The sequence below is a fragment of the Oculina patagonica genome, unplaced genomic scaffold (assembly GCF_052425735.1).
Source record: "Oculina patagonica isolate OP01 unplaced genomic scaffold, crgOcupat unplaced4, whole genome shotgun sequence".
In the NCBI taxonomy this organism is placed as follows: domain Eukaryota; kingdom Metazoa; phylum Cnidaria; class Anthozoa; order Scleractinia; family Oculinidae; genus Oculina; species Oculina patagonica.
This window is the reverse complement of record NW_027558254.1, coordinates 449,573-572,175: the sequence shown is the minus strand read 5'-3', so window position 1 is coordinate 572,175 and position 122,603 is coordinate 449,573. Positions and strand designations below refer to the sequence as shown.

Here is a 122,603-nt window from a genome sequence, read left to right as displayed (position 1 = left end):
GGTTCGATTCTCGTCGGGGACTCAGATTTTTTTCTTTGTCCCACGCTCGTGTCATGAAGAATAATATTCTTCACTATTTATCACCGAGCTTAAAATCTACCATCTTTATTATTTACTACAAATTTGATGATTTCGACATTGCTGATCCTAGCAGTATGCAGGACGCGTGTCACATATCAACCTAGTAAATGGCCAAGCTCACAGCGAGTCTCACGTAGCTCAGTTGGTTAGAGTGCCCAACCGGTATTTCTGGGAGGCCATGGGTTTGATTCCCGTCGGGGACTCAGATTTTTTCTTTGTCCCACGCTCGTGTCATGTTGAATAATATTCTTCACTAAAGACTTTATGTTTAGAAGGTAACAATCAGCTACTGTGTTAACAAATTGTCGAGCTTAGCTGCCCATCAAGGCCAGAGCTTATCCTGGTCTCTATAGCATGAAGGGACTAGAGGTGCGTTTACACGACAGAAAAATTTGGGTACGGACCCGTCAAAAATTGGTCCGGACCTCACCACTTTTGTAGAGACACAGTCAAATCAAAACGGGGCCATAGGCGCCTATGCCCCCGTTTCGATTTGACTGTTTCTTTACAATTCAAGTGGTGAGGTCCGGACCATTTTTGTGACGGGTCCGTACCCAAATTTCTCTACCGTGTAAACGCACCTCTAGGAGTACATGTATTTCTTCTTCTCCCTTGGTGGGATCCCAGGGTTACCCCCAGCATAAATTTGCCAGTACCCATTGAGAGAGGCACTGCAAGTGTCTTGCCCAAGAACACAACATACAATGTAATGACCCTGGCCAGGGTTTTAACCTGGATGGCTCAATCCCGAGTCCAGTGCGCTAACCATTAGGCCACCACACCCTCCCTGCTACTGTAGTCTAAACGTAAGATTTTCTTTTACCGGTATGTTAATTTGTTTTTCCAAAAAGGCCTTTGAAAATTAATTTAATCAATATTAAAATTTGTACCAGTAGTACTAACAGTTGTAGTATGCAAGTTCCCAAGGGTGTAAATTGATCCATTGTTAAATCTTTCATTTTACTTTTTTGCAGGAGAGGGGATTCTTCCTTATTTACCTACATTAATGGAAAAACTTCTTCTTGCTTTGGCACCTAGTACAGTACGTTTTCACATAGAAAAATGATTTTACAGTTTGTATTTACTTTGAAATGTAAATCTACTTTTTTGGTAATAAAGCATGCCCATGTGAGTTTTGTTGTTGTTGTTGTTACAATTAACATGAACAGAACATTTTGAGCTGTGTATTATCTCTTTATTGTATCATTCTTGTTAATCCTTTAAACTTTAACCAGCATTCACAATCATGTTTTTTTCAGTGAATTAATCTTTGAACCACTTTTTTAGATACTAGTTTCCTCAAAATTGTAATAAACCGCTGAAGTTTTCATTTTGATTTTGCAGACTGCACAAATGAAAGAATTGGCTATCAGTGCAATAGGAGCTACAGGTAATGTTTATTCTAAAAACATGTTTGTCATAGAAGGGCTTTCTTACAACAGTTTGGATTGTACAGAGAATGCAGTCGAACCCCTATTACCGTAAGTGGCCACCCCTCATTAAGGGGCCAGTTATTATAGCCCGAAACTGTTGTCAGTAAATACTGTAAAAAAAACCTTTTAGACAGCCACCACTATTAATAGCCGCGGCCACCTTTTTGGCGTCCCGATGAGCATTCTTAGAATGCAATATTTACACAATTTTTGACTTTGTTCTCAAAAAGATCGGACAAACTAGAGTCCAAAAAATAAAGTGACAGCTGAAAAAAATCATTCAAACACAGGATTATTGTCGTCTTATGACAATGTGATTCCGTAGTTTCTTTTAACGCTATTAAAATGATGTGATCTTTCTAAATGGGCTTGCCATTTCCCCGAGGGTGGCCACTTAATAGGTGTTCTACTGTACTACTTTGATGACACATTATGGCGACAGCGTTTAAGATTTTGTTTCTTTGATTTGTTGTTGTCATTCTCTTTTTGCATATGAACGTTGTTCGAATTCTATTTTAGCATTTATTCTTTGTTGTTACCAATATATTTTTTTTACAGCAAGTGCTGCTAAAGAAGCCATGCTGCCATACTTCCCTCAAATAGTTGAATATATTAAGGTAAATATTACATTGCAATGATCGCGATAATGCCTCAAGTAAAAAACTGTTTCACTAGTTATTATAGTTTGCCAAGACTGCCTTAGAGCGATTTTCACTTGAGTGGCGAAAGTAATTTGCGTTTGCTTTGGTTTTGCGTTACTACGATCAGTGATTGGTTTAAAAATCTCGCGCCACTTTCTCGACCAATCAGAATTAAAACCAAAACCAATTGTGACTCGCTCGCGCACGTTTTCCCGCGCTTCGCGTCAGCTACATGTATTTGCTTCGAGTTTTGATTGGTTAACTGGATTGTCTGCGTCCTTTGCGATTGACCAGAGTAATTACTTTGGTTTTGGTTTTACGACACTCAATTGAAAACTGCTCTAATGATATGCGTTTAGCAATTACCAAGATTGAATACTCAAAGAATGTTTATACCTTTATTGTACAACTTGTTTGTCTTGTTGTTTATCGTGGTTAAAACAACAGTTCTGTTAATCACCTTCGCTGAATGCCGTCTTTGGCAGATTGAAGTCATAGTTCATTTTCCCCCTTTTTTCAAAAGTGACCATTCTGCTATTTTCTGCTAGGAATATCTAAGCAACTCTGGATCAGTAGAAAGGAGCATTTTACGTGTGCAAGCTATTGGTGAGTTTATATCTTTGTTGTACTTACAGACGTTCTAGTAATTCAAGTGAAGGTGACTTTTGGTTCTTTCTTTATAGATACCTTAGGTGTTCTTGCTAGAACTATTGGTCCAGATAATTTTATGCCGCTAGCAGATGAGTGTATTCAGCTTGGAATGGTAAGAGTTTCGTCATTTTTCATCTTATGATATGACAGTGTGGTGTTATTTTGAGCCTGTTCTAACAGTTAAGGCCAAGAGAACCAACCAGGCAGGTAGAAGTCTTACTTGATAGTCAAAGGAATTGCTAAAGCTTTAGCAATAGGCCTTATTCGTATTCCCCGACGGCCCTGGGGCGAGAGCCTTCTAAACATGAATGCGAGGCTAATACGGGGTACTTTGCTCGAAATTGCAAAGAAACGTATGGAAAATTGCGACTGGGTTGCCGAAAAACCTTAAAAATAATAAACGCTTTGAGGATCTAGAGCTAGGAGGTGATCTGCAGGCCAGAGGGATACCAGTGTCAATCAGAAAAAATTAGAAGATCTGGTAGAACTGACCGAGAAGGCTAACAAATTTTCCTTGAAGTAGTCGAATCGGGGGAGTGCAAGTCAGTCATCGAGTCGGAAGGTAATGACCCCAATCTGTTAATATTTGTTTTGATTGTACATCCGACTTACCAGAGGCAATATACTTAACTTGGAGAGATTTGTATTGCTATTATTTTAAAAAAATAAGAATAAATGTCTGAGAGATGCTGCGTATTGACTACATATTTTGATCGGCATATGGACAAAAACAACTGAACGAAATGGCGCATTAATTATTTACAAATTCGTTTGCTGTTAAATGCTCTCACTGTTTAGTTAAAAGAATAGCTTTTAATTCCACTGAACTGATTTCTTTCACAGTTTGACTGCTATGTTTCTGTGCTGCTGCCAAAACGTCTTGAGAACTAGTAAATTTAATTAATGTTCTCGCACGCCGGTACATGCAAACTGGATAGAAAGACCTAAAAATCACAAGATCTAAACTTCCAAATTCATTTTGCCCCTAAATCATCGAATGTTCGAATAAAAGATAATTTTCTTATTTCAGTTAAGTGAGAATGTCGATAGTTTAATGATCATTTAATATTCTTTCACGAAAATGGTCTGAAACAGAACTGGATGTTTCAGATTAAAATCTCGCACGCACATCAAGATCGGCAAACTCACTAAATTACAAAGCAATTTACAGATTCGTTTTGAAGCTAACTACACACAATTTTTGATTAAAAGGCTAGATTTTCATTTGGCTCAAGTGATGCTGTTAATCGTTTCACGCTCATTTCATGCTCTTGCAGTGAAAAAAGTTATCACAGCGCTACAGTAGCTATTTAAAAAAATAAACAACTGAGATTGTGTGCGTGATCAAATTTAATATAGCAAGTTCCCTCTTCTGAACCCCTTTCTTAAATAGCAATATAAATATCCTCAAGGAAAGTTTAATCCCTCACTTGAGTCGGATGTACACTGAAAATAAAAATAAGAGATTAGCTGGAAACATAACCTGGTGTTGAAGTTTACTTCGCAAGTACTGCTGACTCGAAACCGTTCCCGACGATTCAGTGTAAATTTGTTAGCCTTCTCGGTAAGTTCTACCAGATCTTCTAATTTTTTCTGATTGACACTGGTATCCCTCTCGCCTGCAGATCACCGACTAGCTCTAGATCCTCAAAGCGTTTATAATTTTTAAGGTTTTTCGGCAACCCAGTCGCAATTTTCCATATGTTTCTTTGCAATTTGTGCAAAGTACCCCGCATTAGCCTCGCATTCATGTTCAGAAGGCTCTCGTCCCAGGGCCGTCGGAGAATACGAATAAGGCCTATTCAGGTGAACAATCGAACAATGAGACGGTTTTTTTTCTTTGACATCTGAATGATTTTTTCTTTTTACCCACAGAGTCTTCTTGAGCAAGACCGGGATCCTGATCTTAGAAGATGCACGTAAGAATTGTCATTATTAAAACCAGTTGATGCAGTCAGGAGATGAAGGGAAAAAATGCAGCCATTGTGATTGGTGTTTAGGCTTGCAGTTTCTCTCAATTTTGTTTGAAGTACTTTACTTTATGCACAGGTTTTGCGGTGAACCAGTTAGAGAACTCAGCAGATTTAAAGCCAGTGCAAATTCATCTTACTTTCCACGGTCAACTGACTGCTTTAAAATTTTTAAAGGAACTACGTCACAGGGATTTTGCAGATTTTTGGTCTTAACCGTTCTGAAATTAGTGGTAGGCAACATAACACATGAAAAACATTTATTTATCTTTGAACATCTTGAAAAGATATAACCTTAACTTGTGATTAGAAATCAAACTTCGTCTATAAACATAAATTACCTGAAGACATGCGAAAACAACTTGAAAAGTTTAACCTCAATTTTTCAAGTTGCAATCCATTTCCATCCTAGCCATCCGCAGCCAAACGGTTGTTGATAGTTTCAGTGCTCTAATATATATATATATATATTTTAAATGAAACTGGACCATTATTTGTAGCCTAGGTTTCTTGCAACACAAATAAAAAGTCTTGATTGTTCGAAAATCTGTAAAAATCCATGACAAAGCCACTTTAATGTTTGAAACGTTTCATTCTATAGATTCCATTGCTAATTTAATCTGTAATTTAAGAATCATTAATACCAACTTCCTCGCTCGTAACAGTCGACTTGTGGCAGGAGTTCTACCAGTACTGACTCACTCATGGATCCTGTAAAAATATTACGTTGATACAGTAAAAACCCGCGTGTAAAAACCTTCTTTTTTCAGAGTTTGGCAAAACAGGTTCTTGTATTATTATTGACATTTTAGGCTAAGTAGGTTCTTAATTAGGTTCTTAATTTCTACAGAGTAGACATTGTTGTTGATCATCAGAAAATAGTATAAAATCTGTTCTGTTCTTCATTATAAATATTTATTAATGTGCCCATGTTGCCAGAAGTCCAAAAACATTAATTGATCAATGATACAGCACTGTTGTTTCATAGTAACAGTTCAAATTCAACATACGTTGTGCATTTTGAGGTTCATCATTTAAATTTTCTAAACTCTCGATCACCTTTTTGGTTTTTGGTAAAAAAAATATATAAATGAAATAGTTAAACCCCACATATAAGAACCTGTTGGAGTTTGTTTGGCTAAACAGGTTCTTATACTTTGGGGTACTAAAAAAGCAAATTTCTGCCAGAAAGTTCTTAAATCCCTAGGTTCTTACACGCGGGTTTTTACTGTATCACTTTCTTGTCCAGGTATGGCTTGTTTGCCTCAGTATCTACAATACTGAAGACCAATATGGGGAAATACCTGAAAGATATAGTGAAGTATATGATTGATTCACTTCAATCAACAGAAGGAATTGTGGTAAGCTTAAATTGACTTTACCATATGCACTTTGATTTGTCAGGATGATCTTTTAACCTGTCACACCTTGGATAAAACTTATGTCCTGATAGAGTCCATCGTAAGACATGTGAAGGGTTGAACAGTGGTATTTCAGAAGTTTTTCGGTAGGACAAGGTAAAGTCTTAATCCAAACCATCCAATCCAAATCCGTCGCCCAGAACACTATCAACTCCTTACCTACTCCCACTAGTCCGTCACAGGTTACTTCACCCCTACCCCCTGCACCATCAGGGCAAGTTCTAAGGTACATAGCATATATTTGTAACAATATGGACGTTCCTTCCACAGACCCACTATGCAAGTGAAGATGACCCCAGTTTTCTACTGGAAGACGAAGACTTAGAAGAAGATGATGAAGATGATGATCAAGTAACTGGGTAAGTTTTAATTTAGTTTCTTTTCATGCTAGTGTCCTCAAGAGCAAGCTGGCTTTGTGAGTTCTTTTGCTGAGAAAATAAACAAATAACACTCAGATGCCTATTTTAAATTTTTGAAACCCATTGCGTTTGCTTTATGCATTGTTGATGTTCTATCATGTTTCCCAACCTCATACACAACCCATTTGATTCTGTTTGATTACAGCTATAGTGTGGAAAATGCTTACTTAGAAGAGAAGGAAGACACATGTAATGCTCTTGGGGAGATCTCAGAAAACTCGGGGTAAGTTTAAGTGTTGATTTAGTGTATGTGTATTTGTTGTGGTTCATTTTCATCCTTGGTTCAAATCTTATTTTCCTTTGTTTTGGGGTATCGTAATGCACATTAAGGAGTTTAAAACTAAGAGACGAAAAATTTGAACCAAGGATAAAATTGAACCACAACATATTTATTGGCTCTTGCTTGCTGCCTTAAGTGATCTTAAAAACAGGTAAAAATAAAACTAGCGAAAGAAAAATGCTCCAGGAGTTAGAATACCGAGACAGTAAGGGAGGGATAGAATCAGACGTAACAAAACAGTATATAAAACCAAGGATCTGCTGACTAATGACTTTCTTAATGTCTCAGGACTGAGTTTCTACCGTACTTAGATGAGTCATTCAAAGAAGTTTTAAAACTAATCCAGGTAGGAAACTGAAGTAACTGCGGTAATTAGCATTAAACCACGAACCCGAGTTTTGTATAAGCATTGCTACTAGACTAACTGATGCTTGTAAACTAACTAACTGACTGACTGACTGACTGACTGACTGACCGACCGACCGACCGACCTACTGTCTGACTGACTGACTGACTGACTGACTGACCGACAAATGAACGAGCAATCGAACGAACGAACTTACTAACGAGTGTGACTAGTAGACTATTTACTTTAATAGACACTTTAAATGACTGCAGTCCAAAAGCAACATTTTTGTATAAATTTTTTAAACCAAAGAGTAACTTTTCCTTTTAATAGCAACATGCGCCCGTTTGTGTTCTATCAGCAATAATAGCTCACCACTAAATTTTCCCCGATTCTGATTGGTTGAAATTGATGACGTGACACGATACTTTTCATCCGCGGAGGGTACTATCAATTCTTATAGTTCACCACTAAATTTTCTCCGATTCTGATTGGTTTAAATTGATCACGTGATGCGATAGTGTTCGTCCGCCGGAGGGCACTATCAGCCCTTATAGTTCACCACTAGATTTTCTCCGATTCTAATTGGTTTAAATTGAACACGTGACGCGATAGTGCCCGCGCGCCGGAGGGCACTATCAGCCCATAGTGCCCTCCCGAGCGCACCCGTGTCTTTTTTTGTAAACAAGCGTGCCTGCAGACAAAAAACCTAACCAAATTCACTGCATTTAGTGGGTTTCTCGTCTGGTTTTGTTTCGTTTGTCAAATTTCGGCTTTCAGTTGAGTTTTTTATCCTCAAAAGTAAAAGTAATTCACGATGCTTGTTTTTGTATGTGCGCGCGGAAGAAAATTTAGTGGTTAATAATAAAGACAATAGAGTGTTTCTGTCTTGGAACTATCGGTCTGATAGTTGTCCCTTGGAAATTTGATGTTCTTAAAACAAGCATATTTGCCCTCGAAGCTTCGCTTCTCGGGCTAATATTTGTTTTAAGAACATCAAATTTCCGCGGGGCAACTATCAGCAGATAGTTCCTCGACAGAAACACTCTATTGTTAAATTATAGTTCACCACTAAATTTTCTCCGATTCTGATTGGTTTAAATTGAACACGTGACGCGATAGTGCCCGTCCGCCGGAGGGCACTATCAGCCCATAGTGCCCTCCCGAGCGCACCCGTGCATTTTTTTTGTAAACAAGCGTGCCTGCAGACAAAAAAACCAACTAAATTCACTGCATTTGGTGGGTTTCTTGTTTGGTTTTGTTTCGTTTGTTAAATTTCGGCTTTTAATTGAGTTTTTTATCCTGAAAAGTAAAAATAATTCACGATGCTCGTTTTTGTATGTGCGCGCGGAAGAAAATTTAGTGGTGAACAATAAAGACAATAGAGTGTTTCTGTCTTGGAACTATCGGTCTGATAGTTGCCCCTTGGAAATTTGATGTTCTTAAAACTAGCATATAAGCCCTCGAAGCTTCGCTTCTCGGGCTAATATTTGTTTTAAGAACATCATATTTCCGCGGGGCAACTATCAGCCGATAGTTCCTCGACAGAAACACTCTATTGCATACTAACTATGTCTATTGTTAAAAAAGTGCCTGTCCGATTAGAATACCCGGATGAATAGTACTTGTAAATTTTCGCCGGGTAACTATCAGCCAATAGTTCCTTGACAGAAACACACTAATAGAAAACATCGGGAGAGCCTAACCTTTTGTTAACAAATCCATGCGACTTGTCAGTTTCCTCACACAGGAGTACGCAAGGGAGCTGTGATGGCGTTAGGTCAGTTTTGCAGTGGATTTCATACTCTTCTTCAACAAGCTGGTGCAGAGGATAAAACAGCATGTATGTAGTGAAAGAAATCACACAACAGTGTGCATAAATATATTTAGCTTTTGATTATAGCGATTAACCGTAAAATTTCTGGTTATAAACCCCCCCCCCCCCCTCCCGCTGGTTATAGGCCCATCTACCTGGAAACAACAACAAAAAAATACATCTGGTTATAAACGCCTCCCCCTCCCGGATATTAGCCCCCTTCTATAGGATGGCAGTACTGAATAGGGCTAAATGTTGCTTTATTTTGACTTTTCAACTTAAAAACGTATTTCGATCAACATTGCTGTGGTTCGTTTCGAAACATTTTGTTTTCCGCTTGTTAGCCCTCACAGTTTTAAGCCCCTTCGTTTAAAGGCCACCCAAAAACCCATTACAAAGTTGTATAAGCCCAGGGAATATATAACAATTTTACGGTATTTCATGTTACGTCGCCTGTTATTATTTCGCCAACACAGATCTATTGGATGTTTGAATTTTTATTTAACAGTTTCTACAACTAAATAACTAGAATTTGACTTCCATATTTGTAAACAGTACAAATAACTGAATTATCATGACATTAAAATGTCGTGTCTCCAGTGCAAGAGCGTAACACATATGATATTTTATTTGCACAGGCAGTGGTGTCTTTTTTAATTTGCTTTTCTTTTAGAAAGATGTACTTTCCAAGGAAAAAATGAAAATTAGTCGGGATAATCGGGAGTTTCGAGAGAAACCGAGGGCTCGAAAAATCGGGATTATACTGTATTGCTAAAAAATGCTGTCATGGCTCAACATGTTTCACTTTTTTTTAGTGCAACGTATGCTTAGCACAGCCATACCAACTTTTATCACCGTTATAACCAAGGACACGGACAGATCAGTCGTCATGGCAACCCTACAGTCACTGAATGAAGTACTGAAGGCAGTCAAATCTCTAATCGTCGATGAACAGGGTCACCCTGATGCCATTGCTAATGCCGCTAGGACAGTGCTTATGCAGAAGGTTGGTTGATGATGATCAGCGCGGTTTTTCAGAGTACTTTTTGCTAGCTTTAAAAAAGGGTTATGGTTTGGTGCTAAGATAGTCATAAGATATGTTCTTCTTCTTACCTTCTAGAAATGGAGTGGGGTTGATACACCATCCCTTCAAGCTAAAACATTTTGGCTGCACCAAATGTTAATTTACTTAATTTAAAACAAAACGGCTTAAAAATGTTCACTGAAACTGGAATCTCCAGGGACAAAATTATACTCTAACAGTGTCAAACCTTCTCAGTTCGGAAACATTTCCAAGTTGTACCAAAAGGAGTCAAACCTATGGCATTGCAAGCCATGATCCTTCGGTGAGACGCTCCTACCACTGAGCTACAGAAGACCCATAGAAGCTGTAGGTCTTTTTACCAGGTTTATATGTGGCAAACGCCCTCTAAAACGCTATTAACGTTTGGAGAACAACTTGTTCGTATAAGTAGTTTTCATCTCAGAAAGCCTTTCATGTGGTACGAATACCACATGGGATAATCTGTATCTTACTCTTTGTTTTGTATTCCTTTCTAGACTGCTTGTCAACAAGGTGACGATGATGATGTAGATGACTCAGATCAACAGGCTGAGTTTGATGCCATGTTAATTGAGTATGCAGGGGACATTCTTCCTTCTTTAGCTACTGCAGTAGGAGGACAAATCTTTGCACCGTACTTTGCTGGATTCTTGCCCTTACTATTGAAGAAAACTGTAAGTAGATCATATTCCAGACAAAACATCACTCATTATTATCATTATTACTCCTTAGCGTACTTATCGTGGTGCATTCATGAGCTACAGTAACTTATTTCCGGGCACACGATTTGACCATTTCATGATCTCTTTAGAAGTTTCTAGTTTGTAGTCTACGAGCAGGCTCAGCCTCTACTTTTCCTCGGATCGGCATGTATAAAGCAAACAAGTCGATTGGGAAAAATGGCCTGGGGGAGAAAACAGAGAAAATGATTCCTTTCCGCCCACTTCTGAGTGTCCATATTTCCTGGTCGCGACAATATATGGACTCCTTGCAGCTAGGTTTATTTCTAAGGAGGTCAGTTATTATCTGGTTAAGTTGATTATGTGGCCAGTTTAAATTATTGTGTAGAGATTGGATTATTATAACTGCATGAGATTACGATTGCCTTACTAAACTGTTTTTTTAACGTTATCGTTGTAGAGAAAATCCTGTCCAGTTTCTGATAAATCATTTGCTATCGGAACAATATCAGAGGTGAGTTGCTTTCTTTTCAGATATAATTTTCTTAATTTATACAGATGCAACGTGCTATGATATTAGCCCTGCCAAGGCTGGTGTGCTTCATCCAATAGTTATTGGACTGAGTGGCATCCTAATCGAACGACTGCACAACCAAATTCTGCTTTGCTGATCATGTATGATAGATTTTTGTAATAACTCTTGAAAGATAGTGCGATTTTCAATGAGTGTCGAAAGTAATTTGCGTTTGCTTTGGGTTTGCATTACTACGCTTAAGTGATAAGTTACAAACACTGGCGCCACTTTTTTCACCCAATCGGAAGTAAAACCAACAGGACTTGCTCTAGCACGTTTTCCCGCGCTTCGTGCGGCTACATCTATTTGGTAAGAGTTTCGATTGGTTCACTGGATTGTCTGTGTCCTTTGTGATTGGTCAGAGTGATTACTTTGGTTTTGGTTTTGCGACATTTAATCAAAACTCGCACATCTGCAATGAGTCCGTACATTATGTTGCCTTTTGCAGGTGTTACTCGCCATGGGTCACGCCATAGTTCCTTTTGTGCAGCACCTGTTCCCTGTGTTTATGACGTCACTCAAGGACGAGGATGATGAAGTTAGAAGTAACACAATCTATGGCCTTGGTCTCCTTGCATTCTATGGTGGAGATCTTATTACACCGTATCCTTGAGAGATGCGTCATAAGCTTAATAATAAAATAAATAAATTACCTTTAAGCTAGAAGCGTTTGAGGGCTGCCTCGTACCCAGACGTCTGTTTTCCCCATCAAAATGGAGTTTGGAAGTCTTGGTTTTTGTGGAGGAAGGAAAACCAGAAAACCCAGAGAAAAACCCTGGGAGCAAGTTCGAGAACCAACAACAAACCCAACCGGCATATGATTTATTTAAAATATTGATTTATAAATAAATGATTTATTTAAAATACTTTATTTATTTTATTTTTACACGTATGGTCCAGGATTCGAACCACACTGATGGGAGGCGAGCGTGTCATCCCTGCTCCCACTAAGCGTGTGAAGCTCGGTGGCTTTTTGTCATACTTAATAAAAACAGGCTGTAGATACAGCAGTCTCGCTCCACGCTGCCACTAAACGCATCCCATAAGATCAGGCATTTGTATTCACAGTCATGATTTGAGATGACCAATAAAGAAACTTTTACCATCAAACAAAATTATATTTCACAGACTCCGTTCGAAATATATGAGAAAACAAATGGTAGGAATTTCCCAGTTAGTGCTTCAAACCACTTTTTAACGCTAAAAATATAAGGGGTACCCCCTTAAAAGCAAAACAAGGGCCTGCTAATTTTTTACCTTTTCAGGCTATTCCTCTGTGTTTTTGGCACAGTAGGTTTCTTTTTAGCGATATTTTGTCGCTCTTCAGATGTATTGCATCGCTGAAGATATCCATTTGGCAACACAAAGTCGCGTAGAAGGACTCGTTGCTGGTCGCCATCTTTCCCGCCGAAACTGTTTCGGCGTCTGCCTGAAATACGTGATGAATGGTCCTGCCAAACGATGCAAAGACCTTTCACCTAGAAGACGATGATACTCTTCAGGAGATTCTTCTCTCGACCGAGAGCAGACTCTTTGGAGTCCCGTTCATTTTAGCCAGTATTCGCTGCGAACAAGTACAGTCTGATGAACCTTTGGCGACCGATAAGTCATTTGGACTTCTGCTGCGCCCGTTCGGGCACCTGTGGAGCCTATTCAGGCACCAATATTGCCTATTCAGGCACCAATATTGCCTATTCAGGCACCAATATTGCCTATTGAGGCACCAATAGAGCCTATTCAGGCACCTGTAGGGCCTATTTTAGGCACCCGTCGAGCTTATTAAGGAACAAACAGAGTCTGATAGACATCTAAAGAAACTGGGAACTTAATGCAGTCTTATAGTGATGGCACTCGTAGAGACCATTTAGAAACAAACAGAGTCTGATAAGACTATCTGACGAAGCTGCAAACTTTAGTAGTATTACAGTGATTATCATGGTCTGTTTGACTCACTTCCAAGTCAACCTTTTGGAAACCATTATCCTCTTTCCCCAAATTTGTGGATACTAACTTTTGGATACAAAAAAATATATATATATAATATATATATAGCTATACCTTCTTATTCTGGAAGACTGGGAACTCCTGAAGTGGATGCACTATCTGCTCCCAAAACTTGATCAGCAATTGTCGAATCAAGTTCCCCTTTGAATGAGATATTCTGTCCAAGAAAGGGACAAGGTTCAGTGTTTACTGTTCACCTTGACTTCTAAAATGCCACTGGCCCCCTGTATGGCCTTCACGCTTGTATCGAAAATGATTGAGCTCCAACTTATGTGATAATAAAAGTAACCATGGAGCAAGCTTTACCTGCTGGCAGAGCAAATGCTTTTCTGTCTATTTTGATACATCAGACAGATAAATAGAAACTTAATTTTACCACAGTAAATTTGTTCAAAATTACAACTATGGCTCTTTTTGTGTTCTTTTCACAAAAGCTGCAAACAGAGTGTTTCTTGCAGCCTGAACCAGGTCGTTACCCTTGCAGAGCTACCCTCAAGCTGTCACCAAAAAAGGGAGATGAAAAGATATGGCGCATTATACAGTCAATACTTTATTAAACAAAGTTATATAGTTCCTTTTTTTTGTAGCAAACATCAAGGAGACAGCTTGACTAATTATCAATCCACTTGATATGTGTATTTGTACCGTTCCAAACTTAGTTGCCAGAATTAGCGTTGACGACGGTCAAAAGGTGAAGTCAATTAGACTCGCACAGTACAATTACTCCTAGCGCCTTGTGACTTAAAAATCGCCCCAAAATCGTACCGTGTATTCTCCACATCATTGCGGGTTCTCAGAAATGAGCCTTCGGTTTTTAATATACCATCCCTATACGTCTCCACCTTTACCCACATATCCGGTCAGGAGGCTCTGGTATTATTCCAGCACTTCATAAGTTACCACGAAAAGGATCTTTATGAAAGATTCCCCTTTTCATGACACGGTTTTTTCACGAAAGCTCGTTTTCCTGGTACCAAAAGCCTAGGACCCATGTGTCTGGTGATAGACCCGATCAAATGAAGTTCTTTGTACCGAACCTTTCCAGATGGAAAACATCAGTTGCTTTAAAGCGTCGCTTTTACCAGGAGTTTTTATGTCAAGTACATTTTTTAAGGACTCGTTCATTTCAGTTCTCGTTACGAGTTTTTCAAAATTTAATATGTTCGGGTTCAAGACCCGCCCATTCGGCTTGTGTTTGGCCCTACAGAATTGATTAAGCCTCTTTCAACTTTCTTCAAGGGAAAGTCTATTCAAGTCCTTATAAACCGGGACGATATTCTTCCTTTGACTTCGACAACTAAAGGAAGTCGTCAAAACACTCTAAGTGGTTCTCCACCAGTCCTTAAGGTTCAGATTCAGACAAACCTACAGAAGCATGTTTTGCCCGTCTTTGACCAAGGCAAAAAGCTTTCTCCCAAATAATGTCTTGAACGATATTTAGTTATTTTATCTTTTTAGGAACATACATTCTGTCAACAGTTTAGTTGTTAATTTCAATTAGACTGCCCCACAAACCGTTATAACGCATTGTGGGCTGGCTAGAAAATTTTTATGTGTGCAGCAGGAATGGACAGTCATATAAAGCTATGCTAGTGTGTGTTGCTTCTACAATAGCAGCCGCCAGTATATTTCTCACACTTACTTTTTGCATTAGATGACCTATTGGTCTTGTGCTTAAACTGCATTCAGAGCATTTTACTGTTATCCCATGTTTAATTTAAACCTTGCTAAGGAGGTTTTTTTCCTCAAGGTAGATGTAACAGCCGTTCTACACTGACATCGAGGTTTTTCCTCTCATTTAAGTTTACATGAAAACTGGCTCCTGTGGCTGTGTTATGATTTTTTAATTGCTCATACAAGTGGCGTTAAAAACTACCATTTGTTTTCTCATATATTTCGAACGGAGTCTGTGAAATATAATGAGAATTATACTAGGGCCGCCAAGCGGCCTGAAGTAATAATTCGGATTATATAAACAGACGAAGTGAGAAATATATGAGGTTCCCACCCTTCACCCTTCCCTGGTGTATTTATAGGGTGTTGCTTTGCCTGTCTATTCCATGGCGTCAAAAAGCCAGTGAAGGATCATGGGTCCGCGGGACCTAGGCACCAGGGCCTAATGGGTAGACCCAGGCCCTTGTTTTGCTTTTAAGGGGGTACCCCTTATATTTTTAGCGTTAAAAAGTGGTTTGAAGCACTAACTGGGAAATTCCTACCATTTGTTTTCTCATATATTTCTCACTTCGTCTGTTTATATAATCCGAATTATTACTTCAGGCCGCTTGGCGGCCCTAGTATAATTCTCATTATCGTTTTCATTTTTCATTCCAGCGTTTCTTTTCTTGACACTTTATAGTCATTATCAGAATATTCTAGAAACCCTGTTTGTGATCCTGTCTCAGAACCAACCTCCTAGAGTTGTCGACAACATCTGTGGTGCTGTCAGTAGGATGATCATGGCTAATAGGAATTCTCTTCCCTTGGACAAGGTTGGAGTTCCGTTCCTTTCCGTTTTCTCTTTATTCCCCTCACAAGATAAGAATGTCAGCTTAAGTAATTCTAAACTCTGTGAGAACCAAAAACAACAAAAGTTCTTCCACTTTGCATCATATGTTTTCTTTTATTTTTCCTGGGAAAAATTTAGTTATCAGTTAGTTTTTTACTGAGGTGATCAGATTCTTTATTTTCATCATCAGCTTTGTTTTAAAGTAGGTAAAAGCCCGTTCACACAGGCGATTTTTGATGCAATTTTTATCGCGCTTTCCAATGCAACTTTTGTCGTGCTTGAGCTCACACTGAAAATCGTCGAGATTTCAAACATGTTCGAAACCTTCGCGATATTATGGCAACAAAATCGCCGCCAGTTTCCACTCGCGGTTTTCGTGGGATTTTTATCGCGACCTCGAGCGCGACATAAGTTGCATCGGAAAGCGCAACAAAAAACGTATCACAAATCACCTGTGTAAACGGGCGTTAAAGGGAAGATAGAAAGTAAGCCATTGATGGGGAATCGCTGGTTTACCACAGAATAATTTTTTTTTCGAATTCCCAAATCCTTTGAAGAAAATTCACTCAACAATGTGATGCCTGGATCAGTTACCATGTGATTTTTTCTTGCAGGTTTTCCATGGATTGTTGCAGTGTCTTCCCTTAAAGGAAGACTTTGAAGAGAATCATCCTGTTTACTCCTGCATCATAGAGCTGTTTAGTGATCAACATCCACTCATTAGACAGTATCTAGCACAGCTTTTAGCGGTATTTTCACAAGTGCTACCCTCTGGCACCTTACAGGATGGTAAGTGAGACTTCAAAGACTTGAGTCACAACACATGTCTCAAACGCGCGTTCGTGTGGGATGTCCCGGAGCAGGATCAGTGTTAATAGATAATTACTTCGGCTCACAGCATCATTGGGTATATTGCAGGCAACTGAGACCGCAGGCCAACGCTGCCTGCAATATACCCAAAAATGCTGGGGGCCGAAGAAATAATATATTATAATTAAATTAATTATTGACCCTCCCTAAACCCTTTTTTCTGTCTCTACATTACATCGACAATTTCAGTCGCTTCCACACTTTTCATGGCTGCAATATTGGCTGCCACTATTTTGCATGTCATTGAAATAACAAAAGTGCCTATTTTGTTATTCCTCGTTCTTAAAGCGTTCCGACACATGTAAATGAATTCTGCAATCGCTCCGCAATATTCGATATATTTTGCAGAGAGAGAACAATAGGATTTTTGTGGGTCAGTAATTGTATCCAAGATTGGTTTATGGTACGTCAGAGAAACGAGCAAATCCTGTCCAAAGTGGATTTTAATCTCTATAATGCACCGTGGTCTGTGTGAGTGAAACCCTGCAACATTTTGACTGTACTAAGACTGACTGACTGTTTTTTTTTGTATTTTAAGGTATTCGTTCAGGACTTATTAGTATGATACAAAAGATTCAACAACAATCTCCACAAAGGTTCCAGAACACTCTGGCAGAGTTACCGCCAGAGCATGCTCAAGTGCTGATGGCCGCTGCTACAGGGCAGGCCCCTGGTTGACAACACTGAACAGCGCTTAAAGGACCGGAGAGATTGAGATGGTCGATTAAGGAAGATAAGGGCTTCGTTTCTTCAAATGCCAATCTTTTGCTGACTTCCTAGCAGCAATATCAACGAATTTCAGTACTGACTGACTTATTAGCAGGAATATCATCGAGCAATTGAGTGTGTCGGAACATTGTCTACATATGCTGCTTACGCAACGTACCACGTGACTCATTCAATCTACACTAGTGTCATCATGTATAATAAAGCGAAAAAAAAAGATAAAAAATCACAGAACAGATTTTCAAAGATTCTGTTAACTGATGTCAATACCCGAGTGGATTGGAAGAATAACTGGAAAGTCCTGAGTTCGTTTGAGCTTAAAATACTTTTAACATACGAGTGCTTTAGAGTTCTCTCAAACTTTCGCTCTTTTTTGCACAAGTAAGCACTTGGTGGTAGTTTTGTATTTCTTTTGTACAACAAAGCCACTTCATGCGAGCTGACGATGTTACATGGCTTCATAAGCCTATCATAGCTCTTGTTATATAATCATTTTATAAAAGAATTCAGAAGGGAACTTTATTGTTAAAATTGGGGGACAATTGCAACCTCGCCCCAGGTCTTCTCCATGAATACCGCGGGGGACAAGGTTGAGAAAATTGAAAAAATGATGCCATGGTCTGAAACTAAAAAATATTTATACTAAAAGTGATCGTTTAGACGCACAAATGTCAAAATGAACTGTTCAAACTGGGGATTTAGCTATCCTTTCGAAAACATGGTGTATTGGAAGGAGAACTTGATCAAAAAGAATTAAATTGTATAAGAATTAAGTTGTACATGTACTAATTTTTTGAAATTAGGAACCGTTTGGTTTACAAACTGTTCAATACTAAGCTTACTCGGAATATTTATGTTCCGTTCACGAACCTGAAGGAATTGGAATATGAAAAGAAATTAAGACTACCAAGATGGATAATGAAAATAAAAGTAGAATTAAATAAGAGAAAGACAATTATGAATTCATACTTTACTGAAACCATTGAAAAGTACATTTTAAAGGGAGCGTTGAGAAATAATAAAAAACGCGTAAGGTTGACAAGGTAATTGAAAATATCATGACGTTTTTCAAATAAACCTTTTTCAGATCAGGAATACTACATTTAGAACAGCTGTTAATTTACAGGAATAACTGTCGTCAATTGTGTTAGTTGTGTGCGATATGGTTACTTCTTAGCTTCATGTCGCTTCTTTATTTGGCCAACATATGCAACAGACCCCGCAGTGATGTCAGTACTGTAAAATCAACCCCCCGTCACCCCCCACAATTGGACTATATTTATTCTAATCTCTACTAATTTCGACGGTTTGCTTCGTTTGAAACACCTGCGAGTTTTTTTCGCCTGAAATTACAGCGTAGTCGCAGAACATATTTAGGACTTAAGTTTGTCTCGAGGTATTTTGATGACAAAGGAATGTAGTGCAAATGGATGGCACACGTTGCATGCCAACACTTAGTTAGTCAAAAATGAGAAAAACAAAGAACAAACAAAGAAACAAAAACAACAAAACAAACAGAATTAAATACAAAAAGCTCCCTAGCATTAATGTGGCTTTTAAAATTATCTTTGTTTGGCCAAAATATGTCAATAGAGCTACAACAGACCCCGCAGTGATTTCGGTGCTGTAAAATCAACCCCCCGTCATCCCCCACAATTAGACTATTTATTTCAATCTCCATTAATTTCGACGGTTTGCTTCGTTTGCAACACCTGCGACTTTTTTTTACCTGAAATTACAGCCTACTCGCAGCACATATTCAGTAACCAGCGTTTGATGACAATGGTAGACAGTGTAAATCGATGGCATATCTTGTATACCAACACTGAATCAGTCAAAAATGAAATGAAAACAAAAACAAACAACAAGACAACATCCCTCCCTGTGATGGTAACAATGGCAAACAACAGATTCTAACAACCCTGCGATATTTAAAGTATCTCCACTGTTGTGAAAGTCATTATTGCTGCAAAGTACTCCCATGTACACATGGCCATGCCGATACCTCTTTCTCGTCTTCAGGTTTGTCAAACAATATATTTCTTTTTTATCTTCTTCTTGTCTTGAGCGCATGCAAACGTTTTTATTATGTTTCAGCTTGCGTCGTTCCTTGGCGTACTTGAACTTGTTTTGGTTTTGAGTAATGCAGCGGGTAAGTCGTGTTACGTAACTCTTAATTTGACAATTTAGAGAGCAACCAAATAACAAAGATATTTCTACTGCAGTATCGGTTTCTCATTTTTGGTCCCCATTTTTACCTTCTAAGACCAGATTGTACAGCAGACAAAGCGAGCTGGAAACTTTTGTTGGGAATTTCTTATCGGGAAGAAAGTGTTCTAGTTGACGTTTCCCCGAAACCCGTCATTTCGGTTGAACTGCGAAAGTTATCAAAAGCAAAGAGGCCTAGCAGTCAAAGCTGAAATGCTTGTATATGGTGCTAAAGATACAAAATGTTAATGGATTTTCCAAACCAATTTCTAATCGAAAAGAGGTGACTCCTTTTCAGACGTTCCATTGCTCCCTAAAATGTTCCATTGGAATGACTGAACCAACGAAGTGCTGTTCCATTTTTTTTACTCCAAACGGAAATTCTCTTTTTTGTTCTTGTTGTTTTTTTTTTTCTTCATGAATAAAAAAAAATGTTAAAACAAGGTTAAAACCAAACCGAGTAACTATGACTAACTTGACTTGACTGACTAGTTGACAAACATATTCCATATTGCGATGTACATGTATGTAGCAGATGGTTTACAAAGCTACAACACTTGACTGTGGATACGATACCCAGTTTACAAAATTTGCTTTTATATCCTTTAATACACGAAAGAACTCAAAAGGCTTCTCCTACACCTATGTATTGTTTATTTTGAAGCTATCAGAAAGTCATAAGGGGTTGAAACGTGTAAAGCGCGTTCACAGCGTTTGAACATTCAGATTTGTCAAGTATCATAGTTGGAAATACGAAGAGTTTGCACGCGAATGCGCTGTACTCGTAACGACACACGCAACAACGTTTTTGGTTTTCCAGTAAATTACTTGAATTCCAACCTAAACGCCGTAAATTTCTTTCAGATATTAAATAAATTGTTTCCAAGTGAAGTTGCCTGAACTGCTTAATGTTTACAAAACAAGAGATAACCAAGTTTAAATTTATTCAACCAACTTGTTTAAAAACAAGACTTTGTCATCGAGCGCGAGCTAGCACGCGCTGTGAATATAATTCAAATTTTCCAATTTTGATTGGCTATTTTTCTCTCGTGATTTTCCAAATGTGGTCCTTGTGAAAACAAAATATTGTACAAACGCTTTCTACAATACGAATCAAAGGGAGTTACACGTTTCAACCCTTATGGGTTTCTGAAGCTTTTACTGGTATCATAGAACCTCTACCATGTCATAAATCTTTTGGGATGGAAGAAGGTGGAGTCTCTGATGGACAAATCAGTGCCTCTTCGGAATTGAGTCCGAACCATGCTGCTGTCCAGGGAAGACTGAACTTTTTGAAATCCGGAGTCAAAGAGGGAGCGTGGACAGCGGGTTCTAATAATGGCAATCAATGGCTCCAGATTTACCTTGGGAATCAAACTCTGATAACGGGCGTTGCAACACAGGGTAGAAATGGTGCAGATCATTGGGTTACCAAATATAATCTCGAGTACAGTGACTACGGAGTGAACTTCGCTTACTACACGGAACAAGATCGAAGCTCAAAAAAGGTAAAATGAACTCACAGCTCATTTTTTGTCTTGTTTGGTTTATTCTTGTTTGACCAAAATCAATAAGAGCAACAATTGCTCGCCGAAGGAGAAGTGATTCTTGTCGAATACCTAATTAGAGAAAATTAACGCTCCATTAGATTAATGTCTTTGAGATTAACGTGACTTAAATTGTGACATTCTGAGTCCACAAAACATCGCAAGAAGGACAACAACGCCAACAATAAAAAAACAACAAGAAGTGAGCCACATACATCGTTATCACTGGATAATTTCTCATACTAGTCATCGATGAGTTTGAGGATAATAATTGTAATAACGTACTACTAATAACGCGTAATATATACGGTTATTAATTTTCCTCTATTTTTTTCTCATCATTAATTTAGGAATTTGCTGGAAACACAGACCAGGGGACTGTTGTTTATCATGAACTTAAGCCACCAATCAGGGCACGTTACATCCGCTTTCGACCAGTTTCTTGGTATGGGGACATATCAATGAGGGTAGAGCTCTACGGATGTTTTCAAGGTATTTTATAAAAGGTTTTTCGTGCAAATGCAAACGAGAAAGCGAAATATTTTTATGTCGTCACTTCAAGCATTTTGTTTTCGTATGAAGCGCACGCTCTCAATTTGGCGACCTTCCTGGATTTAACAACAGTATGACTTCGTAGGGAACAATCAAATTTACATGAACGGTCCATGTGCTCTCAATGCACAGGTTGAACTTAATTATGTCTACGTATCAATAGGGTACGAGGGATCAACTGATTGATGTCCCTTTACTTTTCTAGGGAAGTGAAAGTGTAGCCGATGTTTCTGCTATCTAACAAGAAAAATAATGCCTGCCTCGCTTACTGTACACCAGGCACTGTATACACTGTATAGAAGAGGTGAAATCACATTTTATTTTATATCTGCATTTAGAATGTATAGGGCCACTCGGCATGGAAGACGGTGTACTTGCAGACGATAAAATTACTGCATCTACTGAATATGACGGTCACCACGCCATCCAAGGCAGACTGCACTTTCCAGCAAGCAACCTAGCAGGAGCTTGGACAGCAACCAGAAATGATATAAATCAATGGCTGCAGATATATCTGGGTAACAGATTCGCCAATATAACAGGAGTAGCGACCCAAGGAAGAGACCAGATCGCTTATTGGGTAAAAACGTACAATCTGCAGTACGGTAACGATGAATTGAGCTTGCAATACTACAGTGAACAGGGACAAAGTGCAATCAAGGTGAAGTAAGCTCAGAATGAGCCAAAGCAGTATTTTTATTATTGGTGTTTTCCTTCATGGCGATACCAGGTGTTCCCAAGTCACCTTTTCGCTCACCTCTACGTATTTTTGTATAAATGAAGACATTTCAAATAGATTCGAATTACTTACTGATTGCCCAAATAGTTTTAAAAAATGGTAACATGCTTTATCCGTTATAATTATGGGTTAGAGACTGTTGTGAGTGTTTTGTTGACAAATACACGCACGCTCTCCACACAATGAACGAGAAATTTTCAATACTGCACGAGGCGTAGCCGAGTGCAGTATTAAAAATTTCGAGTTCATTGTGCGGCCAGCAAGTGCGTGTATTTGTCAACAAAACACGAACTAACAGTCTCTAACCCTTTTAATATACAATCTGAGTACACTGCAAGAAAAACACGATTCACCGAACTTTGAACTAGACTTTTAATGAATAATAATAAGAATTTGAGTAGTACATAATTATGCATGCAGGCTGTAAAGATCAATAATACAGAAATCCAAAATAAGCTGAAAAATAAATAAAGCTCAAAATGGTCCATTAAATTGTTCTTTAGCTGGAGTCGTTCATAAATACAGTCAGCGAGAAGCTTGTTCAAGGTGAGCCGATCGCTTTTACAATTGCAAGCCAGCAAGTCAATCGCACACAAAAAATTCAGCTTCAGTTTACCTTTGAAAATGAAAACACTCCAGGTTGTTTTCTTCTTGGTATTTTTTGGTATTGAATCGTTGATAATTTGAGGAATATCTTTTTCTTCCACTTTTGCAAGCCTTGAAGCTGAAGACATTTTCAATAATGCACGATTTTTGTGCATTATTGTCAATACTGCACTGTTGGAGTTTGCTGACGAAAGGTAAAGGAAAATCACGTGCTCGATTTTAACCAATGGCGCGCGTGGATTTTGGACAGTGAACGAAGATTGTATATTAAACAGTGCTGCTTTCCAGCAGTGGTATAACTAGTAAATAATTCAAAAAAGTTCGCACTAAATGAGTAGTCAGTGCCTTCAACAGTTCAAGTTACATACGTTTCGGGCTCAGCCCTTCATTAGAGGAAAGTGACTTTCCACTGATGAAGGACTGAGCCCTATACGTATGGAATTTTGAATTGTTTTTCAGGCCCTTACAACTCATCTAGTGGTAACTTTTTAACTTTGTACTTTGACAAGTGCTACGCAGCACACGGACATTTATGTTTCCATTTATCATTTGTGGTTTAACTGGCCCCAGTTGTTCAAGAGGTGGCCATGGATATCGCTATCAACCGCGGGATAGATCACTATCCCGATCAGTGGGTAGCACAGTATGTTTTGTTAACACTTATCCACTGGAAAGTGATTAATCCCGTAGATAATGTTGTCCACCCCTGGAACAACTGGGCCTAGGTCTGATATATGGGTAAATTGGCGGCCAATAGTACTTATCCATGATATAAGGGGCTTCCCACTCTCTGGTTTTCTTACCTCTAGTATGCCAAGCTTCGTTGCCGATTTTATGTCGATCTCGAGTGAAAGGGCTGCAGGCTTGCCATTGTGTAACTGTTACATTTTTCCAACGTTAAATAAAGTTAAATTATTTACACAGACGTTCGATGGCAACACAGACTGGAAAAGTATTGTTTACCATGAACTTCAACCACCAGTCATAGCACGCTTTATCCGTATTCGACCAGTAAGTTGGCATGGACAGATAACAATGAGAGCGGAGCTGTATGGCTGTATTAAAGGTAACTTTGTAGAATAACTTTTCTTTTATGAAAAATATGCAAGAACTTTATTTGTTAGCTATAGTTTAATTTGCAACTAAATTTAAGGGGTCATGAAAAAATCCTGGATGAGTTTCAATACTTTCTAATCCACTTTTACCCCTCGTGGACTGGATACAGCCGAGAGGAAGCCTACCGTCGTACCTAAAAACATGACACAGTATAATTTGAAACCTCCACGTAGCACATTTATGGTTTGTTTTAGCTCAATTGCTCTGTTTTAACTGTAGATCCTTGAGAAGATCGACTGCTGAGGCTGTGCAACCATTTCTTGACGGTAGTCGTCTACGATTTAATTTTAATGCGACTCTTCTGGTTAAAAAATAATTGTTTATTGGTTTTAATACAGATGAAGATGAATGCCAAAATGGAGCACACAACTGCAGCGTGAACGAGCAATGCATAAACACGTTTGGCTCATTTAACTGTACTTGTCTTCAAGGTTACTCGGAAGATGGTGTGCAGTGTTCCGGTACGTAGAAGGCAAACTGATAATTTGCGGTTAGCCAGTACCTCTCGAGGGCCTCAATTTCCAAAAACCCGTTGTAAACACTACCACTTTTGTTTTTCTAGGGCTTGGGGAATTGTTGTGACCTGTTATTGTTTCAGTTCGAGTAAATACGGTAGTTAACACCGATAAGGGGAAATGACGAATGCATTTCATTTTAGTTGCTGTAAGGATATGATAAGCTTCGTGACTAGAACCCCTCTATACACGAAGGGACTAAGGAGGCTAGTCGGTCAACAAAAGTTGAGTGCCACACATCTTATGTATTGTTTATTTCGAAGCTATATATTGTAAGGTCTGTCGTTTTACTGTTAACATAGAGCCTCTACCATGTCATAAATCTCTTGGAATGGAAGACGGTGGAGTCTCTGGTGGACAAATCAGTGCCTCTTCGGAATTGAGTCCGAATCATGCTGCTGTCCAGGGAAGACTGAACTTTTTGAAATCCGGAGTCAAAGAGGGAGCGTGGACAGCGGGTTCTAATAATGGCAATCAATGGCTCCAGATTTACCTTGGGAATCAAACTCTGATAACGGGCGTTGCAACACAGGGTAGAAGTGGTGCATGCCATTGGGTTACCAAATACAATCTCCAGTACAGTGACTACGGAGTGAACTTCGCTTACTACACGGAACACGATCGAAGCTCAAAAAAGGTAAAGTGAGCTCCACGCCCATTTTTTGTCATGTTAAACGGACAATACCAAGATTTAGTGACACGTGTCAAGTATTTGGCTTAACAATTATTCGCGGAAGGAAAAGTGATTCTCGGCGAACACCTTGTTATAGGAAATAAACGCTCCAGTAAATTAAGGTCTTTGAAATTAACGCGACTTAAATTGTAACATTCTGAATTCCACAAAACATCACAAGGAGGAACAACAACAACGCCAACAACAACAAGTGAACCACATACATCGCTATCATTGGATAATTTCTCATACTAGTCATCAATGGGTTTGAGCGTTTACATTTGATAATATTTCCTTTGTAATAACTTAGTCCTTATAACGCGTAATGCGGATGTTAATTTTCCTCAAATTTTTTCTCATCATTAATTTAGGAATTTGTTGGAAACACAGACCAGAACACTATCGTTTATCATGAACTTAAGCCACCAATCAGGGCACGTTACATCCGTTTCCGACCAGTTGCTTGGTATGTTGGCGTATCAATGAGGGTAGAGCTCTACGGATGTTTTCAAGGTATTTTATAAAAGGTTTCTCGCGCATGTGCAAACGAGAAAGCAAAATATTTTCATGTCGTCACTTCAAGCATTTTGTTTTCGTATGAAGCGCACGCTCTCAATTTGGCGACCTTCCTGGATTTAACAACAGTATGACTTCGTAGGGAACAATCAAATTTACATGAACGGTCCATGTGCTCTCAATGCACAGGTTGAACTTAATTATGTCTACGTATCAATAGGGTACGAGGGATCAACTGATTGATGTCCCTTTACTTTTCTAGGGAAGTGAAAGTGTAGCCGATGTTTCTGCTATCTAACAAGAAAAATAATGCCTGCCTCGCTTACTGTACACCAGGCACTGTATACACTGTATAGAAGAGGTGAAATCACATTTTATTTTGTATCTACATTTAGAATGTATAGGGCCACTCGGCATGGAAGACGGTGTACTTTCAGACGATAAAATTACTGCATCTACTGAACATAACGGTCACCACGCCATCCAAGGCAGACTGCACTTTCCAGCAAGCAACCTAGCAGGAGCTTGGGTAGCATCCACCACTAATATAAATCAATGGCTGCAGATATATCTGGGTAACAGATTCGCCAATATAACAGGAGTAGCGACCCAAGGAAGAGACCAGGTCGCTTATTGGGTAAAAACGTACAATCTGCAGTACGGTAACGATGAATTGAGCTTGCAATACTACAGTGAACAGGGACAAAGTGCTATCAAGGTGAAGTAAGCTCAGAATGAGCCAAAGCAGTATTTTTATTATTGGTGTTTTCCTTCATGGCGATACCAGGTGTTCCCAAGTCACCTTTTCGCTCACCTCTACGTATTTTTGTATAAATGAAGACATTTCAAATAGATTCGAATTACTTACTGATTGCCCAAATAGTTTTAAAAAATGGAAACATGCCTTATCCGTTAACAGTGCTGCCTTCCAGCAGTGGTATAACTAGTAAATAATTCAAAAAAGTTGGCACTAAATGAGTAGTAAGTGCCTTCAACAGTTCAAGTTACATACGTTTCGGGCTCAGCCCTTCATCAGTGGAAAGTGACTTTCCACTGATGAAGGGCTGAGCCCTAAACGTATGGAATTTTGAATTGTTTATCAAGCCCTTACAACTCATCTAGTAAGAACATTTTTAACTTTGTACTTTGACAAGTGCTACGCAGCACACGGACATTTATGTTTCCATTTATCATTTGTGGTTTAACTGGCCCCAGTTGTTAAAGAGGTGGCCATGGATATCGCTATCAACCGCGGGATAAATCACTATCCCGATGAGTGCGTAGCACAGTATGTTTTGTTAACACTTATCCACTGGAAAGTGATTAATCCCGTAGATAATGTTGTCCACCCCTGGAACAACTGGGCCTAGGTCTGATATATGGGTAAATTGGCGGCCAATAGTACTTATCCATGATATAAGGGGCTTCCCACTCTCTGGTTTTCTTACCTCTAGTATGCCAAGCTTCGTTGCCGATTTTATGTCGATCTCGAGTGAAAGGGCTGCAGGCTTGCCATTGTGTAACTGTTACATTTTTCCAACGTTAAATAAAGTTAAATTATTTACACAGACGTTCGATGGCAACACAGACTGGAAAAGTATTGTTTACCATGAACTTCAACCACCAGTCAAAGCACGCTTTATCCGTATTCGACCAGTAAGTTGGCATGGACAGATAACAATGAGAGCGGAGCTGTATGGCTGTATTAAAGGTAACTTTGTAGAATAACTTTTCTTTTATGAAAAATATGCAAGAACTTTATTTGTTAGCTATAGTTTAATTTGCAACTAAATTTAAGGGGTCATGAAAAAATCCTGGATGAGTTTCAATACTTTCTAATCCACTTTTACCCCTCGTGGACTGGATACAGCCGAGAGGAAGCCTACCGTCGTACCTAAAAACATGACAAAGTATAATTTGAAACCTCCACGTAGCACATTTATGGTTTGTTTTAGCTCAATTGCTCTGTTTTAACTGTAGATCCTTGAGAAGATCGACTGCTGAGGCTGTGCAACCATTTCTTGACGGTAGTCGTCTACGATTTAATTTTAATGCGACTCTTCTGGTTAAAAATTAATTGTTTATTGGTTTTAATACAGATGAAGATGAATGCCAAAATGGAGCACACAACTGCAGCGTGAACGAGCAATGCATAAACACGTTTGGCTCATTTAACTGTACTTGTCTTCAAGGTTACTCGGAAGATGGTGTGCAGTGTTCCGGTACGTAGAAGGCAAACTGATAATTTGCGGTTAGCCAGTACCTCTCGAGGGCCTCAATTTCCAAAAACCCGTTGTAAACACTACCACTTTTGTTTTTCTAGGGCTTGGAGAATTGTTGTGACCTGTTATTGTTTCAGTTCGAGTAAATACGGTAGTTAACACCGATAAGGGGAAATGACGAATGCATTTCATTTTAGTTGCTGTAAGGATATGATAAGCTTCGTGACTAGAACCCCTCTATACACGAAGGGACTAAGGAGGCTAGTCGGTCAACAAAAGTTGAGTGCCACACATCTTATGTATTGTTTATTTCGAAGCTATATATTGTAAGGTCTGTCGTTTTACTGTTAACGTAGAGCCTCTACCATGTCATAAATCTCTTGGAATGGAAGACGGTGGAGTCTCTGGTGGACAAATCAGTGCCTCTTCGGAATTGAGTCCGAATCATGCTGCTGTCCAGGGAAGACTGAACTTTTTGAAATCCGGAGTCAAAGAGGGAGCGTGGACAGCGGGGTCTAATGATGGCAATCAATGGCTCCAGATTTACCTTGGGAATCAAACTCTGATAACGGGCGTTGCAACACAGGGTAGAAGTGGTGCATGCCATTGGGTTACCAAATACAATCTCCAGTACAGTGACTACGGAGAGAACTTCGCTTACTACACGGAACAAGATCGAAGCTCAAAAAAGGTAAAGTGAGCTCCACGCCCATTTTTTGTCATGTTAAACGGACAATACCAAGATTTAGTGACACGCGTCAAGTATTTGGCTGAACAATTATTCGCAGAAGGAAAAGTGATTCTCGGCGAACACCTTGTTATAGGAAATAAACGCTTCAGTAAATTAAGGTCTTTGAAATTAACGCGACTTAAATTGTAACATTCTGAATTCCACAAAACATCACAAGGAGGAACAACAACAACGCCAACAATAACAAGTGAACCACATGCATCGCTATCATTGGATAATTTCTCATACTAGTCATCAATGGGTTTGAGCGTTTACATTTGATATTATAACATAGCTAGCGGAGCAGCGCAATCAAATTCAGTATACGTAAGCGTGCTCAAAATCCCGATGGAGCACGCTGATGACGTAATCGACGAGTGAAAATCTCACTGAGTAAAGCTCACACGCTGTGTTTTGCGAAAGCGATGACATATTATCTTCGGAATATGAAAATGTGAATCCATTCGATATTTTTGCAAGGATACGAGTTAAAAGGTAAGCTGTTTCTTATTACGAGACGGAGAGCGAAAGAGAAAATAAATTCGATTTTGCCGTCAAAGTTGTTTGTGTGCTTTTCTTCATTTAAACAACAACAACTAACCTGCGAGTCTCGAAGGACGAAAATCGTTTTTTCACGGCCCTAACGTGGAAGAATGGGCCAACCATGAATGTCAACAGTTGGATGGCACTAAAAACTAGCTGCCTTTCGAAAGTTTTCGCGTTTTAATCATTACACCAAAGCGTCTACGGCTCTGTGATTTTGCCGCTCGGGAAAAATTTACTTCTTCGGGCGCTTCATTCAACTACCATTTTCAAAAATAAATGTTTATTTACATCAATTACAAATAAAATCGGTCCACAAAAATACTTAAAACTAAGCATGCAACCGAATTCTTTGACTCTTTTAACCCTTGGAAACTGTTCGGCTGTTCGAGGTAGTTTTGTTTTAATTTTCTTCCACTCGGGAGTAAACATTTTAATTTTAATTCAGCGAAAACTAACCTCAGAATCAACAGCAGTATTTGCTGTTTTCGTCATTTTTTTCCTTTGCTCTGCCACCGTATAAGTTTATTCAATTTATCAGCCATTTGACACAAACCGCTCTAATCGTGTAAACTTGTACATGTGTAATTTATTGCTTGACTGGTAAGTTTATGTTCTCACACTGCAAACAATAAACACAGGTTTTTTTCAGTTTTTTTTTGTTATAAAACAATTGGTTCATGCTTTTAGCTGTGCTCCATCGAGTTATAGAGCACTTGGGAACTTTGGAGAGCACTCAAGAAGCTAGAGTTGCCCTCGGCTATCGCCTCGGGCAACTCTTACACTTCCTTCGTGCTCTTCAAACTTCCCGCGTGCTCCATAACTCGATGGAGCACGCTAAAGCATGAACCAATTGTTAAATATTTCCTTTGTAATAACTTAGTCCTTATAACGCGTAATGCGGATGTTAATTTTCCTCAAATTTTTTCTCATCATTAATTTAGGAATTTGTTGGAAACACAGACCAGAACACTATCGTTTATCATGAACTTAAGCCACCAATCAGGGCACGTTACATCCGTTTCCGACCAGTTGCTTGGTATGTTGGCGTATCAATGAGGGTAGAGCTCTACGGATGTTTTCAAGGTATTTTATAAAAGGTTTCTCGTGCATGTGCAAACGAGAATGCAAAATATTTTCATGTTGTCACTTCAAGCATTTTGTTTTCGTATGAAGGGCACGGTCTCAATTTAGCGACCTTCCTGGATTTAACAACAGTATGACTTCGTAGGGAACAATAAATTTACATGAACGGTCCATGTGCTCTCAATGCACAGATTGAACTTAATTATGTCTACGTATCAATAGGGTACGAGAGATCAACTGATTGATGTCCCTTTACTTTTCTAGGGAAGTGCAAGTGTAGCCGATGTTTCTGCTATCTAACAAGAAAAATAATGCCTGCCTCGCTTACTGTACACCAAGCACTGTATAGACTGTATGACTTACTTGAGTTATTGCCAAAGCCCTAAGTGGGCATAGGGCCGGACATTTTCCTCCGCCATGCTGCACGGTTCCACGAGCCGAAACCCAAAGCCGCTCTTTCTCTTTCGGTAGTTCTTCGCCAAGTCCATGTCAAGGGGCCCATGTTAATGCCGTCTTGGGATGTTTGCTTGGATCCATTCTGAGGATGTGGCCGATGAACTTCCAGCGCCGCCGGAAGATTTGCTCACTAATGGTGTTGATGTTAGCTCGATTTCGAATCTCCTCGTTTGATATTTTCATAGGCCAATAGATCTTCATAATCCTTCTCAGACTTTTATACAGAAATACGTCCAGCTTGGTCGCATCTCGTTTAGTCATACGCCAAGTTTCACATCCGTATAACAGGACAGATACAACATTGGACTTAAATATCTTCAGCTTAGTTTTTAGTTTCAGCTGGCTGCTCTTCCATATGTTTATAAGCTTGCTGAATGCTGCTCTGGCTTTTCGAAGTCTGCTTTTGATGTCTTCGTCTGAACCCCCTTCCTGGGTCACTGTTCCTCCTAGATAAACAAATTTTGACACCTCATCTAGCTCTTTTCCATCGATCTGGACATTTCTGCCTGCGGGGTTGTTCCAGCTCATCATCATGGTCTTTGCTGTATTGATACTGAGGCCTGTCATTTTTGCATATCGTTCCAGGTTGCTGACTTTAGCCTGGATATGCCTTCCACTGCTTGAGATCAGGGCTAGGTCGTCGGCAAAATCAAGATCTTCTAGAAAGTTGTTGAACTTCCATCTGATGCCTGTGTTCCCATGTTCGGTGGTCTTCCTTATAACCCAGTCCACAACAAGCAGGAAAAGAAACCCAGACATACAGCAACCCTGTTTAACACCGGTCTTGATCTCAAACCAATCATACACACCTGACCCATCCGTTACTGCACACTCACTTCCACTGTACATCACTTTCACCATCTTCACAATCTTCTCAGGAATGCCGTAGCTTCTCATAATCCTCCACAGTACAGCACGATCTACAGAATCAAATGCTTTCTCGAAGTCAACGAAGCACACATAGAGGTTGGCGTTCCATTCAATACACTGTTCAATGATATTGCGCGGTATAAATATTTGCCCCGTTGTACCACGGCCCTTTCTGAAGCCTGCCTGTTCTTGACGCAGTCTATTATCAATTCCATCCCTTATACGTGTGATTATGATTCTGCCCAGAACTTTTGCTGCCACCACCATAAGCGTTACGCCCCTCCAGTTTTTGCATTCGGTTAGATCGCCTTTCTTTGGCAGTTTCACTATCAATCCTCGCTGCCAGTCCTTCGGTATTTGCTCTTGCGCCCACACCTTATGCAGGAAGTAATACAAGACATCCACGGAAGTCTCCAAGTCCCCCTTTTGAATCTCAAAGGTCAGACTATCAACTCCCCCAGCCGTACCGGTCTTCATCTCTTTAAGAGCAGCGGAAATTTCTGCCTTTGTTGGTACATCAACATCAATTTCCGATTCAGATTCAACCTCCTCATCAACCTCTCCTGTATCCTCAGGTGCTGGACGATTCAAAACTTCAAGGAAATGCTCCTTCCAACGTTTTTGAATTTCATCTTGTTTTGTCAGCAGCACTCCATCTTTGCTCTTTATCATGTCTATGTTCTTGCCCTTCGTGGTTGACAGTTTTCTGGTAGCATCATAGACTGTTTTGAGGTTGCCCTGCTCCGCGGCTTTCTGTGCTTCCTCGGCGACCTTCTCTGCCCAGTCATTCTTATCTGTTTCTTCATCTCCTTGTCTTTGGCTGAATATGCGTTTCTAAGCTGTTGCTTAGCCCTTTCTGACCTGGTGGAATCTATTTTCCTTTTCAGCTCTCTCCTGTTGTCTATTTCCTTCCAACTCTCAGCACTAATCCATGGTTTGTTTGACCTTGACCGAAACCCCAGAACCTTTTCAGCTGTCTTTTGGTACGTTTCCTTGATCTTGTTCCAGTCATCTTCCAGATCTTGGACTTGAGCTTGGTCATCACTGTTGTTAGCTTTATCATCTGCCAGGCAGCTGAACCTATTTCGAAGGTCGATTTTAAATTTCTGGGCCACATCAGGCACTTTGAGTTTGGCGGTGTTGTACTTCTTCAATCTGTTTGCCTTCTTCTCCACTCTGCACAGCCGCAACTTGATCTTTGCGACGACTAAGTGGTGATCACTGTTGGCATCGGCCCCACGAAATGCACGGGTGTCTAGCACCGATCTTCTAAACTTTCCACAGACAGCCACATGATCAATCTGGTTCTTGGTGCGGGTGTCTGGTGATACCCATGTGTGCTTGTGGATATCCTTGTGTGGAAACTAAGTTGTTGTGATGACCATATTGTTGCTTGCACACAATTCGACGAAGCGTTTGCCATTCTCTGACCTTTCCCCATGCAGTCCATGGCGGCCCACCACTCCTTCTTCCCCATCTTGTTTATCCCCAACCTTCGCATTCCAATCCCCCATCAAGATCACTCTATCATGTTTTGGTATTTTGTCAAGGACGTTTTGCACCTGCTCATAGAAGACATCTTTCGCCTCTTCATCCGCATCGTTTGTGGGGGCATACACTTGAACAATGCTAGTTCTAATATATCGTGAGTTGAACCGTGCCGTGATAATTCGATCATTCACAGGTGACCAGGAAATTTGACAGCTGGCTGCCTTTCTACTTAACAACATGGCGACACCTCTCAGGTGTGCGTCATCGTCCCTTTCCGAATACAGCAAAGTTTCGCTTGTTTGTGTCCTCATTCGCCCAAAACCAGCCCATCTGCACTCGCTGATTCCCAGTACATCGATGTCATATTTCCTCATCTCTCTTGCTACAACTGCGGTTTTTCCTATTTGGTACATCGTTCTGACGTTCCACGTTCCTATCTTCATAATAGACTTGGGTGAAGCCAACGACTCCCTCAGAGAACAGGCTTCCTTTCGGCTTACACCTGTTCCCGTCATTAACCCATCCTCCCATATGATAAAATCATCCTTTGGAGTCAGGCAAGTGGTTGTGCTGCTCCCTAAGTAACATTGCATATTAGAATTTCCGGTTTCCGTAATCAATAATTTTTACGGGATGGGGGGATTGGCCCCATACCCAACCCCCAACCTGGAGGACAGGGGTTTTCTGTCAGGGTGTCCTTCCCTTAGCCACAATATCCCGTTATTTGAAAGGCGCCGGATACCCGCCTTTTGCCGTTGTCGCTCAGCTGCAGTACAACTGCATTACCAGGGTTATGCCGAGGACATGCGACAGCCGACTTGGTGGCAGAGCCTATGACACGGTGGGCATTTCCTGGCATTTGCGAAGTACACCTGGTGGCCCCAGTGCACTCCCCAGGGCCCCTTACCACCCTTCAACCCCAATCTAACAAGAAAAATAATGCCTGCCTCGCTTACTGTACACCAAGCACTGTATACAGTCAACTCTCTCTAAGACGGACACCGTCGGGAACGGCCCCAACTGTCTGTCTTAGAGAGGTGTCCGCCTTATAGAGAGTCGAGGTAACGTGACACCAGACATTTTGAGACGATAAAGCTAAACGGCTATGCGCAACGAGTGCACGTCTGTTTTTAGTCGCTTACGTTAGCAAAACCTATAAAGTGGAACTAAAATAATATCAGAAATTCAACTTGTTTGTTAATAACAAACGCTAATACTGTAAGTAGAAAACTGAAATTTTGGTTCCCATATACAAGTTTAAGAAAAGGAGTAATGCGTTTTAGCGGTATTTTGGTATTCTAAAGGCGCTGACCTACTATGCTATATGTCGATAACAAGTTTTGAAGTATTAGTCACTTAAAATAACTTTTTGTGCGTGTCCGTTGGCGGTTTCAAAGTGTCCGTTGTCCGTCTTAGAGAGGTGTCCGTCTTACAGAGAGTTTTCTTACAGTAAAATGACTGAAAAACGGCAGGGACCATAACCAGGTGTCCGTCTTATGGAGGTGTCCGTCTTATAGAGGTGTCCGTAAAGAGAGAGTTGACTGTAGACTGTATAGAAGAGGTGAAATCACATTTCATTTTATATCTTCATTTAGAATGTATAGGGCCACTCGGCATGGAAGACGGTGTACTTTCAGACGATAAAATTACTGCATCTACTGAATATGACGGTCACCACGCCATCCAAGGCAGACTGCACTTTCCAGCAAGCAACCTAGCAGGAGCTTGGACAGCAACCAGAAATGATATAAATCAATGGCTGCAGATATATCTGGGTAACAGATTCGCCAATATAACAGGAGTAGCGACCCAAGGAAGAGACCAGGTCGCTTATTGGGTAAAAACGTACAATCTGCAATACGGTAACGATGAATTGAGCTTGCAATACTACAGTGAACAGGGACAAAGTGCTATCAAGGTGAAGTAAGCCCAGAATGAGCCAAAGCAGTATTTTTATTATTGGTGTTTTCCTTCATGGCGATACCAGGTGTTCCCAAGTCACCTTTTCGCTCACCTCTACGTATTTTTGTATAAATGAAGACATTTCAAATAGATTCGAATTACTTACTGATTGCCCAAATAGTTTTAAAAAATGGAAACATGCCTTATCCGTTAACAGTGCTGCTTTCCAGCAGTGGTATAACTAGTAAATAATTCAAAAAAGTTGGCACTAAATGAGTAGTAAGTGCCTTCAACAGTTCAAGTTACATACGTTTCGGGCTCAGCCCTTCATCAGTGGAAAGTGACTTTCCACTGATGAAGGGCTGAGCCCTAAACGTATGGAATTTTGAATTGTTTATCAAGCCCTTACAACTCATCTAGTGGGAATTTTTTTAACTTTGTACTTTGACAAGTGCCACGCAGCACACGGACATTTATGTTTCCATTTATCATTTGTTGTTTAACTGGCTCCAGTTGTTCAAGAGGTGGCCATGGATATCGCTATCAACCGCGGGATAAATCACTATCCCGATCAGTGGGTAGCACAGTATGTTTTGTTAACACTTATCCACTGGAAAGTGATTAATCCCGTAGATAATGTTGTCCACCCCTGGAACAACTGGGCCTAGGTCTGAAATATGGGTAAATTGGCGGCCAATAGTACTCATCCATGATATAAGGGGCTTCCCACTCTCTGGTTTTCTTACCTCTAGAATGCCAAGTTTCGTTGCCGATTTTATGTCGATCTCGAGTGAAAGGGCTGCAGGCTTGCCATTGTGTAACTGTTACATTTTTCCAACGTTAAATAAAGTTAAATTGTTTACACAGACGTTCGATGGCAACACAGACTGGAAAAGTATTGTTTACCATGAACTTCAACCACCAGTCATAGCACGCTTTATCCGTATTCGACCAGTAAGTTGGCATGGACAGATAACAATGAGAGTGGAGCTGTATGGCTGTATTGAAGGTAACTTTGTAGAATAACTTTCCTTTTATGAAAAATATGCAAGAACTTTATTTGTTAGCTATAGTTTAATTTGCAACTAAATTTAAGGCGTCATGAAAAAATCTTGGATGAGTTTCAATACTTTCTAATCCACTTTTACCCCTCGTGGACTGGATACAGCCGAGAAGAAGCCTACCGTCGTACCTAAAAACATGACAAAGTATAATTTGAAACCTCCACGTAGCACATTTATGGTTTGTTTTAGCTCAATTGCTCTGTTTTAACTGAAGATCCTTGAGAAGATCGACTGCTGAGGCTGTGCAACCATTTCTTGACGGTAGTCGTCTACGATTTAATTTTAATGCGACTCTTCTGGTTAAAAATTAATTGTTTATTGGTTTTAATACAGATGAAGATGAATGCCAAAATGGAGCACACAACTGCAGCGTGAACGAGCAATGCATAAACACGTTTGGCTCATTTAACTGTACTTGTCTTCAAGGTTACTCGGAAGATGGTGTGCAGTGTTCCGGTACGTAGAAAGCAAACTGATAATTTGCGGTTAGCCAGTACCTCTCGAGGGCCTCAATTTCCAAAAACCCGTTGTAAACATTACCACTTTTGTTTTTCTAGGGCTTGGGGAATTGTTGTGACCTGTTATTGTTTCAGTTCGAGTAAATACGATAGTTAACACCGATAAGGGGAAATGACGAATGCATTTCATTTTAGTTGCTGTAAGGATATGATAAGCTTCGTGACTAGAACCCCTTTATACACGAAGGGACTAAGGAGGCTAGTCGGTCAACAAAAGTTGAGTGCCACACATCTTATGTTTTTTTTATTTCGAAGCTATATATTGTAAGGTCTGTCGTTTTACTGTTAACATAGAGCCTCTACCATGTCATAAATCTCTTGGAATGGAAGACGGTGGAGTCTCTGGTGGACAAATCAGTGCCTCTTCGGAATTGAGTCCGAACCATGCTGCTGTCCAGGGAAGACTGAACTTTTTGAAATCCGGAGTCAAAGAGGGAGCGTGGACAGCGGGTTCTAATAATGGCAATCAATGGCTCCAGATTTACCTTGGGAATCAAACTCTGATAACGGGCGTTGCAACACAGGGTAGAAGTGGTGCATGCCATTGGGTTACCAAATATAATCTCCAGTACAGTGACTACGGAGTGAACTTCGCTTACTACACGGAACACGATCGAAGCTCAAAAAAGGTAAAGTGAGCTCCACGCTCATTTTGTGTCATGTTAAACGGACAATACGAAGATTTAGTGACACGTGTCAAGTATTTGACTTAACAATTATTCGCAGAAGGAAAAGTGATTTTCGGCGAACACCTTGTTATAGGAAATAAACGCTCCAGTAAATTAAGGTCTTTGAAATTAACGCGACTTAAATTGTAACATTCTGAATTCCACAAAACATCACAAGAAGGAACAACAACAACGCCAACAACAACAAGTGAACCACATACATCGCTATCATTGGATAATTTCTCATACTAGTCATCAATGGGTTTGAGCGTTTACATTTGATAATATTTCCTTTGTAATAACTTAGTCCTTATAACGCGTAATGCGGATGTTAATTTTCCTCAAATTTTTTCTCATCATTAATTTAGGAATTTGTTGGAAACACAGACCAGAACACTATCGTTTATCATGAACTTAAGCCACCAATTAGGGCATGTTACATCCGTTTCCGACCAGTTGCTTGGTATGTTGGCGTATCAATGAGGGTAGAGCTCTACGGATGTTTTCAAGGTATTTTATAAAAGGTTTCTCGTGCATGTGCAAAGGAGAAAGCAAAATATTTTCATGTCGTCACTTCAAGCATTTTGTTTTCGTATGAAGCGCACGCTCTCGATTTGGCGACCTTGCTGGATTTAACAACAGTATGACTTCGTAGGGAACAATCAAATTTACATGAACGGTCCATGTGCTCTCAATGCACAGGTTGAACTTAATTATGTCTACGTATCAATAGGGTACGAGGGATCAACTGATTGATGTCCCTTTACTTTTCTAGGGAAGTGAAAGTGTAGCCGATGTTTCTGCTATCTAACAAGAAAAATAATGCCTGCCTCGCTTACTGTACACCAGGCACTGTATAGACTGTATAGAAGAGGTGAAATCACATTTTATTTTATATCTACATTTAGAATGTATAGGGCCACTCGGCATGGAAGACGGTGTACTTTCAGACAATAAAATTACTGCATCTACTGAATATGACGGTCACCACGCCATCCAAGGCAGACTGCACTTTCCAGCAAGCAATCTAGCAGGAGCTTGGACAGCAACCAGAAATGATATAAATCAATGGCTGCAGATATATCTGGGTAACAGACTGGCCAATATAACAGGAGTAGCGACCCAAGGAAGAGACCAGGTTGCTTATTGGGTGAAAACGTACAATCTGCAGTACGGTAACGATGAATTGAGCTTGCAATACTACAGTGAACAGGGACAAAGTGCTATCAAGGTGAAGTAAGCTCAGAATGAATCAAAGCAGTATTTTTATTTAAAGAAGATTGTTTTAAGCCGATCTGTTTTTCTTTTCTAAATTTTCCGTGACATCTGTTCACCTTCATCAGAGTTAGTGAAAGTTTGTTGGAGCTCGCGCTACCAATCCATGCGTTAGTGCGACATTTTAATTTTGAATTAACGGCACATAAGCGCGAGGAAAAGCTTTGCGTTCGTTGATAGCATCGCTGTCCAAAGTGGAGTGCCACGACTCCAAGAAAAGCCTCTTGCTGTAATTGACTACACCACGCTCGAGGATCTGGGCGTCCTTAGGATGGATGTTATGTTCCGTTGACTCAGCATGCTGTTTAATTGCTGATTCGCTATTGCTCGCGCGGCCTGGATCATGTTCGGCTCCGCGCAAGGACCATGAGCACTAACGCATGGATTGGTAGCGCGAGCTCCAACAAACTTTCACTAACTCTGATGAAGGTGAACAGATGTCACCGAAAATTTAGAAAAGAAAAACAGATCGGCTTAAAACAATCTTCTTTAAATGTCTTCTACCGATCGCACTACTGGTTCCAGTATTTTCAGTAGTATTTTTATTATTGGTGTTTTCCTTCATGGCGATACCTGGTGTTTCCTATACTTTTTTTTGCTCACTTCAACCCCGAAAGCCTTGGATACGAGCAGTTCGATAATTTCAAATGACCGAACTTTGATCCCAACTAAAGATAAAACAATAAAACTCGTTGATAGATCTCACAGTAAGAATTACGTCCCATACGTTTTGGGCTCAGCCCTCCATCAGTTGGAAGCGACTTTTCACTGATGAAGGGCTGAGCCCGAAAGGCACTAAAGGCACTTACTACTCATCTAGTTAGAACATTTTTAACTTTGTACTTTGACAAGTGCCACGCAGCACACGGACATTTATGTTTCCCATTTTTTATTTGTGGTTTAACTGGCCCCAGTTGTTCAAGAGGTGGCCATGGATATCGCTATCAACCGGATAAATCACTATCCCGATCAGTGGGCAGCGAAGTATGTTCTGTTAACACTTATCCACTGGAAAGTGATTAATCCCGTAGATAATGTTGTCCACCCCTGGAACAACTGGGCCTAGGCCTGATGTATGGGTAAATTGGCGGCCAATAGTACTCATCCATGATATAAGGGGCTTCCCACTCTCTGGTTTTCTTACCTCTAGAATGCCAAGTTTCGTTGCCGATTTTATGTCGATCTCGAGTGAAAGGGCTGCAGGCTTGCCATTGTGTAACTATTCTCATTCATAATTATGACGCGGAATTCACAAGTGCGTGGATTACATAACCCTGTTTGTTTATAGATAGTTGTATTATGTAATGCCTAATCAGCATGTGCACAATCGCGGTATTTAAAGATCTCTTTGCTTAGTTTCGGGACATTTCGAAAGAGATACGCAAGCCGGGAAGTCCGAACGAATTTTCTTATACTCTCGCCGTACGTCGCCGAAGCCCAAGCAAGTAAATGGCTGTACCTACCCTGCTGCTGCTATAAAAACTACAGGACTTACACTGTATTTCAGCTTATATCCAGTCTCTGCCGCTTTTCCAGTTCCACAGCATTCCGGAGAAGCGGGACAACGTATACAACAATTACTCGGTATTTTAAAACATTTATATGCTTTCTTTTTCGCTTGCTATCTCGTTTGTTTATCGCGTAGTGTGCTTTATATCTAGTTCTGTTTATGGCAATTTATTAGCGGACCCCGTTTATTACGGCTTTAGTAGCTTATGTTCGCTCGTGTGTCGAGCAGAGATTGGCAGACGCCGTGTGTTGGCTGTAGTAGCTTTCGTTCGCTCGTGTGTCGAGCAGAAATTGGCAGATGCCGTTTGTCGGCTGTAATAGCTAAAACGTTCCGTCGCTCGTGTGTCGAGCAGAGATTGGCAGACGCCGTGTGTCGGCTGTAATAGCTAAAACGTTCCGTCGCTCGTGTGTCGAGCAGAGATTGGCAGACGCCGTGTGTCGGCTGTTATAGCTAAAACGTTCGCTCGTATGTCGAGCAGAAATTGGCAGATGCTGTCTGTTGGTTGTAGCTAAAACGTTCGCTCGTGTGTCGAGTAGAAATTGGAACATGCCGTGTGTCGGCTATAGCTATGTTCGCTCCTTTGTTGAGCACAATTTGTTTCACGACGTGTTACGGTTTTGGTCTCAAGTGTGCTCGTGTGTCGAGCTAAGTTGGCAAGAGCCATGCGTCGTCTTTGTTTAAAGTTTGAATTGGGTATCGAGGGTATTTGGCAACAGTCATGTGTCGGTCCTTTTAAGTGTTGGTGTGTTAGGTGCTTTGTTATGGTTTATCGGTCTGGAATTGATAAGCTTTCATGTCAAGAAAAATACAGTAGTTGTGTGGACTTTTGTTTAAGAGCTTTCTGCTCTTTGAGTGTTTATGAGCTTAGGTTAAAGTGTTAACACGTTGGGCTAACGTAAGGTTTGTTACCTAACACATCCCAGTGCGGAACTTTAAATAGACAATTGTATATTTCTGTAGGTTTAGTTTGTAATTATTAAAAGCTCGCCGGTCGGCCGTTTTTATCCACGGAGTTAAGCATTTTATCCACGTTTAGACGCTACAACCTGGGTTATACGGGAGTTATGTTTATCCTTTACTTCTCCCCTAGCTAGAATTTTAACAATTCAAAATATTATGTCATTTTAAAATAATAAAAAAATGGTCAGTCCACCCCCTCCACTGGCCTTGTCGCGATCAGAAGGGTATTCTAATTTACACCCTATAATCCGTTTACGACGGATTCCTGGTCCGGCTTGGCTAGTGGGGTTTTTCCCTTTTTTTTCCTTCCTTTTTTCCTTTCTCGGCAGACATCACTGGTGTTATTCTGTCCGCCTTAGGTCTTGGCGTTTTCTTTACTCTTAACTTCACTCTCATTATAAGCCACGATCTAAATACATGCTATGATATGGTATAGGGAAGTAACCCCACTAGCTGGGTTGGGCCTCTCTCGTGGTTGGATATACCGGTTGGGTTTGAGGGGTTTTCTGAGTTTTGGGGAGAAGGTGTATTTTGTGGATTATTTCCTGTAAATGCGGAGATCTTTTGGCGTTTATACTGAAGCAGCAAGGTGCGTGAGCAGCCGTAGGCCACAATCTTTTCCCATATCTTATCCACGCCGGACAATGAGCGGCATAATTAATGAGTGAGAATGGTAAACTATTCTCATTCATAATTATGACGCGGAATTCACAAGTGCGTGGATTACATAACCCTGTTTGTTTATAGATAGTTGTATTATGTAATGCCTAATCAGCATGTGCACAATCGCGGTATTTAAAGATCTCTTTGCTTAGTTTCGGGACATTTCGAAAGAGATACGCAAGCCGGGAAGTCCGAACAAATTTTCGACCCTCCCACCTCCCCTTCGGCGACGTAATACACAGCTATAGTGCTTTCTCACCCAGTCGCTCATTGCCTCGGCCACAATCTTTTCCCATATCTTATCCACGCCGGACAATGAGCGGCATAATTAATGAGTGAGAATGGTAAACTGTTACATTTTTCCAACGTTAAATAAAGTTAAATTATTTACACAGACGTTCGATGGCAACACAGACTGGAAAAGTATTGTTTACCATGAACTTCAACCATCAATCATAGCACGCTTTATCCGTATTCGACCAGTAACTTGGTATGGACACATATCAATGAGAGCGGAGCTGTATGGCTGTATTGAAGGTAATTTAGAAGAACTTTTTTCATAAAAGTTATTCAGCAACTAAGTGTGTTACTTTGTTAATTCTCATATGATATGGTCTACTATTTAATCAACATCATCGTCATCATCATCATCATCATCATCATCATCGTAGTCGTCGTCGTCATTATCATCATCATCACCACCATCATCATCATCATCATCATCATCATCATCATCATAATCAATGTTTATTTAAAAACGAAATCGTTCATTAAAAATAGTAGGGCACGAAGCAGCCGGTGTTGTGGTCTGGCCTTTGTGTGTAGTAATACCAGTATTTATTATATGGCTACAATAGTACGCGCGCTCTGATTGGCTGCTGAGCGGGCATTATTTTCTTGTAATGCCCGGGCATTATGAAATTTTTTCTCGGCTCGACGGTTTTTTGAGTTGTGAGTAAACGCTACTAGCGAGGGGGCAAAAACAACAAAAAATGCCGACAAAATATAACTATCTTTTCAATAACTGAAAGAAAAATGCAAGCATACCGATACTTCTTTAGTATGAGCGACGAAGAGAGCCACAGAGAGCGAGTTTTACCTCCAGTGTTTTTTCCCTTGATTATACTCTTTTTTTGAATAGTGCTTAAAGGCCATATAATAAATAACTTATTAACCTCGTCCGTTCGGTCATTACAGGGGAATCTCAGACCTCGACCTTGATGTATTGACCTCGCTGTCGCTCGGTCAATACATCAAGGTCTCGGTCTGAGATTCCCCTGTAATGACCTCACTCTCGGTTAATAAGTAGTATGTGTAGAGCGCATTTGAACACATATTTGCTACACATACATGCATTATCATTATCATATTTACATGTTACCGGTCTTCATAATACATGTGAATATAAGCCACTGTACATTAAGTACGGAACTACTTAACTTAGAAAGCTAAAAATAATAAAAGTGGATTCTTCAGTTACTAATTTTTTTTCCTAAGCATTGAAATTTTAAGAATATTCCAACTGGGCAGCTGTCTTATCACTGAGGGGATCATGTTCCACTGATTAGATCCCCTGTAGACAGTGTAGACTCCCTTTTGCAGACTCAATTCCAGGTCTGGAGATTTAAAAAAAAAATGACTCAGAGTTTCTGAGATTGCGTGTGTGTACACTTGGGATATTGGTAAAAAATCTGCCTCAGGTACGATGCTGTAAAGTTTTATTGGCTTTATACAAAATTATGGCTAACTGTTATGTTATTTTGCTTTCTAACCTTCCCCAGTCAAGATCATCCAACAAATCACTTAAACAGATCTCAAAATTACCTTATTATAGGAAATTAACGCGTCATGAAATTAACGCGAATTTTAAACATTCGCGTTAATTTAAGTCGCGTTAATTTAAGTTACGGTAATTTCCGCACCGTTAATTAAGTGGAGCGTTAATTTCCATGACGTTAATTTCCATTATTTGTGCCCCAATTTCTCGTTGCAGTCCAGAAGTTCTTGCCGACTCCAAGGAAAAAGCATTGTTTTATCTGCCACTATCATTGATACTGCGAAGAACGCTCAAAGTGGGAAAAGTACCACGAACATTGTTTGCGTTTAAGATTATACGCCTGCAAGTGTTGAAATAAACTTGTTCCAGTTGTGTACGTCGCGTTAATTTCCTTCATTTTGAAATTTTTACCCCCTCTTTCGCGTTAATTTCCGTTATTGGGAAGTAATTTTTCCTTCAATTCGCGTTAATTTAAGTCGCGTTAATTTCAAATACCTTAATTAACACAAGCGTTAATTTCCTATAATAAGGTAGATCAGTGACATTTATGGCAGCCCTATTTTGCCCCATTTAATTTTCAGTCGACTCTTCTGTGTTAACAATTTATTGTTTATTTATTTTAACGCAGATAACGACGAATGCCAAAATGGAACACACAACTGTAGCATGAACGCGCAATGCATCAATACGTTTGGCTCATTTAACTGTTCTTGTCTTCAAGGGTATTTAGGAGATGGTGTGCGGTGTTCCGGTATGTAGAAGGGATATTGATGATTTGTAATTAGCCACTACCTCTCTAGAACCTCAATTTTCATTTACCCTTTGTAACACTACCACTATTGTTTTCTAGGGCTAGGAGTTTTGGTGTAACTGTTATTTATTGTTTAAAAACCAATGACATGTATCTTTCATAGAGGTAGTGGGCGACCAATGTTTTGGCTCGTTTTATTTGCTTGACTTCACTTTGTTGGTTTTGTTTGCCATTTTTGTTTGCTTGTTTCCTTGCCATTTTTTGTCAAGTGCCAGTAAAGGTATAGGGGCATAGGTATTTTACTTAACATTTTACCTTATTCGTGAATCATGTGCAGACATCTGAAATATTTTCCATAAGTATAAAGACCAGCCTAAGAAAAACTTTATATCAGATGAATTCGATTTTTGTTTCGTTGATTATTGGTATCCGACTGGTTCTTTCGCAGATCTTGACGAATGCAAAACTGGCACGCACGACTGTGATGTTAACGCTCAGTGTGACAACATTATTGGGTCGTATAACTGTACTTGTCTCCAAGGATATTCAGGAGATGGCCTGGAATGCTACGGTATGGACATGGTTTAAGTGTTCGCATAGACTATACTTTGGAGAACGATTTTTGTACTAGTTACATGTATACATAGCTTTTGCGTTATCCGCAAAATAAGATGTTTGCCAGTTGTCTGATCAATTTTGTCATCTCATCACTTTAACAATATTCAGACCGGGTTGGGGGGGGGGGGGGGGGGGGGGCTTTTGAGGCCCGCGGTGACTTTGAACTCCTACAACTTTTTTTAAGATTCAACAAAACGCTGCCAAACTTTCCGAGTTTTTTCAAAATTTACCTGGCAATACTTTGGTAGGGTTGGATGATGTGTCAGGAACTTGACATCGTCATGGCAACGGCATTTTGACACGCATTTTTTCCCAAATTTGTAATTTTGCGTGTTTCTGTTAATAAAAATTAACTTTAATGGAATTATTTTTACATTTTTATGGTTTTAAAGCACATTTTTATTGATTTTGAGTACTTTGCAGTAATTTTGGGTGGTTTTCTGGCATTTTGGAAAAATTTTAAAATCCAAGATGGCTGATCCAAGATGGCGGCTGTTTTGACATCATGATGTAATTGTCACCATCCCACGTGAGGTATACCAAAAGAAAGATTTTGAGACATACAATACATCCTATAAGTTGCATTTTGATTGCTTAAATATTCTGGAAGTTACATAGGGGGGGGGGGCTTCCGAACCCCCCCCCCAAAAAAAAAGTCTGGTCTGAATAGGGTTAAAAGAAAGCTAAAAAAAAACAGAAGATAACAAACTAACGAATGGACTTGTTAAACATAAAAAATAGCGCGATAAAGCACCGTCAATAATACATGTTAAATTTCGGAAGGTTGAATAAACGGGCATCAAGAATTGCACCGCGAAAACAATTTCAAAGTTGAATGAAAAAGTATATTCCAAATGTGGCCACAAATCCACAAGGAGATCGATATGAATTTAACAAAATAATTTTCAAACAAAGGTTTGGTTAATACAGACAAGCAAAAGTAACGATAAAAGGCAACGTTTCGGTGTCTTTATGACGCCATTGTCAAGGTTACACCTATAAAATGCAAATTATATAAAGTATTTAAAGCAGTGCTAGCGCACATTAACATAACAGAGAGTGCGAAAATAAAAGTACACAAACACCTTTTGTAATATAAATTTTATACATACGTCACCTTGACAATGGCGTCACGAAGACAGCAAAACGTCGCCTTTTATCGTTAGTTGATGCTGTCTGATTTTTTCAAATAGGATTCGTAACAAAACCGCTTCGACGCACTTGCCCACACTGTATACATACCAATACATACGACTGGCTCTCCATAACTTTAATTGATATCTCATATCTCATTAAACCCTTAGAATGTCAAGATGCTCTTGGTATGGAGAACAGAGAAATCAAAGACGAACAGATTACTGCATCTTCACAAGCAGACTTGTATCACGCCGCGATACAGGCACGATTGCACTTCCCAGAAGCTGGTGGACATGCAGGGGGATGGGTAGTGGGCATACTTGACGATAAACAATGGCTCCAAGTTGATCTGAAGAATAAATACGCTAATGTAACAGGTGTAGCAACGCAAGGAAGAAGTGGGTTTGCTCAGTGGGTTACCAAATACAATCTGCAGTACAGTGATGATGGGGTGAACTTCTATTACTACATGGAACAGGGACATATCTCAATAATGGTAGGCTTAATTTACAGGGGAGTTCGACATCGTTACTTTATAAAAATCTATTAAAATAAACAGCTGTCAGAACATGCGAACAGAAAAGAAGGAACATCCAGAACCAAGGGGGGGGGGGGGGGGAAGCAACTTCCCATGCATTCTCTTACATGAAAATTGAGCGATGCTCTCACAACTTGCACAGCAATCATCGGGGCGGTAGTCAGCGGATGTCTCTAAAGCGAATGAGCAGCTCCTTTCTTTGTGAACTTGCCAAAACAATAACAACATGGGACCAGTGAGAGTTTTATTATTGTAGTAAAAAAATGGTTTTCTAAGTTTTGACTTTAGAAGCGAATATTTCTCCGGAAAGGTTCTTGGTGTCAATATGTGGTGTTTGTTATGAAATAAAACCATCACAGAAATGGTAATGAAAACGTGGCGATCGAATATTCCCGCGCCGGTCGGAGCTATTGTTCTTGCTCTATTGTTTCGGGGTTGTTTGTTGAGAGGTTGCCTATTTACCGAGTTAGGATTTCGAGTTGGATTTTCGAGTTGGATTTCGAGTTAGCATTTCGAGTTAGATTTCAAGTTAGGATTTCGAGTTAGGATTTCGAGTTGGATTTCGAGTTAGGATTTCGAGTTAAATTTCAAGCAAAACCGTACTAAACATTCCGTTTAGCCTACTATTCACTTCGGTTAGCCTACTATGCACTCCGGTTAGCCTACTACACACTCCGGTTAGCCTACTATTTACTTCGGTTAGCCTACTATGCACTCCGGTAAGCCTGTTTACGGTTAGCTTTCAATAATTGTAATGGGTTTTGCTTTGTCAATAAAATCCTAGCTCGAAAATCCAATTCGAAAATCCAACGCAAAATCCTAACTCGAAAATGCAACTCGAAAATCCAACTCGAAATCCTAACTCGGGAGTTAGTCTGTCTCGTTTGTTGACTTGGTCGTTCTTTGTTTTTCCTCATTTACAATTCTAATGTGGGCCAGTTGAAAATCGTGGTACAATCATTTGCATTTTAGCACTAAAAAGTAGCACGTATCACAAAATTCTGCGTTCTTATAACTACACGACGATGACGAAATTTTCGGATAAACGCGCTGCTTTTAGATTTTTAGTTAAGAGTATTGAACCCCTTTATAATATGTGATTCCACGGCATGGAAGTCGTGATTGCCATAGCGTCCATTTTGCGGAAAAGGATTGTCTGTTGCATCATCGTCCAAAAACCGCTGTCCAGAACATGTCCTAAATACGTTGCGTTCAGAATGAGATATTTTAATTTAAATAATTATGCGTTTTTATAAGTTTCTGAATTTGTCTTTCGCTCAGTTGAGGATATAAAATTATGTCCGCCTCTAGTTATTAATATGTTACGTATTTTTAGTCAACTCTTAATATGAAGTTTAGTTTTTGAGTTACATCTAAGTAACATGGCTATCAACTGATCTTTGATCCTTTGATCTTGCTGATGTAGGATTTTGTGGGTAATACAGACCAAAACACTGTTGTTTACCATGAAATAAACCCGCCAATCACGGCTCGCTATATCCGTTTCCGGCCAGTATCTTGGTATGCTCACATAGCAATGAGAGTGGAGCTGTATGGCTGTATTAAAGGTAATGTAGAAGATCTCACCTTTTATTGGAAATTATGCAAGAACATTACGTGTTAGTTTGCAACATAGAAAATTCATATGATTTTAAACACTTCTTATCCATTTGCAATTATTATTATTCTCGTGGATGGAGACAGGCTAGGAAATGCCTGGCGCCTAATCCAAAAACATGACCATGAATGGCCTGAACACTCGACGGAGGACGTTTCTAGTTTATTTAAGTTCAATTGTTCTCCTCGTCACTGTAAATCCTTAAGATGACTCCTGAAGCCTTGCAGCCAGTCATTGACGGTATAAGTGGTCAATACGATTTATCAATTTCATTCGACTCTTCAGTTTAAGCAAATAATTGTTTACTGGTTAAATTTCAGATGAAGATGAATGCGACAATGGAAGACACAATTGCAGCGTGAATGCGCAGTGCTATAACACGTTTGGCTCATTTAACTGTACTTGTCTTGAAGGATATTCAGGAGATGGTGTGAAGTGTCCCGGTACGTAGGAGGCACATTGATAATTTGCCTCATTTTGTTTAGGTTAACTTCGCTCTGTTTGTTAAAATTGATATATTTTTTATTTGTTTGTTTGTTTGTCATTTTTGCCAAGTGTTAGTAAAAGTATAGGGGCAAAGGTATTTCACTTAAAATTTGGCCCTATTCTTCAATTATTTACAGACATCTGAAATAGTCTATAAATTCAAATGCCAGCATAACAAAGACTTCATATCAGGTCGATTCGATTGCTGTCTCGTTGATTATTGGTATATGACTGCTTCTTTCGCAGATCTTGACGAATGCCAAACTGGCACGCACGACTGTGATGCGAACGCTCAGTGTGGCAACAGTATTGGGTCGTATAACTGTACTTGTTGGCAGGGATATTCGGGAAATGGTCTAGAATGCTACGGTATGGATATAGTTTATGGGATCTCAGATATTTACGTTTTTATATTATGCAAATGAGGGAAGTGATGACGTCACAAATCGTTCCACAAGAAGATAAAACACTGAATGAAGAATATCTCCAGAAATATTAGAGCGGTGTTCCTCAAACTTGGCACCAGAAATATACATTACACAAAACACAAGATACCACCAGTTATGCCATTGCCATGGCAACGGTTTTGCTACAAGGCCTATTTTAGTTAAAACTGGCATTCCCAATTTTTGCTAAACAAAGACTATTCACTACGTGATATAGTCGATTCGGATCCGATGTCAAACGCACCAAGGGCGACTACTCTAACCACTAGACAACCAGTTCAGTATCAATTTTAAATACATTCTTAGTTGGGTTTTAAACAGACCCGCGAAACGTATTTTGTTACGTTTTTTACATATATTCCATGTTTTTTACAGTATTTTTTTGTCCAAATCGCGAAAATAAAACACTGGTAAATACTGTCTCTTCAAAATTGCGAAATTTAGCACCTGCGAAATTAAGTACCAGTAAGGTACTCTTCAATAAATTTAAAGGTACAACTCGTCTCTCATCATTGTCGTTCTTATTTACTACAGACAGTACCACATGTCCTCTTAGAGGGCGTTTATTACAAAAGGAAAGTTAACGTCGAATTACTTGATAAATAGAGAAATACATGAAGTACCATTTAATAGCACTGTGCACTTTTCACAGATGTCGAAGAATGTCAAAATGGAGAACATAACTGTGACGTGAATGCTCAGTGTAACAACACGTTTGGCTCTTTTAACTGTACTTGTCTGCAAGGATATGAAGGAGATGGCGTGCACTGTTTTGGTAAGACTGCAATTTTTTAATTTTTTTTTATTTGTTTGACTTTTGTCCTTTTAAGAAAAAAAGTGAACCAGGCGTTACTTAATAAATTAAATAATAGTACCATTTATGCTGCTGCTTTTTTTTAAATAATGGCAATGTGCTCTTTTCCCAGATGTGGACGAATGTCAAAGTGAAGAAAACGACTGTGGTGTGAATGCTCAGTGTAGCAACATGTTTGGCTCATTCAATTGTACTTGTCTGCAAGGATTTGAAGGAGATGGCATGAACTGTTCTGGTAAGGCTGCATCTATTTTTGCTTTGGTTGTTTGTTTGTTTTTGGCTTTCGTTTTGACTTGTTTTGTTCTAACTTGTTTGACAGTTGTACGTGCCGTTCACAACAGAATGTGAACCAGATATTACTAAATGGATCAAAAAGTAGTTAATGGCTGGCACCGTTTTCCTTTCGCAGATGTGGACGAATGTCAAAATGGAGAACACAACTGTGACGTGAATGCTCAGTGTAACAACACGCTTGGCTCATTTAACTGTTCTTGTCTGAAAGGATTTTTTGGGGATGGCGTGAACTGTTCCGGTACGGTTTGACTGCTTTCTTTTTTATTGTTATTGTTTTTTTGCCGCTTGTCTTTTTCAAAACAAAAAGTGAACCAGGTATTACTTTATGAATCAAATAATATTTAATACTTAATAATATTTTATATTTTATAATATTTAATGAACTGTTCAGGTTTGACTGTTTTTTTTATTATTGTTTGTTTGACGCTTGTCTTTTTCACGACAAAAAGTGAACCAGGTATTACTTTATGAAACAAATGATATTAAATGTCTTTTCCTTGTTGTATTTATGGTATGCTGGGCTTTTTGAAGATGTTGATGAATGCCAAAATGGAGAACATAACTGTGACGTGAACGCTCAGTGTAACAACATGTTTGGCTCATTCAATTGTACTTGTCTGCCAGGATATGTAGGAGATGGCATGAACTGTTCAGGTAAGGCTACATCTATTTTTGCTTTGTTTGTTTGCTTTATATTTTTTGCTTCCGTTTTGTCTTGTTTTATTCTAGCTTGCTTGGCGGCTGTACGTACCGTTCACAACAGAATGTGAACCAGACATTACTAAATGAATAAAAAAGGTAGTTAATGACTGCTCCTTTTTTTAAATGGCACCGTTTTCTTTTCACAGATGTGGACGAATGTCAAAATGTAGAACATAACTGTGACGATAATGCTCAGTGTAATAACACGTTTGGATCATTTAACTGTACTTGTCTGCAAGGATATGAAGGAGATGGCGTGAACTGTTCTGGTAAGGCTACATTCTTCTTAACTATAGTTTGTTTGACGCTTGTCCTGTTCACAAAAAAAGTGTACGAGGTATTACTTTATGAATAAGATGATATTTAATATTTGTTCCTTGTTATCTGAATGGTACACTGGCCTTTTGGCAGATGCTGATGAATGTCAAAATGTAGAACATAACTGTGATGTGAATGCTCAGTGTAACAACACGTTTGGATCATTTAACTGTACTTGTTTGCAAGGATATGAAGGAGATGGCCTAAACTGTTTTGGTAAGACTGCATTCGTTGTTTGTTGATATCTAATGAGTAGTTCTTTCTTCATGATCAATGGTACACTGTCTTTTTCGTTGATGTGGACGAATGTGAAAATGAAGCACATGACTGTGACTTGAATGCTCAGTGTAACAACACGTTTGGCTCATAAAATTGTACTTGACTTAACGCATATGTAGGAGAGGGCTTGAACTTTTCTGGTAATGCTGTATTCGTTTTTTATTAGCTTTGTTTGATGCTTCACCTGTTCACAACAAAGGGTGAACCAGGCGTTACGACATTAACATAGTAATATTTTTTGACTGTTTCTTGTTAAATGGCAGCTTGGTCTTTTTTCAGATCTGGACGAGTGTCAAAATGGAGAACATAACTGTGACGTTAACGCTCAGTGTAATAACATGTTTGGCTCATTTAATTGTACTTGTCTGTCAGGATATGAAGGAGATGGCATGAACTGTTCAGGTAAGGCTGCATCTATTTTTGCTTTGTTTGTTAATTTTTTTTATTTTTCGCTTTCGTTTTGTCTTGTTTTGTTCTAACTTTTGTGACGGTTGTACGTACCGTTCACAATAGAATGTGAACCAGACATTAAAAAGATATAAAAAGGAAAATAAAACGGAAATATAAAAAGGCAAAGATATAAAGGAAATGATGTAAATTGATCCGGTAAGGCAGAGTTTATTTTATACCTTGTTTCACGCTTGTCCTGCTCTTGAAGAGATTGAACCTGGAGACATTACGTTACCAACCAAATATGATGTGATGTCTGTCTGTTCGTTTTTATCAAATGTGCTGGTATTTAACAGCGATTCGTGACGTGATCGATCATTGTAATAACACAATATTAAAAAATGATAGATTTTTAAATGATTCATTGCACGCCTTAGCTAGGCGGTCAGAGAGCCAATAATTAAAATTGCTTAGTCAGAGTCCTGTTCCTTTCATCCTTTCCGCTTTCCGCATATTTCTGTAAAAATCTTTTTCAGTCGTTTACAAGTAATATTGTAACCGCCCATACAGATCTCCCGCTCATATTTTATCTACTACATAGAGTTAATTGAAATTTAATGTCTCTTTTTTATGTAGTCGGCAAATTTACTTGCGTGTACTGTAAGAAAATACTGATCAAAAGAGAAGGAAGAGGAGAAAAGGTCATCTGTTTGTGTTAAATTCCATAACAGCTAATTAAATTGTGTTGCATTCAAGGCGTACTAAGAAAACTAAATGTTTGAAGCCGTATGTGGAGTTATCTAAAAAAATCGACGTAGCCTGCATAGAGGCAGGATTTCGCTCGCAAGTGCTTTGTTTAAAGGCAAACGAACCTCGAACGCGAGCGGCAAAGCCGCGAGAACAGTGCGGAATAGTGAGAATATTGGGATCCCCTGTTAAAATGTAACTAGACTTTTTTAAACTTGTTAAAATTAAACTAAAATAGAAGTATTGATAGAATAAACTTGAATGAAACTCAATCAACAGACATCGATGAATGTGCAACCACAACCCACAACTGTCATGGAGTGGCTAACTGTTACAACAATGAAGGTTCCTTCACCTGCAAGTGTCAGGAAGATTATACTGGTGATGGGCTGTATTGTGAGCCCATGGGTGAGTGATTTCTTTTCCATTTAGATACAACAATATTTACTGACAGAATCAACCTTTGAATCATTCGACAAGTTGATCAATCATTCAATTGCTTAATATCTCAATCGTTTAATCGACCAATCACAGTGACCAATCACAGTGAGTCACAGTGAGTCACTCACTTAATAGAGACAAAACATTAAATAAGAGAGCAGTTTAAGTTTAACAGACCATATCCTACGTACGAGTAGTTCATTTCCTATTTCAACATTACCATTAGCTCAGTTGGTTAGAGCGCCCAACCGGTATCTGGGAGGCCATGGGTTCGATTCCCGTCGGGGACCTCAGAATTTTTCTTTGTCCCATGCTCGTGTCATGTTGAATACTTCATCTTCATTATTTATTACCGAGCTTAAAATTTACCATCTTTATTATTTACTACAAACTTGATGAATTCGACATTGCTGATCCTAGCAGTATGTAGGACGCGTATCACTTATCAACCTAGTAAATGGCCCAGCTCACAACGAGTCTCTCGTAGCTCAGTTGGTTAGAGCGCCCAACCGGTATCTGGGAGGCCATGGGCTCGATTCCCGTCGGGGACTCAAAATTTTTCTTTGTCCCATGCTCGTGTCATGTTGAATACTTCATCTTCATTATTACCTTTACAAGTTTACCGAGTAGCATGTCGAAGCATGAGAAATTATTTCTTGATGAAAATAGCATAAGACGTTATTCGTATTTCGTTCCATTCCAGACGCATTATTTACTACTAGTTGTATCTATCGGTAAGTGCCAACGAGCGAAATACTCATGTTTCTTCATAAGAACAGATATTGAATGGTTTTTGATAGAACTATATTTGAAATGACCAAAATATGGTAAATTGTATTTTAGGTAATATGCGACAAAAGTGCTATTTCTCTGGTGTTCATAAATGACACAGGCTTGATAGCCTGCGTAGCAGGCGCCGTAGTTTCCAGCGCGCGTATTCTCGCGATCGCGCACTCTTTTAAACACACCTAAAAAACGTACACAGATGTCTGCTACGCAGGCTACGGGTTTGACAGATTGATAACTCTTGAAAAATCTTTAAATTCTTTTCAACGTTAAAATGTCACAAAATGTAGGCAATAATTAACTATTAAATGAGGTTTAATCACTGTTTGTTGAATACAACACGCGATGGTTAAAATGTTTCCGTCCACAATAGGGATAGTTGCATTTCAAGAACTTCTTATAAATCAAATCCCAAAATCAAAACTGCTAAGATGCTTTTTTAAAAATAATTTTCAGTAATCAGAGACAGTAATGCACGGGTCAGATTTCAGTCTCGCATGCGAAGTGTCATGTTCAGTTACGCACAGCAAAACTTGAACGGTCAAGGATTATTTGGAGACTAAATTTTTATTCAAGTTAACATTACATTTGCCGTTAGAAGCAAAAATCTTTTGACTTTCTTGTGTGTATGACATGCAGTAATATTAGTGAGCGTCGCTTTGTATTGATGTTATTCCTACGCGGAGCGAAAATGCGTGCCAAATAAAATATAAACGGTATTTGATTTGGAATAAATCATCGGTCAAACAATTACTATAAACACAATCAACACTAAAAGGAAGCATTTACCCGACTTCAGCATTTTCATAAGTCAAGAAAACTCTATTTGAAGTCAACAGTCCGCTTTTGATTTTCATGTCTCTCTTCGATCGTAAATCAAAGGACTCCAAAGTCGAAAGATTATTTCATCGCTTTGAAGACCTTGATGTTCATTTTTTCGGCGGTCGAATATTCTGTAGGATATTCTCTTTCGATTTATAATTCCCTAAAGGTGTATTTATCGGTAAAGGGATGAATGACCACATTGAAAATTTTAACAGCCAGCCGCGTGGACGCCATTTTGGTCATTTGCTCTCTAGCAAGGAGTGAGAGACTGGGAACCAGTTGGGAAGAACAATACAACCCAAATATGGGGTTTACTTACACCCAAATATGGTCAAAAAAAGTCCCTTACGCAGAACTTAAGATTTTCTCTGCCTATACACTCATACGCACACGGCTCTATGATTCTGCCGCCTTATATTCCTGAACGTGTCTATTTAATTATTCACAGGAGACTTCCCAGTGACAATTGGAAATATTTCTAAGGACAGATATCATGCCACTCCTGTTGAGCGGTCTGCCAAACGTCTCCACAAAGCGAACATTGAAGGTTTACCCGAAGGTGTTATCGTTTTGGAAAGTGTCTTGGAATGGCGTCTGGTAAGCGAAATAGAACTGTTGTCCTCAGCAGAGGGAGCCTTGGTAAGTGAAGGAACAGAAGAGTGGACTATAAACAGGAGATCCATACCTGTCGGTGTCTATCAAGTCAAATTTATGGCTTTATTAACAATCTACGATTCTGCGTTTCTACGTTATCTTCGTGCCTTTGACTATGGTTTCATCGAAATCACCGCAGCTCCTATAAGAGTCATTATCGACGGCGGAAGAAAAGTCCGTTGGGGATCAAATGAAAATGTAACAGTGAATGGTTCGCTAAGTTATGACAAAAATATTGGCCCAGGAGACACCACTGGGCTCAATTTTACATGGTCTTGCCGTGATTCAGAGGCAAACGCTTCTATGACAATGGAGTCTGTTAAATGCATTCATTCCCTTGTCGAGGAAAATGTAACCTCCTCTGTTAATATCAGAACTAGCCAACTAGAAGCTGGAAAGACTTATGTTCTAAGATTGACTGTGACGAAAGATGAGAGAAGCTCCTTCGCTGAGATGTCTTTCGAGCTAGTAGACGGAAAGATACCTCATGTTTTTCTCAGGTACATGAAAATAGAGAAAATGACAATATTACGTTTTATAATAAACATAGGCACGCTAAGCGTGCAGGAGTGATTTTTTGAATTTATGGGTTGGCTTGGGGTGAGACTGGGTGATTGTCCTGTTGGGATTGTTTATGTCATGGGTTGTGCTATTTGTGTATTTCGGCCCTCGGAATCACTTTTTTGCACAAAATTTGCTGCAAACAAAATAATGTTTACGTGCACTTTATTACGTCAGAACTGTTTTATTCAAGATGTAAATTTCACGTCGTTATTTAACTGAAAAACAGAAACTAATTTAATTTTCAAAATGTTACGAAATGGCACGTTCTTATTCTGTTTAAAGGGCTTATTTTGTTGCTAGCTTTAACGTAACGTGATACTTTTGTTTGTTACAGTATACTTTTGGCTTTTTGCCAAACACTGTAACATGATCTTATTGTTCTTCTTACTTTTTTAACATGTTTCTTTTGTTTTTGTTGAAATTAAACGTAGCACGATACTTTTGTTTTTCTCGAAAAAGCCTTGTCACAAATTTTAATATTCATTAAACGAAGTTAGAAACGAAGTAATAAAATAATTAAATCAAAAACCATCTTATCTGAAAAAAGGTCTTTAAAGCGCAGTACACCTGGAGTATTTGTTTCCTCGCAGAACTATTTCAAAAAAAGATTTTGTTTCTTTCAAAAGATCTCAAAACGTAAATTTTCATTCAACGAACAAGAACTATTTGAGTTATCAAATTGTCACGGAATGGCACGCTCTTATTCTGTTTTCGCTATCGATCGCAGTTGCTTTTTCATTAAATGTTTGAACGAAATGTGTTAAAAGTAGAAACACAAACGCCACTTCTGAATTGGTCAATTGAGCAAGACGCTTTAGAGACAAATTAAATTAATTTCAGTTGGCAGTTGGCGCCACGGAGTCCCCGGTAATATTTAGGAATCTAAAGGAGATTCCTTTCCATTTCTTCGACTCTTTGTAAATATACCCACAGTATTAATAACATAATGACAACATTATTCTTAAATTCTGCTTTCTGCAAATGCTTTATGTATTTTTTACTACGGACAGGGAAGCTAGCCTTTCCAAATTCAACGTTCGAATAAGACGAATAACAATTTTGTGTTAGGCCTTTTGCTGACGGCGTGTGTGTTGTAAGCAGGCGAGCGTTACAAAAAAAAATAATCCAGGATTAATTCACAATATACCAATTCTACCTCCTACAAATCCTAAATCGTCGAACGAAATCGCTCACTACAACTGTGCCAAATTACTTTCCCTTTAAAAACTACAATTTGATTGGTTCTGATAGTACCCTAAACCTGATTGGTGTGACAACCACACATACTTCACTGACTGACTACACGGTCCATCACGCCGGCTATGAGGTTATTTTTGAAAAAAAAAAAAAAAAAACAACTCAAAATCTAACATGCATGCACTTAATTATCTGGATACTTTGGATGTCTCTATAGGAGTAAACAAGTAGTAATTTGATAATTTCCCTCATTTAGATGCTTTGTAGATTGTGGACCAACCATTTCTCCTTCGAACAAATTCCGAGTGGCATCAAGATGTGTGAGCTCTGCATGCAGTGGAGCAGTTTACGAATGGCGCTTAAAAAAATGGAATGGCACAACCAAGTTATGGCAGAATTTGCCTATTTTACCTAATATGACTTCAACTGAAGTAAATGCAGCCAATATAGTCTTCAATAAAAACGCATTGCCATCTGATTCTAAATTCAGCTTAATGCTCTCTGCAAAACCTCAAACAGGAAAAATAAATTTTGCCATGCTTGACTTTTATACGGAAGGAGAACCGCACGGTGGATACTGCGAACAGTCGGACACTGAAGGTGTATCACTTGAAACGGAATTTAGTTTTGAATGCTTTGAATGGCAAGATGAAAATACACCAATAACTTATGAATTTCGCCTTGGAGATGAGCCAATATCTTATGGCATTTCTTCCAAGTCAGTACCAACAGTTTTACCAGCAGGATCCCAAGATGACGATTTCAAGTTACAAATTAACATTGTTATCAAGAACGCTGTCTCTGTGGCGGTTGTAGAGACATTGCTTGTTAAGGTAATCAATTTCTTTGTATCATCATTTGCAGTTCTTACAAACCATCCTGCTTCATGGAAATGCTGGCGGTGCAATCATGTAGCTTGAAATACGTCGACACGATACAATAGACTCGGAACTAAAGCTGAAAACCCCAAAAGAATACAATAGAGTTGATCCCCCTTTTTTCTTCCCTCGCGCGAACTTACAGGAAGGAGCGCCAATCAAATATCTTTGGGAAAGGCAGCGCTTAGCTGGTACCAAAGAACGAACGTCTCGTTTTTATTCTCATTTTTGGTTTACAAAGAAAGTGTGTCAATATCTTATAAGCAAAAGCCAAATATGGAAAGCGAGACAGTCTTGGATGGGATTAGCGCTGGCATTCCGCAAAGGTGTGGACGTGGTCTTTTCTGTCAGTTTACGTTATGACAAGACATAGAAAAACAGGAAAAAACACGTCCATAGATTCACATCCACATTCATTTTAGCTTAAATCGTTTCATCTTATCTTCTTCAGGTCAAGCCAACCCCCAAGTTTGATCCTTGTATTTCATCGGCGGAAGTAATATTGAACGAGTTACAAACCCTTGTGCTTGGAAATGACAGTAAGCTGGACGTATTTCTAAGAAAAGGTGAAATAAACAAGGCTGCACAGCTGGCCATATCTGTCCTTAAGGCTGTCAACTATGAAAAATCGGACTGTGGACAAGCTCTGAATCAAGGTGTAAAAACATTGGTATGTGCACACGAAGCTAAGTGAAATCATTATTTATGAGATCCGTTGAAGGATATTTGGTCGCATACTCATTACAATGAAATAACCTTTATACGGAGAATAAAACAGAGCGCGCGTAGATATGGAATTTCTCTTCGAGTTTTCGCGAACGAGTGAGATATCGATTTGAATAGGGGAAGAGAAATTTCACATCTCTAAGCAATCATGTATTATTTTGTTTATTTTATAAACCTACTGTGTACGAGGTTTTTGACGATTTTCCGAAGATTTCCCAATGATGTCCAAATGCCATACGACTGTTTCCGAAAATTTTTCAATTTTTTTTCGAAAATGTCGGAAGATTGCCGAAGATTGCCGAAGATTGCCGAGAAAGATCCGAAGATGTTTCTACTTAATATCTATAAACTTTGGTACATTCACCATTAACCCCATGTAACTTCCAGAATATTTGATTGATTACAATGAACCTTATAGGATGTATAGTATGTCCAAACATCTTTCTTTTGGTATACGTCACGTGGGATGATGACGTTACATCACGTGACAATTACATCATGATATCAAAACAGCCGCCATCTTGGATCCGCCATCTTGGATTTCAAAATTTTTTCAAAATGCAAGAAAACCACCCAAAATTACTGCAATGTACATAAAACTGTGCTTAAAAACCGATAAAAGGTAAAAAATAATTGAAAAATTAATTAATAAATCAATTAAAAATTAAACTGTGCTTAAAAACCGTAAAAAGGTAAAAGATTAATTGCATTTAAGTTAATGTTCATTAATAGAAACACGAAAATTTCAAATTTGGGAAAACATGCCTATCAAAATGCCGTTGCCATGGTGATGTCAAGTTCCAGACACAACATCCTGTACTACCAAATTATTCTCAGATAAATTTTAGATAAACTCAGAAAGTTTGGCAGGGTTTGGTTGAATCTTAAAAAAAGTTATAAACGTCCAAAGTCAGCGCGGGCCTCAAAAGCACCCCCCTCCCCCCCCCCCGCTCTCTCTCTCTCTCTCTCTCTCTCTGAATAGGGTTAAAACATGGCAAACTTGTCAGCACATGATTGGTGATATCAAACACACGTTAAAAATGATCGTTATTTTACACACGTTGAGATCCTGTTTTTTTCGGTGGTTAAAATTCCAATAAACAACCGCAATTTATAAAATAAAACCTGATTTCAACTAAACCAGCGTATTTGCATTAGGTCGCACAACTTGTAAATAAACACTTAATTACCAGGTGCGTTTGCGTGCATAGCTTCCAACCAAAAAAAATCTTAAGAAGAAGAAAGAACAACAGCAGCACATATTTCTGCTTTCCTTGTCGCTGATGTTCCTGTATTGTTGTGTTATCCAAACTATTGTCCATACAGCTAAATTTTGTAATGTTTTTTTTTTTATCTCGGCTCAGATTTCAAAAAAGTTAATAGCAGAGTTTGCAGACACAGCGCCCGAGAGTATTCAGATGTCGCGCGTGATTATGACGGTGTTTAACTTGGCCATTGAAGATCAACAAGGTCAATCCTGTGAGGGTAGTCAAAACACTAAGCTCAACAAGCTTTTTCAGGTAAGGGCGTACTTTATACCCGATCTAGCTCTCCTTGGTCACTTGTTGCTTAAATGGCACGCCGTCCAACAGGAGTGCTACTTCGTTTGCTTGTTTTTCAGTTATTGGCCCCGGTCGATTAATATCTTTCTCATAACTTATTTACTAGGAGTTAGCAATGAAACTTATTGATGACGCAACGGACAAACTGGTATCTGCTCTTGAGGACATAGAGGAGCCTTCTTCTGCCGAGTTAGAGGAAACAGCTGCTAGTATTACAAGATGCATCAAAAATGTTCTTTGGTCTGCTTCATGCACGATCCAAGACAATGGAACACTAGAAGAGATAGGGGCATCTTCAACGGTAAATACAAACTTGGCCAAATCCTTTTTTTTATAAAAAAAACTCTGTAAGGAAAAAATAATAATATTCTGAATGTCTTGTATGGATATAATAAGTAAATGTGTGGTGAACACCTTTTTCTTAGTGCGGGTGGAGCGCCATTAACTACGCAAATGAAGTAGTTAAGGTGGCTCGTAGTGGTGTATATATTCCCATATTTGGTATTCTATTACGGCTACGCAAAAAATGTTGAGGTTAAACATTTACTACAACTTTGTAAAGGTTTTACCAATTTTAAGTCAAATTTTAGTTATCGTAACGTCAGAAGTCATTGCCATAGTAACGTCCAAAGTGGTCAAAGAAACCTTATATGTGACTTTTTGAGGCTAAAATCTTAAAACCTAGACGGTGAACTTTTTTTCATTTATTTTTGTCTAACGGACAAAACGGACAATCTAGCGTTTTTTTTTTTGGAAAATAATGTAGTTTGGGTTCAGAGCAGCCTTAAATTTATGATAAAATAACGTAGCTCCGAATCTTGCCTACAGATTTTTCTAAAAATTGGCAAAATGTTCCTTTTGTCGGTTAGATGAAAATATATCAAAAACAACTAGCCAATTGGGGACACTAACATAAATACAAATATAAAATACTAATGTAGGTATATGTTTTATATTAGTTGCAATACTATAATGTTGAGCAAGCATTGCAGCTGCATCTTCTGTCCAATACATCTGTAAAGTTAATGGCCCGAACTTTTTTTTCTTTTTATTCACGAAGATTTGTTTTGTTGCGAAGGTCTTTGTCCATTTTTCCCAGAGATATGGACCTAAATATCTTACAGTGTTAAATCTAGGTATAGGGAAATCGCTACTGTGCAAATCATAATTCCTAAATTGCTTGTAAAAACAAATGTGTCACAAATGTGTTTACGTGCCAGTAAATTTTTAACCTTGTACATTAATATCAGTATGTCTTGTAGGCGTCTTTTTACTAAACTAGACAGCTTTGCCATAATTTATCATAAGCTGCAGTCTTGCTATTGCATACTGCACGCAGTGCCCACTCTTGCACCCTTTCTAGTTTTCTAGTATCAGATGCTTGACAGAAATGCCACACTGTATGACAATACGTGAGATTAGTTAGAATTGCCGCTTTGTATAGTTGGAGCTTGGCTTCTGTAGGGATCATGTTTCTAAGGCGTACTAAGACACCAACTTTCGTGCTTGCCTCTATACATATATCACTTACATGTTTACTGAATTTACGCTTATCATCCAATGTAACCCCGAGCAATTTGAGGTCTGGGGTAGACTTGATGGTATATCCATCAATGTTTACATTTATGAAATTGTCGTTGTTGTTCCCTCTATTTATCAATTTGTATTTTTTTTGTCATAGTTTCCCTTCAGGAAATTGTTTCCATACATCTAGATATTGTTTGTCCCTCGTCATTAAGTGATCGTTCGACATACTCTACTGAATTTCCCGCTACGTATAGCTGATGAACATTCGCGTACATCGATAGACTTGCATTGTTCACTATGTAAGTCATATCATATTGGAAGATGTTCCATAGTAGCGGACCAAATGATGATCCTGGGGGCAACCTCTAACAGCCTTCTTCCAACCATTCACAACTGAATCTAATTTCACTCTGTTCTTAACGTTATTAGTATAACAGCGATAGAACACCAAAAAACACCAAAGACGGGTATATCTTATTCTGCCTTGGCTATTACGAGCCACCTTAAATAGAGGTTTGGAAATAAGAGAAGGGCTAATGATCCGCTCGATTCAGTTAATTATTATTATTATTATTAAATTTACTACAAATTAAGCCAACGCTTAAGTACTTACTCATTAACCTGTTACTGCCGCGTCATAACATTTACTTTCATCACCTTAATGGAATTCATTTTATTATTTTAATGTGGCATATACACAAACAGGTAAACACAAACGATATTATTTCCCGACGTTTCGGCGACATCATGACGCCATTATCAAGGGTAAATTGAGAATAAATAATTAAATGCGAGGTTCAAAGAGATAAACATTTGCATAATGGTGGTGGCTATACAAATACTTTAGCACGGATTGAATCCGTTTGCACGTTCAGACTCGGTGTTAATTGCTTGATGTAAAGCATCTCGTTGACAAGACAGTCAAATTTGTTCTTGCATTTCTTTAGTACTTTGAAAAAACTGAGGAGGTCCTCAGGGACAGCACCCGCGTGGTCGTTGTCATAGTGCTTGCGTACAGAAGATGACGTGCTTTTGTGGCCATCCACGCGGGCATGCAAATGCCCGCGCGTGTAGCCAACGTAGCTCCCTGTATCACACAGGTTACACTTAAACTGGTACACTACGCACTGCTGGTTAACAAGCTGTGGTTTGGTCTCACATTCTTGAAGGTCCTGGCCAATTTTCCGACTGACAAATACGGGCTGGACTGTTGTTTGGAGTTTAATGCTAAGGTCTTTCAACTGCGTCTTTACAATGTTTGCAGAAACTTGGTCCTTAAAGGGTATGACTACTCGGGTCACGTCATCTCCCGCCATTTTTTCCGAAGCCTGCAATGGCTGCTGGCCTGCAACTCTCGAGTCCACAAAGGTATTGATGGTGGAGTTGATAAGATGATGGGGGTAATCCAGACGTGAGAACAAGGATTTCAAACGTTCACACTCCTCGGAAAAGTATGGCCACGAGGAGGACAACCGGTACGCGCGATCGAGCATAGTTGTTAGTAAGCTCCGTTTGTAACGGTTGTCAACGTGACTCTGGTAGTGGACAAGTAAACCAGTATTAGTAGGCTTCACGTAAACTTTGGTCTCAATTCTAGGTGCACGGTTTAGGAGCTGGGTGCCGAGAAAGGGGAGCATTCCATCCTTTTCGATTTCCATTGTGAAGCTGACAGAGGGATGGGCGTGGTTCAGGGTGTTTAGGAAGTCCGTAGCTGTAGTAATATTGGGCATTACAGTGAGAGTGTCGTCAACATACCTGCGGTAATAGTCAGGCAGTTTGCCTTCTAGCTCTAGTTTCTCTTCTAGCGATGACATAAACACGTTAGCTAGCAAAGGCCCGAGGGGGGACCCCATGGCCACTCCGTCGATTTGTTCGTACAGGGCACCATTGAACTGGAACAACTGACCCTTGGTGGACACGTTCAGCAGATCAACAAGGTCTTCTTTAGAGATGTTCAGGTCGTATGTAGAGTTAAACCATTTGTCCCTGAAGGCTTTCTCGGCCAAGATCGCAATTGTTTCGTCTAACGGTACGTTGGTAAATAAGGATGACACGTCGTACGATACCAAAAAATTGCCTTTGCTGATTGTAAGCTCACGCACTTCATTGACGAAATCGAAGATGTCAGTAACTGTATGTCGATTCAAAGACAGCGGTTTGAGCTTGTTATCAAGCCACTTGGCCAGTGCGTAGTTATAGGTGCTCGTTGCTGACAAAATGGGGCGTACGGCTAACTTCTTCTTATGGGTTTTTGGGAGCCCATATAGGTGCGCAAGTCTTGAGCCCGAAGGACTTACGGAGTCCGCAATGTCCTTTGGCAGGATTCTGCGAACAGTAGATTGTAGGATCTTTTCTTTATTCAACAGCGGGTGGTAGTGCTTGGGCGGTCTGCCTTTGGACTTTGGTCTTTCTAGTGGAACAGTACGGAACTTGAACGTGCAAACGGATTCAATCCGTGCTAAAGTATTTGTATAGCCACCACCATTATGCAAATGTTTATCTCTTTGAACCTCGCATTTAATTATTTATTCTCAATTTACCCTTGATAATGGCGTCATGATGTCGCCGAAACGTCGGGAAATAATATCGTTTGTGTTTACCTGTTTGTGTATAACCAAATCACTGTTAATACGAATGTGGCATATATTCCGTTAATTGCAGGAGGTATCGAAAAAGGCTTTGCAAAAACTGAACACTATGACTGGAGCATTTTTCTCCCGCTTGGTCGCGTCCGAAGCTCTTGTCATTAATATACCAAACTTGGAATTAGTTCTAAAGAAAGTTGCCACTAATGATCTTAAGGGACTCGTTATTGAAGGAGCATCTGCAAAGTTCAAGCTGCCAGACAACTTTGTAACTTTTGAAGAAATAAACATTAACATTAAGGTAAGGGACATATTACAGAACTTGTTTTTTTATTTCACCTTTTATTTCACCACTGTGAATTAATACGATGAGTTCATTGACTTACGTTTAATAGTTAGCCTAAACCAAGCAGCCAATGCGGCTGCCTGTGACCCTTTGATTTTTTTTTTCATCCATTGCAACCCAATGTCATATCCATAATTTCTGTAAGAAATTGGAATGTATATGGATTTCTCTTGCGTTTAACTTTGTTTGAAGAAGCCTCACTCAAAAATGACTAGTAGTATTGCTACTTCACGGGATAGGAGAAGAGGATAAAAGAGGAACTTTTAATTGCCTTATTCAGGATTTCAACACCATGAATGACCCATCTTCCCTCCAAAAAAAATATTCGAACCGTGAACGATCTTGAGTCCAGCGAGATAACCACTAGGCCACTGCGTCTACCTCAGACCGCAGTTAGTGTTATTTAAATTTTGAGAGTCTAGTTCACAGATGTCATCGTATAAATGTTATTAATATTGTCACGATTATGAAACATCATCATTAAAACTCTTGAAAGTTATTACCTTCATGATTATTTTCTCTATTTTTGCAGATGATGGCTTTTGAGTTCAATCCTTTTACCTGGGACAAAACCAGTAAAATGGTCAAATCAAGTGTAATTGGTCTCGAACTTCAGAACAGCAATGCGGAAACGATTAGCGTATCACACCTCGATAGCGACATTGAGATGATCATCCCGATGCACGGGCTACCAATGAACACGAACAACATGGCGGAATACGGCTTCTTAAAGCCAAACATAATAACTACCCATAGTTATTACGCGGAACTAGCAGCAATTCCTGTTTCTCTTAAACTGGGCGCACAAGTTAAAGACATCGCAATTGAAATTTTTGTGAAATTTGGGTCAAGACCAACTATTCAAGAATTTGATTACAACTTTGTCGTTCAATTTAAGTCAACATGTGAAAGCCAAACAAACTTAGAGCGGAACGAGACATCCTGCCCTCTCGAAGAGACTTCCGTCACACTTGTGCCGTCTGAGCCAGGTCTTCTTTATGTCGGTCTCTTGTTCCTCGGAGCTAAAAATGCCAGTGAACATTCCAGAAAGAGACGATCGTGTTTTGGTCGCGGTCGTGAAAGACGGTCATGCGTTGGTGTGAAGGATCCTCCACCTAAAGGGGTTTATAAAAAAGTTGTTCTGCAATATGACCCAATAACAGATGTCAACTACACTTTAAGTATTACTCAATCAAGTTGTTTGTATTGGTCTGAAGATGACGAGAAGTGGTCCTCATATGGTTGCAAGGTAATTTATACGGACGATTTTAAGTTCTTCGATCGCATCATATTACCTTTATTTCACCTCGGTTTTACGAGGGTTGCTGTATAGCTAATTTTGTCGAGAAAGAAAAGACGAAAAAAAAATAAAGTTACATTATATAGCAATTAAACATGGATAAAGCCCAACTCTTTAACATCATTCTCTTCCTAGAAATGCAAAACGTGACACAGAAGTTTTAAAACCAAAAGGCGAACATGTTCGCAGGATACTGTAAATCTTTTTTTATATATTTTTTTTAACACATGCGTGTTGCATTTTTTCCGATGTCAATTTCATAGCATTCAAAGAAACTTTCCTCCAAATACATGCCCCATATAACGACTCGTTGACCACGGTGTAAACGCGGCTTCTGGAACCAGTGCATTCCATAACTAGTGGGCCGCAGAGATTTTATCACAGTAGAAAAGAATACTTGCATTCTAAGTCTGATCACCATTTCAAAATGATCATTATTTATGAAATGCTCTCCTTTAAGTCTCAATGTCAAGATACTTATTCCCATACAACTGAATAAGGTTGGAAACTATGCTTTACGACAATTTTTTAAGCTCTTTTTTGTTTAATTATTACCCTGAAATCCTATTTCATTTCTTGATATGATATGTCGAAGGGAAATAATGATATACTGTAGCTTGAGAATACTGACGGCGAGATTTGTTAGTTTATGACTGTTAAAAGTGACATTCCTTAAATGACACTCCGCTATTTGTTGAAGGCTTATGCAGTGGTGGACATCAATAAGTAACGAAAAAACCAAGAGTGAAGAATCTAATACGTTTAACATAACTTACAACGGATACTTCTATTGTAGGTTGACCCGAGTTCAAACGCCAGCCACCTTAAATGTCTTTGCAATCACTTGACGTTTTTTGGTGGAAACTTCATTCAAGCACCAAATGCCATTGACTTTGACAAAGTTCTTGTAGAGTTTACACGGATTGATGAGTCTGGCCATATTTCAGTTCTGGTGACAGTGGCAATTGTTTTTCTTCTTTATTTTATTGTGCTCGTCTTCGCAAGGAGGGCTGACAAAAGAGATGAAAACAAGGTAACTTTCGATGTGAAAAAGTTACACATTTTTCAACTTATCTTGTTTAGATCAAAGAAAAACGAAATGAACTATTTTGCACTCTCCAGCGTGCGTTCAAAATTACAAACTGGGGGCCCGTTATCCATAAGTCTCCGTGTAGCAATTATCCATAATGCGCCAGTTAGTTTCTAAGGAAGTGACTGTCTCGTAGACTTTCTTATTCTTAGGCCATTTTCAACACACTGTGGAGATAAACACGACTAGACAACGCATGTCGAAAAAACTTTGATTTTAAGAACTTGACGTTTCGTATGTTACAACATACATCTTCAGAAGTACCTTCATCTTCTTGCAAACGGTCACTTTTGAAGATGTATGTTGTGACATACGAAACGTTAAGTTCTTAAAATCAAAGTTTTTTTCCGACATGTGTTTGTCACCGCAGTGTTGTTTTTTTTTTTATTTCTAACTGACTGCATATTACTATCTCGCTTCTGTATATATCTACTTATTAAAAAACTAGCAATGGTATATTGTAATTCCTGCGTTTTGATTGGTTATCAGGCAATGGTATATGAGCTCATATACCATTGACCACAAATCTGGTAGCAGATATGCGTCAACAAAAACAGCTGGCGAGCGTTAATATCGCAATTCTTTGAGCGTTTTTAATAAAGCAATTATTCCATTCGCGCTTGTTGGATATGAGATTGTTGGATCGTTATAGCCAACTCTATCTATCATCTCATATCGCTTGCGGAATAATTGTTAAATACGAATGTGTTGATTTTTAGTGAAGCCCAAAAATATGTAAAGGGCGACTGAGTTTCTTTCCTCATCTCATCTCAAAATACACCGTCCAGGAATAAGAAAACCATGGTACCTCAGTATTTACCTAAGCAAATGGGCAATCCTAAATGTAGACAATCCTACTTCGCTAAAATTGTAATTATGTGCCTTTGGTATAATCCTGTTCCGCAGGATTAAGTGCTCTGTTGCTTTTATTATAGATTTGTCCTCCACGACATGTAACAATCGCTGAAGAAGGAACCTATTTTTATGACTTGGTTATTAGCACTGGTGTTTGGAAAAATTCGGGAACAACAGCCAACGTTACCATTAGTATAAATGGTAAAATAAAGGAGCACAACTTAATTTCACTGCGAGGCAAAGGCGAGTCCAGAGAAACATTTTCTCGAGGAGCAATCGATGGATTTGTCCTGATTACAGACGAATCGATTGGATCGTTAACAGAAATAGCTTTAGAACACGACAACTCAGGAAAGGATCCCTCGTGGTTCATCGAGACGGTAACGATAAGAGACAGACAAACGGATGAACAGTGGGTGTTCCCCATAAATCGGTGGCTTGCGTTGGACAAAGAAGACGGGGAAATAGAATTTACGGCGGAAAACCGAAGTCACATTTCCTTCTCAGAGAAGCTTCGTTTATATTTAGGAAGAAAACTTGTAGACAGTCACTTGTGGCTCTCTGTCATTGGTAAAGCATGCTGTAGTACTTTCACACGTGCACAGAGAGCCTCGTGCTGTCTTTCACTTCTATTCAGCGCCATGATTGCTAGTGCTATGTTCTATAACTTTGGTGGAGAGTCGGATGGAGCTATACAGGTTGGGCCATTCAAATTTTCTTCGAAACAGATTGTTGTCGGAGTGCAAAGTGGCATAATAGTCGCACCGGTAAACCTCCTGATAGTGTTCATGTTTAAGTACAGTAGACCAAGACAAAAAACGGGCCACAAACATAACGAATCTGATCAGGACCATTATCTCGTGGATAAGATAAGGGGCCAGGGTTGCATGTTGCCTCACTTCTGTGTATACGTCGGCTGGTTTCTCTGCTTCGTCACAACTCTAACGGGAGCATTTTTCACTTTACTTTACGGCTTTACGTGGGGTAAAGAAACGTCTGAGCAATGGCTTGCCTCCTTTCTGATTTCATTTAGCCAAGATATTCTCGTTCTTCAACCAACTAAGGCTATGCTGGCTGTCATTCTTATTGCATTGCTCTTAAGCAGAAACAGAGACGATCGTGAAGGATGCGACGGATACGGAGATGTTCCATATAAGATCGACATCGATCTTCTGAATGATGATCCAAAGCGTCGTTTTAAACGATATAAGTTGGAGGCTATGCGTGAGCGAACCAAAAAGGAGGCACAATTGACAGGCATGGTGAAGAAAGTTGTTCTCCATTTAGTATTTTTGTTTTTCCTTGCTGTCGTTTGTTATGGTAATAACAATGAAAATCGTTTTCTGATGACAACAGCGATAAGAAATCCAATAAAGAATTTCAATAAGGTAACTATACATACATTTTAAATATGTTATGGAAATTGCGGTTGTACGATTTTACGCAAGAGTAAGCGATATGGAATCATTGGAACGTTTGCGTTCAGGAAAGAAAATACTAAAGTACTTACTTAAAATTTATCCGCATTTCAAATATGGATGCTTTCATGTACTTAACGTCGATAATAATACTCTAATGTCGTACCACGTAATATCCATGAAGCACGCTTTATTATTAGATACTGCATCTTGTTATCTTGTACGATTGATGTGGCATGAATTCTGAAAACCATTTATAGAGTTAGTTGGGAGGTATAACGTGGTGGGGGTGCTTGGAATTGAAGGAGAAGATAAGGGGAGGGGGGGGGGGGGCAAAAAATTATGCCTAAAAGGCGGGAAAACTCATGTCTGGATATCTTTTGAGGTAATCCCCCATTTTACATTTTTACAATTTATTTCACGTTCATGCCTTAGGTAAATCATTAGATAAAAATGCAACTTTCCTGTTTACAGTGTGAAGTTTTTTCCTGCAAAAATATGCCATAAAAGATCGAAAAACAATGTTATTGACCTCCAACGGATTAGGCAAAAAATGTGTGAGTCTTTCCCTAATGATCGTTTAAACTTGGGCGAGCAACTGCATCGGCGCGACACAACTTAATGAGACTACCATAATTCTAATTGACGTTGTAGGCAACAAGTTATTTATCTGTTTTCTGATTGTTAAGTTAACTTGCTAAAAGCACGCATAGAAGAGATGGACTTTAAACTGCAAGCTAAGGGGTACGATGCTACTTTATTTTTTTTTGGTACACTAAACATTAGAAAGGTCTGCTTTGTGATTCTTCTTTCAGGTCACTGAGTCTCACAGACTATGGAAATGGTTAAAGCAAGAGTTTCTCCCAAGCATTTACAACCAAGCGTGGTACAATGGCCTTGAAGAGAAGAAAGATTTGTATATAGGGAACAAGAAGTCCATATTAATTGGCATGCCGTGGATGCGACAACTGAGAGTAAAAAATAGTAAGACGAGTATTTTATAAGTTATGTTAACTCCTCTATTCAATAATCACTTACAGCAACTACATTTTTTTTTCTTGAAAAAGTTTTTACCTCCATTTGGGACCTTGCTTTATAAATTTATTGCTAAGAATGAAGTTGTTAGTAGAAAACTTATTTTTCACTCAACCGATTACTTAAAAGAAAACTATCTGTATAGCGACAGAACTCGTTTGCAAACTTTGTCGAAAAAAAGAAAGAAAGAATATACAGTCGACTCCCGATAACTCGAACCCTCACTAACTCGAACCTCGCGCTAACTGGAACCAAAATCGATTTCCCCTGGATTTCCGTTATACATTTACTGTAATTTTACCCTCGGTAACTCGAACCCTCGATAACTCGAATCTCCCGCTAACTCGAACCAATTTTCGTTTCCCTTCAGGTCATTTTTCATATAATTTTACCCTCGATAACTCGAACCATGTCTGTCAATACCTGACAAGTCAAAACAAACAGTGTACTGTAGTTCAAAACGTTGGATTAATTTTGAAATAGAAACCTGCACGAGTCAGAGCCGTCCCCGAAAGACCCGAAACGCCCCTCAAAACACGAAATGTGCCACAGCTTGCCACGCCGTTGACGTGCTACAGACGTTCAGTTTGTTTGTGGAGAATAATACCGATTCTTTTAAATCCAACCTTAGAAAACTTTGAAGGATTATTATCAGGACGAAGTAACTGACCATTTCTCGAAAAAGTAAATCGCATAAACTCTGCAGCAGTAGCCTAAAGTGTTGTTCTCTTTGAAACCTGCAACGTTCGCAGCTGATGCGCTTTGTTTTACGTTACGTTTCGTTCTGGTTTATACAGTGATTTAGAAATATATTGTTCCTTTTTCTTTTGGATTCTCTATACTCTAGTTAAATTTGTTTAAAATATTAATGAACATTGGTCTACACTATATGAATAGATAATCAGTAAACACTGTTTTCCCCTTATTTCCGGTCATTTGTTTTCAACTCTCAATAACTCGAACTCCCGATAACTCGAACCATTTTCAATTTCCCTTGAAGGTTCGAGTTATCGGGAGTCGACTGTATATCGAAATTTTTCCTTTCACCATATAAGTCCAAGCGTTGGCCCAGTCTTTGATTACAGCTATTTTGATAGTGTTGTAAAATGAAAGCCAAATAAGTCATTCTGACGAGTTACAAAGGACACAGAGAATCCAGTGATCTTATCAAAATTCGAAGCAAGCACACGTAGCCGGCACGAAGCGCGGGAAAACATGTGTGACCGAGCCACGATGGGTTTGTTTGTTTGTTTGTTTGTTTCCCGATTGGATGATAAAGAAGCGTGATATTTTTAAACCAACTCCTAATCGCAGTAAAGCAAAAGCACATTTTAAGCAAATGCGAGTAACTTTCGACGATCAAGTGGAAAACTGATCTTTTTAAAGCTTGACAGGTTTGCGAGCACTTTTCCAATCAATACTGGGTGGCGTCAAGAAAATGCATGTGCATTTGTTTTGCTGTCTATATACTTTATTTGTTCTTTAAAATCTTTATCTTTCTGTTCTTTCAAAGGCTCTTGTGCAACAAATCAACATAACATTCCGTTCTGCTACTACGACTACTCCCGTGAAGGAGAAGACACCACTTTGCTGAGACTACCAGGATGGAAACCTCTTCCCCACAATACTTCCTGGTCTGAAGCTTTGACAATTTGTCCGAAGCCTTGGCGTTACCAAACAGCTGAAGAACTAAACATCGGTCCGATAAAGGCGCCATACAATACATATGGAGGGGGTGGTTATCCTGCAGTGCTTGGGTATAACGAAGACACTGCATATGTCGTCCTCAACGAGACTCTCGGTCAGGGATGGGTCGATCGCCAGACCAGAGCGGTGATTTTAGAGTTTGCAGTGTTCAACGTGAATACAAACTTGATCAGCATCGCCGTCTATTTCTACGAAGTGCTTGCAACCGGTGCTGCATTCCTTACAAGAAGAATCGAAACACTTGAGTTATACAGTACAGAGTCAGGGGCTGTCATGTTCTATCTTATTTGTCAGTTTCTGTTCTTGGTCATGGTGCTCTACCATTTCATTATATTGCTGATACACCTTAACAGACAGCGCCTTGGATTTTTCAAGTCTGTTTGGAATATGATTGACTTCGTAATGATTATCTCTTCCATTTCGTCAGTAGCATTGTACATGATAAGATCAAAGAGTGTCTTAAACAGCATTCAAACTATCCAGAAGAATCCTTTTGACATTGTGCATTTCCACACAGCCCTAGATTGGGCCAACCTTGAAAATGCCTCAATAGCTGTTGCCATTTTTATGGCGACCCTTAAGCTTTTAAATCTCATTCGTTTCAATCCTCATGTGATTTACTTATTTTTATCTTTTCGTCAGTCCGTTGAATACCAACTATCATACGTGGGTTTCTTCCTGATCATATTTCATGCCTTTGTCATATCGGGAATGCAGTTTTTTGGTAGAACAGTATATTCATATTCCAGTTACATGCAGGCAGTCGTCTCACAGTTTGAATTCCTATTAGGAAAGGCCGTTCCTATTGATAAGCTTCGCAATGAGAATCCTTTTCTTGGGCCAACTTTTGCGTTTCTGTACATGCTAATCACGACAATATTATTTATGAACATGATAGTTTCTGTATTAAATGAATCGTACGCTGAGGCAAAAGCTCACGCAGAGGAAAGTGCTGCTGAGCTTGAAATGGCGCACTTTGTTGGCGAGCGTCTTGATAACTTTTTTGGCTTAAGAAGTAAACCGCAGATTGAAATGAAGTTGTTTTGTGACGACTCAACGTATCTTAACATGTGCATTTCTGACGCAGAACCATTCTGTTTAAATTCACAAAACATCAGTCAGTGTACCGAAGAACGGATGGAAAGATTGGAGAAACGAATATTTGCTCTTTCTCAATTGACAAAAAATATGGAATTTGATTATTTAGATGAAGAGATTGAGTTCACTGACCTCCTTCATTCGATAATTGAGCCAGATACTCAAACTACTCATCTTTAAATTTTGAGTTGACCAAATGACCAAAAGGAGCCATTGAAAAGCTGCAATTTGTAAGATGAACTTTTTATTCTTCGTGATTTCACTGTTACTTTCTTGAATTTGTGAAATAACAACAGTTGTAATACAAATGAAAAATTAATAATAAATAAATAAGAATAGAATAATAAATGATAATTTACAGTGGCATCATCCACATAATGGCTCTTCTTGATTGCACTGATTTGCACTGATTGAATTTGGAGTGTTGGTTTTTGTGGAGGGAAGAAATTGGAGAACACGGAGTAAAACCCTTGGAGCAAGGACAAAACCAACAACAATCAACCCACATATAACGACGGGTCTGGGAATAGAGATACAGATCAACGCTTATTCCATCTTATTACATAGTGAAGCAGTCCATGGCTCATTTGTCACTTGCCAACTTGTTAATACAGCACTTTTATGCAGATATGTAAGTCTCTTTTATATATTTAAGGTCATTGCCCCGAAATAAAACTGAACATAGATTTTTTACCAAACTTCGCCTACTGGTTTATTACTTCAAGGAAACTTAAATTTTGAAATAAAAAAGGGGGGTCACCAGATTCGTTTAGGAGCAGGAAGATCATGTATATTTCATACAATTCCTTTATAATTCCTCTGCGAGTACTAACAAAGTACACTTTTTTAAGCGATAATTTATTTTTCAAACACATGAATTGATCTGTTTTCATTTTACAGAAAGAATGTGATCGCTAAACCCAAAATATGAGAAAAAATTGAAAAGTTACCAGGCACGTTTAGGAGAAAGTGACAATTTACTTCTCTCGCGGACTAAGCCGCATAGAAAAAAACAGCCATTTTGTTGATTTGCGCGCGCGCTAATTACGCGTAAACTTCTGCGCAGAAAGGATGCGCAATGCAATACAGGGCAATGACCTTAACAATCATTCGACTAAGACGAAGTGATTATTGTTGAATTATTACTTTTTTACTACTTTTTTCCGTACTAGTTATTGACCGTGTTTTCAATTAGTTCTCTTTGTTGTACTGCATTCACGAAGTCATGGAGGACAATATGCTTGTTATTTAGTTTACAACTATAGATATAATAGCGCATGAACAGTGTGAAGTAGTTGAATTTGCTGGTGATACTTTTCTAATAAAAGTTGGAGGTAACGAATAAAAGTTCCTCAATAGTTGGAGAGATCTGTGAATTGTACGTTGTATTAAACCACAGAATGACTTTTTGTATGAATGATTTCGTAAAGGAGCACTGAATAAAAGTGTGGTGGATTGAGTGTTTTTCCCCACATCGTCTGTTTTAATACCATATTTGAATAGTTCTTTCTCTAAAGTAAATGGTTTGAACCCAGGAGCATCAGTAGTTCGTATAGTGTGATCGTCCGGGTGAGAGTAGTTCTGAGAAGAACTGTTGTTGGTGACTGACGTTTCGACAACCTGAGCGGAAGTCATCTTCAGAGTCAAGTGAAAAGTTGTTGTCAGTCGATGATGTTATAAGTATGGTCCGTTGAAGCTGATTGGTCAGTTAAGCCGTGATGTTATTGGCTGTAAGACTCGTGTAAAGTTTGTCATCAGTAATTGGTAAGTTTCGATCCGTCTATTGTTAGTCTAATTAAGTCGTTCTGTTCCGTGTATTGTTAGTCTAATTAAGTCGTTCTGTTGGCGGTTCGTTTGTCGCTTCTGTTTACGTCGTGAATAAGTCGTTTGTAAGGTGCCGGTAGTTGTTGACATCTGTTGATAGGCGTCTGTTCTAAGTTTGTGTACCAGCTTTCCAGAGTCAGTCGTTGAAAATAGTTAGTACTGTAGGTTAAGCATTCAGCAGAGTCCCAGTCGATTTTGTGTTTAGTAAGTCGGTGGTGTTCAGAAATGTGATTGTTGACATCACCATTTCTCATTTACTGTAATACTCAATAATGTTGTGAGCCTCAGTAATCTATTATAATTAAATTAATTATTGACCCTCCCTAAACCCTTTTTTCTGTCTCTACATTACATCGACAATTTCAGTCGCTTTCACACTTTTTATGGCTGCAATATTCGATATATTTTGCAGAGAGAGAACAATAGGATTTTTGTGGGTCAGTAATTATATCCAAGATAAACTGGTTTATAGTGCGTCAAAGAAACGAGCAAATCCTGTCCAAGGTGGATTTTTATCCCTATAATGCACCGTGGTCTGTGTGAGTGAAACCCAGCAACAGTTTGACTGTACTAAGACTGACTGTTTTTTTGTATTTTAAGGTATTCGTTCAGGACTTATTAGTATGATACAAAAGATTCAGCAACAATCTCAACAAAGGTTCCAGAACACTCTGGCAGAGTTGCCGCCAGAGCATGCTCAAGTGCTGATGGCCGCTGCTACAGGGCAGGCCCCTGGTTGACAACACTGAACAGCGCTTAGATTGACGATTGTTGATAGCGAAAGATAAGGGAGTCGTGTCTTTAAATGCCAATGCTTGCTGACTTCGAGCAGGAATATCAACGAATTTCAGTACTAACTGACTTATTAGCAGAAATATCATCGAGCAACTGAGTGTGACGTCATTACCTACATATGGTGCTTACGCAACGCACCACATGACTCATTCAATCTACACTTGTGCCATCATGTATAATAAAGCGAAAAAAATGAAAAAAACACAGAACAGATTTTCAAAGATTCTGTTAACTGATGTTAATACTCGAGTGGATTGGAAGAATAAATGGAAAGTTCTGAGTTCGTTTGAGGTTAAAATACTTTTAACATATGAGTGTTTTGGAGCTCTCCCAAACTTTCTCTCTTTTTTGCACGAGTAAACACTAAGTGGTAGTTTTGTATTTCTTTTGTAAAACAAAGCCACGCCATGCGAGATAACGATGTTACATGGCTTCCTAAGCCAATCATAGCTCTTGTTATATAACTATTTTATAAAAGAATTCAAAAGGGAACTTTATTGTTAAAATTGGGGGACAATTGCAACCTCGTCCCAGGTCTTCTCCGGACGATTTTTAAAATAGCGGCGGCCCGCTGGCCATGAATACCACGGGGACAAGGTTGAAAAAATTGAAAAATGATGCCATGGTCTGAAAATAATAAATATTTATACTAAAAGTGATCGTTTAGGAGCACAAATGTTTAAAATGTGATAAACTTGTGATCTAGCTATCCTTTCGAAAACACGGTATATTCTCTCAAATGGAAGGAGAACTTGATCAAAAGAATTGAATCGTATAGAAATATGTTAACACTAATTTTTTATAGTTAGGAACAGTTTGGTTTACAAACTGTTCAACACCAAGCTTACTCGGAATATTCATGTTCCACTCATAGACTTGAAGGAATTAGAGATATTACTAGTGGTAACCACAGGTTAGAAAGTGCGGGCCTTGACGCACTTAGAAAAGGTACTGGTACGAAAGTGCGTAATTTTAGATGGCAGTGTCGATGAATGATTAAATGGACAAAAGACAATTATCCCGAGTAACGCGTCACACAAGGAATGCATGTTTTTATCGTTTTGGGAAGTGTAATCGAGCACGCGGTGTGAATTGAGATGTGATTTTTCTCAGTCGGTAAACTCGCTATGTTGTGCTCGCCTTTTATTAACGTGGCGCGATTAATGATAAATCACGCTTAATTGCCGCTAACCGGCCGCGAACCAGTCAGAGTTTTTTTTTTTGTCGAATTGACAGTTTTGTAGTGAACTGTAGTCGAGCACGCGGTGTGAATTGAGATGTGATTTTCCTCGGTCGATAAACTCGCTATGTTGTCAGTATTATAACGAATTTCTCGAGAATAACCGTTGTTGGAATCATTCGCTTTGCCGTGGCTTATGCGTGATACAATCAGAGCAAATTTTCGCAAAAGCAACACCCGTAAAACAAGTCTGCAAATTGTAATGTTGGCAATCTTCCATGTGACAGAAGCCTAGATCTTATGTGACAATCGTTCTTGGAGAACAGATTTTCTCTTCCGGTTTTACGACAAACTGTCGTGATTGACACATTTTTTGCATTCCGATCGTTCTTAGTGGAGGAACAAAATTTTCAACTTCCGGTTCGCAGATAGCCTTTATAAACGTGGCGCGCACGCGTAATACGCAATCCGCTGGTCACTGTCAAGATTAGGGTTGCGGGCCTCTCTTGGGCCCGCAATAAGAAATTTAAAACTACCGAGATGGATAATGAAAAAAAAGGAAGAATTAAGCAAACAGATGGCAGAGAAAATAGCGGAGGCTGACTAGGTTTCTTTAAGAACATCGGGCTGAAAGTTGGCCAATAAAGCACAAGTAATGTATATGGTATGATACAACTTTTAAGAACATTTTCACGCTGATTTCTCGCTTAACTATCGGCAAATAAGAACTTGATCAGCCTGAACCCTGAAATCATAGGGGTGTGTTAACTGTATTCAAGTGTGTCTTTCAGCGCGCGTGCTCGATTGTATTGTTATGCGGGTTGGTTACCGAAAACGTGATGTTCTGTAGGAAAATTAATTACCTGACTCGTGAATTCCAAGTATAATTTCATGCTACGAATCGCGAAGCGATTCATGCCATATCGGTTTAATTTTCAATTGAAATTTAACGTGGAATTCAGGAGTCAAGCAATGGATTTTCCTTGAATCGCATAGCCTTTTTAGAATAAAAAAATTTTTTACCCAATTTCTTTTTTGTTTATGGCTGAATGTTGCAATTTTAAATGCGCAATCAGGAGGCAATTCCAAATCAACTGTCATGAGCCAGCGAATCGGAGTCCAGCTAAAAAAAAGTTCATTTAAACCTCGTGGTTGACACTGAACCATCGTTTTTCAACGGTTCACACAGGCTGTTAACCATTTCAACAACGGTGTTGTAGTGTTTTAGACAACATTCTTATTTCTCGAATATCTGTTTCAAGGTTTCAGACAAACTCATGAAATTTTTTAACTCTTCGGCCAGAAAGAAGAAGACAACACGCATACATCGTGAAAAGGTGTTTTGCACGAAAAACTTGTAATATTTCTTTCCCCGCTTTTGTTGTTGTTGTTGTTGTTGTGAAGCGCCGATAGCAGGCCGGGATAGGCGCAAAAATGCATCAGTCAATTGAAACCCGACCCCCCGATCCCCGGGACTTAACGGAAGATTTAATATTAACCAGGTGTTAAAAACCCGACTTATTACCCCGCCCTAGGGTCCAGGACGTCTGTTAGAAGCCCCGCATAAGTGGGGGCATCTGAACCAAATAGAGAAAAAACTCCAGATCGACACTCAGTAAAAACCGGGCAAAACTCCTGATTTCGTTGCAGAAGTTGAAAATATCTTTTTCTTTAATTTATTGTCCATATATAGCTATAAGGTAAAAAGGAAACCTAATGTAGTTTGTTTCCGTCAAAAGCCTTTTACTTTGAGAAAGCTAAGAAAATCGTTTTTTCGTAGTCAGTCACACATTTGCCAAAGGAACCCTTAATATCGGGGTGTGATTTTCCTACAGAACGTATTTCAGCTTTTGTTGATCGCCTACTTCAGCCAATTGCACATAAACAAACTTCATGCGAGAGACTTTAAAAACTACTTTACTAAAAAAATTGGGACACGACTTTGTAGTTCGTTCACTGGCAAATTTCCAAAATAATAGCCAATTGCAAATGCTGGAAAAATAGTGGAATCGTCCCAATGGACATTCGTGTTCCTTTTACAGCTTTCTCGTCTTTCTTACTAAGCCCAAGCCTTTCCGTGATTTTTTCACAGCCGGATCTCACGGCTCCTCAACTAAAATGGCATGTCATTCTAATGTAAGTTTTTCACATGTGAGTTTTCAGGGTTTTATCGAGCGCTAAACTCTTGTCTTTGCATCAGATCTACAAAATTTACTGCATCACGATAAATGGTAAATCAAGCTGAATCGTCAAGTACCCACAGAATTGACACAGTTTGGGTGAATTGAACATGGATGCTTTTCGGGAATGCTGAAGCACCAGAATGCCCTACCCATGGACCTTTATTACCAGTATTATAATAACTGCCACATTAAATAAAAAAAAATATATGATCACGGGAAGTTAAATAAAGCCTGTGTCCGAAAAAAGTGGCCCATACAGCCTGAGCTTATCTTAGTTTCCGTGTATTTTATTGCTACCTTATTGAATGAAATTTTCGCATTTTGCGCGAAAATTTAATTTCGCGATTTGCGTAAATTTTGTATTTTAAATCTCTTTAGCTTCGCGTTTTTGAGTAAACCACAATTTACATTTCCTTGGCAATATTATTGAACAAGTCCTTGCATAACGACTTCATCAAAGGAACAATAACGTCAAAATTAACAAATAAACGCAAGGATGGGAAGACATTTCGGTAATACCTATTTTTACACCTTACTTAAGAGATGCACTGTATAGGCCAGTAACGTGTCTTGCCCAAGAAAAAAAGACAACGCATCTCCCTGGGTAGGCCTCGAACCCTGGCCGTTCGACTCAGAGTCGGGCACATTAATCATTGGGCCGCCACGCCTCCCACAAATCACTAATCATGGGAAGTATTAGCAAATTAACTTTTTACATTTAATGGCCTTGCAAGGATCACATGCTCTTTGTGAGCACCTGCTAGCTTTTGCGTAGATGTCACTAGCACATGTCTATGGATTCTAGGTTATCAAGAGTGCCTTTAAAAACCCGAAGTGAACAACATTTAAAAAAAGAATATCTTGCAAAACCATCGGTTTCATGCGGCATGGTCATCTTCTTTACGTCAACATCTGCCTTAAAGTTCCACACGTCTTTTTCATGGTCGTTAAGCATTTTATTATTGTCGAACGTCCACCAAGCACGTACAGAGTTTCGTCAACATGCACCATCTCACTTGGCGTTGTACTTGTTAGAAATGTTAAGCTGGCTATGAGATGCCATTCGTCTGTCCTCATGTGGTAAACTTCACAAGTTGCTCTACATCCTCCAGTGATGAAAATTTTTTCGTTTTTTCTGACACCAAACGCGCCTTCCCTCGCCTCGTTCAAAGGCGCTATTTTCTGCCATACCTTAGTCTCTGTGTTGAATCTTGAAGACTCGGAGAGGGGTGCACCTGGATATATGTCGTCATTAGCATCCTCATGACTGCTATAACAGGATATCATACCACCGATAACGTAAATGAAGCTGTCCACCACCACAGTACAGAAGCCAACACGAGGTGCGTCAACCCACTTGAACAACGACGTAGATGAATTTGAGTTAAAGTTGTATGTCCAAAGATTAGTTGGTCCAACTTCTTATCTTCTACCAAAAAATGTATTTGGTCTTTCACAACTACCACCTCCGATAATGTATTCCCTGGTGTACCGAAATCTGTTGTTCATGATGGCAAGTTTGAACTCTTTGTCCATGGTGCTGGAGACCAGTAGTTCCAATCGGGGTCGTAGCACTGTGATCCGGCGATATCTTCAGTTACAGCAAATACGTTCCCACGATATGAAACTACGTTACGTACTGGTTGGCCTATAGTCGTTAGCAAGCGGTACCACTTATCTGTTGCAGGAAGATAAAAGCATGTGTAGATGTGATGTAAAAAGTATTTAGAGACTGTAGTCACGATAACACTGGTTTCCAGAGTCTTCCTTGGCGAATGCGGCCGTGAAATATTACGACCTGTTGACCGGTCAATCCAGTTTAATGCAGCAGTAACGTTGTCGAAGCAGGGTTCATTTTCTTTCACAAGCTCATTGGTCACGATATCGTTCAGCAAAATGTCGCGCGATATAGTCGTCAGTCGAACGTGACGAAACAGCTCGCAGAATTTTGCGCTGCGTTCACTTTTATCAAAATTAATCCAGCTAAGTAAGATTTCAAAAACGTTTTCCTCAGCGTCAATCACAATCTCATCGCTTGAAATCCATTTTTCAACTTCATGGCTTGGCAAATTTAGAAAGTCGTTCGATGCAACGGTGATAAAGTTGGAGTTGATGAATTTCCTGGTGCTTGCCGTCAGCTCTTCACATGAAAACCGTTCAGCAATTGAGTAGTAAATAAAAAGGCAGTTCATCGTGGTTATGCGTTCTTCGAGAAATTTCCCGGCGATAGCTTTAAGGTTTGAAAGGAATAGAAAATCTGCCGTTGCAATAAGATCCACAGCCTTCTCTTGAGTGGTAATCTGCACGTTGCCGCTGTAAATGAACTGTAGAATATCTGCCATCTGAGACTCGGTTATCCACTCCAGTCGAATCATTCCTTCATTGTTTTCTTTCATGTCAGTGCTCAGAAGCTTTTCAAAGAAAGGACTTGCCTGTGAAAGGACATTTCTGTGAGCCCTAAAATCCTTTCCATTCTCCACAACCAACGTTATGTCAAACGGATTTAAATGAACTTCAGACATGTTGCTTACTGTTTGCTTAGTTTAAAATCAGTCCAGTTTTTCATATTCTCATAGTCGCTATAACGCATGTACAGCACTTGGCCAGGTTTTTGCAATTTTTGGACCTTCGCCCGAAAGAATGATTTTAGTGAATTCCTTTGCTATTGATGTCACATTGAAGGCGGGTCTGAATGAATGAGTAAGAAGTGTAAAAAATTCCGGCTTGGCAGGGCAACGTGTTTTAAAAAGACTTTTTCAAGTCGTGCGTAAGCGCGGTCTTTTTCTTTTTCAAGTATTATAACAATGATTAAGAAGCAGAAGTAGTAAATGACATGAATGCCGGCATCTTTATGTTGTAGAAGGAGCTCTATAATAAGCTTTAGCATATTTTTTTACCGAAATTCATTAATAGTATGAGCGAAATTAAGAATTAAAAAATATACACAGTTTTAAATTTCAAAGAAAAATTTCAGAAACTCTGTATTCATCAACAGTTTGAAAATATTTACAATAATTATTTTGAAAAAATATTCACGAGGTGAAAGAAACTTACAATGCTTTAATAATGAAGCTTAATACAAAAAAAAACGTTAATACAAAGAAATGAATAAGTTACGTAATACCATAGTCCTATATTAACTATGGTAATACTTAGGGGTAATGACATAGGAAGAGAAACAAACATTAACGATGACGCGAGAAAATAACAGTATTAGTTAAAGGAAAAACCCCCGATAAATTCACATATTTAGCTGTTTAATTTGTTGAGCAAGGGTCGCTACATTCAATGTTATGGGCCTCTTTGATTTTTAGTCGGAAGTCAGTAGGAGCCGAGTCCAGTTCGGATGAAGAAGCCTCAGAAACTTTTCTTATCTTTATTTACAAGCTGATGATAGATAAGTTAGACTACTCAGTACTTACGTTGTTAAAAGCATGGCCAATCAGTGTGTGACAACTTCTTTGTGTCTGCTTAAGCGAGGAAAAAACAATAGACGACTCTAGGTGGCCGCCCAATAAGAGTTAATTGATATTGTTATATTGGCAGTATGTGGATTTTGTAATAATTTTCCTTTCGAAATGCAAGATAGCAACCAAAAGGAGGGTATAAGAGGCAAATTGAAATATGATCTACAAAGTAAAAGTTTCCGTTTTATTCTTGCTCACACACTTTTTAAATGCTTAGTAGTCAACAAATACAAGTTATCGTCAACGTTCAATCGCTAAAATGGTTCCTTTTTGGAAATAGGTATTACAATTAATCACTTCATCGACATTGTTGTTTGGAGTACGGGCAATTTTCCCAGTACACAAATCATCTGAAAATAAAGACACAATACAGTCAAATCTCATAATAGCGGACACGCTCGGGGCGACGTTTAGTGTCCGTAATAGCGGGCTTTACAGAAACAAGTGCCGACTGAGTCGTCATGCGAGGTGACGATGTTACATGGCTTCATAAGCCAATCGAAGCTCTTAACTCTTTCATAATTATAGAATTCAAATGGGTACTTTATTGTTTAAATTGGGGGACAATTGCAACCTACCCCAGGTCTTCTCCGAGGCAATTTTCAAAATGGCGGCGGCCCGCTGGTGGCCATGAATACTACGAATACCGTCCGTTTCTCCACTTTACAGAGTCCCCTGAAAATGACCATTTTAAGCCTTTGTGTTGAAATACCACCACGCAGAAATTACCTTATTGTTACTCCAGATCCAGCAAAACCGACCAGTTTGAGACTAATTATCACTCCAGGTCCAAAAAAAAAAATTATTACAAAAAGTGGTACACAAACAACTGAAAATGACAATTTTGGGCCTTTGTGTTGAAATTCCGCCACGCAGATTAAAGATTATTTTCACTCCAGATCCAGCAAAACCGGCCGGTTCGAGTCTTGAAATGTACAGTTTGGGTCGTTTTGGAAATCCGCCATCACGTGGATTCATTCTTATTATCACTCCCCGTCCAAAACAATTGATTAAGAAATGTGATACACAAGCAACTGAAAATGAAAACTTTGGGCCTTTGTGTTAAGGTAATGGCAAAGTTCTCGCTATTGTGGTAAAAAAGGCAAGGAAGAATGTCTGTATTATGGACGTTTGTATTACAATGGAAGAGTTTATATGAATTTCGGTCTCCTTTGAAACAAAAACTGTCTATTATAGGGTCTGATATCGACATGGCTTGGCCAGGCTCCTTTTATACCAGAACACCATGACAACAACCGGTTAACATACATGAGCACAGTCCAGTGCTCATGCCACACTTCTTTGATTTATTTCTTAAGGTAGGTTTACTAACCAGTTAATTAACGAACTTCCTCATAGTCACTGCAGTGTGATTTACAGTTTTAAATGAGCACAAATGCCAGCACCAAGTGCAAACGCTGACTTTTTTTTTATCTATTACTAGGTGAAGAGTGTGAAACGAGAATTTGTAACATAACAGTTACAACAATTTACAAGTTCTAGTAATGAAGAGGTTCTATTTCCATTGCTTGGTCTCCAGAACCTCGTCAGGTTAAGTTCATAATGGTCTCCTAGATGTCATCTTTCTCATACATCATGGCACACGTGTTACTCTCTGACTCTCCACCATGGGCACGTTTGATGAAGGCTTATGGCTTGCTATCTGAGAAGTGACCTTGCAGCCATTTGTAACACCTTTAGAGACTGTTTCATGGGACCTGATGCTTCTTGAATAGCTGATTGAAGCTGCTGGCATAACTCTTCAAGAACCGCTAACATCTGTTCTGTTGTGTCCTCATCGCCTTCATCAAGGGCTATAAGAGCCTGTCCTATGTACCTGTAACATTTAAAATAGAATACCAGATTAACCGCTAAGTGATTAGGGCCTGATTACAGCAAGCATTGCTGAAGGGAAATAAAAAACATTAGTATATACCACACAAGTAAAAAGTTTTTGCTCATTCACAAGTGAATACTTTTGGCTCGTTCTGTTTGGCTAACTCGGCTAACTAAAATGGCCGTGCAGCTCCCTTCGGCTAGGCGAAAGTAATGTTTTGGCAGCTAATTTTCTCACCTTGTGTGATATATACTCATATATATTCATCCTAGTGTCTTAATATTCGATTTCAAGGCTCTAAGATATATATGGGTTATTGACCAAGCGTGAGGTCAAGATGGCAGGATATTGGCCAAGGTCTTTTTTGCGTGAAAAAACAGGCTAATTTTCCTCGATCTGTATAATTCTTCATATCATGCTTAGCCTCATTCAATAATGACTTATTAACGGTACACTAGAAGTTAACAAAAACGAGAGAGGTTGGTCTTGGCACAAGTCTCATTGCCTAATACCATTTGGCTTACCAAATTCACTGTAAATTCACTGAATTTACTATGGAATCAGAAACCAGATCCAGACGAATCTTCAGCAACATACACCGGTATCCCAGCAATAAATTTAAAATGACATAACTTCAACAAGTACATTTACAGTTGTACTTACTTGTGCTTGAGTTCTGTATCGATGGTAAGATCCACAGACAGTTGTTGTATTAGAGATAGTAAGACTGGTTGTGAGAGAGGACAAGGTGACTGGGATAAGACATTCTCAGCATCTGCATGCTCACACACGTACATTACAACACTTTGATCTGCTGCTTTCAGTGCCTAAGATAAAAACACGGTTCTGTAAGTGTCATAAGAACTGTCAAGAAACTTGACATTTAGTTTAACTCTTTGACGCACATACAAGTTGATACCCCTACTGTGGTGCAAGTGGGGTGGATTTAACATCCCCTCCACGCATTTCGTTTTATTAATGCACAGTGAGATTATTTGTCATTGGCAGATTAGAAAGCTGATTATTAAACACTATTTGGGTTAACCAGATTAGATTGGGAGGCTTGGTGGCCTAATGGTTAGAGCACTTGATTCCAAGTCGAACGGCGGGGGTTCGAGCCCTGGCCGGGGCTCTGCGTTGTGTTCTTGGGCAAGACACTTAATTACTCTCACAGTGCATCTCTCCATCCAGGTGTATAAATGGTTACTGGCAAATTTACTGCTGAGGGTAACCCTGCGATGGATTAGCATCCCATCCAGGGGGGTAAAGATACTCCTACTCGCTTAATGCTACGGAAACCGGGTCACTTGGCTCGGATACAGACTTTACCTGTCTTACCTACAGTAGATTTATACGACAGAACTACTTTTTTCAGTTCAGATGATAGTCTGGTCAAACTCTGGAACATTCTTGTAAAAAGTAGTTACAGAACCGGTGACTTGGTCGACAGCTTTTTATTCGAGGGAGGCGTTTAATCAAATTAATATGTTAGTCCATCACAGCGTTACCCACAGCGCATGATTGGTTTCTACTCATACAACTGATTGATACAGGCACTTTTTCAGTGTCTTGCCCAAGAACAATAATCAACATGATTATCATCATGATTTACAAGAATGATTAACAAGAAAAAGGGAAAACTGTGCGAAGTATAGCTAAAAGGCACACAGCACAACACATTCTAAAGTTACCTCTTGAAATGCCTGACAGTCTTGAAACTATCACCTGTGTAAAATAAAGGAAAATTGACTTTTAAGATAGAAAATAATACCTGTACACAATTCGGGTGAACTACATGTATACAGTTGGTTTCCTTAAATGGAATGCTAGCCCATGACAAAGCGCAAAGAGCCATCTTGGTGACGTTTCAGTAGCAAATTTCCACAAAATTCAAGTTAAGAGAGTACTTATTTTAACAAAGATATAATATTGCAACATAAAGGTGTATGTATGTTTATGCTTTTTAAATGCAGAGTTTTCTGGAAAGTCCAACAAGAGGGACTAAGGCGAGAGCATTACATTATTATAGTGTACACATGTTTTAGTTACATACATGCTACAAAGACATAGTAAACAAAAAAATTATTCTTCACTGTACGCCTCTGTGAAGTTACGTTTTAAACTCTTTACTTGTCGCCTCTAAACACTATATGCTTCTATGGCTTTTTATTGTGTGCGTCTACGACGCTTAGTTTTCCGCCTTGTAGGGGTTTACGATTTTGTTCTAAACCGTGACTTCATTTCTACTTTTACAGTCTTTTTTGATGCAAATGAAAACCTTGTTGTTGGGTATGTTTTCATTGCTAAATTATTCAACGGAAAATGTAGAGCCTTTCAAGCGTACAGCTTAGAATTAAAATGTAGAGTAATAAAAGATTAGGTTTTAAAACAAAAACGTAGAGCTGTAGTAGTGTAGTGTTTAAAATGACAAAGAAAAGGCGTAGAAGTGTACAACTTAGAATGAACATGTAGAGTCATAGAAAATACAGTTCAGAATGAAAACGTGCATCATAACCACCAACCTGAGTACGGGCTGTATCAGGAGCCTGCGGTGAAGTAGTTTCTGTTGATGACGCTATCATTTCATTCAGCTGCTGACGTAGACCTTCCAAGTCCAATCCCTTTATTTGTTGCACTGCGTCCTGGACAGAAGCTAAGACTTCCGACAACAGCCGCGAGAAAACCTCCTCAAGCAAACTAGTGATAATTAAGAATTGGACAAGAATGTGAGAATAATAATTAAAATACAAAAAATTTGGTAATAAATCTTTGGCCTTTATAAGCCAAAACGAACTGAAATAGAGAAAATTGATATTAATTAAAAGTAACCTGTGTAGTTGCCCGTGTTTTAATCTGATAAAGATTATCTTTCTATCCACCTATCATCAGGGGCACCCAGCAGACCATTTCGGTGAGTATCTGCTTGGAAGACCTATTATCGCCTCCGATTTTCGGATTAAAGTGTGATAAAAGCTGGAGATTTCTTTTCTCGGTTTACGAAAATTGGTCAGATTTTTTAAAGATAACATATTTTTGGATTTAAAGAAAATTTCTAAGTTTCAAGATCAAAAACGCTACTTTTAAGCTTCCTGGAAAATGGTACGCTGGTCAATTTCGAGCATGCTTCCAGGTTCGCTCCTTCGGCGCTCGTGTACGTTCGTGCTATATTGGAAAACGGTAAACGGTCAGCGTATTTTTTTATCCGCACCTGATATATAGAAGATTTCGTAATGTCCAATCTCCAAAAACGTGAAGTCTGTGCAACTCGCAAAGTGAAACTGACAAGCCACTGGCTTATATAGCGTAGCGCCGAGTTGGCTTATAACGATCTCATATTCAACAAGCGTGAGTGGAATAATTGTTTTATTAAAAACGCCCAAAGAATTGCAATTTTTAAGCTCCCAAGCTGTTTTCGTTGACGCGTATCGGCTACCACATTTGTGGTCAATGGTATATGAGCTCATATACCATTAGCTGTAAGCCAATCAAAACTCAGGAATTACAAAATATCATTGCTAGTGTTTTAAAAAAGTCGATAGATATATTTACGTCTATCCAATGGCAGTAACATGCCTCTATGTTCTTGTTGTACATTTATGTACACTTACTTTTCTGTTGACGATAACAACTGTTTTTGTAACGTGACCTCAAAGTCAGCCTGGAATGACTGTGTCTGTGTTTTCAGCTGTCGCATTACAGGTTCAAGAGAATCTTTCTCTTCCTTTGTATAATTATCCAGAGCAGTGGTGACTTGATGCAGGTCTGTATAAGAGTAAGATTTTCAGTAAAAATAACAATCAAGCTACAGAGACTAAATTAAATCAAGCTACACAGATTTAATCAAGCCTACTTCAATAAAAGGCGAAGAAAAAATATCAACAAAGCTATAAGAAAAAGAACAAGCGAATTGACAAATAAACAAGTGAAAACAACATACATTGCTAAGTTCCTTTATGAAAAGATTCATTGATTTGTTGGAACATGTTCTGGCACGCTTTTTCAAACGATGGCATGATAGTGCTCTGGAACGCCTCACGGTAAGTCACCTGAATAGGACCTTGAAGTGCACTTGCCGCAGCCCTACCTTTATCATCTACCACTTCCTGTTCGCAGAAAAGAGTGACAGGTTTGATTTAACAAATGAGGTCAGCAAATTCACATCGGTTTTTTATGCGTCTGTATTATTATTGATGATAAATTGAGTCTAGTTAGTTTCATTGTTGGCAATTCCTCGTAATATATAATATCGAGTAAGATGTATTCTTGGACAGACTGGACATCTACTACATCCAAGTCATCCATTACACGTTGAAAGTGTAATTAAATATGTGTTTTTTTAGAATATTGTCATTTTCTTTATACGATTAGTTCACGATTAGTTCAGAGTCTTGTAATTCATAGATACTAACAAGTAGTTTGGCTCCTATACACGCGAAAGTACTTCTTTCTATCCTGTGTCTTGGTCCCGTAATTAAGAATACCACGTTTTCCGACTGGTGCTAGTTGTATGAATAATTAGGTTTGTTCCAGAGTTTGGTGGTTCACACCAACAATTAAATTATTTGGCTACTATACACATCAGGCCACAGTTGTTCAAAATGGTTGATAACGCTAACAACTGAAAAAATCGTGTTGGATACTATGTTATCCATCGATCGGTTAGTGATTTATCCGGTGGATGGCGGTATTCACCTTTAGAGCGCTGGCCGAGCCAGGTACCTGATCTATACAAATTAATAAAATTATCAATTTATTTGTTTGACATCTTACCTTACTCTTCACCATCTTAGCAATGCTTTCCTTCACAAAAGTATCTGCAGCAGTTAGTTTCTAAAGGAAAAAATAACTTATTAATAATAAACTCGAGAAAGATAGGTACATAAATTACCCGCCATTTCTGTTTCGAAACATTCGCCACCAAAACTATACATTCCATAGCTACCGGATGCATTTCTGTTACTTTTTTTTAGATTTTTTCATTTGCTGACATGGCATTTTTTATAGTTAGTTCTAAATTATCATGCCAACTCATCTTCTATCACGATCACGTGACTGTGGTAGACAAGCTCGTCATTTCCAGTTGGCTTTTAAAAAACCGACGCAGGCCGACTTTGGCTGAAAAGTGTTTGAAAGTTGTACGCGATGACGTAATTGTCATGGGACCGAAAGTGTTTCTGGGACATGTTGAATGTTGTTCTTTTGTATGAGAAGCCATATTGAAATTTCGTACGAAGTGAATCCTTCGAATCCTTGTAATCCTCGTGATATTGAGTCTGAGACAGCTGTAATCTTAAGGAGTAGAGCCTATAGAATCCAGAATAAATACAGTCCGGAAGGAATTCTTGTACATGGCCTTAGGAGCCGGATGGAAACCGATTGAAACGAGTCTTGCAAACGAGTGGTGAGTCAAGCTGAGTTGAATTTCTGTGCTATTCCGCAAATCTCATCGAGGAAAAAATGGCTGAAGAACTTTCTAGAAAGCGAAGGACGCGTGGAGGTCACAGGTCCACCGCAACCCGTATTATTACGTCTGCAATCGAAGTCCTCGCCACAGGAGACTTGTCAGAATTCGCCAAGCACGCGGTCAAGCTGAATCAACAAAAGGCAAGCCTTCAGGCGAAACGGACCACTCTTCGACAACTCGACATGGAAATTTTGGCCCTTGTGGACGAAGAGGAAATCGAAGCCGAAATAGAGCGGGCAGATTTGGTCGAGGAAAATATCCAGCTGGCTATAGCTAACATAGATCACGCCTTGTCATCAAATGTAAACACAAATGGTGTTGTTGCGAATCTTCCCGCGCAACCAAACGTGCCAGCAAGCACGCCGACAGAAGAAGGTCCGGTGAGAGCTCCAGAAGGTCAAAACGAGAATGGTTCATCGCCTCCAAGTGCTTTAGGTCAAAATGGAAATGGTTCCTCGCCTCCAAGTGTGTCAGGTCAAAACGAGAATGATTCCTCGCCTCCAAGTGCTTCAGGTCAAAACGAAAATGGTTCCTCGCCTCCAAGTGCTTCAGGTCAAAACGAGAATGATTCCTCGCCTCCAAGTGCTTCAGGTCAAAACGAGAATGGTTCCTCGCCTCCAAGTGCTTCAGGTCAAAACGAAAATGGTGCCTCGCCTCCAAGTGCTTCAGGTCGAAACGAGAATGGTTCCTCGCCTCCAAGTGCTTCAGGTCAAAACGAAAATGGTGCCTCACCTCCAAGTGCTTCTTTGGCGGATTCTTCAGCGTCAACACCGATAAAAACACAAGTCAAACTACCGAAGTTGGAACTAAAGAAATTCGACGGCGATCATAGTAAGTGGATTTCTTTCTGGGATACCTTTGAAGCCTCAGTACATAAAAACGAAAGTCTTTCTGCCATTGATAAGTTTAATTACTTAATTTCGCGTCTTGAACGGTCAGCAGCTGAAGCAATTTCGGGTTTGACTCTAACTGCATCGAATTATGACGAAGCAATAGAAATTCTGAAAGGTAGATTCGGCAATAAGCAGCAAATAATCAATCGTCACATGGAGATTTTGCTGAACCTTGACACTGTAACATCTCACCTTAACATGAGGAGCTTACGGAAGCTCCATGACACTGTTGAATCAAATGTCAGAAGCCTAAAGTCACTGGGAGTTCCTCGTGAAACATATGGTGGGTTACTTTCGTCCATCTTGATGATTAAACTACCACAAGACTTTCGTCTTGTTATCACTAGAGAAATGGGGAATGACGACTGGCAATTGGACCAGCTTCTCGCGATCTTTAAGAGGGAACTAGAGGCAAGAGAAAGAGCTGGGGCACCCTCTGTGAATGGAAATCAGTCTTTGCCTCCTAAGCCTCCTAATAAGAACAAAAAGGATCCAGGAACAACACACAGCCTCTTTAATGGCAATGCTTATGGTCCAACATGCACTTACTGTAGAGGAAAACACCCATCAAAGGATTGCAAAACAGTGATCGATGTACTAGCTCGGAAGGATCTTTTAAAGAAGTATGGAAGATGTTTTGTGTGCCTTCGGAAAGATCACATAAGCCGCAACTGTCCATCCAAGTCCAAATGTCATAAGTGTAATGGAAGGCACCATGACAGTATCTGTCAAAGTAATTTTAACGTAGTGTCACCAACCTACCCTGCACCTACAGTGTCTACACCAGTTCCAGAACAGCAAGGTCTAACAGTGCAACCAGGTACCAATTCTGTGGTCTGTTACTCGAATTCTTCGACACCAGTGTTACTTCAAACGGCTCAGGCTATTGTTTACAATCCTCAGCGACCAGAGTGCAAGGTCAAGGCTAGAATCATCTTGGACAGTGGTAGTCAGCGCACCTATTTGACAGACAACCTGAAGAACATTCTTCAATTACCAGTGTTGGAAAGGAAACAAGTCTCAATTAAGACATTTGGATCCACAGATGAGAGAGTTGAATTCGTGGAAGTTGCATCGCTGGGGATCGAGCTGAAAGGGGGACCCAATCTGTCGTTGTCAGCCTTTACTGTGCCTCTGATTTGCCAACCTTTGCAGGGTCAGTCTGTTGAGCAAGTGGTGAATGACAATGTCTGTTTTTCAGGTCTAAGTCTAGCTGATTATTGTGCCGAAGGGGAAACTCTCAATGTTGACATTTTGGTCGGTTCAGACTATTATTGGAATCTTGTGACTGGTCACACCATCCGAGGAACTCAAGGTCCCACAGCTATTCATACCAAACTAGGATGGGTACTCTCAGGCCCTGTGTGTCACGGAGATCCTGGAAGTCAGCAAAGCAGCAATCTTGTGGAAACCCACATCCTAAAATGTGCCACTGATGAAGTTCCCTATGAAGGCCTGCAAGGAGAGTTAAAGAAATTTTGGGACTTGGAGTCTCTCGGCATAAAGACTCCCAGCATTCATGAAGAATTCCTAGAGAAGTTGACGTACAGAGGAGACCACTATCAAGTTCATCTCCCGTGGAAGGCTACACACCCACCGCTCCCTGATAATTACGAGTTAAGCCAGCGAAGGCTAAGCAGTTTGTTAAGTCGACTACGCAAGGAGCCCGACATCCTGAGAGAGTATGACAGTGTCATCAAAGACCAAATCGAGAGAGGAATTGTGGAAGTTGTTGACAAGGAGGCCAAGCCAGAGTCTGATCGCATACATTACATCCCTCACCATGCGGTCATCCGGAGGGACAAGTCAACCACAAAGTTGCGAGTCGTCTACGACGCCTCAGCCAGGTCAAACGGAGCGTCATTGAACGAGTGTTTACATGCTGGTCCTCCACTCGCACAGAACATCTTTGACATCATGTTAAGGTTCCGTAGTTACAGAGTTGCGCTTGTCGGAGACATTGAGAAGGCTTTCTTAATGGTTCACATCGCTGAAGAAGACAGGGATGTACTCCGGTTTCTGTGGGTCAAGGACATTGATAAGGCTGAACCTGAAGTTGTTGTTCTGAGGTTTTCACGGGTTGTGTTTGGTCTATCCTCGAGTCCATTTTTGCTGAATGCCACTATCCAGCATCACATAGGACAATATGAACAGTGTGATCCTAGCTTCACACAGAAATTTCTCGAGAGTATTTACGTTGATGACTTGACCTCAGGCGACGGTGATGTGAATCGCACCTTTGAGCTTTATGTGAAGTCCAAATTGCGTTTGAAGGAAGCGGGATTCAATCTGCGAAAATTTGTCACCAATTCTGAAGAGCTGCGTGAGAGAATTGAGATAAATGAGAGGTCAGCTTCAAGGAGCGAAGAAGCTCAGCCGAAAGAGGCTGTTGGCAGGAGTCAGATTGCTGAGACAGTGATGGCAGATGGACACAAGGTTGAAGAGGAGGACATGACCTACTCAAGGAGCATCTTGGGAACTCCAGTCATTGAAGACCCTGGCGAGCAAAAGATATTAGGAACCCTGTGGAACTTTCACAATGACAACCTCGTATTTGATCTCACAGAGACTGCTTCCTTGGCAAGGAAAGTAGAGCCTACAAAGAGAAATGTGATCAGTACGGTGTCCAAATTCTATGATCCTCTTGGTGTTATTTCCCCAATCACTATCCAATTCAAAATCTTGTTTCAAGAGCTGTGCAAGGAAAAGAGGGACTGGGATGACCCACTAGAAGGTTCTTGCAAGTCAACCTGGCAAAGACTTGTGGCCCAACTACAGGATGTAAAACCCTTCACCCTTCCCAGATGCTATTACACCGACATAGAAGGGGAAGTTGTCACGAGTGAACTTCATGGGTTCTGTGATGCATCTGCAAGGGCGTATGGGGCGATTGTCTATCTGCGCATTGTGACCACACATGGCAACTACATCAGATTTGTAGCTTCAAAAACACGAGTAGCCCCTCTCTCTAACCAGACCATACCGCGCTTAGAACTGCTGTCGGCCGTCGTTCTCGCTAGACTGATGCGCAGCGTTAAGGAAGCTCTTACTTCTGAGATAGAGATTAGCAAGTTGGTGTGTTGGACCGACTCAAAGGTAGCCTGGTATTGGATTGTACAGAGTGCAAAGGAGTGGAAACAATTTGTGCAGCATCGGGTAGATGAGATAAGGAAGCTCGTACCTGCAGAGTGCTGGAACCATTGCCCTGGTTCAGACAACCCAGCGGACATACTCTCCAGGGGTATGGGTTCTCGTGAACTAGCGGCTAGTACCTTATGGTGGAATGGGCCAAAATGGCTAATTGATCCTGAGGGGTCTGAGGAAACAAACAAGTTTGACGAGGAGTTGCCTCCAGAGGAGTGTCTCTCAGAAATGAAAGCAAAGGATCGAAAGGCGGAGTTGGTTGGAGACCTCTCTACATTAACTGTGAACAATCAATCGACCTCACTGGATAATGTCATTGATTGCAGAGCATTCAGCTGCCGTGAGCGCCTCCTACGGGTCACCGCTCTGGTTTTCAAATTCATCAGGCTTCTGAAGGCGAAACGTAGAGGAACTGACGAGAAGCCAGAGGTAACCAGTGCAGACATTGAGGAAGCGGAACTGTGTTGGATAAAGGAAGTTCAGCGATCGTTGAAGGATAAGGACAAATTCAGGTCTTTGAAACAGCAGTTGAACTTGTTCGAGGATGAAAGGGGAGTTGTGAGATGTCGAGGGAGACTCGGAAACTCTGATCTGGCGGATTCTGCAAAGTACCCCATCTTACTTGATGCCAAACATCATCTTACCACCCTCACTGTTTGGAGCTGTCACAGGAAGGTCATGCATGGAGGTGTTAAGGAGACACTTGCTGAACTGAGATCAACCTTTTGGATTGTTCGAGGTCGCTACTTCATCAGAAAGTTGCTGTTTGGCTGTACAGTTTGTAAGAAGTTCCAAGGGAAACCCTACAAGACACCACCTCCTCCACCCTTACCTAGTTGCAGAGTTAAGGAGGCCCCTGCATTTACCTACATCGGATTGGACTATGTTGGCCCCCTCTATGTGAAATCTACAAGTGAGAAGGACCGAAAGATGTGGATTTGTTTATTCACATGTTGCATAACAAGAGCAGTGCATCTTGAGGTTGTTCCAAACCTAACTGCCCAAGCATTTTTGAGGTGCTTTAGAAGATATGTTGCTCGTAGGTCAATGCCTTCCTTTGTGATATCAGACAATGCTAAAACCTTTAAGAGTGCCTCCAAGGAACTCGAGAAGATAATGAACGACCCCAGTGTGACAAGGCACTTCACCCAGGAGAGGATAAAGTGGTCATACAATCTGGAGAAGGCCCCATGGTGGGGAGGTTTCTATGAACGATTAGTCAAATCACTGAAGAGCGGTCTCAAGAAGACAATTGGTCGAGCTAAACTCACACAGGATGAGCTTGTGACTGTCGTTGCAGAAGCCGAAATGATTCTAAATTGCCGACCGATCTCCTATGTCTCAACTGAAGATCTAGAAGAGCCCCTCACTCCTGCCCATCTTATCATTGGCCGGAGAATCAACGCTCTTCCTGAGGTAGACAGCCCACAAGATGAAGACTTTGGAATTTCGCAAAATGACTTGAGTAGGAGAGCAAGACATCTAAACATGATTCTGGGCCATTTCTGGAAGAGATGGAGAGCAGAATACCTACTTGAGCTAAGAAATGCCCATTGCCGAGTTAAGAGAGCAATTGGATCGAGTTTGGTCTCTGTAGGTGACCTGGTTTTGGTCCATGATGAAGGACATCCGAGATCCCATTGGAAATTGGGTAAAGTGGAACGGATCCTGACAAGCAAGGATGGACAAAATCGAGGTGCTGAGGTCAGAGTCAAAGCGAAGAAGTCAAAGAGAACGAGTCTCTTGAGAAGGCCCCTACAATTACTGTACCCCCTGGAAGTGAGCTGTGCTGCCAGTGAAACCGCCCAGCCGGAGCCAGTACTAGAACCGCGAGAGCAGTCAGCACGAGAGCTAGTGAGAGGAAACCGAGAACGGCGTAAGGCCGCAGTTGAAGGAGAACGATTAAGACGAAGGTGGATTGCAGAATTGCAAGATGAACAATGAACATTGAACTATTAAGTTTACTATGAACGTTGAACATTGTTTGTTGTGTTTTCATATTTTTTCTTGTTCGCTAATCTGAGGACAGTTTGTCTATTAAGGCTAGTTTGATCAGTTGATTTCAACAGAGTGAACTGTTGACCATTCTATCATGGTCAACCGGGGGGAGTGTACGCGATGACGTAATTGTCATGGGACCGAAAGTGTTTCTGGGACATGTTGAATGTTGTTCTTTTGTATGAGAAGCCATATTGAAATTTCGTACGAAGTGAATCCTTCGAATCCTTGTAATCCTCGTGATATTGAGTCTGAGACAGCTGTAATCTTAAGGAGTAGAGCCTATAGAATCCAGAATAAATACAGTCCGGAAGGAATTCTTGTACAGAAAGTTTTTATTATTAACGTTGTTACTAACGTTTCACAGAAGTCAGTGACAAGCAAGAAATTTGTTTGTTAGTATTGGATTCTGGTTTGGCAACTTTTCTATTACCTCCATTTACTTTTCCCCTATTATCACTTCCACTGTCCAATGTGGCCTATTGTCTATTCGGCGTTTAAAAAGCCCAGAAATAGTGAGTGATCTGACTAGAAAAGGGCAATGTAGGAGATATTAATTTTTTAGCACCTATGAAACATGGTACACCAAAATTGGATACATTTCTTCCTAACGGAAAATACAGCCAGTGCGTGTATGCTACCTGTAGTCAAGTAGAGGCTCTCTCTTTTATTATTTATACCTCATGCATTACTGAAGTCATCTTCTGTTGTCGGTCGGCCTGATACGGGTCCAGCTGCTGTCGGAGCCCACCGATCTCCATCTGTTTTGACTTGGCTAAACTCAAAAACTCTTCAATTGATGGCAAGATACTATCCTGTAAAGTAACATTTAGATACTTGGTATCTTATTTCAGTACTAAAATGGAAGGAAAAACAAATGACGTTAGAGCGGTTCACAAATACATGTTGTGTTATCGAATTCGAAACTGAAGTTATAACTTTGGCTAATTATGAAAGACAATCCATTAACTAATCAGAAGTCGAAGGTAAAAAATGTAGCCAGTGTAAAGTGCATGAGCCATGACTGGTTTTGTTTTAACTTCTCTTTGGTCAAGAATAAAATGGTGCAAACTCTTTTAAACGCTAAGTACAATAATGCAAAACCAAAGAAATTATGTAACACTTCAGTCACTTAAATGACAACTGCTCTAACTGAATGGCGTTAAAATTAATAACATATTAATCAACTTCCTCATGTTTTGGAATGAATGTAAAAACAGGCCAAAATATCAACAAACAAATTCTCCTAACTGGTCCCATACCTCTCTTTTGATATGGTTGGAAGAAGTTACACTTGGAGGTAATTTTATTATATCAACCCTTTAAACCCTGAATATCAACAAGCAAATTCTCCTAGCTGATCACCGCATAACTCTTATGGTTAGGCTGGGGGAAGTTACGAAGAGGTCACATACTTTATTTTAATGGCCGGCAGATCACGGTTTGCCAGGGTTAGAGGTAATGAGATCTGCTTATCGATATCCGGGCCCAAAGGGGGTGATTATTGCATAGCTATAACAAAACAACAACAACAACTAAGTGTGGCTGAAAATGGGGAAGTGGGTGACAAAGTGCTCCACCAAAAATATGTCAGCCCCTTGTACTCCTGGAGTGTCAAGCTAACAAAACCTACAGCCCAGGGAGAGGCACACGCCGGATGGAGAGGAGGGAGTGGGGCCACCTCTCAGGGCCGACAGTGAGCATTCCTGGGTAGAGAAGAGGGAGTTGGGCCTCATCTCTGATTGGAGGGAGTTGGGCCTCCACTAACCTAAATCCAGGGAGTACAGAATAAAGGGAGTTTGGCCTCCAAAAATATCGAGTCTATGGGGGCATAAGTGTGACAAGAGGAGCACTTTATCCCCACGAAATGCAAAGCATTCCCCCATTGACGAGCCACAACAGTAGAATAAACAAAAGTAATTAAGTCCAAAAGAAATTACAAAGAGTCCACTAGTGTTTGGGAAACTTGTGCCAGAACTGAGGGCGGGGTTTTGATATATCTCTCGAAACAGTCTGAGGACCATCTACCCAGAACCTTAATAAGCCATGGGGGCAAATTGGCTGAAGCAGCTGTGGTGGCTGCACCTATTCTAAAACTATGCCCAGCGTATTCTTTGGAATCCAGCCCCCCTTGGAGAGAAGGAGCCTTGTTTCTTTTGTAAGATTTTCCCTGGTAAGAAAGGAGCCAGATTCATAGGAGAAAAGGGGCCCAGTATTAGCAAATGGGGTCCTAGAATTCAGGTATGCTAACATAGCAGGAATAGGGCATAGATTTGAATTAGTCCTCCCAATTACTATAGACTGTCCTGTTCTAAAGGGGTCTGTCTTTGAAACCTTTAAACGAACCAGCATATACTTGGGGGAAGAGGAGGGCATAAAGGTCACATCCGAAAAAGTTAGATGGCATTTTGGATCAAAATTAGAGTTACATGTCAGTTCACCAATTCGAAGGAAACCGAAGAAGGCCAGAGTCATAGCTGCCCAAATCATGAGGGAGTCCCTGTTGTCAGTATATTTGACATTGAGAAGATGATAAAATAAATTTAATAAGCCCAATGTGATTGGTCTGCGAACTCTAGAATGCACACCCTGGGAACGTTTGATTCCCCGAAGAACAAGCTGCAGGCGAAAAAATTTGGAAAGGTTCAATTCATGACCATTGCTAGAGTGGTGGTGTTTTACTGCAGATAAATAATTCTTTATAGTACTATGTTGTACTGAACGGGCCATGCACACGGAAAAATTTATTAAGATATCCTCATCGAGGGGGAGCTTCGGAGAAACTCTCATTTGTGAGCAAAAGGCATAAAATTGTCGCACACCGGAACTATATGCTTTCTTTGTGTTATGAGAAAGCGCCATTCCCAGGTAATACTTAGCTTCCCTATTCAAAGACTGTGCAGGTGGGCAGGGATGGGGTCTGGAGCTGCATTGGACTGAGGGGCTAGCTGACGGAAACGCTCCATCTGAAAACGAGAAAGAGAGTCCGCGATATTGTTATCTCTCCCAGGGACATGTACTGCACGAAAAAAGAAGTTATGTTGGAGGGTACAGAGAGTTAGGTCCCTAACTAGGTCCATAATGCGGGGAATTTTGGATTTTTTGGAATTAATGACCTCCACCACACCCTGATTGTCGCAAAAGAACTTTATGCGCTTAGAGGTCCACTGAGGCCCCCACAAATGGCAAGCAATGTTGATGGCAAATAGTTCCTGCCAGAGGATACTTATGCCAGGTTGACCTAACTGTTGGTGGGGTAACCACTTTCCCTGGAACCAGCTATTTTGGAAAAAGCCCCCATAACCCACTGAGCCAGAGGCATCTGTAAACAGGGAGAGCATCTCAGAAGTGTCCCACAAGGATGACAGGAACAACCCTACCCCATTCCACTTATTAATGAATAAGCTCCACATTTGAATATCCTTATAAAACCCAGTAGTGAGCTTAATGTGGTGGTGGGGTTTTTTGACACCTCTGGTAAGGCCAATAATTCTTTGGAGAAAAGGGCGCCCTGGTGGAATGACCTTACATGCAAAATTTAGTGTACCAATCAAAGATTGGAGTTCTTGAAGGGTTGTGGAACGCTTGGACTGGAAATCCTGGAGAGCGGTTTTGATTCGCTCAACCTTGTCCACAGGCAGCCTTGCTTCCATTTTTTTGGAATCCAGAATTATTCCCATAAACTGTATAACAGTGCAAGGACCCTCAGTTTTGGGCACTGAAATGGGGATATTAAGGTTCCTGAAAGTGAGAATCATGCTGGAAAGACTCGCCTGACAAAGGGAGTCAAAGGGCATGGTAGAGGCAGGGGGTTCAATTATAAGGAAGTCATCCAAGATGTGACATACAAAGGAGATTGAGCAATTATTAAGTAAGATCCACTCAATGGCATCAGATAATTGATTAAAAATAAATGGGGCTGAGCGGAGCCCAAAAGGGAGTACTTTGTCAAAATAGTAAAACCCATTCCAGAACATCCCTAACAGTTCCTAATCATCTGGATGGACGGGGAAAAGCCGAAAAGCAGACTCAATGTCAGTTTTCGCCATGAAACAGCTGGGACCAAACTCCTGAATAGCGGCAACTGCATTATCTATGGTAATATATTGTAGTGAAAAGTCATCTTTTTCAATAAAATAGTTAATGCTGGATGTCCCGGATTTTGGGAAGGACAGATGGAAAATTGTGCGAAATTTTTGGGAGTGCTTTTTGGGGACAAGGCCAATGGGGGAAACTTGAAAATTCTTAAAAGGAGGGGAAGGGAAGGGACCCACAGTACGCCCTTTAGAGACTTCATCTGCTAAATTTGCAGAAACTACCCCAGGGTTCAGAGAGGCAGTAGGCAAGTTTTTTGAGAACCGAGGACCTCTAGGACCGGAGTAGCCAATCCTAGCCCCCTCCCTCAGTTCTGAGCACAATTTCTGAACAAATTCCCTTTTAGGATGGTGTGATAGAGCCTGGTGTAAAATATGGACATTAACTGGGGTAACTACACCCCCAAAACTACTTGTCACGGTGGCGGGCACCATGATGCTGGGGGTGGGATTTTTCAGCCCGTGGGGGGTGGGGCTTTGGATACCCCAGAGAGACTGGGGCAGTTGACCCCAATGTGATCCCCTCCACACCCTGGGCGGTTACACTTGTGTAAATAGGGGCAGGGGTTTCTTGAGCAAGGGATACCCTTGTTAAAGTTGTGGCACGTACGGTCGTTCCCTCCTGTACTGTGCCTTTGCTGTGAGGGTCCTGATAGGAAAACTCCTATCTCCTCCTTCATGAGAGAAGGGGCGACAGTAAACGTTTTAAGCCATAGCTGGCTGTCGATGACCGACCATACGAGGGACTTATTAGATGCAGCCTTTTGGCGGAACTTAAGGCAGAAAGGCGAAGACGGCTACACATCGCTCGCAAATCTTTAAGATACAGTCCGTTTAGGTCGAGGTCGGCTGGAATAGTGTTGACCTGGTCGGTCGCAGCGTGTCTTCTCTGAGTTCGTCGAGTGGGAGGCATAATTTGCCGTAATTACGCATTCAAAGATGCGATAAACAAGTTCGAGAGCGCTTCACAGCGACGAACGGCGAGAGATTAGACTGGATTAGAGAACTCAAGATGTGATTTCAGGCACAAAACAAAATAAACCACTAACTGCTTGAAAGCAGTACTGACTTCAGTGCTGCTCGTGGTGAAACTGAACAAAGACAATATGAGCATTGAACATGATCTTTACAAAAGGCCCGATGCTATTGGTCGATGATGGGTTTCCTGGGGTACTCACGTGAAAAGATCACATGAGGTAGATCACTGGACAAAGTTCAAAGCTCAAACAAGAGTTATTGATTAACTGAAATTTATTTCCAGTGGTCAATAAATTGTGATGCCACCATTGTGACTCTCTATAAAATGCAACTTAGCTATCAATAGGTTCAGCTGCTTACCACGGTGACTTGGAATTGCCGTGGGGGAATATCTGTTGTTAATGTTACGGGCGTGGAAACAAAACTAAAATTGAAAAGAAAGAAATTATATCAATGTATTTTTCTCATTGACCGCTGAAATATGTTTTTTTGGAAACACTTTTCGGCTCTTAGAACACTCTCGTCTCTAGAGTCCACGATCCTTCTGGTCTGTGCAGTTGGTCGGACCTCTGGCTGGCTCCAACACCGGAAGCTGCAAATAATGGACTCATTGTGAAATCTGCCAAATCTAATTGGAACTCATAAATCGGGTCTGAACAGAGGTCTCGAGCTCTATCGCAGACGCAGACCACAGGGTTCATGGAACAAGAATGCTATTAGAAAACAAATGAGCCTACTAAAAGGCAATCTTTTCTTGCATCGCGCTTTCCTCGTTTCTGACATATCTTATCCAAATCAGAACTTCCAAAAAGCAATTCTTCTTCTTCTTCTTCTTCTTCTTCTTCTTCTTCTTATTATTATTATTATTATTATTATTATTATTATTACTATTATTGTTATTATTATTATTATTATTATTATTATTATAATTATTATTATTATTATTTACCAGCCATTTATTTGCATTGCTGTGTGGCAAAACTTGGCAATGCAAAACTTTGCTTGGTAACAAAACATTGTAGAAAGAGCTTTTTAATGAATTCCTTTCAAACTTTCAAATTTCGTCTTTGGCCTTTAAATACCTGTATTTTGCCTGGTAAGTTTATAAAGAGTGCTGTCAGAAAACCGTAGCTTATCTTGGTTTCAGTCATGCGACTAGGAGTATTTCTTCTCCGCCCCCCCCCCCCCAGGATGAGTTGCCACTGCGCTGTAGGGTTACCTTCCCCCCACATCATGTTTCACCGGTGCCCATTTATGCACCAAGGTGAAGAGAGGAACAATGGAAATAACGTGCCTAAGACCACGACACAATCTTCCAGACGGGAGATTATGCTCGATCCGGATTCCAGAGCCATAAGAGCGCTTACCATTTTGCCACTGTGCCTTCCTTCTTTGTATCTTCAGCAACCTCATCATCTTTGTTTGTACTGTCAGGACTACCTGATCTTCTCCCTTTACGCCTTGAACCATTTTCTACACCAGTATTTAACAAACTATATGCAGCAGCTTGGGTCTCAGTTTTTATTACGGACACAAAAGGCTTCTGCTTCTGCGACGCCTTGTCCGGGTGTCCTGACAGGGTGGTGGCGAGAGTTTGTGATAGAGTACTCTGGTGATGCTCATGTATGGCATTGTCTGGTAGCTGAGCTAAACAGCTAGTCAAGGAATTTGAATTTTAAAAACTACGCCTGAGCTACAAAAAACAATATAGCTTTCACAATTATTGTAGGACTGAAACTAAAGTCAAGCCTGATTCTTATACTCTACGAAAATTAACTGTCAGTAGCCTTTGCTACCTGAGATCCTACAAATAGGATAAGACCTGTGTGCGAGCCAAGTTGTCCATCAGGCTGTAGCTTATCCGTGTTTCTCTAGCGTCTAATATTGCAAGTACTTATATGTCCGCTAGACGATATGCTAGTCAATTCACTATTAAGTGAATCACAGCATTAATTTCACCAGTACCGTTACATACCTGGGTGGAGACAGGCAGAAAAAATTATCTTGCCCATGATAGCTCATGAACACAATACAGAGACAATAGACAATTCTTGCACCCTTACAGCTTAAACTGAAGTTAATTTTACCAACCATTAGGCCACTGTGCCTTTTTTCAGGAAGCAACGCACTTATTTATTCTTTTTTAAGCTTCCTCCTCATGTTTTGAATTTCGACCTCCCACTTATCCCCTTTGGGTACTTTCTTCACTGTCTTACAACTCAATGCCTAAACTGAATACTGTTTACCAAATGGAAAATTTTCCTTGTGTGCTTGTCCACTATAAACACCACCCCTTTCAATAGTTTTTAAGGACTAGGCGAATCGATGTGATTCATTGTCTATCGCTTAAAAACCTAGAATCAGTGGGTGATCTGGCTAGAGAGTGGCAATGTAAGAGTTAACATAGGAAGACAGTATAAAGAATGGTACAATAAATTGGATACATTCGTCGCTGGAAATTTCAGTCAGTGTGCTTCCTAATCTAGTAGAGACCATCTCTTTAACCAACTGTACGTCATGCATTACTGAAGCCGTCTTTTGTTGTTGATCAGCCTGATATACATGTATATAATGGGTAAGCTGCTGCAGCTGCTGACGTAGCTCACTGATTTCCGCATGTTGTCCCTGACTAAACTCAAGAGTTCTTAAAGTGATGACAACATACTACCGTCCTGTAAGATCTGCAAAGTAAAGTAACAATTTAGACATTCGATTTTTCTTTTCATGAAACAAAAAACGAAAACAACAAATGAGCACAGAACAGTTTTCGTGTGTCATTTAACCAAAACTGAAGCAATTGCTCTGGCCTATCTCACAAGCAAATCAAGACAACCAACTTAACTAACTGAAATTCAAGGTTCAAACCGACACATAGTGCGTGCAGGAAAACGTGTGTGAATGACCATGATTGGATTTTGCTCTTACTTCTCACTGTATTGAAAGAAAGTGCTGCCACGTATTAAAAGTAATCACCGAGGAAATAGTTATTTTCGACAGTGTACGAATGTCTGATCCCTGATCCCGCCCCCTTAATCCCCGATCCCACATACCTCGTTTCGACCCTGTAATGGTGTTGCAAAATGGGTAGAGAAAACTCTCATGACAAAATACATTGTCCCAACAACAACTAAAAACATGGCTCTTATAATTCTGCTTTGCGTATGGCTGCACACACTTGTCCCAGCTTGAATTGGACAGCCTACTGCATAGCTAGTGATCCACTACAGTATTAAACGTAACCAGGTAATAATTAATCAATAGATCGTAGGTCGTTTTACCATGGTTCTTTGGAGTTGAAGTGGAGGGTTATCTGTTGTAGTATAAGTTAATATGGGTTTAGTTTGGAATGCAAGGCCCTTCCGCAGTTCTTCTCCCAAGTAACAAATTTTATCCAAACATTTTGTTTACCCAAGATCCCGGGGGGGGGGGGGCTACTCAAAAACGTTTTGTACGGGGAAGCTCCGCCTCGAGGTCGAACCCCTTACCCTTTTATATACCATTTTGACTGAAAATGGACCCCTTTCGTATACCTTTTACTGAAAAAAGGTACCCCTTTCATATATCGAAAAGACATGACAAATGCCTAAAACAAGAAGTCTTGATGCCAGTTTTATGCAGCGTTCAATATATTTAAATGATACCTCCATAAGGTGCGTCTGTTCGAAATAAAAAATTATTTTAATTCAAATACCTAAATGAGCGATATCCCTACCCTTTAATATACCTAAACTTGTGAAATTCCTACCCTTTTATATACCTGATGCATGAAAATGTACCCCTTTCGGGCGGAGCCTCCCCGTATAGGCCAATATAGGGAGTGCCACCCCCCGGGCCCAAGATTCAACAAAAGTGACCCCAACCGTGCCATCAATTTTTAGAATTATTCAAATAAGTCACCTCGTTTTGAAAAACATAAAATTTACTAATATTTATATGGAAGTGTGGCAAAACATGCCACTTAAAAAGTCTTTGCCTGCTAACAATACACTGTTTGAATCATCTTTCAATGCATTTCCTTTTATACTTAACACAATAATTAAATGTGCACATTTTTTCTTGGTCTGTCTTTTTTTTTGCGTCTGTGTTTTGTGTCTTAACAGTGCTATCAGCAAAGACCGCTCGGTAAATATTCAAAGATAGATTCACAACTTATAGTAACCTATTTAAAACGATTCACGATTTTATTATTGTATTTACCTTGAGATTGATGAAGGTCGCTTTCTTTCTCCACTGGATGATATTGGTTTAACAACAGGCATTGCATATGCTGACTCAGGACTTTCTCATCCAGTTGGAACTATTTTATCGTCAGCGTTCATTTCCCACTGATCCAACAGACAATCTTCTGTAAACACATCTTCGCCATCGACTTGGACCGCGTCACCTTTCCCCTTCCCTACATCTTCCAACTTAATAAGATTTCCTTCTGTACGAGCAGACAATGGTCTCAAACGCTCACTTGTACTGGACCCTGAGCTGGATTTCTTATCTCGTTCACTTACTTCAGAATCCTCTTGTGTTTCCGCCCCAGGCGGAAACACAAAGAGAGTGGCAAGGAGAGACAGAAGCAAGATAATGAAGCTGAGAATTCTCTACATTCCACACAACAAAATTCGGGTTGTTCTTGTCACGGTCAAATGAGACATTGCAAAAAATTGCCAAGAAAGATCTCGTGACTCTAGAAATAAAACAAGATCTTTCGATTGGACAGACTCAGCTTGAACGATTCGTGGAATGGAGGCTACTATCTTCAGACAGAGAGGAAGAACGGGAACGGGAAGAAGGGATGGAAGACAAACTTTCGTGACCCTGTTCGCAAGAATAATCCACCTCTATTTGCCAGCCTTTATGAAGTTAAAAGTGCTGCGACTAGCCGCAAAAGGAGAAAGACTTTAAATTTGCATGGAAACCAGAGTATTCTATGTTGTCGGTGTATGAAGGCAGGCGCGAGAATAACCTTGCAAGCCATATTGTTGCATCTGAGGTATAATGCCGGTGCCACTGTTTCTCGCAGAAATGAACCCTACAAGTGTGAAACAAGTCAATTTTAGGGCCTGTTTACATGATTCCTGAATGACTGTCGTTCCGGAATGAAGTTCGTTCTGCATTCACATGACAGAGTCGACCACTGCAGCCAAAGGCATTTTCACGTGCGCGGTTTTCGCGCGAGATCATAACAGGGTGGCGCATGTTTCACGCGAGATCAAAACAAGATGGCGCATGTTTCGCGCAAACATGTTTTTGTGCTCATTAATGGCCCTATCTGCAAATTTACGAGCAATTTGACCATAGAGCTGCTTCTTTGGGCTAAACAATAAATGCTATTACGTTTTTTCGCTCTGAAGTCAAACTGTGGCCTCCCTATGCGGTTTCATGAGATGCGAGTTCATCTCGGAACGAAATTCGTTCTTTGTTTACATGATACCAGAATGAAATGTCATTCCAGAACGAAAATTTCATTCCGGAATGAAAACCGGAATGAACTAATTCCGGAATGACTTGACTTTCGTCTCGGTATCATGTAAACAGATACAGAGAAATGTATGGCGATGGAATGAACTCGTTCCGGAATGAAAGTCATTCCGGAATCATGTAAACAGGCCCTTAGAAGACGTTCTCTGAAGAAAAGGTCAAGTGCCTAGAGTCAGTTTGTTCTTCGATGGCTTCGCCCTGGTGGAAGCATACTAATTATGGTGGCAGCTATTGGTAAACCAAAAAATGCAAACGCTTTCGGTGGGTTTGCGGAATGTTACGTGAACACTGTTTACGGAAAGTTCCTGGATACCAGAGGATTGATGTGTTACTCGATGGGAGGCACTCCATAAAAGCAACGACAAGAAGTCGACGCTCCGAGAACACGGCGCGGCCTGTGAGCAGAGTCATTGAAGTACGTAAGAGAGGTTTAGTTGCGGCCGATGAAGTGGCGAGCATTTTTGGCACCAAGAGACAACAAAGCGGACTTTGCACGGATTCTCTCAGATGAACTTATCTCGCAGGCAATGACTCTGCAATCGTAGTATATCTGGTGGTTTTTCATACGAAGTGGATTCTGCTCAGATCCTGGCCTAGATGTAGCTTTTTTGAGATCCAACCAAGAGGAAGCCGAAACGAAGTTTGTTCGTTATGCAGTCAGTCATAGCGGGCATATCGACAACATAATAGTTTCCACTCGAGGCACAGACTTGCTGTTACTTCTCCTGGCACATCGATCTCGCTAAGCTCTCATCAGCAGTGTGGATATGGGCAGGAGCTTCAGAGAATCCAACGTAAATAACTTTAGAGGATGTCTCAGCAAATCTTCCTAATAACTCGTGAAGTTCATTGTTACCATCTCACACCATTACCGGCTGTAACAGCACCTCTTTCATCTGTGAAGAGTTTTCACAGAACACTTTGTTCTTCTCTTCTCGGTCGGCGAATATGTCCTCGAAGCTGACACCACTACCTCCGTAGAAAACGTTTGTTTGTTGAATGTATGAAATCCGATCTGACCACTGGCTATATATGTGCCTCTTCGCTATGAATTTAGAAAAACGCATGCCATGTGCACTGGGCTGTGTAGATGCACTAAGACCGACGCCAATTGCTATATCAACCTGCGCTAAAGCGCTTTAAAGAAACTTGTTTAAAAAGCAATATTAGTTCAGTCGTGTTAAAAAAGTTCAGAAGATATATTAAAAATATTATAGACAGATTTAAACCTGAAAGCAAGGAGCAATGTTATGATCATTTTGAATTCGTCAATTTTACATGCGTTCAACCGAAGTCTTTATCATGAGCCTATAACCGAGACAAAGTGCATTGTGAAATAAGTTAGATTCAGCAATATACAAGACAAACAATAAAGTTTTATCTCTAACTATAACAACGATGATATATTGCGACATTAACTATGATGTTCAACGAAATGCTGAAACAAGGGAAACTCGATATATGAAAATTGTAATGGCGTCATTCTTGATGCTCGCTAGCTCGTAGCTTCAGCGTGGCACGACGACAATATTTTTCTTTCTTATTGCAACTATAGCGATTTTTTAATACAAAAATCGTATTTGATCTTTGACAAAATAACAAAACTACACCCGTGATAAGGTTCCCGCGATAGGGTGAATTTTGTTTAAGAGGGCGTGGTCAATTGTCACTGAAGGGCTTGATTTTCACAGAAACAGCGTAAAAACTCTCAGAAAATTCTTTAAATCATTTTTACAGCACACTAACAATGCTTTAAATGAATTTCTGGATGTATTATGCTTAAAATAGCTAAAGGAAAGAAAATTCCTTATTTGGACCATGACGTCATAATTAAAGGCATCAAAACATCATCTTAACGCAAGAATTAAGCTTGGCAACATTGATTTTCGAAATCAGCGTACTCGATTTAGTAAAAATAGCTATGTTGTCAAAAATCAGACAAAAATGCCCGTGGGTGTCACATTTTGGACTCCTGGGTACCTGACTATTCAGACAAACACGACATTTTCACAGAATATCCAATGAAATGTTCTTTGAAACTTCTTGAGAGCGTCAGATGTTTGTTTAGAAATTAAAAGAGATGCCAAAAGCTATTTTTTCTGGTTAACAAAATCTTTGAATTTGAAGTAAGAAATATTGAAACAGAAAACCTCACGCAAACAATTAAATGGTTGAATATCTTTATTTGTCTTTATTAGAGATTTCGATGCCTGTTTTTGAAATGCTAACCGATTCTAAAAAACATTTTGGTTACCAAGTGGACGGTTTTTCCGAGCTTGTGTATATCATTTAATCGCTACGTTCTCGGCACTCATACCCGCTTTTTGGCAGTCCATTTTTTGATGTGCGATATAAACAAGACGGATCGCAATCCGACAGTCATGGCCTACAGCATAGTTAATAGAGGGAAATGGTTAGGAAGCCCGGCAAACATCAAAGGAGCAAACAAATAGGCCAAGATTTATGTTGGACGGTCCACGACCCTGCACATCAAATGTACAACTCCGCCACGCACTTTTACGTCTGGAGACATATGGCATGGCCGTTGCTTTCGCTGTTTTGACACAGTTTCGAACTCCTCTTTCATTAATGTCGCTGATATTTACTTTGCAACTTGTGCTGTCACAACTACTCAAGCTCAAAAGGGATGCAATCGAAGTTAATTGAAAATCCAGCGCCATACAGACAAAATTTAGCATTGATGTGTTTTCGTGGCGAACGAAGAAGTTGAAATTTCTTTGTTCTGTACTCGACATTTCATTGGCTGAAGCTAAAAATGTAGAAATCTTTTGCTTCTGTTCTGCTTTGTGATTGATTAACTTTGTCTGGGTGACCCCGGTTACAGTAGCCGCACTGTAAGAAAGTGTCACATGAAGCAGTGAAAATGTTGAAATTTTTGTCGTTTGTGCTAAAATACCACCTCGTATATTAGGACTTATGTTGTGTCTAAATGCAGCAAAAAATGCCGGTTTTGAACTTGAAACGTGTTATGCTTTAGTATTTCATGAAATGTGAATGAACACATTCAACATGGCTGTACAAACTACAACTCTGATTTTATTACATGAAATCGAGGCTATACATAGATCGGCGATTACGTGCTCTAAATGGAGACTGGTACTAGGACTTCTATTTCACAACATCTCCCTTTTTTTAACAAAAATCTTGCATGCAACATAATAAACGAAACTACAAGAAATGAGCATAAAAATCTGACTTATTCGTAATGATCATGACTTGCATCAGACACACTGTTCACTTAATATCAACAAAGTCTGGTAACAACTTATGAAATGTTCTCACTAATAGGTCACATAGTCTTTGGACCAAATAGGTGGTCGGATAACTCGACCACTGGAACTGACTTTCTCAGAGCTCATGGAATCATGGACTGGACTGGTGGTGTTGGTTTTGTATTCTTCTGGATCCTGCTGCTGATTGGTTGCTTCAGTTGACTTAATCAAATCGCGCCTGTTTCTTCGGTAGCTTGCTCCTTCTGAGTCAACAACGTACGATCTTGGCGCTTCAGTTACCCTGGTAACTACCGCAGGTGTCCATGTTTTCTGTCCTGGCTTTCTAACTCGAACAGTGTCTCCTGTATTCAGAGGTTTCAGAACTTTTGCATTTCGGTTGTAATACTGCTGCTGTATTTTTGCACGACGACTGAGACCTTCCTTGATGTTTTCGGTTGGATATAGTGGCTTTAGCAATACAGGTGTAGTAGGTAGTTTGGTTCTAGTTCGACGTCCCATAAGCATCTGTGCTGGTGAGAGGCCAATTTCCTCAATTGGAGTGTTTCGGTAGTCAAGCAACGCAAGCTGATAATCCTTTCTTTCAACTTTTGCTTTCTTCATAAGGTTCTTAGCTGTTTGCACAGCTCGTTCTGCAAGACCATTGCTCTGTGGGTATCTGGGTGATGAGGTAATATGCTTGAAGCTGTATTCCTTAGCAAATTCTTCAAACTCATGGCTACTAAATTCAGGGCCATTGTCACTGACTATCACCTCAGGTATTCCATATCTTGCTAACTGTGGTTTGATGTGGTTAATCACTGTCTTGCTTTTACTGTTAGGTAAGTGTGACACCTCAAAGAACTTTGAGTAGTAATCAACCATAACCACATATTCTTGTTTGTCAAGTTCAAACAAATCAACTGCGATCTTTTGCCGCGGCCTTTCGGGTAATTCATGGCTCTTGAGTGGTTCTTTTGCTTGAGAATTTCTGTACATGTTACAGGTATTGCACTTAGATACCACATCTGTTATCTGTTGGTTCATTCCTGGCCAAAACAAAATATCTCTGGCTCTTCGTTTACACTTCTCGATGCCTAAGTGGCTGCTGTGTATTACTCTTAGCATCTCATCTCTGAGCGAAATAGGTACAATCAATTTGTCACTTCTCATTAGCAAATCAGCACACACAGAAATTTCTTCCTTAATGTTCCAATACTCGCGAAGCTCAGGGTCTACTTGAGACTTCCTTTCTGGCCATCCACTTTTCACTGTGGTCTTGAGCTTCTGAAGTGCTGCATCTTTTCTTGTTGCATCTTTAAACTGTTCCAATTTCACTTCACTGATTGGCATGATTTCAAGGGTGAGTACCTCAAATTCATCCTTTGTGTTGGCTGCAGTTTCATTGCTTTCTTCTGGAGCACGACTTAGAGTGTCTGCAATGAACAAGTTTTTGCCTGGTTCATACTCCACTTGCAGGTCATAACGCTGTAACCTTAACATCATTCGCTGTAATCTCTGTGGTGTTTGGAATAATGGTTTCTTGAACAAGGCTTCCAAAGGCTTGTGGTCGGTTTGGACTTTTACTTTCTTGCCATAAACATACTGGTGGAATTTTGTACATCCATACACAATTGCCAACAGTTCTTTCTCTATCTGCGCATAATTTTTTTCAGCAGAGTTAAGTGATCTGGATGCGTAGCACACTGGTCTACCTTCTTGAAGCAAACATGCCCCAAGTCCATAGGATGATGCATCTACTGATACTGTAAGGGGGGTTTCAACATCATAATACTGGGGTGTCGCATCACTTGTCAGCTTTTCTTTTATGGCTCGGAATGCTTTCTCTTGTCTTTCGGACCAATGCCATTCTACCTCTTTGTGCAGTAGCTCTCTTAATGGCTGAGTTAGGTCTGCTAGGTTTGGTATGAATTTACCCATGTAATTCACCATTCCAAGGAATGTTAAAAGTGCTGGCTTATCTGCTGGAGATGGCATTTCCTCCACTGCACGAACCTTGCTAGGATCTGGTTTCAATCCATTGATGTCAACACATGGCCAATGTATGGAACTTCAGCTGTCAAAATCTTCATTTTACTTCGGTTGAGCTTCAGTCCAACTTTCCTTGAACGTTCCAACACTTGCTCTAGGCGATGGTTGTGCTCAACTTCATTTCTGCCCCAGATAAGAATATCATCAGCGATTGTCTTCACTCCACTCAAGTCCTCAAAGGCTTGAGTCATTCTCTTTTGAAAGATCTCGGGGGCTGAGTTGATACCAAATGGCATTCTAAGGTACTGATATCGACCAAATGGTGTGTTGAATGTCAACAGTTCTGAACTTTTCTCGTCAAGCTTAATATGCCAAAAGCCAGATGTAGCATCTAGAACACTAAATACTTTGGCATCACTCAATTCAGCTGCAACTTCTTCAACAGTTTTCATAAGATAATGCTCTCTCTGGATAGCTTTATTTAGATCTCGAGGATCTAGACACAATCGCACCTGACCATTTGGTTTCTCCACGACTACTAAAGAACTAACCCATTCAGTTGGTTCCTCGGCTTTACGAATAACACCAAGTTTTTCCATGCGGTCAAGTTCTTCCTTGACTTTCTCTCTCTGAGTGAAAGGTATTTTGCGAGGTGGATGTACCACTGGAGTTACATTAGGATCAATCTTAATTTGATAAGTACCCTCCAAACATCCAATACCATCGAACACATCTTCATACTTCTTGAGAATTTCATTGACATCTTGATTATTGTCACTGGACAGGTTTTCCTCCCGTTGGGTATCAACTGAGCTGACTCTCTTGACCAAATTTAAATCATGACAGGTTTGAAGACCAATTACTGAAGTGGCTGGATGCTCAATTATTTGAAATTCAACAGGGTGGGACTTTCCTCTAAGTTTCACATTGAGTGTAGCTTTACCCATTACTGGCATCTTGTGGCCTGTATAAGACACGAGTCGGGTGTTCGACTTCTTCATTTTCTCACGTGTCAGTTTACAATACAACGCATATGACAAAACATTGCATTGAGCACCAGTGTCTAACTTCATATTGACCTGGAGTTTATTGATCACTACACTTTGCATCCAATCTTTCTGAGTCAGTGGTTTAGTTCCCAAGACCCCAATAAACAACTCATCTGTATCTGAATCATCACATGTGAACTCACTTACTTGTTTTGAACTGTCCCTTGGCTTGGACTGGCACATTTTCGAGTAATGATTCCTTTGTTTACATTTGTGGCAAATCTGACCATAGGCTGGGCATTTCATAGGCTGGTGCACTTTTCCACATCTTCTACAGTTGAACGGTTTCTTTGTTTGGCTGTGCTTTCCATTTCCTCGTCTCGATTTTCCGGGTGGCTTTTTGGAATCGTCTCTCACATCGTGCACCTCTCGGTCATCCTGATCCACAACCATATTTTTCGCCTGATTTTCAGTAATCTCAGATGACTTGCACATTTCAACTGCTCGCTCCAAACTTAAATCTTTTTCTCGCAGAAGACGTTTCCTGACCTCGTTACTTCTGATACCACACACAATACGATCACGAATAATAGAATCATGCAATTCTCCAAACTCACAGTTTCTTGCAAGCTTGCGCAGTTCCGTGACGTAAGCATCGATTCCTTCGGTCGCTCCTTGTGCCCTCGTGTTAAACACATGTCGCTCGTATGCTACATTCTTCTTTGGCGTGCAATATTCTTCGAATTTCTTGATCACGACATCTATCTTATCCTTGTCTTCATCGCTGAGACCGAATGTATTAAAGATTTCCAGCGCCTCCTCTCCGGCAACTGTTAACAAGATCGAACACTGTACTTTCGCTGGTTTCTTGTCGAAGCCCGTCGCGTTGAGAAAAAGCCTGAACTGCTGAATCCAACGTCTCCAATTCTCTGCAACATTTCCCTCGAATGATAGCGGCTTCGGTGGTGGGAGTTGATTCATTATTCTCCGCTTTCTGACACCATGTTATGCTTTAGTATTTCATGAAATGTGAATGAACACATTCAACATGGCTGTACAAACTACAACTCTGATTTTATTACATGAAATCGAGGCTATACATAGACCGGCGAACACGTGCTCTAAATGGAGAATGGTACTAGGACTTCTATTTCACAACAAGACGTGCAGTTTGGGCCTTTTTGAAAAAATTGCCATCACGTGGATTCAGCCTTATCTTCAATCCAGGTCCAAAAGAATCGATTAAGAAAGTGTCACATGAAGCAGTGAAAATGATGAGATCTTTGTCATTTGTGCTAAAATACCACCTCGTCTATCAAGCCTTATTTTGTGTCTAGATCCAGCAAAACCTGCCGCTTTTCAACTTGAAACGTGCAGTTTGGACCTTTTTAGAAAAATGCCATCACGTGGATTCAGCCTTATGTTCACTCCAGGTCCAAAAGAATCGATTAAGAAAGTGTCACATGAAACAGTGAAAATGATAAGATTTTTGTCCTTTGTGCTAAAATACAACCTCGTATATCAAGCCTTATTTTGTGTCTAGATCCAGCAAAACCTGTCGGTTTTAAACTTGAAACGTGCTTTTTAGGCCTTTTTGGAATAATGCCATCACGTGGATTCAGCCTTATGTTCACTCCAGGTCCAAAAGAATCGATTAAGAAAGTGTCACATGAAACAGTGAAAATGATAAGATTTTTGTTCTTTGTGCTAAAATACAACCTCGTATATCAAGCCTTATTTTGTGTCTAGATCCAGCAAAACCTGTCGGTTTTAAACTTGAAACGTGCTTTTTAGGCCTTTTTGGAATAATGCCATCACGTGGATTCAGCCTTATGTTCACTCCAGGTCCAAAAGAATCGATTAAGAAAGTGTCACATGTAGCAGTGAAAATGATGAGATCTTTGTCCTTTGTGCTAAAATACCACCTCGTTTATTAAGCCTTATTTTGTGTCTAGATCCAGCAAAACCTGCCGGTTTTAAACTTGAAACGTACAGTTTGGACCCTTTTAGAAAAATGCCTTTACGTGGATTCAGCCTTATGTTCACTCCAGGTCCAAAAGAATCGATTAAGAAAGTGTCACATGAAGCAGTGAAAATGATGAGATTTTTGTCCTTTGTACTAAAATACCACCTCCTATATCAAGACTTATTTGTGTCTAGATCCAGCAAAACCTGCCGCTTTTGAACTTGAAACGTGCAGTTTGGGCCTTTTTGGAAAATTTACCATCACGTGGATTCAGCCTTATCTTCAATCCAGGTCCAAAAGAATCGATTAAGAAATTGTCACATGAAGCAGTGAAAATGATGAGATCTTTGTCCTTTGTGGTAAAATACCATCTCGTTTATTAAGCCTTATTTTGTGTCTAGATCCAGCATAACCTACCGGTTTTAAACTTGAAACGTACAGTTTTGACCTTTTTAGAAAAATGCCATCTCGTGGATTCAGCCTTATTTTCACTCCAGGTCCAAAAGAATCGATTAAGAAAGTGTCACATGAAGCAGTGAAAATGATGAGATTTTTGTCCTTTGTGCTAAAATACCACCTCGTATATGAAGCCTTATTTTGTGTCTAGATCCAGCAAAACCTGCCGGTTTTAAACTTTAAACGTGCAGTTTTGACCTTTTTAGAAAAATGCCATCTGGTGGATTCAGCCTTATTTTCACTCCAGGTCCAAAAGAATCGATTAAGAAAGTGTCACATGAAGCAGTGAAAATGATGAGATCTTTGTCGTTTGTGCTAAAATACCATCTCGTTTATTAAGCCTTATTTTGTGTCTAGATCCAGCAAAACCTGCCAATTTTGAACTTGAAACGGGCGGTTTGGGACTTTTTGGAAAAATGCCATCACGGCGTGGATTCAGCCTTATCTTCACTCCTGAGTTCCAAACGAATCGATTAAGAAAGTGTCACATGAAGCAGTGAAAATGATGAATTCTTTAATTTGCCCTTTGTGCTAAAATACCACCTCGTTTATTAAGCCTTATTTTGTGTCTAGATCCAGCAAAACCTGCCGGTTTTAAACTTGAAACGTACAGTTTTGACCTTTTTAGAAAAGCGCCATTACGTGAATTCAGCCTTATGTTCACTCCAGGTCCAAAAGAATCGATTAAGAAAGTGTCATATGAAGCAGTGAAAATGATGAGATTTTTGTCCTCTGTACTAAAATACCACCACCTATATCAAGACTTATTTTGTGTCTAGATCCAGCAAAACTTGCCGCTTTTGAACTTGAAACGTGCAGTTTGGGCCTTTTTGGAAAATTGCCATCACGTGGATTCAGCCTTATCTTCAATCCAGGTCCAAAAGAATCGATTAAGAAATTGTCACATGAAGCAGTGAAAATGATGAGATTTTTGTCCTTTGTGCTAAAATACAACCTCGTATATCAAGCCTTATTTTGTGTCTAGATCCAGCAAAACCTGTCGGGTTTAAACTTGAAACGTGCTTTTTAGGCCTTTTTGGAAAAATACCATCACGTGGATTCAGCCTTATGGTCACTCCAGGTCCAAAAGAATCGATTAAGAAAGTATCACATGAAGCAGTGAAAATGATGAATTCTTTAATTTGTCCTTTGTGCTAAACTACCACCTCGTTAATCAAGCCTTATTTTGTGTCTAGATCCAGCAAAACCTGCCCGTTTTAAACTTGAAACGTACAGTTTGGACCTTTTTAGAAAAATGCCATCACGTGGATTCAGCCTTATGTTCACTCCAGGTCCAAAAGAATCGATTAAGAAAGTGTCACATGAAGCAGTGAAAATGATGAGATTTTTGTCCTTTGTACTAAAATACCACCTCCTATGTCAAAACTTATTTTGTGTCTAGATCCAGCAAAACCTGCCAATTTTGAACTTGAAACGTGCTTTTTAGGCCTTTTTGGAAAAATGCCATCACGTTGATTCAGCCTTATCTTCACTCCAGGTCCAATAGAATCGATTAAGAAAGTGTCACATGAAGCAGTGAAAATGATGAGATTTTTGTCCTTTGTACTAAAATACAACCTCCTATATCAAGACTTATTTTGTGTCTAGATCCAGCAAAACCTGCCGCTTTTGAACTTGAATCGTGCAGTTTGGGCCTTTTTGGAAAAATTGCCATCACGTGGATTCAGCCTTATCTTCAATCCATGTCCAAAAGAATCGATTAAGAAATTGTCACATGAAGCAGTGAAAATGATGAGATCTTTGTCCTTTGTGGTAAAATACCATCTCGTTTATTAAGCCTTATTTTGTGTCTAGATCTAGCATAACCTGCCGGTTTTAAACTTGAAACGTACAGTTTTGACCTTTTTAGAAAAATGCCATCTCGTGGATTCAGCCTTATTTTCACTCCAGGTCCAAAAGAATCGATTAAGAAAGTGTCACATGAAGCAGTGAAAATGATGAGATTTTTGTCCTTTGTGCTAAAATACCACCTCGTATATGAAGCCTTATTTTGTGTCTAGATCCAGCAAAACCTGCCGGTTTTAAACTTTAAACGTGCAGTTTTGACCTTTTTAGAAAAATGCCATCTGGTGGATTCAGCCTTATTTTCACTCCAGGTCCAAAAGAATCGATTAAGAAAGTGTCACATGAAGCAGTGAAAATGATGAGATCTTTGTCGTTTGTGCTAAAATACCATCTCGTTTATTAAGCCTTATTTTGTGTCTAGATCCAGCAAAACCTGCCGGTTTTAAACTTTAAACGTGCAGTTTTGACCTTTTTAGAAAAATGCCATCTGGAGGATTCAGCCTTATTTTCACTCCAGGTCCAAAAGAATCGATTAAGAAAGTGTCACATGAAGCAGTGAAAATGATGAGATCTTTGTCGTTTGTGCTAAAATACCATCTCGTTTATTAAGCCTTATTTTGTGTCTAGATCCAGCAAAACCTGCCAATTTTGTACTTAAAACGGGCAGTTTGGGCCGTTTTGGAAAAATGCCATCACGGCGTGGATTCAGCCTTATCTTCACTCCTGAGTTCCAAACGAATCGATTAAGAAAGTGTCACATGAAGCAGTGAAAATGATGAATTCTTTAATTTGTCCTTTGTGCTAAAATACCACCTCGTTTATTAAGCCTTATTTTGTGTCTAGATCCAGCAAAACCTGCCGCTTTTGAACTTGAAACGTGCAGTTTGGGCCTTTTTGGAAAAATTGCCATCACGTGGATTCAGCCTTATCTTCAATCCAGGTCCAAAAGAATCGATTAAGAAATTGTCACATGAAGCAGTGAAAATGATGAGATTTTTGTTCTTTGTGCTAAAATACAACCTCGTATATCAAGCCTTATTTTGTGTCTAGATCCAGCAAAACCTGTCGGGTTTAAACTTGAAACGTGCTTTTTAGGCCTTTTTGGAAAAATACCATCACGTGGATTCAGCCTTATGTTCACTCCAGGTCCAAAAGAATCGATTAAGAAAGTATCACATGAAGCAGTGAAAATGATGAATTCTTTAATTTGTCCTTTTCGCTAAACTACCACCTCGTTTATCAAGCCTTATTTTGTGTCTAGATCCAGCAAAACCTGCCGGTTTTAAACTTGAAACGTACAGTTTGGACCTTTTTAGAAAAATGCCATCACGTGGATTCAGCCTTATGTTCACCCCAGGTCCAAAAGAATCGATTAAGAAAGTGTCACATGAAGCAGTGAAAATGATGAGATTTTTGTCCTTTGTACTAAAATACCACCTCCTATGTCAAAACTTATTTTGTGTCTAGATCCAGCAAAGCCTGCCAATTTTGAACTTGAAACGTGCGGTTTGGGACTTTTTGGAAAAATGCCATCACGTGGATTCAGCCTTATCTTCACTCCAGTTCCAAAAGAATCGATTAAGAAAGTGTCACATGAAGCAGTGAAAATGATGAGAACTTTGTCCTTTGTGCTAAAATACCACCTCGTATATGAAGCCTTATTTTGTGTCTAGATCCAGCAAAACCTGTCGGGTTGAAACTTGAAACGTGCTTTTTAGGCCTTTTTGGAAAAATACCATCACGTGGATTCAGCCTTATGTTCACTCCAGGTCCAAAAGAATCGATTAAGAAAGTATCACATGAAGTAGTGAAAATGATGAATTCTTTAATTTGTCCTTTGTGCTAAACTACCACCTCGTTTATTAAGCCTTATTTTGTGTCTAGATCCAGCAAAACCTGCCGGTTTTAAACTTGAAACGTACAGTTTGGACCTTTTTAGAAAAATGCCATCACGTGGATTCAGCCTTTTGTTCACTCCAGGTCCAAAAGAATCGATTAAGAAAGTGTCACATGAAGCATTGAAAATGATGAGATTTTTGTCCTTTGTACTAAAATACCACCTCCTATGTCAAAACTTATTTTGTGTCTAGATCCAGCAAAACCAGCCAATTTTGAACTTGAAACGTGCGGTTTGGGACTTTTTGGAAAAATGCCATCACGTTGATTCAGCCTTATGTTCACTCCAGGTCCAAAAGAATCGATTAAGAAAGTGTCACATGAAGCAGTGAAAATGATGAGATTTTTGTCCTTTGTGCTAAAATACCACCTCGTATATCAAGCCTTATTTTGTGTCTAGATCCAGCAAAACCTGTCGGTTTTAAACTTGAAACGTGCTTTTTAGGCCCTTTTCGAAAAATGCCATCACGTCGATTCAGCCTTATGTTCACTCCAGGTCCAAAAGAATCGATTAAGAAAGTGTCACATGAAGCAGTGAAAATGATGAGATTTTTGTAATTTGTGCTAAAATACAACCTCGTATATGAAGCCTTATTTTGTGTCTAGATCCAGCAAAACCTGTCGGGTTGAAACTTGAAACGTGCTTTTTAGGCCTTTTTGGAAAAATACCATCACGTGGATTCAGCCTTATGTTCACTCCAGGTCCAAAAGAATCGATTAAGAAAGTATCACATGAAGTAGTGAAAATGATGAATTCTTTAATTTGTCCTTTGTGCTAAACTACCACCTCGTTTATTAAGCCTTATTTTGTGTCTAGATCCAGCAAAACCTGCCGGTTTTAAACTTGAAACGTACAGTTTGGACCTTTTTAGAAAAATGCCATCACGTGGATTCAGCCTTATGTTCACTCCAGGTCCAAAAGAATCGATTAAGAAAGTGTCACATGAAGCATTGAAAATGATGAGATTTTTGTCCTTTGTACTAAAATACCACCTCCTATGTCAAAACTTATTTTGTGTCTAGATCCAGCAAAACCTGCCAATTTTGAACTTGAAACGTGCGGTTTGGGACTTTTTGGAAAAATGCCATCACGTTGATTCAGCCTTATGTTCACTCCAGGTCCAAAAGAATCGATTAAGAAAGTGTCACATGAAGCAGTGAAAATGATGAGATTTTTGTCCTTTGTGCTAAAATACCACCTCGTATATCAAGCCTTATTTTGTGTCTAGATCCAGCAAAACCTGTCGGTTTTAAACTTGAAACGTGCTTTTTAGGCCCTTTTGGAAAAATGCCATCACGTTGATTCAGCCTTAAGTTCACTCCAGGTCCAAAAGAATCGATTAAGAAAGTGTCACATGAAGCAGTGAAAATGATGAGATTTTTGTAATTTGTGCTAAAATACAACCTCGTATATCAAGCCTTATTTTGTGTCTAGATCCAGCAAAACCTGTCGGTTTTAAACTTGAAACGTGCAGTTTGGACGTTTTTGGAAAAATTGCCATCACGTGGATTCAGCCTTATCTTCAATCCAGGTCCAAAAGAATCGATTAAGAAATTGTCACCTGAAGCAGTAAAAATGATGAGATTTTTGTTCTTTGTGCTAAAATACAACCTCGTATATCAAGCCTTATTTTGTGTCTAGATCCAGCAAAACCTGTCGGGTTTAAACTTGAAACGTGCTTTTTAGGCCTTTTTGGAAAAATACCATCACGTGGATTCAGCCTTATGTTCACTCCAGGTCCAAAAGAATCGATTAAGAAAGTATCACATGAAGCAGTGAAAATGATGAATTCTTTAATTTGTCCTTTGTGCTAAAATACCACCTCGTTTATCAAGCCTTATTTTGTGTCTAGATCCAGCAAAACCTGCCGGTTTTAAACTTGAAACGTACAGTTTGGACCTTTTTAGAAAAATGCCATCACGTGGATTCAGCCTTATGTTCACTCCAGGTCCAAAAGAATCGATTAAGAAAGTGTCACATGAAGCATTGAAAATAATGAGATTTTTGTCCTTTGTACTAAAATACCACCTCCTATGTCAAAACTTATTTTGTGTCTAGATCCAGCAAAACCTGCCAATTTTGAACTTGAAACGTGCGGTTTGGGACTTTTTGGAAAAATGCCATCACGTAGATTCAGCCTTATCTTCACTCCAGTTCCAAAAGAATCGATTAAGAAAGTGTCACATGAAGCAGTGAAAATGATGAGAACTTTGTCCTTTGTGCTAAAATACCACCTCGTATATCAAGCCTTATTTTGTGTCTAGATCCAGCAAAACCTGTCGGTTTTAAACTTGAAACGTGCTTTTTAGGCCCTTTTGGAAAAATGCCATCACGTTGATTCAGCCTTATGTTCACTCCAGGTCCAAAAGAATCGATTAAGAAAGTGTCACATGAAGCAGTGAAAATGATGAGATTTTTGTAATTTGTGCTAAAATACAACCTCGTATATCAAGCCTTATTTTGTGTCTAGATCCAGCAAAACCTGTCGGTTTTAAACTTGACACGTGCAGTTTGGACCTTTTTGGAAAAATGCCATCACGTGGATTCAGCCTTATGTTCACTCCATGTCCAAAAGAATCGATTAAGAAAGTGTCACATGAAGCAGTGAAAATGATGAGATTTTTGTAATTTGTGCTAAAATACAACCTCGTATATCAAGCCTTATTTTGTGTCTAGATCCAGCAAAACCTGTCGGTTTTAAACTTGAAACGTGCTTTTTGGGACTTTTTGTAAAAATGCCATCACGTGGATTCAGCCCTATGTTCACTCCAGGTCCAAAAGAATCGATTAAGAAAGTGTCACATGAAGCAGTGAAAATGATGAGATTTTTGTAATTTGTGCTAAAATACAACCTCGTATATCAAGCCTTATTTTGTGTCTAGATCCAGCAAAACCTGTCGGTTTTAAACTTGAAACATGCAGTTTGGACCTTTTTGGAAAAATTGCCATCACGTGGATTCAGCCTTATCTTCAATCCAGGTCCAAAAGAATCGATTAAGAAATTATCACATGAAGCAGTGAAAATGATGAATTCTTTAATTTGTCCTTTGTGCTAAAATACAACCTTGTATATCAAGCCTTATTTTGTGTCTAAATCGAGTAAAACCTGCCGATTTTGAACTTGAAACGTGCAGTTTGGGTCTTTTTGGAAAAATGCCATCATGTGTATTCAGCCCTATCTTCACTCCAAGTCTAAAAGAATCGATTAAGAAAGTGTCACATGAAGAAGTGAAAATGATGAAATTTTTGTCGTTTGTGCTAAAATACCACATCGTTTATTAAGCCTTATTTTGTGTCTAAATCCAGTAAAACCTGCCGATTTTGAACTTGAAACGTGCAGTTTGGGCCTTTTTGGAAAAATGCCATCACGTGGATTCAGCATTACCTTCACTCCAGGTCCAAACGAATCGATTAAGAAAGTGTCACATGAAGCAGTGAAAATGATGAGATTTTTGTCCCTTGTGCTAAAATAAAACCTCGTATATCAAGCCTTTTTTTCTGTCTAGGTCCAGCAAAAC

At 39.7% G+C, this 122,603-nt stretch overlaps 8 protein-coding genes across 8 annotated transcripts; 5 read left to right on the top strand and 3 right to left on the bottom strand.

Moving 5' to 3' along the window:
• Positions 1-1,055: 1,055 nt before the first annotated feature.
• On the top strand, positions 1,056-18,819 carry LOC144640670 (importin-4-like; the record flags this gene model as incomplete). The annotated part of the gene is made up of 18 exons (XM_078499761.1): positions 1,056-1,123; positions 1,426-1,471; positions 2,073-2,131; positions 2,704-2,761; positions 2,839-2,918; positions 4,682-4,725; positions 6,026-6,137; positions 6,468-6,556; positions 6,762-6,839; positions 7,185-7,242; positions 8,980-9,085; positions 9,874-10,064; positions 10,619-10,795; positions 11,262-11,315; positions 11,824-11,978; positions 15,736-15,868; positions 16,500-16,674; positions 17,294-18,819. Coding segments are annotated over 18 exons (1,823 nt in total), but the record flags the coding sequence as incomplete, so codon positions are not given.
• A 2,072-nt stretch (positions 18,820-20,891) lies between these two features.
• On the top strand, positions 20,892-21,974 carry LOC144640669 (retinoschisin-like). Its single transcript, XM_078499760.1, has 3 exons — positions 20,892-21,197; positions 21,587-21,728; positions 21,952-21,974. The coding sequence occupies exons 1-3, from the start codon at positions 20,892-20,894 to the stop codon at positions 21,972-21,974; spliced, it is 471 nt and encodes a 156-aa protein (XP_078355886.1).
• A 360-nt stretch (positions 21,975-22,334) lies between these two features.
• Positions 22,335-36,894, top strand: LOC144640668 (uncharacterized). The gene is made up of 14 exons (XM_078499759.1): positions 22,335-22,449; positions 24,058-24,199; positions 24,588-24,710; positions 25,067-25,401; positions 25,809-25,950; positions 26,349-26,671; positions 27,523-27,664; positions 28,053-28,175; positions 28,532-28,866; positions 30,393-30,534; positions 34,947-35,269; positions 36,121-36,262; positions 36,651-36,773; positions 36,875-36,894. Exons 2-14 carry the CDS (start codon positions 24,169-24,171, stop codon positions 36,892-36,894), a joined length of 2,304 nt encoding a protein of 767 aa, XP_078355885.1. The 5' UTR covers positions 22,335-22,449; positions 24,058-24,168.
• LOC144640643 (polycystin family receptor for egg jelly-like) lies at positions 36,645-74,212 on the top strand. Its single transcript, XM_078499735.1, has 28 exons — positions 36,645-36,773; positions 37,130-37,464; positions 37,872-38,013; positions 38,412-38,734; positions 42,307-42,448; positions 44,317-44,439; positions 44,888-45,010; positions 46,362-46,690; positions 48,159-48,300; positions 48,671-48,793; positions 49,083-49,205; positions 49,935-50,057; positions 50,209-50,331; positions 50,506-50,628; positions 50,922-51,044; positions 51,239-51,361; positions 53,106-53,234; positions 55,327-56,032; positions 57,550-58,126; positions 58,623-58,841; positions 60,262-60,417; positions 60,566-60,760; positions 64,648-64,872; positions 65,450-66,166; positions 67,014-67,250; positions 68,243-69,550; positions 70,396-70,564; positions 72,129-74,212. Exons 2-28 carry the CDS (start codon positions 37,159-37,161, stop codon positions 73,598-73,600), a joined length of 8,601 nt encoding a protein of 2,866 aa, XP_078355861.1. The 5' UTR covers positions 36,645-36,773; positions 37,130-37,158; the 3' UTR covers positions 73,601-74,212.
• LOC144640653 (uncharacterized) lies at positions 62,687-63,957 on the bottom strand. Its single transcript, XM_078499743.1, has one exon. It carries the CDS (start codon positions 63,837-63,839, stop codon positions 62,817-62,819), a length of 1,023 nt encoding a protein of 340 aa, XP_078355869.1. The 5' UTR covers positions 63,840-63,957; the 3' UTR covers positions 62,687-62,816.
• Positions 74,213-80,907: 6,695 nt separating the features above from the next.
• Positions 80,908-81,798, bottom strand: LOC144640666 (kelch-like protein 2). The gene has a single exon (XM_078499758.1). It carries the CDS (start codon positions 81,796-81,798, stop codon positions 80,908-80,910), a length of 891 nt encoding a protein of 296 aa, XP_078355884.1.
• Positions 81,799-90,163: 8,365 nt separating this feature from the next.
• Positions 90,164-96,151, top strand: LOC144640665 (uncharacterized). The gene has a single exon (XM_078499757.1). It carries the CDS (start codon positions 90,164-90,166, stop codon positions 96,149-96,151), a length of 5,988 nt encoding a protein of 1,995 aa, XP_078355883.1.
• Positions 96,152-97,641: 1,490 nt separating this feature from the next.
• Positions 97,642-99,858, bottom strand: LOC144640658 (uncharacterized). Its single transcript, XM_078499751.1, has one exon. It carries the CDS (start codon positions 99,856-99,858, stop codon positions 99,094-99,096), a length of 765 nt encoding a protein of 254 aa, XP_078355877.1. The 3' UTR covers positions 97,642-99,093.
• Between the last annotated feature and the right edge of the window lie 22,745 nt (positions 99,859-122,603).

Coding starts and splice junctions, on each gene's coding strand:
- LOC144640643 (XM_078499735.1), top strand. CDS start 37,159: ATGGAAGACGGTGGAGTCTCTGGTGGACAAATCAGTGCCTCTTCGGAA. Junction 42,449..44,316: donor GCTGTATGGCTGTATTGAAG/GTAATTTAGAAG, acceptor ATTTTAACGCAG/ATAACGACGAATGCCAAAAT. Junction 44,440..44,887: donor AGATGGTGTGCGGTGTTCCG/GTATGTAGAAGG, acceptor GTTCTTTCGCAG/ATCTTGACGAATGCAAAACT.
- LOC144640668 (XM_078499759.1), top strand. CDS start 24,169: ATGAGAGCGGAGCTGTATGGCTGTATTAAAG. Junction 25,402..25,808: donor ACGATCGAAGCTCAAAAAAG/GTAAAGTGAGCT, acceptor TCATTAATTTAG/GAATTTGTTGGAAACACAGA. Junction 36,263..36,650: donor GCTGTATGGCTGTATTGAAG/GTAACTTTGTAG, acceptor GTTTTAATACAG/ATGAAGATGAATGCCAAAAT.
- LOC144640653 (XM_078499743.1), bottom strand. CDS start 63,839: ATGGGGTCCCCCCTCGGGCCTTTGCTAGCTAACGTGTTTATGTCATCG.
- LOC144640666 (XM_078499758.1), bottom strand. CDS start 81,798: ATGAAAGAAAACAATGAAGGAATGATTCGACTGGAGTGGATAACCGAG.
- LOC144640669 (XM_078499760.1), top strand. CDS start 20,892: ATGGAAGAAGGTGGAGTCTCTGATGGACAAATCAGTGCCTCTTCGGAA. Junction 21,198..21,586: donor AAGATCGAAGCTCAAAAAAG/GTAAAATGAACT, acceptor TCATTAATTTAG/GAATTTGCTGGAAACACAGA. Junction 21,729..21,951: donor GCTCTACGGATGTTTTCAAG/GTATTTTATAAA, acceptor ACGTATCAATAG/GGTACGAGGGATCAACTGAT.
- LOC144640658 (XM_078499751.1), bottom strand. CDS start 99,858: ATGGAAGCAAGGCTGCCTGTGGACAAGGTTGAGCGAATCAAAACCGCT.
- LOC144640665 (XM_078499757.1), top strand. CDS start 90,164: ATGGCTGAAGAACTTTCTAGAAAGCGAAGGACGCGTGGAGGTCACAGG.